A 125,517-nucleotide genomic window follows, 5' to 3' on the forward strand; every position below is an offset into this window, starting at 1 on the left:
TAGAGACGGCGCTTCTGATGATCAGAGGAAAAACACAATGCCTTCAGTGTGCTTAAAGGAGCTGCACTTATAAAATGCACACGCACAAAGGCAGAGAAATAGGAACGGAACATGCTTTTACTATTAGGGCTGTTTTTTTCCATATGACTTTCCCAGGAAAATCCCCCTCATCTGGGAAAGGTTCAATCCAGACAGACAGATGACTGGGGACAGATACAAACTATGTGAAATGTAGAGAATTTGACGCCCCAATCCCATGACCAAGACACAAAGAGAGACTTTTTTTAAAAAAAACTTTTGAAGTGAGCTGGCTCCTATTTTTATTTTCTCAACCGGTTTTCCACCCACATTCTCACAGTTAGGTTTGTCAAAGTATATCGATACTGCATATTGTCACCAGCGCACGTGACCAGGGTGGTACGGATTCTGGCACTAGCACTGACACTTGAAACCTTTATTGGGTGACACAGTCAGTCCATCTTCAACAGTTGGTACCATTTAGGAAAACTAGGTCACTTCCTGCTTCTGTGTATGCGAGAGAGTGTATGCGCCTCTGCTAGACCCTACAATAAGCTGAGAGACCTCCAGTATAAACATATTCTGCAACTCTGAGCAGAAACATCCTCAAACCAAACATGTCTCTTCTGCTCAAGTGCTTAAACTATGCAGCCTTCTCATGAGTCAAGGTTCTGTGGGTGCCGAAGTGCCACTGAAGCTGGAATATCACATGTCACACGTGATTGCTTTTAAATACCCCAGCTTCAGCTCTACAAACTTTGGAGCATTTTGTTAGACGTGTGGAAAGAGGCGGCAAACACTGTTCAAATGTGATCGTTGCATCATGGCTGCATTCACACTCATGGTCACTATTGAGTCCCAGTGAAACCGGAGGAAAAAGATACATACAATCTCATGTTGCTGCTTATGCACCTCTATATCATTAGGTTGGTCACTATACTATATTGTACTATACTATACTAAACTATACTACTGATAAATACCTCTTAGTCGCCTAAACATTCCCTAAGCTACACGAGTAAGTCTCCCAGAAGGGTAGAAGCAGAGTAACCTCACATTTTCTTCCATTTTTTATATCCTGTAGCTGTAATGGCTAGCTGTCCCATACTATCATACATATCGTTACTGAATCATAAACAGCGTGATTTCCTAATAGTTTTTGGTCATAGTTGTACTAAATGTACTAAATTAAATCACTTTTCAGGAAATAAAAAAACAAAAAACGGCACGTTCGTTAAATCATTAATATTGCATTGTCAAAGAGAGCAAGCCATTTGCAACACTTTAGTTTTGTCAATAATTTGTAAAAAATAAATAAATAAAATAAAATAAAATAGTAAATAACACACCCACGTGGGGATGCACCAATAGCATCAATTTGTGACAAAATATCTAATTGACCAATTTTGGCCCAGCGCCAGCAATATATATACTTTGCTAATGAAACCACTCAGTTAGGACACTCAAAACAAAGAATTTTTTGCCCTAATAAACATGAACCATTATGTTGAAGTAGAGTATATTTGAAAGTAATGAAACAAAGTTTATCCAATTACAATAATTAAATGCCACGTACTTAAATGGGAATTTTTCATTAGACTTACCTAAAGAAACTAGCTTTAAAACTTCATTTACTGTAAGTAAAACACTTCAAGTCTATGTTTTTGGTAAGATAATTTTTTGGGAGTGAAGAGTGTAACTGGACGGCATCACTCTTCATCAAGAGGGAAGAACAGTTAAGCCGCAAACCGCACGTATCCTCCGGCATCATACGTTATTTAAAACGTGACCAAATAATGAGTTATGCCCTTGTATGCATTGCTGTTACTGCAACACAACTGAAAACACACCTGTCACAACTGCTCACCTACCAATAAGCCAAGAACCAGTCAAACAGGCGTGTCTGCACGCTCTATCCATACTTCATCAAGTAGCTGTACGCCTGTGTATATAATGCTACCTGACAGCTCTGTCATGCATTTGACTTGCTACTGCTCTAGTTCAGTTTGAACTTCAACAACTATCTGATGTTATAATTCAGGCTGCAGCGGGCAGAGGTTTTGCCTTATTCACGTTAAATAGCATTTTTTTTCGGTGAATTACAAATTTGAAAAACATTTTTAATAGGCAAACCTCTGATTACAGTATATCAATTTTTGACCATGTACACATTTGTACATATATTTAGTTTTTGTTGCACAAATGTGCATTGAATTCTTGTTGTTGTTTTATTAATAATTCTTTAGTTGAGTGTGTGCAAGATGTGTAGCAAACCTGTTGCACAGGCACAAGTTTGAAATGTAAAGTATCTTCACTCTTACCCGGAGAAGCACAATCTACAGTATGTCCAAACAGACCTGATTGGCAGCAATTCTGATTCATGATTGTTGTACTTTGAGCAAAGATACAGTCATTTAACACGTCAACATTTTTTAACACACTTTTACAATTCATAAAATTGGGTCAAGAGCCTAAGATGGGAACGCATTTAGGCCAATCAGAAAAAAATATCGAAAAATGTCCAGTCAGAGAAGTGATCCATCACAATGTAGGGCACTTTTCCCCGCATACACACTTGCACTAGGTGCAGTGATGTCTTGATTGTGTAGCAGCAGTATCCACACATGACAGCCATTAGGAAAATCTATGTGACAGGCGAGCGTGGAAAAAGCCCAGCTTCTGGATGGCCCAGAAAGTGACTCATGCTGTCTCACTCATGTAACGTGAGTGACAGCAAGATAGAGGACTTGAGAAACGTGAGTGTGAGTGTGTGCGCGAGCGCATGCACGTGCTGTTGTCGGGCCGAGCAATGATGAAAATTGCCACTTGGAGGAATAAACAAAGTTCATGAGTGACTGCCGTCGTGTTAACGCCTTCATTGGTGAAAAGCCAAAGTAGATCTTGTGTGAACTTGAGTGGAGAGATGGATACATGGCATCTGAATAGAATCCTATAATTATCTAATTTAAATGAAAGGACAGAAATGGTGCAGGCAACAGTGTGGTATCCCTGTCGGGCTATGATTAGCAGGAAGAAAAATCTGTTTAAAATATCATTCAAAATCTCAAGGGTCCATCTGAAGTCCAATACAGGGACAATAACACTTTTTTAGAAGGAACATGGCTGCACAAACGTTTGCAAGTCCATTCGGCTCTTCCTCTGCTTGTTTTCCCACATTATCATTATTTTAGCAAGACGGCATTAAAATTGTGGTCAAAGCTGCACATTGACTGGAGACCTCATCCTGCAATGAAAAGATTTATCAGCTGTTTCAAGTTCCTGCTAGGATAAGTCTGAGTGCCATCGGTCAGGATTTCATGCCAATACACACACATTTCTTTTTTTTTTTTTTTTTACAATTTTCATGAAATGGACAAAACAATGGATTTTTTTACACCTGATTTACTTCTGTTTTCGAAATACTTGGTCAACATCTCAAAGAATTTGTGAAACATTTTCTTTTGCGTTTTTGTTGTTGTTTTTTATTATAATCAAAGGGAATATTTTTTGTTATAAAGGTATACAGTATGTGACAGAAACACCCCTCAATGTGCACTAAGTTCTACACCACTGCAAAATACAACAATAACTAGAAAGGAATGCTTGTTCATGACCTCAAAGTATACCACCTGGTGTTAAGTGGATTTTTTATGCATGCCAATAGGTAAGTGGATGGGCACAAATCTAGCGAGTAGTTTCTCGACCTGGTGTGGGGTAAAACATACTTTGAACAAAAACTTTTTTTTTTCAGTTTTCAAACTTTTCTGTTTAGGCAAAAATTAAAAAGACAATAGAGCAAAAATATTACAACCTCTCTACAGAGTTTTACCGATTTACTGAGAGCCCGCAGCTGAAAATAACTTCAAGGTACATAAAACGCCGGTCATATAGGAGAAATTGTACATCAAGCTTGTGGTAAAAGAAATAAGCAAAGCACAGAAAGGAAAGTAGTTCCATTTGTCATTATTTCCACACTCATTTCAGGCTCCATGAACCTGCCAGGCGTGAGAGAAATTGCGTTTGAAACCAAACTGCACTGAAGCAGTTTAGTTTCAATGTTCCCTAGATATTGCATTTGCTTAACCTTCAAGGGCAAAGCGGTTATTCCATTGCATCCAATACAGGTGCATCAGCTCAACAGGTTTAAGAGCAGTAGCTCATCTGTGACGACTTGGACTTGGGAACCAGAGGGTCACTGTTCAAGTCCTGTTGCTGACAAAATGGCAAATGGAGAGATGCCACTCTGCTTGCTGGCTACTCTTGAGGTGCCCTTGAGCATGGTGCTGTCCCCACAATCCCAACTCAAGCAGGACAGCAATGTTTGCACTAGTCCAACATGTTTTCTCACATGCATGTGTGTCATTTGGGTCTGTGTGTGGCATGCAACACAAAATGTGTATACTGCAGAGTTTAAACATAGAATTTCCTTTGAGGGATTATAATCAGAATATCCATCCATCCATTTTCTACACCGCTTATCCTGTTCAGGGTCATGGGGCGCTGGGGTCGGGCAAAAAGCAAGACTACATCCTGGATTGCTCGCCAGTCAATCGCAGGGCACATATAGAGACAGATAAGTAGTCAGTATACTAAATTACAAGAAAAATCAAACATCCTCTCAATTTAAGCACTGTTGCTATTTGTTGTTCTTTTATGAAGAAATTCTAATAAGACTGCTGCTATGGCTTCATCCATGCTAATATCTTCAGGGGGGCATCATTGTTAGCAGGCTTGTTTTCATTTCTCATTTTAAACCACACACCTTCTACCTCGATCTCCTCAAAGGATGCTGAGAGGTCTGCTCATTTTTTTTACCATTGCCCAATCAGTTTGCAATTTAGCAAAGATGAATGTGTGACATCACACGCCTTTCTGAACAAACCAGTTGTCTCACAAGATTAGCATCCAGCATCTGCATGGCTACTCGTGATGTCTCTGTCCTCAAAGCCACTTTCACACTGGCTTCCCAGTAAATTGTAGCATCAGCATGAGCGTTGAAGTGGGAGCGGGAGGGCGGGGGGGGGGGGCATCAGTACGCAACAGTAAAGCTGGGATTTATTCACCTGTGCCTTTCAGACTGTACAGCCAATCTGGCTCTGTGCATTAAGTTATTTCAGTGTGTGGCAATGTCAGCATAACAGCGACAAGTGCTTTTGGTACATTATACACAAGACTGGAGGCACCGTAAAGGGGAGAAAAATGATGATTTTAAAAAAATAAAATAAAATAAAAACTCCAGTATTTTCAATTTACGGCACTCCAGTGAAAGGCCCAGTTTGATTTTTTTTACGGGGCCCAAAATCGCTATTGGTGTCCCAGCATAGGACAGTGAGCTGGGGAAAAAAATCAGCATAAATGGCCAGTTTGTAAAAAGCCATTCTAAGTCTTAAAAAAGAAGATGGAGCAAGGGAATCAGGGTAGATAATATTCTCACCATCCTGTTCATTTTCTTCTTGCTCAATGTTTATCTCACAAAGGGAGGAGAAGTTTACATTGGCTTGGTTAAACACAGACAGGCTCGCATAGCTTTTGTTAATAATAAATAACTTAAACAGCGAGACAGGACGTCTATGCTGGAGCATTTCACTGCTTAGTGAGAACCGCCATTATATAAGCACGGGGAATGGGAAGGGGGGCGCAAGACAGTCCTGAGTCTGCAATACAAATGTCACCTCACATCAGACAACACAATATTTGTGATATAGTTGAACACATAGGCAGATGATGTGGCCCGATGTGTTTTTTTGTTTTTTTTCAAGTCACTTGACCCTCCAGTGGCCAAAAGTGAAAATAAGCCCCAAAGTACACGTGACGCAGGCTGCTTTGGAAGGAATACTGACAAAAAGTGTGTGTGATTGTGTTTCTGTGTGCAGTACATACACGACAGTGAATCTATACACTCTTGTGTGTGGAGGCTTGTGTAGTTTGATCCGTGACAAGAGGCTAATTTAAAAAGATGAGTAAATGTGGGAGCAAAGAGTTACATTGCTGAACTGCCAGCATGTATTCATACCACCAGATGGCGCTGTTTTAATATGTTCAATCTAATATGTATTGCAAATATAATACCGAGCAGTGATTCAATTGTTCAAAAGAATCTATATTAATGAATGTTTATTGCAATTACCTGAACATTTGTCTGTCTGCATTCTTGTTCATGTTACCTTTCTGTCCAGGGGCAAAGTGACAGCAGCACCTAGTTGGTGATTCAAACTCCCGAGTGAACTTGGCTGTCATATGCTCATATTTTTTACGAAGTTTAATGAACTCTGCCTGGCAATAAGTGGACCTGACAGGAAAAAGAATGCAAGCAATTCTTCGTCGCGATGTCCGGAAGATAGCGAAAGAATATACAACCCCAATTCCAATGAAGTTGGGACGTTGTGTTAAACATAAATAAAAAAAAAGAATACAATGATTTGCAAATCATGTTCAACCTATATTTAATTGAATACACTACGAAGACAAGATATTTAATGTTCAAACTGATCAACTTTATTGTTTTTAGCAAATAATCATTAACTTAGAATTTTATGGCTGCAACACGTTCCAAAACAGCTGGGACAGGGTCATGTTTACCACTGTGTTACATCACCTTTTCTTTTAACAACATTCAATAAACGTTTGGGAACTGAGGACACCAACTGTTGAAGCTTTGTAGGTGGAATTCTTTCCCATTCTTGCTTGATGTACAGTTTCAGTTGTTCAGCAGTGCGGGGTCTCTGTTTTCGTATTTTACGCTTCATAATGCGCCACACATTTTCAATGGGAGACAGCTCTGGACTGCAGGCAGGCCAGTCTAGTACCCGCTCTCTTTTACTACGAAGCCTACGCTGTTGTAACATGCAGAATGTGGTTTGGCATTGTCTTGCTGAAATAAGCAGGGGCATCCATCAAAAAGACGTTGCTTGGATGGCAGCATATGTATCTCCAAAACCTGTATGTACCTTTCAGCATTAATGGTGCCTTCACAGATGTGTAAGTTACCCATGCCATTGGCACTAACACAGCCCCATACTACCACAGATGCTGGCTTTTGAACTTTGCGTCCATAACAGTCCGGATGGTTCTTTTCCTCTTTGGACCGGAGGACACGACGTCCACAATTTCCAAAAACAATTTGAAATGTGGACTCATCGGACCACAGAACACTTTTCCACTTTGCATCAGTCCATCTTAGATGAGCTCCGGCCCAGAGAAGCCGGCGGCGTTTCTGGATGTTGTTGATAAATGTCTTTTGCTTTGCTTAGTAGAGTTTCAAGTTGCACTTACGGATGTAGCGCCGAACTGTCTTTACTGACATTGGTTTTCTGAAGTGTTCCTGAGCCCATGTGGTAATATCCTTTACACGTTGATGTCGGTTTTTGATGCAGGGGCGCATTATTATTTGCTAAAAACAATAAAGTTTTTCATTTTGAACATTAAATATCTTGTCTTTGTAGTGTATTCAATTAAATATAGGTTGAACGTGATTTGCAAATCATTGTATTCTGTTTTTATTTATGTTTAACAGAACATCCCAACTTCATTGGAATTGGGGTTGTAGTACTGTAGCTTTCCTGTACTGTAGCCTACCTAATGGTGATTTTCCACATTATCATTTATTTCGGTTTGGGGCGATCACATTTCCAGGTCAAAATAGTAACGTGGGATACTGGGGGGGAAAGTGTCCCATATTGAATCAGATCAAGGAGATACACAAACACACAACAATGACTGAGAACAAAAGTCTCCTGCATTTTCTTCTCAGTATGCGGCTGGGCGGATCGTAGTGGAGTGGAGATTGAGGGCAATGAATTGAATAAACACACCGCTGCGGCAAAGTGGAGACTATGGAGTATACTTTAATACGAGAGTATCCACAGTTAACATACGCATGTGTTCAATCCATCCGTTTTCTGTATCACTTGACCTCATTGGGGTGACAGGTGAGCTGGAGCCTATCCCATCTGACTTTTGAGCGAGCGGAAAGGTACACCGTGGCCTGACAAACAACCATTCACACACTAATTTCAAAATTGCATCAATTAAGCTAACATACATGTTTTCAGAGTAGCCAGAGAAAACCCACGAAAGGGTGGGGAAAGCAAACTACTGCTAGCCTTTGCTGACCGCTCGGCTTACGCCAACTAATACAGCAAACATTTACATCACAATCTGTCTTTCACGTGAATACATCAGTTATTCACATGAATAAACGAATAACCCAAGTCACGGCGTCGCTCCATCAGTACATTATATTCGGACCGGAAGTAGTGACCTCTGCTTTGTGACATCCTCCTAACCCATCACACACACATCCGTGCGAACTGAGATATGATGTATGAATGACTCTGGTTTTAATCATCGTTTTCAGACATTCTGAATGGAATCTGTAAGTAATATTAACGGTGAGGTCAAAGAGTTCGGCCCAATTTTGCTCCTACATTTTGTCGTGTCAGCCCTGCGGCATCGTCAGCGTGTCGGTGGGCTCAGAAACAAAAGTCGAGGCCGCCCCGGAGCCGATAAAAGCCCGCAGCTGTCCCACTGACAGCTGGCAAACAACAACACAAACATCCCCCCCACCCCCACCCTTCCCCCTCCCCCCCCCCCCAGAAAAAAAGCGTTTCAGGACGTGTAATAGGAGCCGCGACACTCCAAACTTCGGAAAAGCGACTTTTCAACAGGATACCAAAGCGCTTCCACACTTACCAGCAGTTGCTGAAAGTCCCTGCATCTTGAACAAAGTTGCTCGCCGGTCGGAAGCTTTCCACGGAGAAAGTGAGCTCCAGGAGCGTGCAACACGGACGAGCGTCTCCTCTTCACCGACCGCCTCGTATTCCTGTTACGGTTTTCAAATAAATAGTCATTTAAAAAAAAAAAAAAAGGAAACGAAAACCCCACACGCTACGGATACTTCATGGCTTCAGATTTCAAGCGGGTCATTGTGGAGGGTTTCTTTTCATTTATTTATTTCCTCTAAAAGCGCCGTGGTCGTGCGTGGCTCCTTCCTCCTCCCTCTCCACATAAAGAACTATGTCCTCCTGGAAAAATGAAAATGCGCGCTACTAGTGCCAAGCGCGCTCACGCCAAACCCCATTCATTGTGCTCGACTTGGAAGTGTCATATTAAATACAGTACAGAAAAACACACGCACACACACAAACCAATGAGCTATTTTGGATCATCTAGTGTGTTTAACTACACTATTCACTGAAACAAACTAGGTATTTTGAAGAAGTATTCAAAAATATTTGTATAACGAATTACATTAATAGTCTCATACTAACCCCAAAAAATCTTACCTGAAATGCTGCTATGTACAGTGCTCAGCATAAATGAGTACTCCGCAACAGACTTGTTAGAAATAGTTAGTTCCCTTTCAGAAATAAGTTGTCACTTCTATGGTATTCTATAGTAAAAAAAAAATAATAATAATAATAATAATAATAATAATAATACTCCCCTCAATGTGGGCCTTTGATTGCAAATGACATTTTTCAAATAGTAATCATCCTTCCTTCCTTTATCCGTACCGCTTATCCTCACTAGGGGCGCGGGCGTGCTGGAGCCTATCCCAGCTGACTCTGGGTGAGAAGCGGGGTACACCCTGAATTGGTCACCAGCCAATTGCAGGGCACATATAGACAAACAACCATTCGCATTCACATTCACACCTCCAGGCAATTTAGAGTCTTCAATGAAGCTACCACGGATGCTTTTGGGATGAGGGAGGAAACCGGAGTACGCGGAGAAAACCCGCGCAGGCACGGGGAGGACATGCAAACTCCACACAGGCGAGGCCAGATTTGAACCCGGGTCCTCAGAATTGTGAGGCAGATGTGCTAACCAGTCATCCACCGTGGCGCTCAATTCGTAAATACTAAAGTTTTTTGTTTTTTTTCTAACAAATTAATTTAATGTAAAAGTGATTAAGACACAAAAGTCTAGCAAAGCTAAATTTGGGATGTAAATAAAAAAAAATCACAAGAATTCTACCGCAGGTTTCAAGAAGTTGTTGTTTTCACTGAGAAAGTGACAAAACACATACATTTCAAAGGGAGTGTACTCATTCATTTGAGCACTGCATACTTGTTGGAAAAGGTTGGATAAGAATGACTGGAGACATACAATTATAGACATACCTTCATCTCTTCTGGGTTGCCCATTCGTGAGGAAAAATGTGAATGGCAACGGTCTCCATGCATGCTTTGTGCTACTTTCCAATCAGCTGAAGGAGTCACTGCCTTTATGTGTCATAAAGGCATAGTATAGGCCATGCACATCATAGGATAAATGTAAAGTTGTTGGAGCATTATTCAGAGTTCAGTCGGAGTTTCATGATAAATATTTTCTGAATTTGTGTACAGACTGGTTAGCACATCTGCCTCATAGTTCTGAGGACCGGGGTTCAAATCCTAGCCCCGCCTGTGTGGAGTTTGCATATTCTCCCTGTGCCTGGGTGGGGTTTCTCCTGCAACTCCGGTTTCCTCCCACATCCCAAAAAACATGCGTGGTAGGTTGATTGAAGACTCTAAATTGCCCGTGGGTGTGAATGTGAGTGTGAATGGTTGTTTGTTTCTATGTGCCCTGCGATTGGCTGGCAACCAGTTCAGGGTGTGCCCCGCCTCCCGCCCGAAGATAGTTGCGATAGGCTCCAGCACAGTTCAGCGACCCTAGTGAGGAGAAGCGATAAAAGAAAATGGATGGATGGATGGATGAATTTGTGTACTCAAGAGTTCAGTCGTATCCATCCATCCATTTTCCGTACCGCTTATCCACACTAGGGTCGCTGAACTGTTCGCCAGCCAGTCACAGAGTCCAGTAGTAGTTTCATGATAAGTATTTTCTTAATTTGTGTATCATTTGGTTTACAGTTTAATGTAATTTCCGGCACAGCATCTCTGCTTGTCGCACCTCTGCTGGTGGCATAGGTGCCAGCTGCATGGTCGTCAGTTGGGACTTCAAACTTCATTGATGTTTCTCCCCCCTTTGATCCCAGCACATTTCAGGATGGTGACAGCTCCATGCAGCTGACTTTCGATCTTCAGGTTCCACTATGTTACTGTTTGGGTCCCCCAGCTCTTGTCATTCTTACGTAGCCAGAGCCACAAGCTCCCCTTCTCTGCTTCTTCCAGGAGGTCTTTGATGGCTTTCCGGACTTTGGATTGTGGGTACCCGATGTCTCTCAGAAAGATCTTGGTTTCACAGCCCTACAAAGACACAGCAGCCAACTTCCACTGGGTACGTTGTTGCTCTCCAGCCTCTCTGCTGACATTCTGTCACTAGTTCAGCATACCATGACTTCATTTTCTCATACTCTTCCCATGGGACTGTTAACTCAGCAATCAGGACCCTCGTCTCATCAACCGACCACAAGACAACGTCTTGTCTCAGAGAGGTGATGGTGATGTTAGTAGGAACCTTCAGCTGTGGGCCGAGCTCTGATTGACCAGTTGCTTCCTGTGGCCAGAACTGTTGTTCTACTCTGTGTGCATCACTTCTGTTGTAAATTGGACTAGCTGCTTCTGCTACCCTTGGGATTGGCTGTTCGCTGTGACTCTCTTAAATGTATGAGCCCAATTGCTGTCATCCTCGGAATGTAGCAGGATGACACTGGCCCCCAACAACTATTCAAATAGAACTGATCACTGAAGCGCATTCAGCTCACATACTCTGGATCAACCGAGGGCAACATTTGTTGGAAGTAGGGCTGTATGATTATGGCTAAAATAATAACTGCAACCCAAACCGAAATAAATGATAATGTGGAAAATCACCATTAGGTAGGCTACAGTACAGGAAAGCTACAGTACTACAACCCCAATTCCAATGAAGTTGGGATGTTCTGTTAAACATAAATAAAAACAGAATACAATGATTAGCAAATCATTTTCAACCTAGCTTTGATTGAATACACTACAAAGACAAGATATTTAATGTTCAAACTGATCTACTTGATTGTTTTTAGCAAATAATCATTAACTTAGAATTTTATGGCTGCAACACATTCAAAAAAAGACAGGGTCATGTTTACCACTGTGTTACATCACCTTTTCTTTTAACAACATTCAATAGTTTGGGACCTGAGGACACTAATTGTTGAAGCGTCGTAGGTGGAATCCTTTCCCATTCTTGCTTGATGTACAGCTTCAGCTGTTCAACAGTATGGGGTCTCCGTTGTCGTATTTTACGCTTCATAATGCGCCACACATTTTCAATGGGAGACAGGTCTGGACTGCAGGCAGGCCAGTCTAGTACCCGCACTCTGTTACTACGAAGCTACGCTGTTGTAACACGTGGAGAATGTGGTTTGGCATTGTCTTGCAGAAATAAGCAGGGGCATCCATCAAAAAGACGTTGCTTGGATGGCAGCATATGTATCTCCAAAACCTGTATGTACCTTTCAGCATTAATGGTGCCTTCACAGATGTGTAAGTTACCCATGCCATTGGCACTAACACAGCCCCATACCATCATAGATGCTGGCTTTTGAACTTTGCGTCCATAACAGTCTGGATAGTTCTTTTCCTCTTTGGCCGGAGCACACGACGTCCGCAATTTCCAAAAACAATTTGAAATGTGGACTCGTCGGACCACAGAACACTTTTCCACTTTGCATCAGTCCATCTTAGATGAGCTCGGGCCCAGAGAAGCCGGGGGCGTTTCTGGGTGTTGTTGATAAATGGCTTTTGCTTTGCATAGTAGAGTTTCAAGTTGTAGTTACGGATGTGGCGCCGAACTGTATTTACTGACATTGTTTTTTCTGAATTGTTCCTGAGCCCTTGTGGTGATATCCTTTACACGTTGATGTCGTTTTTTTATGCAGTGCCGCCTGAGGGACCGAAGGTCACGGGCATTCAATGTTGGTTTTCGGCCTTGCCGCTTACATGCAGTGATTTCTCCAGATTCTCTGAACCTTTTGATGATATTATGGACCTCAGATGATGTAATCCCTGAATTCCTTGCAATTGTATGTTGAGGAACATTCTCCTTAAACTGTTCGACTATTTTCTCATGTACCTTTTCACAAAGAGGTGAACCTCACCCCATCGTTGCTTGTGAACTACTGAGCAATTCAGGGTAGCTCCTTTTCGACCCAATCATGGCACCCACCTGTTCCCAATTGGCCTGTTCACCTGTGGGATGTTTCAAACAAGTGTTTGATGAGCATTCCTCAACTTTTTCAGTCTTTTTTGCCACCTGTCCCTGCTTTTTTGAAACGTGTTGCAGCCATAAAATTCTAAATTAATGATTATTTGCTCAAAACAATAAAGTTTATCAGTTTCAACATTAAATATCTTGTCCTTGTAGTGTAGTCAATTACATATAGGTTGAACATGATTTTCAAATCATCGTATTCTGTTTTTATTTATGTTTAACACAACGTCCCAACTTCATTGGAATTGGGGTTGTATGATTGATCAATATTGTAATTACAATTATTAATCACGACTATTTCTCATGTTAGGGAAAAATCTTCCTTTTTGAATACACTACTTTTCAACAAACAATATGTCACCGTTTTCTGTGCAAAATGAATCTTTAAATAAGAATAAATGATAGATGATACAAAAACAAATGGAGCAGTAGGAGTCCCGCCCCCCAGGGAATGCCCCCCTGGGTGGCTGCCCATACCGCCCATGTCAGAAACCACCCCTACAAGGACGGGTACCTCTCTGTTGTGCTGCTGGACCATTGGTCAGTTGTGCACGGTCACAAACTGCAAAGAACCCAGCAGTTGTGATTTCCTTCTCTATTTACTCCCGGAGTTTTTTTCATTACGGTCACTCCAGCCAAAAAGTTGAAGTCAAGGCAGCCGCAACACAATTTTTAATGTGTCTTACAATGTGCTGAAAGGGCCTACTTCAAAATAAAAGCTTCATATATTACTACATTGGACATCAATGCCATTTCAGGCTTTTATTTTGAAATTGGCCCCTGAGCACTATGCTGGAGCTTAATGAAGCCTTAAGCAAAGGTTCGCCCCCGGTGGATGGCTGACTAGGTTCGAACATTTGAAATACAAAAAATTGCAGCCGATCAGGATAATTGAATTGTGGCAGCCAAAATCGCAGTCACGATTAAAATTCAATTAATTGTCCAGCACTAGTGGAAAGCCTACAAAACAAGATATTTTGAGCGAGATGCAGAGCACACCCTGGATTGGTCACCAGTAAATTACAGGGCCCATTTTGACAAACAATCACTTAAAAATATAGGTCATTTAGATTGTTTAATTAACCAAACATACATTCATCCATACATGCATTTTCTTCCACTTCCGGAGTCAGGTCAAGGAGACAGCAGGTTTAATAGGGAAGCCCAGACTTCCCCCTCTCCCTAGCCACTACATGTGATCCAGCTCTTCTAAGGGGATCCCGAGGCATTCCCAGGTCAGCCAGGAGACATAGTCCCTCCAGTCCCTACTTCCTTCTGGTGGGACACAGGAGGCATCCTAAACAGATGCCCGAGCCACCTCATCTGGCGCCTTTCGATGCGGAGGAGCAGCAGCCCTATACTGAGCCCCTCCTGGATGACCGATCTTCTTACCCTAATATAACCTAACATGCATATTATTATCAAATGTGAAAGGAAACCTGAATACCTGGAGAAAACCAAGCAATCAAGGGGTGAACATGTCATCTTGGTGACATGAAGAATTCATATTCAGGGGTAACTAAGGGGCAGAGCTCACGAACAATCAATTATTGTTAGGCATGCCACTATGTTCATCCAATATTCAGATTATTTTAAAACTATTGAATCTCCAAAGGAAAGAAGAGCCCAGTAGATATCAGATATCAGACTACAAAGTACCTGTGATCAAAGTCTCCCCATGCAAGTAAGGACTCCCAAGTACAGTATGTCAGAATCAGAATCAGAATAATCATTATTTGCCAAGTATGTCAAAAACACACAAGGGATTTGTCTCCGGTAGTTGGAGCCGCTCTAGTATGACAACAGACAGCCATTTTGACACAAACTCCTTTTGAGACGTAAAAACATAAAACACACTACGGAGAGTCACTGAGCAATGAAATGTTACTGGTAATGCTGATACAATATTCTTTTTTTTTTGGACAATCGAAAAGAAAAGATCTCAACCGTTGACACAGGGCAGTTGGACAGCGTGAGGGGCAGCTGTGGCAAAGGATGTTTACTGAATTCCACGATCATCTTTGCAACCTTGCGCGTGTTCAGCTCCAGGTTGTGTCGGCCGCACCAAAGCTCCAGCCGCTCCACTTCCTGTCAATATGCAGACTCGTCACCGTCTTTGATGAGGTCAATGACTGTGGTGTCGTCTGCTAACTTCAGGAGTTTCACAGCTGGGTGCGTTGAGGTGCAGTCGCTCGTGTAGAGAGAGAAGAGCAGCAGAGAGAGGAAACATCCTTGGGGCGCCCCGGTGCTGGTGGCGCGTGTGGATGACGTGGTGTCCCCCAGCCTCACCTGCTGCGTCCTGCCCATCAGGAAGCTTTAAATCTACTGGCAGCTGGCAGACGAGACGATCTGGAGAAGCTTGGAGAAGAGGAGTTCGGGAATGCTGGTGTTGAGCGCAGAGCTGAAGTCCACAAACAGGATCCTCACGTAGGTCCCTGTGCTATCGAGGTGTTCTAAGATGAAGTGTAGTCCCATTTGACAGACCTGCTTGCTCGGTAGGCAAACTGCAGGGGGTCCAGCCAGGGGTCCTGTGATGCTCTTGAGGTGGTCCAGCACGAGGCGTTCAAAGAATTTCATGACAACAGATCGCAGGGAGACAGGCCTGTAGTCATTCAGACCCGAGATTGCAGGTTTCTTGGGGACTGGGATGACGGTGGAGCATAAACAGGATGGTACTTCACACAGTTCCAGAGATCTATTAAAGATCTTTATGAAGACTGGGGCAAGCTGGTCCGCGCAGACTTTGAGGTAGGATGGGGACACAAGGTCTGGGCCCGCTGCTTTGTTGATCCTTTGTTGTGTTTGAAGATAAGTCTCACGTCCTGTTCCTAGATGGTCAACGCAGAAGGGGCAGTAAGAGGTGGATGGTGGTCGTGGTGCGGCTGGGTGGGTGTGGGGTGTGAAAGTGTTCTTTTTAAATCTGCAGTAGAAGGTTTTCAAGCCATCAGATAGCCCTTTATTTTTCTCTGCTTGGAAGGATGATCGCTTGTAGTTGGTTAGCGATTGTTTTTACAGCTTTTGTGCAAAATGTATAACTGAATATAAGTTCTATGTTCTTCAAACTTTGAGATGTTATTTTCAAAGCCCAAGCGGGAAACTTATAGATGACATACTACAACACACTTCTAATGACAGGATCTCCTGCTCTCTAAGCAAACGTGTACAGCATCAATGTCCAGTTGCAGCCATTCACTGACACAGACACACTAATTGGCAGACTATGACTCCCTTTTTCTCAAACTAGAGAGTACAGTTGCAAATGAACATAAATTGTATCTCTGCTGTGTCCGAAAGGCTGAGTTTTGTGTGAATTGGTTTTGAAGGCTGGCAAGCGCAAAGAGATGTCCATCAGGCCATCCAGGGCTATGTTGCTTTACAGCAAACCTTACCAAGTCATACAAACAGCCCCTCTGGGATACAGTACATTCTGACCTCTGCTCCCTTGGGCGGGAACTCTATTCAGAACTACAGAGAGCGGAGAAATAAGATCAATCACAGAAAGGGGGAGCCGTGAGATGGCGCCAACTAGGTTTAAAGCAATGAAACCGGTGTGACAACCAACACTGATAAGTGTTGGTTGAGCCACCTGGTTCTTTTTCAAATTTCAAATCCTACAGACTTTCGATGAGACACGACAGTCAGCATTGTTTCTCGTTTGGAGGTGCAAATAAGCCTCCTACTGTTCGAATCAACACTAGTGTGGGGTTACAGGAAGTAGGGTGATCTGCAATGAAGCCAATACACAGCAGTGGTAAACATTATAACATTATATACATGAAACATTGTGTTTTGGTAAAATCACTAGTCACAATAGGGACACCCCCATAATCTCATGAGATGCTCAAAACAGAGACCTACTGATTGTAATGAATATGAGTCTTAACCCTAGACTTACTATCAGCTATTATACATTCACCTTCATTTATGTGTTTGGTTTGCACAAAATCTTTCCCAAAATAAAGTAAAAAAACATCCGTACACAATAGCTGATAGTAAGTAAGGGTTATGATTTCAAGCATGCTTGATATCCCTCAACATCAATATATATTTATATACATAAATAACTGATGTTGTGCTTGTCTTTGACAGGATTGCTTTTTTTTTTTTTTTTTTAGCTTTTGAGGCTTCTTCTGTAAAGTCATCATCTTCAGAGTGACTCTGCAGTCAAATATGTGCAGTGGAGCTAAAACTCCAGTGAGTTCGTGTTGAATCACATCATGAGGCGAGCTCACAGCCCCACTCGTCATGCATTTGTTGCCACCATCAATGGTCATTGGTCTTATTCTTGCTCCGGTGGAGTTCTTCCAAAAAAGTGCATGTGTGTGCGTGTACTAAGGAGAGCCACGTGAGTGTGTGTCCTCCTTCAGACCAGCTGATCATGGCTCACTGCTCCTTCAGGCTCCACAAGAATTGATCACATGGCTGATGCTTATAAAGAGGGCTCTTTGTCGGCCCAAACACACAACTATCTAATCTAAACTTTACTTCAGTGCTGCCCTGAAGCTCACCTAAAACAACTGTTTTATAGCGACATCAAGTGGTGCTTTTTAATAGCGCTTACACCATTTCAGATGTGAAACAGCTGTTCTTGCTGTATGTCTCCGCCCCTTAACATTACTGCATGGAGCCATGGGAGCAGTCCCACTGACCCACATTTTGTCTGCCAGTTCAGCCTAGAGAGGAAACCAAGCAGGGTCAAGTCAAAAGTCAGGTCATCTCTTGATGGCCTTTACATCCTACAAGTGATGCCTTGTTGTGAGCCATTTCTTTAAAACATTTTTTTGGGGGGGTGGGGCGGGTCATGGTACGACAACAAGACTGATAATGTCAAGCAAGCAAATGTAAAGGGCAATTTTCGTATGTCTTAATTAGGGCCTGACCAATATGGATTTTCTTAGGTTGATGCAATTCCGATATTTAGTAGAATGCAATTCCAATAACCAATTAATCGGCCAATTAATGAATAAATTAACTTAATTTTTTGTCCTTTAACGCTTTCAATAACAAAGTTATGAATTAAAGGCAGAACATTTGACTGTTTTACAATACTTTGTAAGTTGAATTTTCAAGGACAAAAACGGATCAATTTATCTTTAGATGTGTGCAGTGTATTAGCAATATAAAGAATGAAGTTACTGGCAAAACATTATTTATGCACCATGCCCTTCACCGCATTTATTCTATCTATTCTATCTGTATAATTATTTTCTTTGTCACGATGACTTCAAAACAAACAGAGCCACCTTTCTCAAATGTCAAAACATCTTTGACAGAGTTGCATTTTAAATATATGATGTACAGCGAGTGAGTTCAACTAAAACAGGAGCCAATCTTTCTCTTATTCATTTTTGAAAAGTTTCCAGAAAACAAAGTTTCCTGTCAAGAAATGTGTCCACAGTCAACTTACTAAAAACTTCGTATTGTTCTTTGTCTGAATGTCATTACTTTTGTTTTATGTTGTAATGTGTTAGGAGAAAAAATAAATAAAAAATCAGGCAAAATTGTCCCGAATTCTTTGCAGTGATTCTCAAACTTTTTAGTGTATGTGGACAGCATTTACCACCTCAAATAATACTTGGGTCTCCAAGTACCATTATAATGAGCAACATTAGTGTTAAAAAACAGGTATATTTAATATTGTACGCCACTGTAACAATACAGTTTGAACATTAACATTGCACTTAAATACAGGAAAATAAAAAACTGTACTTAAATAAGGATTACATTAAAATAAATTTAATAAATAAGAATGAATATTATACATAAACAAATGTGTGAAGAGAAAAAAACATTCTAAAATATTAAATGCAAATGTTTTGTACATAAGTTACATACAACTGAACTGTACTTTAACAAATACACATTACTTGATTAAAAAAGTAGTTTATGACACTGTAACAGTATGCACAGTTAAACATTTGTATTCAGTACTACTAGCGGCACGTACCACTAGTGGTACTTAGACCACACTGAAAACCACCGTTGTAATGTGTTAAAAAAAATACATTTTATCTTGGAAAAAATGAATGATTTTGGCTGATTTGAAACAGCCAGCAGATTAATCGGTCAGGCCCTAGTCTTAATATAGATGTATATTATATATATATATATATATATATATATATATATACTTTAATGGGTAATATATATCAAAATATAAATTTTAATGTCATTTTAACTGTACTTATGTTTTTTCATTAATTTTGACTTCTGCTTATGTCAATCCAATCGTAGCTTCCGGTCAGTGATATCCTTCATTCATTCGTGTTTGATTTGCACTTAATCAGAGTGCAGGCTGTGTTTAAGAGCACAACAACTACTGTTTAAAGTGAGAGTTGGTATCCAGAGCCTGGACAGGAAGCGCTGGGGGCACCAAAGGTCAGAGGAAACTCGTTGTGATGAGATGTGTGGGCGTGTCCCCAGAGGGAAGCGAGGGCGGAGGGAAGCAGGAGAACAGGAGGAAAATCGAGAAGGGAGATTTTGGTTGAGTATGGAGGCTGGGGAGAGGCAGTGGGAGTGTTGTTGTGCATTGTATGAAATGTGATCCTGAAGCCCTCCACAGCTGCGAACCTCTCCCGTTCATGGAGTCCATCTGGGAGTGCACAAGTTGCTACGTTTCACCACACTTCCCTTGTTAACCCCTTCATCGGCTGCTGTAGAGGAGCTACTGCATACACAAAAAACAACACTGATGCGTTCTGCGACTTAAGTCACGTTTATTGATTTTAGCCAGCATGACTACCTTTACACAGTTTAGAACACGTCCCAGCTGGAAAACAAACCAAACACTTTCACTGGGTTAGTTCAGCAGTAATACATCAGATTATTCTCACTTAATTTATGTCTTAATTTTCCAACACCCTAAAAGGTTTACCCGTTTGTTTTCACTGCTGTGTAAAGGTCCCATAAGCTGATAAACATGCATATGACATTTACTTGTAATCAAGACCACTCATCATAATGCACATTATTGATATGAATACAGTACTGCATGACAATTCAAATAAATATTAACATACTAGTGAAGTTATTATTTCATAGAAAGATATCCCTCTTATTATGGATCAATACTGAAAACACAATATGACAATATAAAGTTTGCACAGCTAGTTTAATCATCACAATGCTGTCGCTTCCAGCAAACAGAAAATTATCTCTTTTTTTTTTCCCAATGTCCAACTGTATCAGAATTGCACTTTTTTCGTTAGCTTTACTTCCTTATCGGTGACTTTGACGCCTCAACAAAGGGGCACTGACTATCATGGCACTACTCACGCTTGTTGATGCTAATTTAGTTTTCTGTTTCCTGAAAACAAATTATTTAAAGACGATGTAGAAAAAAAAAAAAAGACTGAAAAATGAAAAACCAAACAATTGACAAAAGCAAGATAAAATGCGCTCTCTGCACATTTTTCCAATAATACTATTGATACCCCATGACCTTCACCAAACAAAGCTTGTAGTTTCCAATAACACACTCAGCTACACAAACACACGAAAGATGCTTGGAGCCGTTTGTTCAAAAACAGGAGGCCAAAGGGACTTTTGGTTCTCAAAGTTTGATTTAAAAAAACAAAAAACATTTTCTTAATACCCCTGAATTTATTGAGAGGATCACTGACATGCAGAATTCAATACAATGTTGGATTTATTGAGCTAATTCTAAAACTATCTTCTGAGTCATGGAGAAAGGGGCACAATTCCCTTTGCACTTATTGCTGCTCATAGTGATTTTGAGTGCCAAACCCTCACCCAGAGAGACAAAAACAAAACGCTAGTCTAAAATTCTCCCTTGAAACAATGAAAGGCACTACTGGTCAAAAAACGAAGAACTAAACAAAGCAAAAAGACCCCCAGCCCAACTGACACCTTTTGCAGCTGTTGCTTGTCTGTCAGACCTTAAATGGTGTGCCAAGATTTGGCACAATAAACCAAGAGAGAATGAAACAATTCCAATTTGGAATTTCATGGTCGCTATTGCAGAGAATTCTGAAGGTCAGTGATCCCGTTTCAGTGGAACGCCCTCGGTAAGAAGTGAGGAAAAGTCATATCGCTCAAATTTTCCCGAGACACAACTGACCGGTCCAAGTGAGAGCGTTGTCAAGTTTCATTGAGTTATTTTGAACTATTCCTAGGAATAATAAATACATGAAAAACCCCAGAATTAGATCACCCTGGATTTTTGTAGTGAATATGGCAGTAGAACGAACAGATAAATAACAGCACAACATATAATGAAACATAACTTAAAGAATGAGTAACTGATGTGTAACTCCTTTAGGATTAGGCAACAATTGTAGCTCTGTGGTTTGTGGTGAACACTTTAGTCGAGTAAATATTTTGTGGGACACACATAACTTGAATTTATAATATCCTATACTGAATATCTCACAAACCATAGTACTACCGTGCTTTCCTAAAGGTTAATCATAGTCTGTTAACATTCTATATCATGAAAGTGCACAGATTAAAAACAAACTAAAACAAAAAAAATGAAAAAACAAACACAGACAAAAAACAAACAAACATCTCCCCTGTCTTGTCATTGGTGAATGTGATTAGCCAATCATAATCAATTCACAAGAATCAACAAGCAGCCCAAACCAGAGGAGATGATGCTTTTTTTCCAAAAAACACAAATTCATGAGTAATGTTTTTGACAAGCAGAATGTTTTATATGATATCATCGTGTGTAGAATGATGTAAAGCTGGAGCGGTAGGAGGAGCCGATCAGATGACACGCTAACATGCCGCCATATAAACTGGACCCAGATGTAGGCAGGTATGAATCAAAGTGAAGACCCCATCCTGGACTGCTGAACGCTCAAGCATGTATTGAGACTTAACATGAAGAACTGGTGACTCAGCTAATCTGTGGTCTCAAAACCAGTCCTCAGTTTTTTCCCCTCCTCCTAAAATGACCCCGAGTTTTTCCCTGGAGAAAAACCACATGGACTCATTTCCTCTCACAGTCAAGTCAACAACTAGTTGTCCCTCCTCTGCTTCTCTCTGTCACTGTCACTGTCATAAACATGAGATAGGGGAGTAGTCAACAGAAGAGTGACTGACGCCCGTGGAGGTCCCCATCTCCATGCCGTGAGTGGTCGCTTGACTGGTACTCACTCAAGCAGGGTTGACGCGACGCTGACATTGTGCCGCTCTCTTCACATTTGAGAGGAACAAATACCGTAGCAAGATCCTGCAAGGTCATTAACCTGAACAACATCGTGTTAAGAATATAGTTTCAAATATATATTGGTAGAAAAAAATTGCAAATTTTGCTCAATCTTGCAGGAATCCCTCGCATCAACCCTGCTTTTAGAATCATAAAGCTAATATTTTTATGATCCACAAGCAGTACATTGACTATAAAACACAAGCCCCACTTATATTCTTGTACTATTTGCGGAACATGAGTTCGGCAAGGAGTTAAAGCTATTCGGGCTACGAAAGACAGCACTTCGCTTTGTCCTCACACACCAACAAAGTAAAAAAAGGACGATGCGGTTCCATTTCAACGCACTTCAGCAACACGCACGAGTTATAAAGGGTTAAACACAAGTGTGAGGACATTACCTGACACAAATCCTCAATTGTACTTCAAGGTTGACCTTGGGAGGGGTGCTGGCAATCTAATGCTCCTCGTGGCGAATTGGAGACATCAGAAGCGCAAAGACAGAGGAAGGGAGAGTAGGACACAAGCGTTACATCGCCTGTGTTTGCTTTGTCAGGCACTTTCGCCACGTGGTTTGTCTGTGTGAAGAATTATCATCCAGTTTGTGCTCTTTTAGGATTTGAAATAATCATTGTTGTTCAAAACTATAACGAAGCTCTGTTCACAGTACTCAAACAATCTATTTTTGCCAGAAGGTTGAACCTGAAGCACCTATGCTGAAGCGCACTTATTCTAGGTTTGGAGATCGATTTGTCAAATATCCTGTCTCCCTCCTCATATGGCTGTGAAAAAAATCCAACATGAATAGGTCACACTGGAAAGACCCCCTACATTTCAACACGCAAATGACTCCTCGCTGACAATGTAGCACATGAGTCGATCATGTACCTCAACAAAAGAAAAGCACTTCAAATAGCGCATACAACTGCAAAGCCATGCGTTTCTATTGAGCCTGCGCCGTATCGCTGCATTAGCGTCACAGCTTGAACTTGAAAGCGATCCTGAAATGATAAAACAGCCAAGGTCACAGGTGCTCCTTTACGGCCCATCATAAAACCTGATTTCAGATTTTCATGTGTCGTTTCAAATAGTACTCCCCTGGCCGGAATGCAGGGCAAGATTGCATATTTTTGCTTAATCTTCTTTCTTGTAAACATGTATTTAACAGTGGTCAGCTGAGCTTTGAGCTTTGTTGAAAGGAGCACCCGTGTCACCAGTTGTCATCTTTGGACATCGTTCTTTCTCTTCAACATATCTTCATGATGTGTTACTGTTGCCAGGCAACACTTATGAGGCAGAGGATTGAAGCACAAAGCACAACGCCACCTTGAACTTCGTATGTATAGCACACAGACTACGGAAAGAATACACACTCCAGAGTATCCAGAGAGTCCCCTGAACATAATCAGGGCCATACGATTCACATGCCATGTTTGTCTACTACAGCCCAAATGTCTAGTGCACTCTGCACATACAACTCAGCATCACCAAACCTTTACACTAGCACACGCAAGCAGATGGTTAGTCACACAGCAGTCCCTTGAGGAGCACAAGCTGACCAAGGAGCAAAGCGAGCGTGTGGGGCTCTTTAACACTATGGCAGGGAGGGTCTGGCCCTCGGGCCCCCTCCCCTCTGTACACAGCAGTCCCTTGCAGACTCGGCAGCCGCTTCAGTCGCAGTAGATCTTGTACTTCTCGCTGCAGAAGACAGCAGGGCCTCCCAGAAGGCCGCTGGGCATGGCATTGCTGTGCTCAGCTTGGCCGGAGCCAGCGCAGGTGAAACCCTGGCTTACGTTGGCGTTGCCGGAAGCGTTCGCAGAGGCCTTGCTGCGGGTCTTAGATCGCACACCGGTGCCTGTGCGGCGCGTCTGCTCATGGTCGAACTCCAGGTCCTCCAGGCGCTGGGTCAGGGCCAGCTTCTGCTGGATGGCCATCCTCAGCAGTGAGTTGAGGGTCTTCTTTTCATCCTCTGCTGCAGCCAGCTGCCTCTGCATGGCCTCCAACTGAGTGACATATTCGTCACATCTGTAGGTGAATTGAAACATGGAAACATTTTACAGGGAGCAGGAAGATTATCATTATATTCACCTGAACATTTGACCATTACACAACCATCGGATAATGACAGTTAGGTTTTGACAGGAATGAAAACATGCGTCGCTTGACTGTACTGTATGTTGTAAAAGTGAGATAGAGCCACTTTCGTTTATGTACTACTGCATTGCACACACACACACACACACACACCCCCTTCACAAATCGGTTTTTTTGTCACCACCAGGCGGCGCTATTGAACAGCCAAGTCTGTAGAGACTTCCTGCGGCATGAGCCACATTTGTTCTCATAATTCCTAGAGTTTATCGCTGACCTGATTCCATTGGAGTAATTACTGCATCATAAATGTATGGGGATTTTTTTCCCCCCACTCTCTACTTGAGAATCAAGAACCACGTACATGAAGACATTACACCTAAGCAAGAGGTAAGAAATTAAAATGTTCATCTTGTTAGACTTTGCAGCATGTTGGTGAGATTGCTGTCCACTCATTCAGAGGACACTGTGAGGTCACTGATGTCTTGCTCTCAATCTCTCTTCTATTCCAACTCAAAATTATTGAACAGGGTTGCGGTTCGGGCTTACAAGCTCATCCACAAAACCCATCCAATTAGGCTTTTGACGGCATTTTCCAAACTGGCGGGAGAACAGAATTGTTCAAAATGCCTCAGTAAGAAGAAGAATTAAGATTCAATGAGGAACCAAAAAGTCTTGTCCAATGGCTAATTAGTTAAACTGTGAATGAGCTGAACAAACGTAAAAATACTGGACATTGTTTATCACCCGGAGGTGTAGCTCCTCACACCTCATCTTAACTTTTCAAAACAGAAGTGAGATCATAGTACAGCCAATCCTTTACCATCTATGAGCAGAATAGTGCACGACAACAGTCCCACATGACTGCTTGCATGCTGCACTGTGGCAATGTCATCAATCGCCTGGTGCAATTTGATGCTTGTCAGTAGAAAAGGTAAAATACTGACAGTGACTTACTCATAAAGTTGCTGACAAATAAATCAAAGTAACATTTCTGAGGGGACAACTCACCTCCGTTGAGGGAGGAGTCTTTTATTTAGTACTCCTATTTCTATCAGTGCACATTGTCTCTCTCTCTTTAGTTCCCTAAATGCATTTTAATTTTGATGCTATGGTTTCCAGCTAAATTATAGTGCTTCTCCATTTAATAGCTTATTTTATCATGAGGTCACAACATTTTGTTTGATTATTATTATTATTATTATTATTTTTTTTTACATATTCCCAGGCCAGAAAATTTTGAGAAATATTTTCCAAATGTAATTTTGGGTTTAAAACTTTTCATGTTTTATTTTCCTTCCAGTTAAAAGATTATAAATAGAACAAAAGAAGTAGCATACAAAGGATACTATTGTTTTAAAAACATCTCGAGGGCACAATCTGAAAACAGTGACAGTGTGCAAATGTTTTGCTGCGTGCATATTGCGTATTACACGTGCTTGTAAAGTGTGAACTCGACTGACTACCGGACAAACATAACCTTAGCCCCAACCTTGTGTGCGCAGTTTGATTCCCAGTGGGGGACGGACGGACACGGATGGACATATACACACACACACACAAAAGGGATCAGTCCTGCTTCATTAACCCACCATGATGAGGGTGGGAGGGGGGACGAGTCGACTTAAGGGTGGGTGGGGGCTGAGAGGGTTTTTCCCGAAAAACAAACAAACTGAGGAGTCTATTCTTGGGACTGCTTGGATACAATAGGAGGGTTTCTGTGCTGCTGATGGTGTGAGAGGCACAATGGCAGAGGGAAGGCTGATAAATGGTTAGCACATTCACAACTTCAGCAAACAGCAACTTTTCTGCATCATGTGATGACAATGTACTTGTACTTGTCACTTGATCCCTCAACTATTGCATCATTCATGCAGTCGTAATTCTGAATCGCTAAGGGGCACACACACATACAAATGCACAGCTGTTGTGTTGTCTGGACCTCGATTGGCCATGGTGGGTTGGCTATCCCTCAAAGACAAGGGTGGAGGAGGAGATTTAATTGAAAGATGAGGGGAGACAACAACTAACAAAGCAACAGCAGGTCTGACGAGGGTGAGGAGCAAAAGTGATTCAGGCGAATGGCTGGACTGTTAAGAAACAAGAGCTAACATGACACCAGACGCTGCAGCTGGAAAGCCACACTCACAGCAGCTGAGATAAAAGCACATACAGACCTTGCAGCATGATCGCACACGAAAAATACACTTTTGTCCTTTTTATTTCTCTGTCAAATCATTCAATATATACAAGTTCTCCCCAGAAATCCACCATCACACAGGGTTAGCACTTGGTCATGAAACCTCTTAGCCAGTGTGGCTAAACAGTGTAAAAATCTCTTAGCCACACTTGTGTATAGATAGCCACAACATCACGTGTTCATGTGACTAAACCTTTAGCCACACTTAGCCAGTCCTCCTCACTGGGAAGCCGATGAGCTTTTAACGATGTGGGCCCAATTAAAACTACCTAGTCATCGATCAGGACTAGGGGTGAGCGATTTGGGAAAATACTCTAATTGCGAGATTTATTTTAAAAACAAATATTGTGATTTAGCGTGCAATTCTTGGGGGGAGGGGGGGGGGGGAGTTATTTTCGTCAGCATTATTCATCCATCCATCTATTTTCTGAGCCACTTCTCATCCCTAGGGTCACGGGTGTGCTGGAGCCTATCCCAGCTATCATCTGGCAGGAGGCAGGGTACACCCTGAACTGGTTGCCAGCCAATTGCAGGGCACATACAAACAAACAACCATTCAGACTCATATTCACACATGCGGGCAAATGCATGTTTTTGGGATGTGGGAGAAAACAGGAGTACCCGGAGAAAACCCACGCAGGCACGGGGAGAACGTGCAAACTCCACACAGGCGGGGCCGGGGATTGAACTCCGCTCCTCAGAACTGTGAGGCTGACGCTCTAACCAGTCGTCCACCGTGCCGCCAGCATTATTCAGTAAACAATATATAAATAAATTCTTCTATAGTATGACCAACCCAACATTGGATATAGCCAACAAATAAACAACTATTTCCTGTAGGCCAGTCCTAAATGTTATGATAAATTATGAATAACAAATCTTTATTTTACTATTGAATTGTAAAAAGAAAAACCTCCCATCGCAGTAGAATATTGACTTGTTGATTTAACTTAATGCTTTGTAAAACTGTAATACTGCATAATGTTGCTCGTCAGTAGCAGTAGCACTGTGGTCAGTGTCAGCCGAGTGTAAAGTGGAGAGAGACTATGACTATGTTTGCCTTTGGCCCCCAAATGACTAGGTAGTGATGCATTGTTCAAGCCAGCGCCGCCACTGCCTCCACCGCCGCTCAGCATCACAAGCAAAGAGGGATTAGCAGCTTGTGCATTGATCAAACACGCAAACACCAAAGGTATGAAAAAGGTGACATAAAAAAAAATAAAAAAAATCATTAGGTGGGGTCTGGGGGGATCCCCAGAGCTCCTGCAGAGAATTGTTTTGATTTGAACATAAATTAAGCAATCTGGAAGACTAAAGAGTACAATAAGGCAAAAATAAATAAATAAATAAATAAAACACAGAAAAACGTATTTACACCGCTCAAGTACATGTTGAAAATTTGCCTCATTTCAGGCCGCATATTAGTCCGCCGTGGAGTAATATTCACAAATACATCTGTGTGTTGATGGTGGATGTGTGGAATGGCTCTAGCTGCCAGTTTTCAAGGAGTATGAAACAGCCTATGATGTCAATGACAGCGACGGACCCCCTCCTCCAGGAAAAACTCTTCGGATCTATACGATTTACGTAAATGGCCCATTTTGAGTTCAAAACGGCGAATTTTGCCGAAAGGCGACAGATTTGTATGTATGATTGATGAAGAAGGCAGCTAGCTAGCTAGCTACGAGAACTAATGTGACTTGCAAGACACATTGACCATCGACACTTCAAACATACGTCGCGGTAATATGCGTGCTTCAATTTGGCGCCATTTGGCATCGGGTCTTGTCTTCGATTCCCCGCAGTCGGGAAAGCTCATGAGCCTGACTGCTTAGGCAGCCAGCTAGCCGGCTGGACGGTGGATTGAAGCATTTTAGGAAACCGGAAAAAAACTAAACTATTAACATCATTAACACACAGCAGAATGAGCACGCCCACTTGAACTTTTACCAGGAAAGGCTTTTGACGCAGGTGATTTTGATTCACCAGTGTGGCTAACGTGGTCAACATTCGCTTCACCACATCCTATTTTAACTAGCCATTGGTGAGATGGCGAACGGGCAGCGCGAACCCTGATCACAGGCATTACTACTATTACTATTACTACTACTACTACTACTACGTGAAAGACTCCTTCCTCTCTTTCTTCTCTGGTGGTTGGTGGTTAGGAAGGATGGAGGGGTTGGTACACAAAGGGAAGGGAGTGTGGGAAAACTCCAGTCCCTCACACAGTCCCCCGACCTAACCTCCTGCTTTATAGGACAGAATTTACATACCAATATGAGGGATCCCATAAACAGAGTGTAATTCATGCATAGGAAACAGAACACTGATAGAACCAGAGGCTGACAGATATTGTCATCAAGGGAGGTGTTTTAGGGAGAAAACACATGACGAATAGCAACAACAGTGTGATTAAAGATCGTGTTTCAGCATTCCATAGACAACCCACAGCCTGTTCTGCACAGTACCAAAGTGACACCAGTCTTTTAAATATGCAGACTTGGGAGTTGTCCATGTTGAATTCCTGTACAATAAGAGGAAAGCAACACTCTCTAATACCACCCCCCCATCTCCCGTCGGATGTTTGCCTGAACCACAGCTGTGGATTCAAGAGTAGTCATGAATGTGGAACAGAAAGCTGTCTCAGCGCAGCCATTTGGGTCAGAGATGAATGATGTTCACAAGACCGTAAGTGCATTAGAAACTAAGAAAGGCACATAAGGGGAATAAGCCTCGCTTACAACTAGTCATCTAGAAACGGCTAAGAGGGTGAAAGTTTCAGCAAACTCAAAAGTAGACATGTCAGGACACATGCATGCACGCAAGCTATGAAAAAAAACGGAGTAAGAATACTCTTGAGTCAAGGGGTCGATTTGTAATCCAGACCAAACTGAGGTGGGATTACACACATAACCTTTGACCGTCTTCTCTTTGAAATACGATAAGATTAGCGAGGGCATGGCATTTGAGACCCTCCTTTGACACATACATGTCAAAAACAACATCTCTCACACACACACAGAAAAAAAGATATCGATCTCACTCTCTCTCTCTCTCGCCTTCTGTTCCTCTTAGTACCTCAGAATCTGTGGACTATTTATGTACATGAATCTCAGGAAACAAACAAAATCCTACTTTATGTAACATCACAATAATACCACAGAGAGAAGCTGACATCATAAACGTGTGAATGACTGTGTTACTGTTTTCGATTTAAGATAATTTATTACAACACATTCGGGAAAGTGGTGGGAAAATTACGGCAAGTATCTTACCGTGTGGCAAACATAGCTCGGAGAGACGAAAAGGTGGCTGCATCTTCTTTCAGGGTTTTGAGCTCATTCCTCAATTTCATCATGGTTTCGGTCACCATAGCCTTCTCATTTTCGTACTTGCTCTTAAGGTTGGCGAGAGCAACTTCAGCTGTCTGTGGGCAGCAACAAGATAGAACAACGTTAGTGAGGTTGGAATCAACGACAACCTTTATGATAGGGCTACTTAATTCTGCCACGTAAATCATAAGGGTAGCTTCGTAGGAACTCGTTTGCGTCTATTGTTAGGGGTTACAAATTGAGGGGCATTCATGTCTCTGCTCTGACTGTCGCACAGCAAACTTTAAAGGGACAACAACTGCAGATACAATTAAGCTCCCCTTCTTTGTGCAACTGACACCAAAAGACTGTTGTCCCCACCCATGTTAGCTATAGACATCATCCACATTTGCTCAACAGCTGAAAAGCTTTGAAATAGCTTCTGCCTCAATCTCCTTTTTGTGTCCTTCAAGGCATGTTTGGGATGTTGAATCAACTGTGAGAGACACCCAGAGAGGATAAAACTAAGAAACTGACCTGCTTGTTAGCCTTCAGAACAGTCCTCAGAGTAGCAATCTGTTCTCTCTTTGTGCTGAGGAGGGATTTTAGTTTGAGGATCTCCTCCATGCAGGCCTCTTTATCCTTGTCGGCCACGGTGCCCAGCTCCAGAGAGGCCACCCTCTGGCGCGACAGCTCTGTGGTGCGGTCAACGGCCAGCTGTAAGTGCTTGATCTGGTCTCTTATGATGGCCACCAGATTGTAGATGTTCATGGGTTCGCGGCGGTGGTCGGACACAGGAGAAGGCAGAGATGAGCCCGGAGATGGAGCGCCATCGTTGAGATCAGTTTTAACAGGCTCTGGGAAGAGGCCCTTGGTGAGCAGGATGGGAGAGCGGCGGCCACGGCCTTCGGGGCTACTGCGCCCAGCCTTGCCCTCCTTGTAGAAGTCGAGCATAACGCGGTTCGGGGTCTCGTTGTTGCACATGCACACGTGGTTGTAGAGAGTCGCCAGTTCTTCACTGAATGTGACCAGTTCGTCCTGAGCCACACTCAGACTGCCCTGAGATTCACCAGCCACATCACTCAGCTGGAAGAGAAGGGACAGAAATGAAGCGCATAAACAAACTTGATGCTGACTTTCAAGTAAGATGTCAGAATGGGCACACCCAAAATGTACTCAAAAAAATTTTAAAAAATCCAGAAAGCCCTTCTTCCTATGAATGATGCACACCCATGACTTTCTATCCATTGATATATTTATATGCAATAAATGTTAGTGGTGATCTCCTCCTATTTGTTTGTCTAATTAGGTTGGATCAGTATCGTTATTAATACTAAAGGTTTACTTGTTCTTTAGTAATGTATATATTACTGTGGCGGACCCAGTGTTTAGTTTTAACACTGCGGCTTTGCGGAGGTATTTTCCACTTCTCACGTGACCATTGGCATGTCAGCCGGCTTGCACAATGTACTGAAAGCTAGAGAGGTCATGTGCCCAGATAACAAATTCACTCCTTGTGCAAGATAATTAAAAAAAATGTTAAGCCATAAAATAAAAGCTGCAGAGGGCGGATAAACACTCATAAACTCTATTAACATTCACATTATAATAAAACTGCAGTGTCAAAACTATACACTAGGGTGCATCACAGCCTCAATACACAATAAAGGAGTAGATGAATTATAACATTTTTAATGTGACCCAAAATATGATGTAAACTTCTAAATTGCAAGATTTAAAACTAATTGATGGCTTTACTAAAATACATATCTACTCATATAACTCAATAATTTTCAAGCTTTTACTATACGTACAGTATAATGTTCATTTTTGGCTTTTTTTGGGGGGGCGGGGGGGGGTGCACATTATACACAAAAAATTACAGTACCTTACGCAGTTCCTTCTCCAGCTTGGCCTTTTCGTCTTTCTCTAAACCTCTTGTCTTCTCCAGAGTAGACAGCTTCTCTCCGAGTGTTGTGACATCGTTCTCCAGCCGGGTGTGCTCCTCTTCATAACGGGACTGACACGCTTGGTACTCTGCCTTTAATGTCTTGAGTTCCTCCTTTAGCTCCCCAGCTTCTGACACGGCAACCTAGGAAAGCAAAGCTAATGGTAACTAAAACTGACCTCAAGACATTCTTTCTACTCTGTTCAACTCCAAGACACCCAACCTTGTACTTGCACTCCAGGATCTCTGGCCCATTGATGTCCACCTCATAGTAGTCTCCGTCTTCATTGCTATCACGTTCCTTCTCATTGTCCAGGGCAGACTGGCGCTCCTTGCTAGCCTGAAGCTTGCGGATGGCATTAAGGTTCTCTGTCAGACGGTTCACCTTCTCCTGATGCTCTGAGAGAGCGCCATTGGCCTGCTCAAGTTGTTTCTGGGAGTCCTGCAGAGTGGACAGCAGGTTGACCTTCTCGCGCTCCATCTGAGGAGAGATAACCAAACCCAGAGTGCAATGAGATAGATGACCAATACTCAGCTGACTTCAGGCAAAAGGCTGCCAGTCAAGCACAGGGCACAAATAAAGACAGACAACCAACTTCAGACAGACAACCACAGACAACCATTCAGGCAATAGCTTGTCACAAGAAAATCTCACAGTCGTGTGTATGTTTGATAAAACTTCTACGAAAACAATCCCGATTCTTTCTCGTAACCATGGTAGCCACTCAGGCATAGAGTTGAACTCATGGAGTGGCAATGAAGCAGATGGCAGGTCAACTGGTGCCACCACCCGCTGTCTCACTGCTCAGCAGTCTGAAGGCCGTGAGTGTGTGTGTGTGTGTAGAGATGTACTCCAACATCCCATCACTTCCCTCATCCTACAACTTACAGTAGTTAATTTGAGGGTATTTAGTTACAAATCAGGTAAACTGTGTAGGAATTACAACAGTTTGTATATGTGCCTCCCACTTTTTAAGGGTCCAAAAGTAACGGGACAAAGAAATAATCATAAAACTTTTACCTTTTAAAACTTGGTTGCAAATTCTTTGCAGTCAATTACAGCCTGAAGTCTGGAACGTGTAGACATCACCAGACGTTGGATTTCATCCTTGGTAATGTCTTCAGTTCCTGCTTGTTCTTGGGGTATTTTCCCTTCAGTTTTGTCTTCAGCAAGTGGCATGCATGCTCAATTGGATTCAGGTCAGGTAATTGACTTGGCCATTGCATAACATTCCACTTTTTTGCCTTAAAAAACACAAGATTTTCTTTGCTTTCGCAGTATGCTTCGTGTCATTGCTCATCTGCACTGTGAAGCCCCGTCCAATCTGTTCTGAAGCATTGGGCTCAATATGAGCAGATAGTATTGTCCAAAAGACTTCAGAAGTCATAATGATGCTTTGATAGCAGTCACATCATCAATAAATAAAATGGAACCAGTTTCATTGTCAGCCATACATGCCCACCAGGCCATGGAACAGCTGAGCAGCCAATTGTCCCACTACTTTTGGCCCCTTAAAAGGTAGGGGGCACGTATACAATCTGTTGTAATTCCTACACCAGTCACCTGATTTTGCTGTAAATACCCCCAACTGAAAGTCTGCAGTTAAAGCACATCTTGTTTGTTTAATTTCAAATAAATTGTCTTTACAGCCAAAAAGATGAGAATTGTGTCGACGTCCAAATATTTATGGACTTTACTGTAGGCATTCAACACAAAATACAATGGACATATGTAGAATATCCTTGGTCTTGGCCAAAACGCAAACCTGCATCAGTTGCTGCTTAAGCTTCTGGATCTCAGAGATGTTCAGCTCGCTCAGTAGGTCATCCACAAGACTGGGTGCTGGGTGGAACAGCTCTTCTTTTTTGGACATGCGGTTGTCGTCGGTGAGCAGCTTGCTGAAGCTATTGTCGTAACCATGAAGAGCGTCATCATTGTTGGGCTCGGTGATGGCCTCATCGCAGAATTTGAGTCCATCCAGAGAGATACTAAGAGGACTGCAGGGGGAAAATTAATATGAAAACATAATGGTATTTGGTGTCAATGCAGAGGTTGTCGTCCTGTTCATCATTTACCTGTTGTAGAGTGTGTCTCCAATGTTCATGTAGTGGGACAGCTCCTTCCTAAGAGAGGCTTTCAGTTCACGCTCAGTCTTGATGGTCTCATGGGCTTCACCCAGCTGACGCTCAGCAATCTCTTTTAAGCGGATGGCATCCTCCAGTTGGCTGTTCAAGAACTGCATATCCTCCTCCAGACGACGGTTTTCATGCTTCAAACCCTCAAATTCAACCTGGGCAGGCAAGAAAAGCAGAGACAGCTATGGTTTGATACATTACGTCCTCGAGGAAGTTAATATTCATGAAATGATTTCCACAATAACTATACTGAGTCCCATTTCCATTTTGATACTGGTATTAATAGGTTTTGGTGTATTTTATTGCAAAAGTTGGAAATCCATAGTTACCCTTTACAGTTGAACCAACTACACGTCACAGTACTTGGTGGTGCTTGATACTTTCAGTGGGGTAGGGTAAGCAGGTACAGAATGGGTGCAACACCCAAAATTATCATGGATGGAGAGATCATTTAAAGCCAATTTATGAAAATGATGTTGCTTTGTTTCCTTAATGCTACGCACAGAAGCATATTATAGGACGACCATGGCATATGGAAGAAGCTAGGTATTTGGGGAAAATCCCTGCTAAAAAAGGGCCTATTACCATCAATAAATCTTAATTCAGCACTTCTTTGGCAGTGTGTCTTGAACATGGATGAACAAGAAAGTCAACAAAAAAAAAAAACTGCTGCTGTAATTTTACAGACATGAACAAGCACCAACTAACCTGGCTCTGCTTGAGACCTGAGACCTGCTTCTGCAGTGAGATGTTTTCCTCCTCCAACTCAGTGTAGTCCTGCAGCAAACGAGCCTCCCGGAACTTGTATTCCTTGATGTCATCACGCAACTGATTCCTCTGGAGCTCCACCATCTGGCTGTTCTGTGGCATCAAAGTGATGGCCCAACGGCAACACAGGGAACGAGAAAGAGTTGTCAACTTGTCAATTACCAACTTTCCAAACTTTTTAAAAGAAAAGGGAAAAAAAAATGTGAAAAAAAAGCATAAGAGAAAATGGCAATTGAAAGCATAATGGTACTTCATCGTAACTGTGTGTCAGATTGTCTCATTAACTAATTCTAAATCTCCAGCTGGTCGGAACCAACATGTGCTTGCTCCATGCGCCTGATGGAAGACGTGAGATGCCAGGTGATGCCAGGTGTCTTGTGACGCCACAAAAAGTTAAACCTTTTTGATGACAAGTATTCAATGGCATAATTGTACAGATCTAACAGAATGAAGGTACATTTTGGAGACTACATGCTGGCAAATGTGCAGCGCACCATTGGGTAGTGTAAAAAAGCCTTCATTAATTATAAAAAGGTAAGAGAGCCAAGAGAAAGCCCCTTCCCCCACTTGTACCCACAAATCTGAATCTGTAAGTATGCCATCAGTTCTACTGGACTACCTGGTTCTTTACGAACTCATTTATTGCCCTTGTTAACAAAACCTCAACTTTTAAATGGCTGCAACCGTTTGATAAATAGCACACTACTCAGGACATTCGCATCTCAGAGCAATAGCACATACTGGTAAAAGCTGAAAAGACAACTTCAAACTGCAAAATCCATGTTATCAGGTCACATTAGAAAGCGGAAGTAAAGCACACGCACTCGCACACCAAGAATGGTGTCATTGCATGAGCCGGGTGTGGAGCACGTGTGACTTTGCATGTGCGTGCATGTGTATCATTCTGTCAGCAGAGTTGGCAGAGAGAACCTAATAGCAGAGGCACAATTAGCCTTCCAATCCCTTTGCCAGGTGGCCACTGCCAGTCACGCTGGCACCATGTGATCACATTAGCCAGTGCATGCAAGATTATTCTATGAAATCAGACCTGACAGGTTGACTGACCAAATCAACAACATTCCAAGGTAACCTGATAGTTAGAAATGTCTTACGGTGAACACATCAGTGATTTATCCACTCAAACACAACTGTTATTTCCACTAAAATTGCCTCTTCATCATCTTTTTTTAAACAAAATTTATTGACAACATCGACGTCATTAATGTGCCTCAAGAGAAATTTAATCTATGGAACACAATCTCTGTGTCAGAAAGTGTTTTCTGATAGTGAAGACGACGCCCTTTTTGTTTGCCGCATGAAATGATTAATCATCTTGTGCACAGCTGAGCTGGGGTGGATGTTTAAAGTCTAATTCATATTCGGGAGGGGTTGCGCATGTCTAATGAGTGGGGGAGTGTGCAACAGTGCTGCTGATTTTCGCAACCATACACCACCATAGAGTTCCGTTTAAATTAGAGATGGCTATAATAATTGATTACTTGTGTGAATTCAAAAGCATTCCACATTTTCCATTTAAAAAAAATATACTATTTCAAAATGACGCATTCAACAAAGTTCCCCATCAGCCCCATTCAAAATTCAAAATGTTCAGCTCATTAAAATAACCTTGGGAACTATTTTCAACATTCCAAGAATTCCCACATTTAGAAAATCCCACGTTTCACAGCAAAAGTCATCATTTTTCCACAATAAAATTCACATATTAAGCCATATTTTACATTATTAATTCTTCCACAGTTATTGACTGATTCAAAGCATTCCAACTTCAAAATGTCCAGCCAATTTAAACCTTATTGGGAACTAATCCTATTCCCAAAATAAAACTCCCAATTTAACAGATTTTTTTTATATTTACCAGTTTTATTTGACAGATTCAAACCGTTCCAAATTTAAAATGTTAAACTCACTAAGGGCATCTTGGGAATTATTCCCAATCCCACATTTTCCCAAATCAAATCCCAAATTAAGAGAGATTTCCACCTTTCATAATTATTGACCGATTTAAAGTATTCTAACTTCAATTTTTTAGCCCAGTCCTAATATTTTCCAAGGGATTCCCAAATTAAGTGATGTTTACATAATTACTGTACCTCCAACTTCTGCATTTACTGAAAGATTCGAACCATTCCAACTTCAGAATGTTCAAATCATTCAGGGCATCTTGAGAACTGTTCTCAAAATTCCTCAGTTTTTTAAAAATACAATTCCCACAATGTCGATGTTTTCTTATTTTTCTAGAACACACATTACTTGAGCAATTCAAACCATTCCAAATTCAAAATGTTCAGCCCATTCTCGACATCTTGGTAACTAGTGCATTCCCATTCCTTGAATTCCTAATTTCTTTTAAAATACAAATCCCAAATTAAGCGATTTTTACATTATTCCAACCCCCTTCCACATTTCTTCTTCACACTGTTTCGCTGACTTCCATTCCCCAAATTCCCAGTTTAAAAACAAGATTCACAATTTAAGATTTATTTATTTATTTATTTTTTACATAATTTACCTCCTTCTTCCATCATCTGGCTGTTATCATCTTGGAAACTATTCCAAATCCCCCAAATCTTAAAATAAAACTCTAAATTAAGAGATATTGCACATTATTCCCTCCCCCTTCCAGATTCATTGGCTGATTCAAATTCTCACATTCTATATTTCAACATTAATTCCACAGCATTAGAGTTCTTTTTTTTGGCATTCAGACAAACCTTCTACAGAAATTGCATTGCCTAATTGTATATAATTCTGTCAGTCTTGTAGAGGGAAAAGGAAGTTTCAACTAGCTACATCTACAATCAACTTATTCACTGCCATTGATGGCTATAAAAATCAAATATCCATTTTAACTGGGGAGGCTGACCGTGAATTAAGATTCAACCACACAGACTTCTGAAACTGGCACACCTCCAGCATGATTTTGCTCACTGTGACACTGGCATGGAAAACAGAAGTTCAAAACATTCTGCGACAGATCCTTCCATCCCATTAAAAATATATTCAAAACACAACAATCAGTGCAGAGTTTATTTTCACCTCAATTAGACAATTTGTCAAATGTCCATTCTTAAACTAAATGCAGCACTATGTAGAACGCGAGTTCTGCCCTCTTCTAACCGTGTCATAGAATCAGAAATTCTAAAGGTTTATGGCAGCTGTTTGCTTTGGTATCTTCTGAGTCAAATGTCATTTGTTTCAGCTGGAAGGACCGTGCTGTTGATTTAATATGAATATAGGCCAGTATTCGTAGTAAATCTGATTAAAAGCCCCCCCCTCCATCCGATTACATGGCATCCCAGAGCTTTGACCTTTTTGAACATCTTGTGCCATACAATCCCTTTCCACACTGAAGGCGAGGTCAGATGGCCCGGCTGCCTGACCGAAGGTCATTTGAGTAAGTCACCAGGGGAAACATTGTGAACCAAACAGGCAAGGGAGACTAACATCTCCTGGGATGGTATGAAAATGTGTTTGGCTGATTAGATAGCAGGGTGTGATCTACGGCCATCTGAAGGGCCACCAAAAGAGACGTCACTCCTTCCCCCAACCTCAGCAGGTGACGTCTGGACAGCTGCTCATGCACCACACACGAACAGACAAATGTGCCACTTCCATTCAAACTGGGTGGCCATTTTGCAACAAATGCTGAAAGGCAGCCATGTTTGAAGGAATAATCTAGAGTACAGTTTGTTTTCATAATATTTCTAGGCCACAGAGTGCTGCAAAATGTCACAAAAGCACATTACTCGGCAAGGCTTTTAAAAGTCACAGCTCAATGTGCCTGACGGGCCGTCAGGGCTGTCAAATGCACCAATAAAAGCTTAACAGCGTGGTGATGCTGAGCCTGCTTAAATCACCCCAAAGCTTGGAGGTATTTCCCAATGTGTTTAAGCTGCTATAGCTGAAACTTCAATTGAAAATAGCTCAGTCACAGTGGCAAAGTATTGAGATTACGCCAAATGTAGATTAGGATTTTAGCGTTTTGTTAAAGGCTATTTTCTTAACACCAGAGAATCCAACTTGCCATTCTACAGTCGATATTTAATTGGATGGCTGCGAAGCGAGTGCTGTCCAGACTCAGGCAGACGAGTATCTTCATAGGTACAACATTTACAGTAGTACAGTACATTTATAGCTACATTATATGTCCTCCATCTAGTATACTTAAAATGAACATCACAAGAGCACAGCATCTTGTTTGTTCATATCTCAGCTCAGATCACCTTCAGTAGAATAGGAAGATGCTCACCCAACTTGAGTTCCATCACAATGACCCAACAGAGCAGGGGGAATATCGACGCTCAGTCAACCTTTGCAACTGTCTGTGATGGTGAAAGGAGATATGCGTTCATGCGTCTCTCCAGCGCCAGGTGTTGTCATTCGACACAGACTTTCCTGACTCGTGTCAGGGACGCATACTTTCAAAATAACATCGTAAGTTTGAATGGGAATTTGGGAGTGTGTTCTTGATTGTACGTTTCCCATTGTGCAACTGCTAAATGCCTTTATGCACTTAACAGTTATTTAGGCCACTTGGACAAAAGTGGAGAAACATGTCTCCATTAATGAAGTGAATGTGTCACACTCTAGTCTATGTGCTGTTGATTTGTTTGAATCAATTCATCCAGCACAGAAACACCCTCTTGTCATCTGAGCCTTGGGCTTGAATCAAGACTAACACTTTGGTTACTTCCTGAAAGCAGACAAAAGACTAGACATCTTTTGGGGTTAATGGCATGGCAAATCTGCCAGATATAGTCTAGTGATTTTAAAGGTTACAAATAGACACAATGGTTATAAGACTGACAGATTTAGCAGAGTTGGATTAAATGATGCCGATAGCTGTGACCAGCTAACCCAAAACCCAAATAACATCTGGAGGGTTTAGAATAGTAAAGCTGTGAAGTCCCTAAAGCAGTCAGAAATAAGTCAAAGAGCTACTCAGAATGCTTTCTGATTAGCCGTTGGTCACTCAGTCTCAGTAGTTTGTGAGTCTGGTTATTGACGTGGTACCTGTAACATGTCTTCTTACCCCATCAGTCAATAAAGAGTTTTCTTCAGTCTCATTTGTTGCTTCTGTTGTACTGCTCAAAATGTAATACTGCCAACCACGATGACCACCAAGTTCAACAACAGTTTTCATCATCATTTGTTTGTGGTTGCCAGAATTGTGTATGCATGAATCTTCAAACAAAATTCAGTGATTTGAAGCAGGCAGGAATATAGGAAGGTTTGGTTTTATTAAACTGGTATCGTTTGGATTTGGCTATGCAGTATGATGTATTGGTAATGAGACACCTAGCTATGATGGAATCTTCCATATCACAGCAAAAAATAATGTTCAAGCTCATGTTTTATTGTTTTATTCTGCTGATGGCCCTCATGCTCCCACAAGACAAGAGCAGAGCTGCTTCTACTTCAGTGTTACAAGTAATCGGGCAAATAACAGGAGTCCTGTTACATTTGCCTTACGTTAGAGAATAATAAAAGGGAACAAAGGATGGCTCGTTTTACCACTCGACTGAACTTTCCGGAATCAACCTCAAGCTTCCATGCAGTGTGCAAATATATCCATCTGTTCTGCTGATGAAACAATTCCTAATATCCATCCATCCATCCATCTTCATCTCTGTGAAAAAAATCCAGATGGGAAGAGGCTAATGTAGACTACGTGTATATCATAATCAACCATACTTGACATTTGAATGGCCTTCTCATTATGGTGATTGAAATTAGGTCTAGAAGGAGTGAACGTGTTAAGGGTGCACCATGAGTGATGCCACTGCAGAAAAGAAATATTGAATGATAATACAGAAAGTAAGTGACTGCAAACAGCAAGTCCGAGATTACGCTGATAATGAAGCAGTTATCGTCAGTGCTTATTTGTTATTTTTAATGGTTAAACAAAACAAAATAAACAGCACAAGAGGGAGTGATGTTGTACTTACCAACCTTTTTGAAAGAGACCTACTTCTTGGGTACTTGATATGCACTGACACAATTACAGGTTATTCATACTACTACGGCTGCAAATAACGATTATTTCCATAATAAATTAAACTTATTATGATTTTTTTTGTCATGAATTGATTGTTGCTGGCTTGGCCCATAACATTAGAAAAAGGGGAAAGATGTTGATCATTGCTTTACGTAAAAGCAGAGGTTTGCAAATTTTGATGAAACCCAAAAGATTATCAGTCTGGTTTCATGAAGGACAAAAGAAATCAGAGAATATTTACTGTTGAGTGGCTGAAATCAGAGGATTCGGAAAATTTTAAGTGAAACAATGGATCTAAACGATTATCCATGATCAAAATAGTCAATTAGTTATCCATTAATTGATCAATTGTCACACCTCTACTTCAGTGTAGTACATGCAGTAAGACGTTGGCAATGTAAATCCCCATTTTGTTCACATAATGAAAGTTATCACTGTAGGCATAGTCCTCTTATGACATGCAAATGAATTTAATGAAGTCATGCCTGTTAGATTGCGCCACGCTACAATGTTTCTCGCTCTTTGTGAAGGCTTAATCCTGTCGACTGCATTATCGCGTGCCTTCTGTCAAATGTGTGTTCTTGTGAGATACATTTGGACATGTTGGCATCATAGACAGCCTGTGAGATTTAGCTGTGATTTGTGTAACGTGTGAATCTATTCAAGCACTGCTGATGCCAGGAAAGCTTTTCCCCTTTGAGGATACACAAAATGCACAATTGTCACTTTTATTCTACAATGATTTAAATTATTCAGACAAATTCCGTCTCAGGAAAGGACCACCGTCCCTCATGAAACGAAATTCACTCTCACGAAGCCCGTCTCCTTTCCTAAAAGACTTTAGGCTTCTTTCCTTTATTCATGCCATTTTGAGCTCCTCCTATAACTTCCCTCTCTCTCCTGCCTTCAGCTTCTGGGCTAATTTAAAATGGAGGCAACAAAAGCTTCTTTCAGGTCTGGTCACAATGCCAACGTTGGGGCCTGTGCTGCCTCCATTTGCTTGCCACACAAAATCTGCCAAGTACCCCCAGAAGCACCATTAGAGGGGTCATTATCTGCCATAGATGGGGCTATTTACAGATTCAGACAGTTCCATGAAACCAATTGGTATTGGCTGAGGCCCATGGTGCTGGAAAGGTGTGGACAATACAGCAATGTGGGCCACAAGCAAACCATTTTTTGGCGTGCTTATGCTCTGTAACTAACTCATTTGCATGTGTTAAGATACCAGAAAATCATTATACATCTGTGATTGTTTTTAAAGGCTAAGGATGTACCTCGACCATGCTGTGTTTGAATGGCTTTCATTTTCCTTCATACATTAAAGTTATCTGAAGAACCATGAGTTTCAAAATACGATTTTAAAACATGTTTGAAAATCAATGCTCTATTGAATTAATCTGGTGAAGATCATCTTGTTTCCGTGACATTCGACATACACCAACTTGGATGCAGTGCTCAGCAGCAGTTGACCCAATTAAAAAGGGGGACTCAAGAGATTTTCAGAACTTAAGTCGTTGTGAGGGATGTGCCATTTTTAAGTCTTGCACTAATCTCAGTAAGAAACACTGCTGACATCTGTCTCAAGCAATGACTCAAAGAAATATCCCTTGCAGCTACACTACGGTTTTATTTTATTTTTTTATTATTATTTTACCACCACCATCCCCTTTAATTATACATTTGACCTTGTGGTTCTGCTCTGATCATAGATAGTGATAGATAGAAAATATGATGCATTTAAGTGTAAGAGAATGACATTTGGCGTAGTTGAAAAGACCCAAATGTCTTCCAATCAAGCATCCTAAAATTTGGTATACATGGACACATCAAATAAAGGCTTTGAAGGTCAACAGCAACTTCTACCCTCCTACCAGTTTGTTCCTCTCTTTTCATCTCTTAAGGCACAGGTGCAAACTGGTGGCCCAGGGGCCAGATCCGGCCCGCCACATCATTTTCTGTGGCCCATGAGAGTGTGCATCAACTTTGTTTCTTGCTAAAATACCAAAATTCCAAATTGGCTTCACTTTTAAAAATATTGAGATATTGCAAGCATTGTTTTGTTACCAACCCCAATTTTAAAATACAATTCATTCATACTGTAGTTGAACGAACAGTTTTTACTGGATTTTGATTCCAAAAGTAATTATCCATTAATTTGTGTACATGTAATAATACGAGGCAGTCATACATTCATATGGGTTTGCAGCCATAACGGCCCTCCGAGTGGAACCATAACTGCGATGTGGCCCGTGACAAAAATGAGTTTGACACCCCTGCATTAAGGTCTCCCCTGTCTTTCAATCAAACAGGGCCTCTTCTTCAAAGATCTTTATTGCTGCTCTCTCCATCGCTAGCTCCATCACACGTCACATGATCAAAGACACGCACGGCACACACTGCCTCTGCACTGCTCTCTTGTCTCCCCTAATGAGGTCAGTTGTGAGCGCAAGTAATGGATGCTATGACGGGGGTCAGACATTGTCCAAAGTAGGGCATAGACAATAAGGGTATGCATTATTAACTTTTGGGAAGCTAAAAGGAGTAGAATGTGTTGGATAGAATCTGTAAAAAGCTAATTCCCCGGTAAGGACTAATATTTCGGTTTTTAGATCGATTCATAGTGTACTGAGCAGTCACAACAAAGACTGTCCATACCACTCTTCCTATGAAAGCTCAATTCAGTCAAGTTCATCGCACTTTTCGTCTTTGCCATAACTGCGAGCTTCCTGTGGTGGCATTGTAAAAAGAAAGCCAAAGAAAAAGTAAAACACAGTTTTTAATCCTTAAACTGTGTATTTTTCCAGGAGACTAAGGTTGAATTCCAAATAATATGGCTTAAGGGGCACTCAAGTTATTTCACATGGCCTCAGTGTTTTCCCTCATTATGTAATGTGAACTACACCCTGCATATACAATAGAGGTGAAAAACATCACAAAGAGCCCAAAGGCAAATGTTCCTTCAAGTCAGCTCAATATACAGGAAATAATTAGCAGTCAGGTGAAAACGAACCAGGTTATGCAAGCTGCAATCAAACCCCAACACCTCGAGGCTTGGACAACACTGAAAGTATCAGAGATGACCAAATGCCGCACTCATACACTGCATGCATTTCTATGAGATACTGTTCCTTGCACAATATGAAATTAATACGAAGTTAATACAGAGCAACACGCAGCAGTGCTCCACTGCACATTGTTTACGATGGATAAGTTCAATATTTGCTATGTTTAGTGCAGCGAATACTAGCAATCAAAATGGCTTCAATTTTCTTTTTAATAGCTGTAGGCAAAAAGCGCAGACATAACGCTTTGCTTCAAACAATCCATTCTCCAAAATACATAACCATGATTATCAGTCATCATGTGTATTTGAGCAAAATACACTTTAGGTAAATTGTTACCTCTCTTATCTCTTGGGAGATTGCGCTCAGGCGTTCATTTTCAGACTGGGTGTTAGTGAGAATGTTGCGGGTTTGGCGCAGCTCATTCTGCAGTTCCAGGACCCTCTGCTCGTAGTAGGCCTCCTTACAGGCTGACTCCTGGATAAGCGACTCCTCCCGGCTCTCCCCATCCGCTGCCACTTTCCGGTGGTTGGAGTAGGCTTGCCCAAATGCCTGGAAAATAGGAGAACAACTTTGAGTTAGAATATACAGAAAGCAAAAAAAAAAAAAAAAAAGTCAATTACTCAAACTAAGCAGGAGTATTTTGACATAACTGGTCTAAAGTGTTGCCACAGTTACCTTGAAAAAGTAACTTGGTTACTTTACTGATTACTTGAGCTTAAAAGTAACTTCGTTAACTTTGCTGATTACTTGATTTCAAAAGTAACTAAGTTAGGAAAAAAAGTAACCTTTTAGTTACTTTTGGCAGCTGGCAAGTGGCAGTAATAACACTTATCCACAGTACAAAACAAGCATTAGCTTAGCCATACCCATTACTTGGTAATGTACGCCACACAACTTACAGAATGATGTCATCAACATGAAGCAAAAACTTAAATATTAGTGTAGTTGAAGCCACATTAAATCAGCAACATAGTGCAGACTTGACATGCCAAAACAATACAGTAAGTTCCTAAACGTAAACATGCACACTATTCTCAGTACACTGCTGATTGTTGCCCATGAAAGGAACTGCGTGCGTGTACGTAAACGTGAGAGTGACACCCACACACCATTGCTCCCACCACAGTAATTTTGATGCGAAGAGCGAGAAAACTTATTTTCTTACGTCAGCCGTGCAGCGCGTTCAACCAGCTCACAGACGAAGTTGAGAGTTCTTACTTTTCATTGTAAATATTATTTAAGCTAAGTATTGTAAGTCCTTCAGTGAGTCAGTCCATAGCCTCCATGACCGATTGATAACACGCACTCGGTATGAATAATTAACCCAAAATGCATTGCGCGTTTAACACGCAAGTAAAACTGTATTCTTAATGTGTAAATAAAAACAAAACGACAATCCAACACACTTTTTACTATTTTACTAAGGAAAATTAAAATAGTGTGGCGACAGTGAAATCGGGCATTTCTTTGCACTTTTATGGCACTGCATCATTATTGTGCATTGCAGAATCAACAATAACTTTCCAATCGCTTTCTTCCATTCGTTGGGGGAAAAAAAGGGCGGTCTCGGTTAAATACGTCTGCACACTTGGACAGCTCTTTGTTTGAATCACCAGCTACAAATTACTGTGTGGTGCGAGACAATGATGCAAAAGTAACTATTGATGGATTGAAGAAGTAACTGTAGTCTAATTGCTTTCCCGGGAAAGGTAACGTGTTACTTCGCTCGTTACTCAAAATGGCAGATTTTTGGAATAACACGTTACTCCAAAAATGGTCGTTATTGTCCATAGACTGGCATCACTGCTGGTCTATCACAGTGGTTTAGCTATGGACTGGGACTCGCATCACCCTGGAAAAATAATCAGTTTAGCTCCATCTGGGCCGCTTCATACATTCCACCCCATCCCCCCCAATCTTTACCCCTGCACATGCACTGCAGTGAGTGAACTGATGGGAAAGCACACAGGAAAAGTAGAGCAATGGGTCCAAAGACTGGGTGATCATGAGAGGCCTGTATTCTAATGCTCTCAATAGGGAGATCATGACAGAGATGGGAAAGGTCACTGGATATTTGAATTTTATACAGATTAAGTAACTAAAGAGGTCACGTATGAGGAGAATTCTACCTTCTGGAGGGCTTGCATCCTTTATTGCAAGCTGGGAAACAGCTGTAACTACATCTCACAATGTACAAACAAAATTTGTTCCTGGCTTTTAAGGAAGAGCGAAAAAGTGCAGGCAGAGATGCCCAGCCTGTTAGAGAATGGGAAATGAATTGCTCAGAGTAGAAACTAGGTTAGGCAATTCCCTCTCATCATAATCATGTCCTCCCAGATTTAATTCTCCACTCGGTCACCAGCAGCGTTTCAATGACAAATGCAGATTCTCATCTTGCTTCACCGTCAAGTGCGTCACATAACCTACAATCACCTGCGGTCTTTATCTGACCTGGTTTGCAACCACATAGTGCGCTTATATCTGACTGCAGACCTGCACGTGAATGGTTGCTGCCAGATTTTTTTCCATTTAACACTATATTAGATTAAGCTCCAGAATTATGTCAGAGACGAAAAAGGTGGACATTTGTATCAACTCCTATTTATGACTTTTGTAGACGAATATGAGAATATTCGTCTACAAAAATGAGAATACGGGCGTGCCTGGAGCCTATCCCAGCTATCTTCGGGCAACAGGCGGGGAACACCCTGAACTGGTCGCCAGCCAATCACAGTGTGCTACACTGCGCAAACCAAATTTGGAGGAAATAAGCCCTGTGCATGTGGTTTCTACCTAATCCTACTAACAGACAGACAAACCAACGTTGGGAAAAACAACCTCCTTCCGTCAATGAAAATAATGGATTAGAGTCTGGGAAGGCTGCTGAGAGGAAGAGATTTCCTCCTTAAGTAATACTAGTTTACCTGGCCAATAAAAATGTGGTCAAAACAAGAGCTTATCAACCAGTCAGCCAGCCAAAGGACAGTTTTGAAATCATTGTACTTTGGCATCATCATTCATGACAAAAATGGAGCGTGTTTCAATATTCCAAAACCAAAATGGTTGTTAACTGACAGAAAAATGGCAATTACTATGGTGAACCATAGGAAGAAAAGGAGTAGATTTTTGCAATGGATTTCAAAGTAATTCCAAATGACAGGATTATAATGAGAAATCAAGGGAATACCATCATTTAATTTTTGGCCCATGTTGGATTCTGAAAAGGGAGCATCAATCAAAGGTCTGTCTTTTGATGTGCACCCCAACACAAAAGCAAACTGATTGAAGGCCTCTAATCTCAACGCCCAAAGCATGGATTTAGGGAGTGTAACTTTGGGGCACACGCCACCAAGCCTCTAATCTCAGTGAGCTGCCTACCCAAATTAATATTCATCTCATCTTTAGCTTGACATATGCTGCAGTTTTACATTGGACATGAGAGCATGGATTACTCATCTTTTGTAAAGCTAATCAAAGGCTGGTCTTTAGTCATTATTACACTGTATAGTGTGGATGCCTGACAGATTTTGTTCACTGAAGAAAACATCACTTATTATGGCACTGCTGAACAGACTGTCATAGCCCTCTACACAACCTCTGATGTCTGATTCCAGCTGAGTGCATACATCATGGGGTGAGGCTCAAAACCCTGCCTGGCTAGTCTCTAAAAACCCACGCAGGATAAAAGGAAATTTATTTTTTAATGAAAAAAAAAAAAATCACAAAATTCACCAGAGACAAATACAGTATATCGGGAGCAGAACCAAAGGGTTCGTCTTCAACAATCAAGACCCGAACAACCTTTGATTCCCCTAATGTGGTTTACAGTGATATGGTTGACTGAAAACCTACTGTGACAGAAGAAAATAATCGCAGAACCAATTAATCGATTCTCTTTTCCAGAATTAAATACTGTTTCCGCTCATCAGTCATGTTTTTCATTTAATTAATTCTATATCCATTATAAAAATTAGGTGACTATACTGGTCAAATGATTGACATGTAGAGCGAGACTCTTAATGGTAATGTGGTTTCTGTGGTCTACATTGTTGCCTGTGATAAATTCTACACCTGCCACTTGTAACTTGATAGTTCAGCAACTCAAATGTTGCTATAACATTGATGGTTAAATCGTTAATTAGGAAAAATGCGTATTGTTGAAAACATGTTAGAACAAGGTCTGAAAGTGGCTGTAATTCGAGGTCCAGGGTTTTAGACTGCAACACCGTGCATGGACCACCATGATCACCAATCCATTGCCTAGAGAGCATTGAGGAGATGGGCTTTGGTTCACTCACTAGATCAATACTCATGGTTAATAACCAACTACAAACAAAAACCTATTCTCAGTCTCTTTTCAATGGATAAACGAGTGATTGCATGTGTAATACAAAATGGCTGGGTTTGAACAACACGCACTGAGAATTTCTATCAATACCAGGAGATGATCATTTTGATCAATACTTAAAACAAAAGACCATGACTATAACATTGAGGCAACATATTGATGAAATGATGCCATCAGGGCAAAATGGAATAACAGCCCCTTGAGATGTAGAAATGTGATCTCTCAATACACATGACAAGACATGAGTACCAGAGTGTACTGGTGCTGATGTTTAGGCTTTCCTGCAACTTTCGTTATGGCATTAAGGCATGGAAGTAGTGTGGAACAATAAACTGCTTTCTAAAAGAAGATTAGACATTCAGATGCAGAGACCACTGGGTGCTACAGTGGTTTTTCAGAAAGTGCCAAGATACTGAATGTGATTGCAGAGCAAGAACAGTGGAACGGGAAGGGGGAGAAACAGTCACACGCAATAAATGGAATCTCCTGCCCCGTGAATCACAGCTCACGTGGAGTAAGAGTTTGCCATAATAAACAGGAATGTCGTCCTCCCTCCTTCTTCCTGTGTCTCCATATTCACTCACGGCCCACTGTGCAATCAGCAACATTGCTCCAAGATGTGTTGCATTTCTTTATTAAGGTGAAGACTATCAACTCTACACAATACCGTTCTTTTGGGGGCATTTGGTTTAAAGGCATCTGGAGAACAGCGGTATTATTAAAAAACCTCCATGATCCAGCACTCCAGGATGAGCCAGTACTGTGCACAGAACAACACTGCTATTTTTGTAACAACATTTGTGTGAGGAACCATGTCACGTGCCACTGTGTGCCGGCGGGAGTTAACTTAATTTACAGCCAGTTACTGATTAGTGGATGCAATGCCAACTCCAATGACACTGCTCTAATGAGTAACTGAGAAGCTTGCTCTAGATTTTATTCTGTAGTGGCCATCTGCAGAGATTTAATTTCTCCCCACTGGTTTGAGATCGCCTCTCTCTTGATTGACTCACAGTTTCATCATCAATTCTGAATTTGGACTTTCAAGAAGGGGAATAACAGAGGGAGGGTGAAATATAAGCTGCTCTATGGCACTGCGACACAGGGAATTATTGCAGAGACGAAAACAATCAGTCTGAGATTCTGCAGCACCTGGAGTTCAGCCCTTGTAGAGACTCGCCTTTGATATGTAGGAGTGGCATAAAAACTTGTTGTAAACAAATCAATGAAAACGCAACAAGGCAAAGCATGACTTGCACCAGCGAAAATGCAAGTGTTCAGGAGTTTTATACTTCCTTGAAAACAAAAAATCAGCTCAATCAATCTGAATAGCGTCAAAAGCTTAATTTAGGTAGTTCAATTTAAAAAGTGGAACTCAGAGACACACTACACACACTCAAAGTGAAATATTTATTTTAGATATATCAAATTTGGATGGTTAAAGCAAACAAAAAGCAAAAGACACCATATCTAGAAAATAGATATGTAAAAAAACAAGAAACAATGAAAATGATTTTTAATGTAGAAATAAGGCTGGAATTTGCTCTCCGAAAAGTATTTTTCCAAATGTTTAATGAATCTATATAATGTACGAGTACTGAATAAAACGGACTTTTCTACCATATTCTAATTTATTGAGCTGTACCTGTACTTTTGCCTCAAACACACAGGCTATTTTTGGGGAGGCATGACACGTCTAAAAACGTACACGTTTGTGGATCACCAGAGGTTCTCTTGACAGTGAAAGAGAGAAGGCCTGAAGCACTGAAGTGCGTGGGAGTGTGGTTGAACTAAAAAGCAAAGTGCTGATCATGAAGCTGCACTTAAATCTAGTTGGAAACAAAAGTCTGTAATGTACAGTACATCTTGAAACCTGGTAAATGCCCATTTTATCATCATGAAAACATATGTGGGGCTTCATCTACAGTCTCTCCTTCTCGCATTTTCCTCTCTGTGTGTTCTCCAGCAACGGAGAAATAAAGCAAAAGTGGCATGCCAATCCTTTTTTTTCCCCCTTGACAATCATGTCATGTTGTCTGTGGTTCAATAAAATAACATAGGAGGCACTTCAAAACGTTGTTCCATGATAGAACGCCAGGGGTCACATTTTTTGTTGCAAGTTCTTGATCGTAGGTAGGTGTCCGAGTGTCTCTCACCGATTGTAATTTGATTGTGATTGTACAGTTTGTTGTTCCGCTGTGTGCGGCTGGCTTTAGGCATTACAAATTGAAATCTTGTTTTCATGGCTTCAGCAAAGCTTTATAGGGTAACAAAGACATGAGCACAAGAGTAAATTATCTCTTCGCTGAGTCATCCTTCACACCCGGAGAAGGATGACATGACAAAGGTGTTCACAGGTTGGTTCCTATGCTATTCGGGAGTAAAAACAGTCATCATGCCACTGGGTCTGAGGAGTTTAATTAGCTTCTAGATAGCTGTAGAATGTTTAGGTTGTTGTAACACAGTGAAGCGGAATGTAATGAGAGAAAGTACATTTTAAGATACTTGCATGAAATACAAGTCGTACCCAGAAGATAAACTGTGCTCCAGTGCATTTGTGTGTGTGTGTTTTGTGTGATAATGAGCCACAATCTTTTTTTTTTTTTTCATATTAACCGTCATTTAATCACAAGGAAGCTTGTGTTTTTGTTTATTTTTCTGATGGTAAATCAACATTTCAACAACGGGAGGAGCCGGTGACTCAAGGGAGACCACAGTCTCTTTACTGTCTCTGTATGTCCCACACCGTTTTGGGATGTTTCAATTTGCAATGAAAAACCTGCCTTATCTCAACTAGTTCATGCTGTTGGATTGGAAGGCAGAGGTAGGTCCACACACCCACACCCTGGCAAATGACGGCCCCCACGGTTGCTATGCTAATTACACTAACTGCGCAAGAGGCAGTCAAAAGTGGCAGGGAACGGGGTAAAGGTTGCACAGATGGTTGTTTTAGGGCTCAGCTCACACAGCTTGAGCTCCTTGATACTGCTTTGTCAACCATCAACACTCTTGTCTTGTGCCTCTCCAAACTGAGATTTACTTAAAAAGCTACTTTCTTTATCAAATGTACAACTTACACCAATTTGTTCTCTGCATCTGGCCAAGCCATCACAGCAAACCAAGTCCCTAGTTGATGTTTTTCCTCCTTGAATTTCCCAGAAGGCCCTTGTTTTTTTTGTTTTATTAACAGCAGAGGAGAGGAGCAGCTACATGCCTTGTTGTATTGTTGTATGAATTCAATAAATCAACAGTTATCATTTGCACTCAATTTTAGACAATTGTGACGAACACTCGAGAAGCTCAGTTCTGTCATCAAGTCCTCCTCTCTATTTACGTTGTCTTGTCTCTGTCCTGCTCTTGCTTCCAGGCACAAGTGAACTCATGACCTCCCTTCCTCCTTTAAAACAATTAAAATCCTGTATGTCTGTTTGTTCACATTCTTTCGACCAAATGGCGTTTCAGCTAGGGTCACGCTGGCAGGCCATAACAACCTGTCAGTCATTAAGAAATGGGTCAGTGTTGGTGAAACGCACGGTATGTAAAATATTTCGAACAAGTGACCATTGATGCAAAGCCCTAAAGATAAGGCTAGACAGATTCTCAGGAACAGCTTGCGATCTTTCAAAGAGATCAATATTTTTCAAAACAATATTATACAAATAGTTTCGTGGTATATTTCATCCATAATTCGATTTTAATTTAAAAAATCATGATGTTTGTGCTGGCAATCGCCGAGATCCCTGCAGCAACACAATCTTAAACAAGGAAGTCATGTTCCAACAGACTTCAGAAAAATGGTGGACAAATGGTGGAGAAAATTAGTATAATTTTCCATCATGGGCTTTGGTCAGAAAAAAATGTTCTATATCGCTTGTCCTCATTAATTTTGAAGATGAACCGGAGCCTATCCCAGCTAACACTGCATTGGTTGCCAGTCAATCGCAGCTCCATCCTATTTTGCTCTATTCATGCTCATCTAATTTTTGAAACAGTATGTTTGCTTGTCTAGACGTAAGTACTGTGACTGACTATCAGTCCACCTCTCACCGAAAATCAGATGGGATAGTCTCTCCTCTGTGTAACTCTGTAAAGGATAAACAGTTCGTTTCAAGGTTCCATTTAAAGCCAGCAGATGCCGAAATCATTGTTTAGTTCAACAGAAACCCGGAAGACACTTGCATTGATGGGTGCCCCTCCCTTTAAACACTCCAACCTATCTGTCTGCATTCCCCATTTATCTATCCATTTGTTTTTGCCAGTAAACTAGGGCCCACAACTTGTGCCATACTTTTACCATTTATCACAGACTTCACCATGCATGAGGGCTTAGAAAACTCAAAGACACAGACTTTGTGTGTCTTGGGAACAACACACTGTCATAACAGAATCAGACCCACCAGCCTAAATATAAAAGGAGTCTGGGAAGGGGACGGAAGGTACTACTAGTTTCTGATTGTATAGTGGTGTCAAGAAAAAAAGAAAAGCAGCAACTCTTTGAAATTGGATTCGTACAAGTGCCCTATTAAAATGAGGAGTTCCCTTTCAGTTTCTGCCCTCTGGTTGAATTAATTTACAGGAGATGGGAGCCACTAGTCGGTCTGAGGAGTAAGAGTGACATGAGTCGGAATGTAATACAGGTGATGAAAATTAATTGTTACTATAATCTATGGAAACTACAAAGTATAATACAAATGGCAGTGCTGGACGGTTTATATTGAGGTGGCAAAAAGCTAACACTAAATTTGTTTGTGGGGTTAAAACAATCGCAGTGGCATTACATTGGTGCTGTAAACAAAGGTAATCACACGGAAATGAAACAAAATGGGTGTTGACTTCCTACATGTTTTTGGCTGAAATGACTTCACTGCTGAACCACGTGATCATTTCCTCTGATCCATTTCAAGATATCCGGTCTTTTTGAAGCCATAATTCACATGCTTCCCCATCCAGCTATTTTTTGAAGGCACCTTTCACATATACAGGATGTACAGTAGATTAAACAGCAAAGGGGGAACCTGTTTGACTATACTGTACTTCAATAGGAGGAAGATTTGCTGGACTAAGAACAATGTTTTTTCCACATTTCTATTTTCTTTTGGGATGACACTGGAATTAAACCTCTTTCCCCTGTAATAGAACAACAACATTTAACTTAACATGAGGTATGAATATTTGCCGGAGTAACTTGCAATAACCATTTTTGTGAACAAGTAATAAAGAAATCCACGTAATTAAATGAAATTGAATTGAACTCAATTAATTAACATGAACAGAAACCATTCTGTCATCCCCATGGGGGTGCCTTTCTATACTGATCATGTTGTTTACATATTAGGGTAAAGAAGATGAGCATGCTTTCTGGCAGAGCGATAAAACCCACAAGTTTGTTCTATAAACTCTTAAAAAGGTATGATTCTAATGAGATACAAAACACACACAATTGCAAACTAATGCTTTTCCTACATGCCAGGCTGGTTCACCTTTAAGATGCCGCTGTGTCAGCACAAATATGACTTAACATGACCTAAAACAAACTCGTTCATAATCGTAGAGGAACACAATTCATCCAAAAACTTAATTACCAAAGACATATTGAGGACACGAGACCCTTGTTTCTGTGGTTTGGTCACATGTCAAACAGAAGGGAAATGAAGATAAGGGAAATATTGACACACAGCCTTTTCAATGACCTCATCATCTGCTTTTAGATCTCAGTAGTCTCCTGTAACTGGATTACGCACTGGTGGAACCACGCTAGACAGCCCTGTTGCCTTTCTACATCATCGCTTGACTCCTGCAAAGATGTACTGCCGAGAAAAATTTGTGAAATGTCATAATGTTTATATAAAACATAATATGGGGTTGGCACTATGCACTTAAATACGTTTACCAAAACTAAAATTAAATACCATTTTGAATTGGAATAACCAAAACCATCAAGTGGGATAAGTTTGTCAGACATCCCTATACAATACAAATTGCCAAAAGAATCTACTAATCTTTCTGAGCAAATGTAGCCTTAACTGTAGGCAGTTCCTGAAAGACGAAAGGTCTTAAAATCATTACAGATTAGCAGTGGGTCGTTTTACCTAAACTGGGTGAATTATTCCCTCATTATTGTGCAATACAATATGGTTGTCTTGTCTGTTGGTGACACAAAGGCAAGTGATATTCCAGACTGGCACATCACTCTAGAAGTAAATTCAGACTTTGCTGCAAAAAAAAAAAAATAATCAAGGTACATACTGTATCTGGCTCGTACAGAATCACTTCCACAGCTTTACTGAAGCTGGAAATTACACTCTAGACTTGGCATCTGATGGAGCAGGACAAGGTCTGGGCCAGGAAAAAGGTTAGCTTCTCAAGAGCACCTGGAGCATTACCTTGAAAAGGCACCTGCCAAAGGCTGCAGAGAATGGGGGGGCCTGGCAGATGCCCAGTCCCCTCTAAACCCTGTATAGTGGTGGGGATTCATCCTCTTATGAGTAGAGGGGAGGGGATTTGGGTCTTTATTTAGAGCCATTTAGAAAAGATTACCCCTCAAACTGCAGACTTGCTGTCAAGAATGGATAAAAGGGATGATCAGAATACCTCAACAATGCTGAAGGTTTTCGCACTTTCTAGGTCTATATATTGAAAGCTCAGTGAAAAAGAGAAGGTGATTGTTTGTGACAAGCTAAAATAATAATCTCATCATAAGCATACCTTTGACCTGAATTTTATGGATATTTGTACAGAAGACCAGATGTCAGAGTTTTACACATCCATTCAAGATTCACTTCATTGAGGCCTAAGAGCAACTCCAGATATCATTGTTGAACAACACAGGGCTATGTGGGACAAAAGTGACCAATCCTTTCAGACGTATGCACAACAGTCACTGATTTCAACACTATTCTGCTGGCTTTTTAAGTTGTCTTGATCGGTGACACCCAAGCTTTGATAAACCCATAACCCCAACAGACTCTGAAACCCGCTCTCTCACATACACAATGGGCCACAGGGCTGACCACAGAGCCTACAAGCTTTATAAGAGTTGAACAATATTTAGGGTTGTGATTGTCTGGTAAAATTCCACAGTGCAGAGCTGTTGCCGCGTTGACATGAAGGACACATGGTGTGAACCAAACAAATTCAGTGTGCCAAGGACGTGAGGAATTGACAGCATCCAAATTTATGAATAAGAATACAGAGAAACAATTAAAATATTTCACTATGCACTGTGACAGGAGCTACAGCTTCCCCCACTCGTGCATTAACAGTTGAAGGCGTGGCACATGATGTCATCTATGACTGATTTAGGATAATAATCTCAACAGCTGAGGGAACATAAGCCTTGTAACTACCTATACAGTGTAGTGCAGTATAATGTCATTAGTGCCTTCACCTGACTGCAACAGTAAATCACACTCAACTTCATTATCAGCCTGGCATGCAGTTTATCTCAACACCATCTAAATAGTGAGTAGCTTTGACCTTGTTTCCATCACATAGAAAAGTTTGGCTTAGTTCAATGCATAAAATAGCTTGCATTGCAGGACACTGAAATAAATAATAGATTTGGACCATATCAAGTAGGTTGGCTGATACCTATATAATACTCTGTCTTTGATTTGATCCTGCAAGCACACACATAGCAGAAAGTAGCAGCAGATGGCCTCTGGCACCGTAGCACTCCCAATGACTAAAGGGAAAATGGCAGTCCACATGTTAGGCCTTTGTTTAGTTTTACCTCATTCTTTCACCTAAGAGATGTCCACATAAGAGGAAATAAACAATGGATTACACAGTGTCCCTAGAGAGATGCAAATAATGGGAGAGCGAATAACGTGGTTGAAAGGAAATGAGAGATTGGAAAACCCGGCTGGCCGACATGATGCCAGATGGCTGACAATACCATTGATTGACAATATAAATGAATACATATGTATTTACCATAATACCATGAGATAAGCATAAACCAATAAGTAGGTAACCATTAAAACTATTAATTATTGCGAGTATGTCCATCTAGCTGTGAGAGGATCCGTCGGCACTCACCAATCATCACCCTCAAACAGCAGCACCTACTGTGGAACCAGCATGGATGCTTATATTCGGGTATAGAAGTGTGCTGTTACTAAGCAACGCCACGGCACAAAATTCCTCCATCACACTGCCTGGAGAGTAGTGTGAAGGTGTGGGTGGAAATAAAAGCAACCTATCCTCAGGAAGATAAGAATGTGAGAATTGACATGATGGAAATGGATATTTACACATAATCTTTGGTTTCTGTCCAAGACTGAACAAAAGAGGATCATCTTGCTAACTGTCGGACACCACATATGCAAATAAAATCAGTAGAAATACATTTTTGTTGTATTTATGCATCAAATGCAAAAAGCGTTTAGGGTCACTGAGGAGAATCACATGCTGAGTTAAAAGGTCAAATCTCCTAGACATTCTATTCCAGTCTGCCTAAGTCCTGGACAGGCTGAGTGAAACATCACTGCTGTCATTGTAAATAGCAGCAGTGTGGTTCAGACAACAAGCCATTCATACCTGACCAAAGACCTGAGCATCTCATTTGTTTTGTTAAAATACTTAGAAATTGCTCTAGAAGATGATACTCAGTAAGGCACTAATAACAATTACTGTAATTTCTCGTGTATAATGTGCACCCATGTACAATACGCACCCCCAAAGCTGACCTCAAAATTCCGGAAAACCCTTCTACCCATGTATAGTGCCTTTTTACAATGCATGATTTTGCTTCTACCCATATGATCAAAACATGAAGTATTATCTGTATTTTGTTAGTTTTTTCAAATAATTATTCTGAAGTTAAGCACTTTATTTGAAAACGTAATCCTTTTTGGGAATTTACTGGCTCTTATTTTGAAATTCACAGCCCTACTTTAATTTTGTAAATTAGAAAACACACAATTGTGCTCATATGTTTGATTACCCAGGCAGAATTCGTAAGATGGGTACAATTTTTTAAAGAAAACATGAAGGACCAGGTGAAACACATTTAATTGAATTTTAATGGGATTCAAATTAAATGGTCAAGCATTTCAGAAAAGCATTATCATTCAACAAAACATAACCATAAAGAAATTAATGCTGGTTGTTGATCATTAATCAGTCATATTAAAAAATATATATATATATTTCACGAATTCTGTCAGGGTATGTAAACCTATGAGCATAACTGTACATATATGCAGTAATACGTACCCCCTGTCATATTGGAATGAAAGTGTAGGCTACACCTTTTTTTATAACCACTAGGTGGCGGTGCCATTTTGGAATGAAAGTGTACAGTTGTTTATAACCACTAGATGGCGGCATACATTTATAAAATGTGAAAGTTTTTTTCCATTTGCCCCTATACCTATGTATAATGCGCACCATTGACTTTTGACGAAAAAAAAAAAATTTGGGGGGGGGGGAGATGCGCATTATACACGAGAAATTACAGTACACATATTTCTCGAGTTACAGTGTACTATTCCACTTCCGTTATAGTCTCATGACTGTCACTGGTACTTCAAGAGGCAGTATAGATGAAATCAAGAGGGAGAGGAGAGGAATGTGTTTGTATTTCATTTAGGATAACATCACTTTTGTCCTTCCTTCAGACTGCTGTTGGATGGGGTTGAAGTGATAAAGGAACATGGCTCCAGTTGTCTGTGGATAACAACGCCAGTAATCTCCACCCAGCAAGAAACCCTGCTTTGACAGGGAGCCAACTACAGTACAGTATTGAATTTGTACTTTTATCACACTAAGGAGGAAGGATATTAAATGACAAAAACACTGCTTTTTAAAGTAACTTTTTGACTGAATTTGTATTGAAACATGGGAGTTTAAGCATTGGTGTTGAAACTGATGTCTACTCTCCCAGTCTAGGAGATACTCAGATTTTGTTGACCTAAACTACTAATTTCTCTCGTGAAAACTGGCTTTAAGAGGCCATTAAAGGGGCATATCCAGGTTATAGTCAGCAATGGTAGACCTCCATCTTTGTGAGAAAGAAAGACATGCATGGGAAAACCAAGGCCTTGTTGCCAGAACAAGTACTTGTGGGGTGGCCACCAGAAAGAAAGAAAAAAAAAAAAAAAAAAAAAAAAACTAGATAACTCAACAGTTCATTGAATGTTTCTTTCTGCAAAGAACAACAAAAACTTGGGAGTGATGGGCAGAATTTGATACCACATTCAACCTGCTGTCCCTCGTCTGACCTGGTTGTCTATGGTGTGACCAGGTCCTGCAGTATCGGAAAGCAGGATATGAGCAACTACAAAGTAGCCTGAGTCAGGGTAGGAATCTGCCCCCTCCATGACTAGCATCCAATTCTTATAGTACGTCTCCCTGTCCACAATCGAATAACAAAGTGCACCTCAGGGGTAAACAATTGGACACAGTGTGGGAGAAGGGGAGTTACTCCAGCCACAGTTGAGAAACAGGCTCCTCCTTTATGCTACTCTCAAACCAAACTTCAGCTGTCACATTCTTTCCATTCCCACAGGATTGGAACAAGCCTGCTTTCCTCTGTCGGTTGCTCATCCTCCTCTCTTCTGAGCGGGAAGGTTTCAAATTCAAACTTACTCCACCCCTTGCATCAGAAACTGGTCATTCTTGTTACAACTTTTTTAACCAGAAAGGCAATGTAAATGTGGTCATTTTGAAGATGATTTGACATGTTCATTTTAATGTATAACAACATGAAATAATGTGCTGATTTTCTTTACGTACAGATTGGTGTAGAAAAAGAAACAAGAGAAACAAAGACAAGCACAAGTTCAACATGATGAAATAAAGCACAAAACACACACACATAAGGTCTTACATAGCCATGACAGACACGTCTAGGTAGAAGACGACGGATGAATTAATAAATAAAGGTTTAAATGCAACAGGGATACCCTGAGCAAAAAGGGGGTTGGATGTAGACAAGGCCCATCCTCATCTTGACCTTGCAGCATTGTTAACAACGATTTTATTTCAAATAAAGCACTAAGAAACCGATTTACAAAAGTACAACATTTTTAAAACCCATAATAATGGCAATGAAGCGAGAGCTGACATCTTCATTGATTTCAGTGATTATCGTTCAAGGCCAATACAATACTGTATCTGAGTACAGTACACAGGAGTTCTTGTGCATTTTACCTCTTTCAGCAAGTCGAGCTCCTGCCTTACACCTTCATACTCAATCTCCAAGTCGTCGTACTGTTGTTTGAGTTGCTGTTTCTCCTCCAGTACCGCCAGCCCGTACTCAGCCGCCTGGATCTTCTCGTTGGTGGTTTCGCCAAGCTCCCGAGATAGGCGCTGGATCTCGGCCCGCATCCACTCCGGAGCGGCCTGGAGCAGCAGCAAAGAGTCGGGATAGCTGTGCTCTTCCACGGACATTGTCGTGACGGATGACGACAGGACAACCAGCTGGTCTCAGACGGCAAGGATGCGGTGCGCGTTCAGGCGATGTAACCTCGAAGAACGGTAGCTTGCTCAAATTCGTCTGTATTTGAATTGCATGATTGCTGCGTTTGCGTCTTTCGTGGCTGGTGTAGCGTCTTTGGTCATGTAGATGACTCCGCTCGAACCCCACTGAGGATATAAACCGTAAGCCCTACGACTGCTTCATCGTTGTGTGGCTAGGCTTTCCTCGCCCCTCCACCGGCTTCTCTCGCTCACTGAAGTGGGAGTGTACTAATTGTGACGACACTGAACGGATAGACTAATTCTCTTTGCTACTTTCAACATAAAATACACCAAATCATACTAGATCGTATTACTGTGTAATATTTGCAAAACATTTTTTCATTTTTTTCATAATATAAATACATATATAAATGAATCAAAAATAATAAGTGAAACATTATCAAGTCTTACCAAAATATAATTTTTAAAAAAATTTATTTCGAAGGCGAATTCAATCAACTCCCGGCACTTTCATGTGATTCAAAGTAGCGTCATTGAAACAGCTGAGCGCGCTGTTTCGACAGCCCTGAGCATCCGGTAGGGACGGCCCCAAAAACAATTGCGGTGCATTGTTGGAAATGTAGTACTTCCGTGAGCAAAAGAAGGCTGGTGGCAAAACAAAAAGACATCATTTCCCTCTATGCTTTTCGCGTTTGCTTATGTGGAACCCGGAAATGTCTATCAGTGCCGGTTGTTGTCGAGCAACAGACGATTAACGGCTCCAACTACCATATGGCTACCTGCTGCCATCTGTCGGAAAATACTATGAACCCGTTGAATACGATAAAACGATATGTTAATGAAATATTGAACACGCGCGCGCACGCACGCACCCACACACACATTTAAAAAAATATATTTTAATATATTTCGATAATCGTTGTTTAGCTTGAAATTGTCCAAATCCTCTGATTCAGCCTCTCAACAGTAAGCAGACCGATTATCTTTTGTGTTTAATTAAAATAAAACATTTGTGAACAATGATCAACATTTTTCCCTCATTTCTATCAAACCAGTAACTGAATCAATCAATTTATTACAAACAATATAATTGTCATTTTAACCTATTACTAGGGAGAGCTGGTGACCCGCAACTGGGCGAGTGAAAATAAATATAACAAGTATTTTATTCTTTATTGGGGCTTCAGAGCTGTGCTTTGTCTGGTCCCTCCCCTAGGAACTATTTGCCCTTGGTGACCATACACGGGTCATAAAGGCCCTGACAATTTAGCTCCTATGATCACTGAACACATGTATAATGCTATAATGCTCATACAAAGCAGCATACAAAAATGCTTAAAAAATAAGAAAATGTTATTTAGCTGTCTGTTTTATTTTATTGGCATAATAATAGGTCAGTCGTTAACATTAACTTATCTAACGTGGGGCTCTGATCTTTTATCTTTTGCATCATTGAAAAAGACATACCATTGAGGTCATAAAGTTTGTTTTTGTTTTTTGTTTTTTTTTAACCGAGAGTTGGCACCAAGGAGGGCGCTGCTGTGAAGTAGCTGAACGATGCTGTTCCCTGTATCTCCTTTGTACAAGTTTTATTTCATAAAATGTATTTGATGCTTTGTTTTTATTTCATTTATCAGAGCCCTTTAGATGTTCAAGTTTGAATATATTTATTATTATTTTTTACCTGTTATTCTTTCATTTATTCAATTTGACCATTTATTATCATTATTCATTTTGACCACGGAGTTACCCTATATATACTGTATCCAGTTTTCTTTTCTCTCCTTATTTTATGTATTATTTTATTATTATTATTTTGTAATTTGGCAATAGGTGCATTTTGGAGCACTTGCCCCCCAAAAATCTCTGTGCACGTGCCTGGTATGCATACAGTAAATACAAATATGAGCTGCGGGGTAAAGGTGGAGAACGGCTGAGGCAGTCCACTCACGATACATAGGCTCTGCGAGTTGCGAAGAGTAACAGTGTTGACCATGTTTGATTTAAATTGAATCCCCCTTGCAACAAAGCATACGGTGGACTTGAGGTGTTATAATTCAGTTACGAAGACTATTGTGTTTTTTGGTGTTTTGTTTTTCTTTTTTAGCTATGGAGACGCGCATAGGCGTGCGTCATCTTTAATCGACGTCTCCAGGAAATTACGACATCGAGGAGCGAACGTCTGATTTCCCCAAACATTTGTCTGACAGTTCCTCCTCGCTGCTGGCTCGTTTGTTGTTCTCGTCGATCCCTCGATGGGATGTCTGCTGGGAGGAACTAATATGTAAACAGAGGCGCGAGGATCTAGGACCAGGGAGGTTGCAAATCGAGAAATGACTGAAGAGATTGCAACAAAAGAAATGGGATTTTGTAGTTATATCCGATCGTTCCACTTTGCCACATACAATATGGCAGTGAGGTTGACGTACGATTCAGTGGAGCTAGCTAGATAGATGATAGATCTCGATCAAGAGCCTCCTGGACCATTTTAGAAAAAGTCTTGTCAAAAACTATCTGAATATCGTTGTAATTCATTCGTTTTAACTTACAGGTTAGAACAATGTTAAGATTTGCACCTTTAATGTGATATAATGTCATCATGTTAAAGAGTAAGATTCCTTTAATGGCTTGATGTAAAATTAACTTGATATGGAGTACATACTGTAATTTATGCTAATGCAGTATATGTGACATTTATGGATTCTGTTGACTTCTTATGAACCATATAAATTTTTCTGTGCAAGGAACACGTAACTTGGAGTGTTAATGGGATAATGGGCAGGTTTTTAAAAAAAATATATTATTTTGTTTGCATTGTTATCCAAATGGCGGACATCATAAACCGATCTCTTTGCGCTAAACTGAACCTTACCAGCTTTTGTAAAATGTAGACTAAGCCAATCAGATGTTATCTTCTGTCTTTTTCACCAACAAGCCACTCTTCGGAGAACATTAGCATAATGGTATCAGAAAATGTCCCTAACACTTCCATGACATACTTTATAAACACATCGAGCCAAATGACTTGTGTTTTTCAATGTTGTACCTTTTGTAATTTCACATATGAATATATTATCAGAAGATTGCAGATCCAAAATTTGCCGCAGAAAGCAAAGTTGATATGACAATAGTATGATTTTTGTTGAGGAGTGGGTACTTATTTTATACTGGTACAGTAATAAGATTAGTAGTCTAATCCTAGAGGAGGCAGGAATAGCCCAACGCCATCCCACTCTCGACTCAGAATAGGAGGAAGAACCTGAGCTACCTGCATTTTCGCACAGCCTGCATCTTTCCTACTTTTCCAAACTGTGTCACTTTCCCTTATTCCTGCACTGGACTTGCCGTTCTGATGAGGTAGAGGTTTTGAGAGACCACAATATCCAAGTGGATGGACGACCCCACACTGACACACTGAGAGATAATCTGAGGCGAATCAAATCAAGCGAGGCCAAAGGATTGACTTTCCACAGATCCAAAGAGAGCGATCACGTCAGAGCTCGGGAGGCTGATGTCACATATTTTGGCAACTGTGGGGCATTTGAGCCCTGAGATGGTGCTCACCTGAGAGTCACAGGTAAATAATTTTTTTACATTGCTATTGTTGATGGATTCATGTTTAACATAATTGCCTTGAACACTGATTTTACGCATAAACAACAGTTCAATGTATTGCATGGATTTGATTTAGACCAGCCGGCACGTTGGACGACTGGTTAGCACATCTGCCTCAAAGTTCTGAGGACCGGGGTTCAAATTTCGGCCCCGCCTGTGTGGAGTTTGCATGTTCTCCTTGTGCCTGCGTGGGTTTTCTCCGGGTACTCCGGTTTCTTCCCACATCCCAAAAACATGCGTGGTAAGTTAATTGGAGACTCTAAATTGGCCATAGGTGTGAATGTGAGTGCGAATGGTTGTTTGTTTCTATGTGCCCTGCGATTGGCTGGCGACCGGTTCAGGGTGTACCCCGCCTCCCGCTCGAAGATGGCTGGGATAGGCCCCAGCAGCCCGCGACCCTAGTAACGATGAGCGGTAAAGAAAATGGATGGATGGATGATTTAAATCACTAACTATTGACCTGTAATTTCATTTGCCTCAATGTGGTTATACAGTAGTGTATTCCAGACCAGTTGTCAGGATAGAAAGCGAGTATGATCCACAACGTGGATTTGTGTGTCCAGGCTCTGCTATGATTGTGGACGTCACCCTGAGGGGAGATTCATATGGCACTCCATGAAAGGTCCCATGGGGGTGCTCTGATGGAATTCAGTAAGTTATTCTTATCGCTCAGGGAGCAGTTTGCAGGTTAGCTAAAGGCTAAATTCACATGACAGGCAGGTAATGCCAGACAAAGATTAGACACCACTGAGTGATCATTTGGTACTCATGAGTTTAATCATTCTCTTCTGCTCTATTTGTGGAAATGTGACATTTTAATCTAGTTTAACTACTCTTAATAACTACGATGATGCTGACTACTCTTGTGAATTCTTTGATGTAATCGCTTCTTCAGAAATGTATTTGTTTGATGTTACTCCTTTGTAGTCAGAGCACCCAGGGCAAATTACACTATAATTGGAGAGGCGATTCGTTATGTCATCCCGGCACACATGCAATGTTCTATCGGCTGTGGTGGTCAAGGCTGCAAGTATGACAACCCCAATTTCTGGCGTGATGACCAGCAGGCGATTAAAGGCCTCTATTCCTCATGGTACACGTCCTCTTTCAGTCTCGGTGTCTGTTGTGCAAAGTGGTTTTTTTTGTCCAATGGTATTTCATTTCTGTATATTCTTTTAGGGTGACTGATCATCTTCTTGCGATGTCCAGACCCTCGACTGAAATTATTGAAAAGTATGACATTATTGATCAATTCATAAGGTACAGTATATACAAGGTCTCTCAGCAGGCAGTATGAGCACACACCACCTGCTGACCAGGAATTTGTGTTCATTTGAAGGAATAGCATTAAAACAGTGATCAACCTACAGATACCCGGTGAACATGCCGGCTGCGGAAACCCTCTAGAGCCAGAAAGTGGTTTCTCCTACAATCCAGAGACCTTTATGGAAAATAACAGTAAGTGCTTTATAGATTTTGGGGAGTCTATAATGCTACTCAAGTCCTATTGCGTACGATTTCAGTTTATTTCTACAACTTTGGCTGGAGTGACTATGGAGTGGCCAACCTTACTACTGTTCTGGACATTGTAAAGGTTATGGCCTTTGCACTACAGGAGGGGAAAATAGCTGTGCACTGTCATGCAGGTCTTGGGAGAACAGGTAGAGTTGTATTAAGGAATGAATGTTCTCTACAGAGTTTGACCTTTTACCATGGCACAGTGTCACAACACAATATGTTTCTCCCTTTTCTTAGGTGTGTTATTGGCTTGTTTTTTGGCCTATGCCACCGGGATGACAGCCAATCAAGCTATCTTATATGTTAGGGCTAAACGCTCTGGTTCCATCCAGACGCGCAGTCAGCTAAGCTGTGTCCGTGAGTTCGTCCAGTTCCTCGCGCCTTTAAGGAGTGTGTTTTCTTGTGCTGAGCCTCGATCGCAACCTGTCACCTTGACCCAGTACCTCAACCGCCAGAGACACATCCTACACGGCCTTGAGCGTAAAGAATTGAGGTACCTGCCAAAGATTGTCCAACTTGTGTCCCGGCTGCTGTTGGATATTGCAGAGAATCGACAAGTAATCGAGGAGGACATTTTGGAGGCACCGGACATCCATGATATTGAGATGACCCTGAGCATCATTGAAAAGCTTGGACCTCAGTTTTGTACAAAGGAGCCTCGCTTGCCAGGTTCCCCTACCTTACCAAGACATTTTCACGAACCACCCATCTTCTACCATCGCAAGAGTCTTAGTTATAGTGAGTCTGATTTAAGACGTCTGGGCTCGCAGCTCAACCTCCTTACACAACCCTTGGGCTCCCTTTCACAGGGTAATGTGGCTAGTCCCGCTTCCCCATCTGACTCCGGTCAACCTGCAGTCCAGTGGAAGAGTTGGAATAGTAACACATCTGACATCTCCCAAAGCTCCACAGGATCACTCTGGCAAGTAAAGAATGACAAAAAGGATGGATCCATTTTGTTGAAGAAAGTAAAGCAGATACCCATCCAACGCAGTGAGTCTTTTGGACACAATGGCCCGCTCCAAAAAGGTAGCATGCTTTCCAGATTGAAGGCAGATCAGAGGGATGAGTTGGCAGAAAACAGGAGGAAGTCCCAATGTAGAGATGAGGAGCATTCAGACGTGCCATGCATTACCCTGCAGTCTGAGTTGTCTCTGGAGGCCAGGAGGCTGCTGGTGGCACAGGCCCTGGCAGTCGACCTTTTCCTGGATGGGGCGTCGGAGCAAAGGAACAAAGTGTTAACATGGCAGGTAATTGACCCAGACCAGTCTATTGTGGTAATATTTACATACAACAATCATGCATTAGCTCTTGTGTGGCATCCCATAATCTCCGCTGGTATATCAGACTTGCCAGGTGCCTGTTAGGGCTGCACGATAATGTGATAATAATAATAGAAATTATTCCGATATTTAACATGCCCATAAAGAAATTACATTTTTATTGTCGAACGAAATAAATGTTTTTTAATGTGGCAAAATAAGCAGGCTACATGGATTCACCCATATTTCAGACATGAGAGATTCATTTTAGGAGGCCAATAGGAGACCAGTATTTACGGGGGTGGACGACGATGTGCATTTAAGGTCACATCTGATTGGTCAAACGCAGATAAACGCCACAGTCGTGCAACAAACCATACAATACCATATACGTATTTATATATTGCACGTCTTTGCGATACATATGTTGCGCATGTCATTACCAGGATGAGGATATTTTTTCGATATATTGTGCAGCCCTGCGGCATGGTATACAACTGGTTAGCACATCCGCCTCACAGTTCTGAGGACCCGGGTTCAAATCTGGCCTCGCCTGTGTGGAGTTTGCATGTTCCCCCCGTGCCTCCGTGGGTTTTGTCCGGGTTCTCCGGTTTCCTCCCACATTCCCCAAAAACATGCATGGTAGGTTAAGTGGAAAATCTAAATTGCCCGTAGGTGTGAATGTGAGTGTGAATAGTTGTTTGTTGATATGTGCCCTGCGACTGGCTGGTGACCAATTCAGAGTGTACCCCGCCTCTCGCCCAGAGTCAGCTGGGATAGGCTCCAGCAACCCCGCGATCCTAGTGAGGATAAGCAGTATGGGAAATGAATGAATGTGCAGACCTACTGTCTGTTATATTAAACTGCATTAGAATCAACATGTGCTTGCATAAAACAAAGCCCACAGTTGCCAACCTTACCCAAATACACAACAGCTACAGAAACCGTAGTCGAGAATAACTGTCATGTCAGTGAAGTGAATGATTAGCAGTGAGGTTGAATATTGTAACCAAGTACAATACTCTACTTAACCTTCAGATTGCGTTGGAATTAGTAGCCAAATGAAGTATTCGTTACAAAAAAGACACAAGCTCTTAGAAGTGTCACAAGTAAGTCATATATATGAATATTTTTACTTCTGACCTCTCAAAATGTTCAGCAGCTTCAGACCTATCCATAAATATAGTTTTTTTTTTAAATAAAATAATAAAAGCAGTGTTGTGTTCTGACCAGTGTTGTGTTATGACCATAACTCTAAATATGCCATATTTTCAAAAAATAAATTTCAAAGTGGAGTATTTGATATGAGGTAATTAGAGCCTTGAATGAGTCAGTAAGTCATAACATATATATTTTTTACGCATTATCGTTTTGGAGCAATGGCTGTTTTTTCAAAAAATAAAATAAATCCTTAGGATGCGTTTGTGGTAAAAAAACAAACAAACAAGCATTTAAGTGTCATAACTAAGTCATATATGATTTTTATTTTTATTTTAACTTTCAACCTCTCAAAATGTTCAGCACCTTCTGACCTATCCATAAATACCGTTTTTTTTTTGTTTTTTTTTTTGTATGCCCTCTATGGACAATAAAAGCTGTATTGTGTTATGACTCTAAATACTCTAAACTCTAAATATGCCATATTTTCAAATAGAATTAATTTCAAATTGGAATATTTTATATGAGGTAATTAGAGCCTTGAATAAGTCAATAAATCATAACACAGATTTTGATGCAATAAGATAATTATGTAAGTCTGCAGCCAAAGTGAAGGACATAAAAAAATTGTCAAACGTGACAGTGATGCTCTCCAGGACCACCCTAATTCCCTGGTTTTTCTCCCTCTGCTTGAGCGCAGAGGGAGAAAAAAGCATGTTCCATGCGTAGCAAGGTGTTGAGATTTGAAAAGCCCATGTCTCGACCAATGAGAGAGGGACATATTCAAACCGTTACACTCTCCTCTTGACCAATGAGAGAGGAGCAATCCAAACGTTCCAAAGCTACACACAAAAATATACTTATATTTACACACTCAGACTTTGTAAGTAATGCGTTGAAATAAAACTGTTGTTTGTAGTTGTCTCATATAAAACCACGTTTTGTCACTTGATCGTGCTATTGCACACGCCCTGACGAGTGAGGCCATAAGGACTCCGCTCTCGGCCAATCCAAGAGGTCAAATTCAAACACGACCAATGAAAGAGGAACAATGCAAACAGGTTTGAAAATAAACATGCACAAAATATACTCATATCTGCACACAAAATATGCTTATATGCAAACTAAGACTTTGTAAGTATCGTGGTGAAATAAAACTTTGCAGCTGTAACACAAAAAACGTCATAATGGCGCCAAACACGCGCGTGCCCACGTGCACGTGTGTGTGTTTTTTTTTTATATATTTTTTTTAATTTTCTGCACTAAAACGATCAAAAATGTTGAGAAGTAATGGCAAAAGCATTGTAAGACATCAGCTTTACAGGGTATTGAAAAATATTATTTATAATGGGAGTCAATGGGGCAAAAAAAGGACAAAATGCTGTATACTGGTGTAATTCATGTATTTCCTATTTCTAATAACTTGGAAATTCGGCGATGGTGCCATTTTCAAGTTTAACTTGGTCAAAACATTTGTGGCGAGTTTCATCCCTGTTGCCTTTGTCTTTAAATATGTTGTCTTTGATCAGAACGTCATAATCATCAAAGTGTGCTAAAAATGTCGTCATTGCACCCGAAGGCAGAGGGAGGCTACCCTCTCGTCCACCGGGGTGAACCCCAACGTACAGGCGCCGAGCCGGGGAGCAATAAGTATACCCACACCTGCTCGGTGCCTCTCACCGTGGGCAACTCCAGAGTGGAAGAGAGTCCAACCCCTCTCGAGAGGACTGGTACCAGAGCCCAAGCTGTGCGTGGAGGCGAGTCCGACTATATCTCGTCGGAACTTCTCGACCTCACACACCATCTCGGGCTCCCTCCCTGCCAGAGAGGTGACATTCCACGTCCCTAGAGCCAGCTTCTATAGCCGGGGATCGGATCGCCAAGGTCTCCGCCTTCGGCCACCGCCCAGCTCGCACTGCACCCGACCCCTATGGCCCCTCCCACAGGTGGTGAGCCCATGGGAAGGGGGACCCACGTTACCCTTTCGGGCTGTGCCCGGCCGGGCCCCATGGGTGCAGGCCCGGCCACCAGGCGCTCGCCTTCGAGCCGCACCTCCGGGATGCAGTTATGAAATTGTTTTTATTATTAAGGGAGAAAAAAAATCCAAACCTACGTGACCCTGTGTGAAAAAGTGATTGTCCCCCGTTAAAACATAACTGCAGTTTATCATACCTGAGTTCAATTTCTTTAGCCACACCTGTTCTCAATCAAGAAATCACTTCAATAAGACCTGTCTGACATAGTGAAGTCGACCAAAGAGCCTCAAAAGCTAGACATCATGCCGAAATCTACAGAAATTCAGGAGCAAATGAGAAAGGAAAAGTTTATAATGCCATTTCTAAAGCTTTGGGACTCCAGCGAACCACAGTGACAGCCATTATTCACAAGTGGCAAAAACATGGACCAGTGGTGAACCAGGAGGGGCAGGCCGACCAAAATTACCCCAAGAGTGCAGCGACAACTCATCCAAGAGGTTACTAAAGACCCCACAACAACATCTAAAGACCTGCAGGCCTCACTTGCCTCAGTAAAGTCAGTGTTCATGACTTCACCAAGAGAAAAAAAAAAGAACATCAACAGTAAAATGCGGTGGTAGTGTGATTGTCTGGGCCTGTTTTGCTACTTCAGGATTGGGAGACTAGCTGTGATAAATGGAACCATAAATTCTGTTGTCTAACCAAAACTTCCTGGAGGAGAATGTCCGGCCATCTGCTCGTGACTTCGAGCTGTAACCAACTTGGGTTCTGCAGCAGGACAGTGATCCAAAACACACCAGCAAGTCCACCTCTGAATGACTTTGGAGTGGCCTAGTCAAAGTCCTGAACTGAATCCTATTTTGATGCTGTGGCATGAGCTTAAAAATGTGGTTCATGCTTGAAAACCCTCCAATGTGGCTGAATTACAACAATTCTGCAAAGATGAGTGCGCCAAAATTCTTCCCTAGTGCTGTCAGAGACACATTGCAAGTTATTTCAAACTCTTGATTGCAGTTGTTGTTACTAAGGGTGGCCCAACCAGTTATTAGGTTTGTTTTATTTAATTTAATTTTTTTTAACCAGTCCTGTTCCGCTGCATGGCCTTGTAGAATGGAGGCTCTGTATGCCTTTTGTGGTTGAACAGTTTTGCTGTGCAACAGTTAACCTGTATTATTAGTGGTCGCAGCACAAGTAATTAAAGCCTATAGCGTGTCTATCGAACTTATTAGTGAACGAACACCATATCACATGCATGTTAGTCAACTGGTGTACGGAGTTGTTTTGCCAGCACATTGAGCAAGGGTGGTGTGGTGTGGTGTGGGGTGGGCACCCCACCCTCTGCCCACAATGGTGGGCCAAACCAGCATGCCCGCCCAGCAAGGGACACAACCAGGGGGACGCCACCCACCCCCCAGGACCCAGGGAGGTCCCCAGCCCAACCAAAGCGCCCCGACCAATCCCAAAGGGAGGGAGGGAGGGAGGGGCACGGCACTGGACCACCGCCCCCCACGCTCAATCCCCCACCCAGGACGCCCCACCGCCACCACCCCCCCCACCACCCCTGGAGAGCATGGGGGCCCCAGCCACCAACAGGGCCCAATGCAGGAGCCAGCCGGCACCCAAAAACAGTGCATCAAAGTGGGGAGACTGATGGGGGTGAGGCGAGATGGTCACAGGGCAATGAATACCTGTAACTGTCACCCCTACCCAGGCCAACCAGCTCCCCTACCCAGGCCAACCAGGATGTGTGAATTTCTGTGGCACATCAAAAATCCCTGGGGGAAAGGCATGGCGGGCCAGAGAGCAGGCTAGTGTGACGGGACACCTGGCCAAGTGTTCTCCCCAGCACAACACTGACCTCCCCCCACAGATGGGTGTATGATGCATAAAAACTGGAGGACCGGCAGGGCAGAGAACGGGGGGCGACCAGACCGGAAACCAGTCCAGATGTGCCAGCACTTGGCCCAGCACCCGCCCCATCATGCCTTGAACCAGTCCCCCAGGGGACCCTGAATGAGATTTGAATGTGCCCAATGTGCAAGTACTGTATGTAAAGTATGAATACAAAAAATGTGCAGTGTGTGTGAAGTAAGAGGCGAGACTCCTGTGGCTCCGGCCCGGCCCGACCAGCTGGAAAACCACAGAGAAAAGGCAGGCAAGTCCCTCCCCACCGTTCAGCTAAACCTAGACCATTTAAAACTGCATTTTGTGTTTACCCGTGTTGTCTTTGACTAATATTAAACAAATTTGATGGGAAACAAACATGCAAAAAAAAAAAAGTATCTGCAAAATCAATTTGATGCTTAACATGGAGCAGTAAACATTTAAAAATGGACAGGTATGTAAAGGACCACATAACGTCAAACTTGTTTCAGATACAATTTCCATCCATCCATCCATTTTCGGAGCCGCTTATTCTCACTAGGGTCGCGGGCGTGCTGGAGCCTATCCCAGCTATCATCGGGCAGGAGGCGGGGGTACACCCTGAACTGGTTGCCAGCCAATCGCAGGGCACACATAAACAACCATTCGCACATACGGGCAATTTAGAGTCGTCAATTAACCTACCGTGCATGTTTTTGGGATGTGGGAGGAAACCGGAGTGCCTGGAGAAAATCCGCCCAGGCACAGGGAGAACATGCAAACTCCACACAGGCGGGGCCGGGATTTGAATCCCGGTCCTCAGAACTGTGAGGCAGACGCTCTAACCAGTTGTTCACCGTTCCGCTCAGATACAATTTAAAATTTGTATTTCTTTCTTTGACAGCAATCCCTGAAAGTTGTAATGAGATCTTTTTTTTTTTTTTTTTTTTAAACTGATAGTGATCAAGTTGGTCATTTTCTTTTACTTCATGTCACCTTGTTTCAGGTACAATATTTTAAAAACAATAGGCCTATTGGTTTGCCACTGAACATTTTACGACAGATCTAAGATCATCAGTTGAGAAATTATTATTACACGTGCTTGCAGGCTGAGCTGAATCAAGGTGGTGCATGGGAAAGGCTGTGCATGGAGCGGGATCCCTTCATCCTCACAAGTCTGATGTGGGCATGGTTAGAGCAGCTTAAAGAGCCGGTGATCTCCCTTCAGGATGCCGTAGCCTTGAAGCTAGAAAACACTGATGCTCAAATGGTCCTCAACACACTTGGCCAGGTAAAACCTTGCTGTCCAATCACATTTGGATCCACACAGATCTGCCATCTTCAGCCACTTTTCTCTGTGTCTTCACAGGCACCCAAAGAAACATTAATGTGCATACTCGACTGTATGGCTCAGTTACTGACAGTACCACTGGAGGTTGAACATGCATTTCTGAATCGTGCTATCAAGGCTTTCACTTGGGTAAGTATACCTGTCCATTTCACAATTTGGTCCAAATTCTTTGTCAACAATGTCAAATTATGTTCACCGTTCCAACAGATGGAAAGCAGTTCCAACAATGGAAGCCAAGTGTATGAGTCCGTGACTAGAGCCTTACGGTGTGTCCTTGAGGACATGAGATGTGTTGCTACCAAAGAAGAAGAACCGACAGTGTAGATGCTACATGCGAAAACACGGAGGGGACACTTTGTGCCTTATGATGAAAATATTTATTGTTATTACTGATGTTGTGCGATCAATACAAATAGTGATATGTACTGTCTTAGCATTTCTTCACCCCCCACACTAAGGTAACTCAACAAAGGTTTTTTATGCAATGTTTTGCCTTAAGACTGGTCATATTTAGCTCCAAAACTAGTCAAGTATAGATAGACCTGCATAGGTTTGTTGTGGCGCACATTACAGTACATCAAACCAGTGCATTTAAGGTAGCATTATCTTTGTGTGAATAAGATCTTCATAATAAAAGCATGCATAATTTACAGTGAATGATAAACAAATATTCCTCTTTTTTGGAGGCTGTGCAAAAACCATGTCACTTTTTTGAGGGCTCAGGCAGTGAACGTGTAAGCTTTTAAAATGTCTTTGCCGTCCTTCCCTTCAACTGAACCAACAATGCTGCAGTAGTCACAGGAGATGTGGCTGAACCCTCTAAAAGCAAAGGTCACAGAGCAGAGCAACAACATTAGAGCCAATACATATTCTGGCCTATATTTAATGGTGCATAGATACCTAAATGTCAGAACACACCTGGACATAGTATGAGAACAGAGCAACAACATTAGAGCCAATACATATTCTGGCCTATATTTAATGGTGCATAGATACCTAAATGTCAGAACACACCTGGACATAGTATGAGAACCGCCCAGTAGTTGGTATCGACTCTCCAAAGTCAACCCGCGATCTCTGTCATGTTTCCAGGTCAGTACATGCAAGGAAAGGTCCTGAGATGCTGTTACCACACGAAAGCTGTCCTGTGAAATGATAACCTCATTGATCTTTTTAAATATGTTGCACACAATTGGTATACATCCCTGGCTACAACCTGCACAATTCTGTCTTTACAACGATAACTGCTACATTTGAGTGCCAATTGTTTTGACCCGTCGCCAGTATGTATCGTACTTGTAGTTGCCCCTCCGATAGCGTCAAATAGCGTAACCAAAATATGAATCACAGTATGTAGTACTTTTTGACACTACCATAAACTACTCCCACATTCTTCTTACGTCGCATTATTGTTTTCCTACAGACTTTCTGTTAAATCGACATCACTGCCATTTTTTTCTGTTTGAAGTTATTTTGACAGTGGATATTCATTCAAAGTAATCTAAAATCATGCATTTTTTTGTGCAGTAGTTCAAATTAAAGCATTTCAGTCGTTATTTTAGTTTGATATTGGATACTCATTCAAAGTAATCTAAAATCATGCATTTTGTTTGTGTGCAATAGCTGAAATCAAAGCTTTAAAATTGTGACTTAAACAAAGCTTACCACACATATAGAGGTAATTGGCATTGTGTGCTCTTTAAAGCTTGCGAGCAGGGTCCCTTTCAGAGAATACACCCAGAGATGATGATCAGCTGCCATCACAATGGAGTTGCTGTCCTTAGCCTCAAGAAGAATGTTTGAGGACGTGCTGTTCAGTGTCAAGGGAAAGGACTCTACCTGTTGGACTAAAAGGGAGAATTGTTTCCCCCTATATTTCCCAATTCACTTGAGATTAAACGATCTTGTATTCTTGTCAAAAAGTACTTTTACTGAATAATTGCCATCCAGAAAAATGCCCCTAATCTTAATGTACGGCAAACACCAAATAGGACCTCTAAGGCATCTATCCATGTTTCTTATTTACTTAACACAGATCGTGTCCTTTCTCACCTTGGATCTGGGACGTGTACTTTGACTTTTTAATGCTGACATTGAAGACAGTGAGTGCTTTGTTGTTGGTGCGCTCTTTGCAGTGGACCATGGCCAGTCTGGCAGACTGCGTGGGGAGGAAGACGGCCGCCTGGCACCCCGTGACCGGCACTAACTGGCACAATGGGTCTTCGTCCTCACATGGCGAGGTCAAACTATCAGCGTAAATCACCTACCAATGGCCCAGAAAAAAGCATGACTAATATTTCCTCATGGCAATTTCTCAAAGACAATGAAGTCACTGTCCGACAAAACAAGACATACCTTTGGACTTAAATCAACATTATCCTTGGAGCCAGCAATGATCCATTTCTTGTCAGGTGAAACCAGGAGTATGTTGACATGAAAGCTGTCACATACCATTATACTGGATTTTTTAGTCAAAGCTGTTCCAGCTAGTGTACACAGTGTCCCCTGACCCGTTCCAACCTAGAGGAAAATATGAGCAGGGATATAACTACCACAGTGAAAATTACAATTGGAGAGTTCATTTTTTTATGCAAGGAAAAGTGAGGCTACTTACAGATAGAAACCAGTCACTGTCCTTATTATACTGTAGCAATGTACAGCGTGTGGATGCAGCAGAATTGGATGCCACCTCCTGGCCAGTCTGACCTTGCCAGACCTTAATTAGGCCAGCGGAGTCTGCTGTGATGACAAAGTCACGCTGCTCGTCACTTACGATGCTTGATAAAGGACTCTGCTTGGCACTGCACCAACGGAGTTGACCCTGAGATGAAACAAACCCACATGAGGTAATCCTTTCGGGCGTAGGATGTCTTTTGGTGAAATTTCAGGTTCAATATTGTAATTTGCTAAATTTTGATTATATTTTGTCAGCACAGCTATACATACACCCATGGTGAAAAGATCCAAGGAATCACATCAAATGCATGACATACAAGGATTATGATGCTTATCACACACAAGGATTTTAATGTAGGTTTCTACGTCACTGCATATTATAGCAATCCCCATGATAGTATGGCATAGCAGCAATGGTAATGGACACCAAGTGCTTTGAGGTGGTTTTCTAGCCATAATCTTGCCGTCAAAAAACAATGTCTACTAATACACAGTAGGTGGAGCATAGTCTACTACAGGGGTCCTCGGTTTACAACGGTCCTGAGTCAGACATTCGACATTTCGAGGTTATGAATGTCACCCGGCATAAGAATAAGCCATCACACGACACAAGAAGACATGTTTGGTTATCGGCCTACTAAGGGGTTTTCATTTGATTGCTTTATATGTACGGTCAAGAAGTCGTTTTCATGAAACTATTTACTTACTTTACTTACTTTACTTTTACGCATTTTGACTTCCGCACAAATTTGAGTTGTGTCGCCGTTGTAGGAGCAGAACTCCACCATAAACAGAGGCCATCCTGTACTATGCGCTGAAGCAACCTTCATATTATGTCCATAAGGACTAGGCGTGGTGACCAGTGGCTAAAATGACCAATTATGGACCACAAAAAAGGAAACTGGGACTGCGTGCAAGACAGCTGCCTCTTTGTTTCTCAAGTACTGCCGAGGAGCCCTTGAGCAATAGACAGCCTCCCAAAACAAGACTGCAGCACATCCCTATCACGCTGACATCCTTGAGACCCAATTTACGTGTAATTGATGTTAACAGAGAATACAGTAAAATAAAGTACATTTTCATCTGCCAAGGGGAAAACAAAGACTATATGTTAAAAATTTGTCATATTTATATAGTGAAATGCTTGACATTGTCCACTGACATTCTGGATGTTCCAAGCCCGGACTGTACCATCAGTAGAAGCGCTGCAGACTGTCGTCGGGGTGTTCCGGAGGTCAGGACCCAGAGGTGAGCTCCTCTGCAGGTAGACCAAGCCCACTATTCGTCCTAATGGAAGACTGATAATCAAATTGGAGTCGTGACAACCAGTGGTGGGAACTAAGTAAAAAAAAAAATTCAGGTATCTACACTTGACTTAAAGATTTCTTTTTCAGACAACTTTACTTTTACTCCATACATTACTTTTTATACTCCTTACATCATCAAAATAGGCTTGATACTTTTTTCCCCAACCTCAGTGGACGACCACACAATATAAAAAGATGTAAATAGAAGTAAAATCATTTTGATTGATTGATAGAGTGAGATCTTGGGGACTTATGTGGTGGAACAAAAACAGGGAGAGCAGTGCTATGGAGGAACACGAACCAAACAACATTAATGATGATGACGCAACTGATTAGGGGAGTGATTCTCAACTGGTGGGTTGGGACCCAAAAGTGGGTGGGAAAGCCATTTTGGGTGGGTCACAGACAGGTCATAAAAAAACCCATAAACAGCATAATAATTCAGACTGTTACAGTTGCTTTGGTCTTGGGCTTTCATTTCCCCAAAAAGAAGATAACCTATTTACATATGTTGCACTTTTAGAAGAGCGCCAAGCTATACGTTTTTGTACATGCAAGTACATGTAGGGCCGGGTTCAAATCAGGCCTCGCCTCTGTGGCGTTTGCATGTTCTCCCCGTGCCTGCGTGGGTTTACTCCAGATACTCTGTTTCCTCCAACATGCACGGTAGGTTAATTGCATGTTGGTGCAAATGGCTGGTTTATATGTGGCTAGCGACCAGTTCAGGGTGTGCCCCGCCTCTCGCCCAGAGTCACCTGGGATAGGCTCCAACACGTCCGCGACCCTAGTGAGGATAAGTGGTACGGGTGGATGTTTTATTTTGTTGCCTACACAGATGATTTGTAGTGAATGGATTGGGACAACGTTAGCAAAATTATGGGAACACGTTTCGGTGACTGCTGGCTTTCTGTTTAAAAAAAAACAACATTTCATTGTGCCAAGTTACAAAAACATGTTAATTGACGTGAAACATGTACTGTATTTTTACTTTTGCACTTAAGTACATTTAAGGGTGTGTACCTTTATTATGAAATCAACACTTTGACTTTTACCAGTCTTTTTTTGAACTCAAGTTCAGTAGCTGTAATTCGACTGAAGTACAGAGCGCGTGCTTGAGTCACCTCCGATAAAAAAAAAAAAAAAACTGGGCTGGATGGATAACAGACCTGCGTGGCCTCGAAGACTTGTGCAAGTGTAGCCCCCGGTTCGGCCTTCCTTCATCTTTGTCTCCAAATGGGATCGTCGCAGGAAATATGTCTTCCACGAGTGATTGACGTGAGGCCTCTCCAACACAGCCTGGCTACAAAAGCCCCACCGCTGCAAGCACATCCTCCTGATACGAGGAAACGTTGATTTAACGCTTCTGTGGTTACTGGAATTGTATTTACACACAAAAACTCACCTCCATAAGCATGGAGTCTCGGCAGCATTGTGCCAGACCTGGAAAACAGACAAACTTCGTTGGAGTGTTTTGGTTCTCAGAGCTACTTCCGCATGTTGGACGCTCCTTACCGTACATACGCCCGATGCCCTGATTAAATCTTCCTCGGTTAAAAATGTAAAGATATGAATGAGACAATCGTCTATCAGGTGCTGGGGACCCATACTGACTGACGTTCGACTTTCGCCTCCTGTCAAGCAGAAGCAGGAAAGAACCAGGCTGCATGGCATTCTTCAGGCCACTAGGTGTCGCCATCATACAAGGGAATCACTCCACGTGTACTGCATACCAAAGGAGACGTCCCATGGATATACAAAATAAACCAGATTAAACATACCAAATTGCGAGTTTACTTTACTTGGTGAGATTAGAAATGGTGAAATAGTCTGTACAGGTCGGTCTGGCCATGTCTGGGGTAAATCAGGTGGTTATAGATGAATCTCATGTTTAACTGCAGTTTTTGCAGGTTTGAGAAATGGAAGCAACAAACTGGGTGGTATTCATCTCAAGTGCAAAAAAAAAAATAGCACACAATAACCACTGGTAGCCAATGAAGTGTACGTGTGTGTGTGTGGGGGGGAGACCTTTTGACCTTAAATGCTCAGGATACAATCGAGATGAAGTGTTGAAAAACAACAGATTTTGATAAGATTGAGACTGAGAATAACATCTTTCAAAAATCACTCAATAAATCAATAAATGTCCCCACTGCACCTGTTATTTTCAAGCAATGTCAACCAATTTAAAGTGGTAAAAATATCTTGAGAACAAATGAGTCAACACCCTCGAATGCTCAAAATGTCTGGGAAGTCTTATAAAACTCCGCCTCTTTTCTCGTTCTCTGGAAGCCGTGTGGAATATTTATGGCCTATAGTGAAAGTCTGGATGACAATAACGAGTGAAAATAGTAAGGTTAGATCCATTTGAGTAGGCTTGTTTTGTTAAAATCGATCGCTGTAATGCTTCATTGCAGAAGGAAGATCACGAGCCATGGAGGTAAGTCTACGTGCAGATTAATATCCGACTAATACACGGCGTTACTCAGCTCATTGTTTTTTATTCATTACATCGCTCATGGCTCTAAGACTCATGGTCACGTGAGGTTCCGCTTATAGCGGTTTGGGGAATGGATGTATATGAATAAGTCTGACTTGACAAATGTTGAGTGTTGTTGTTGTTTAAACGCCACCATTTCCTATAGGACATGTCACCATGATGTCACACGTACTTCGGGGTGGCAAAAGCCAAAGCGATCTCTGATGACATCATTGGTAAACAAACTCTTCTATGTCATTTGGCCAACTGATTGAGAAAACATGGTGAATGGCTTGAATGAGTTATTTTCGCCATCTTCTCTACTGCCATGGTTTGAAAGTGTGAAGTGTCAGTCGGAAGACGATTTTACATGAGATAAATTGCTTGTAAGTAAATAGACATGCTGGACATTCAGACATACCGTAGTTAACATGATTGTTTGAATGACGGGATAATTAAATGACTCTTGTGTTGCTCGGAAAAATGGCACTGTCGTGCTCTTTTGATGGTAAAATGGGTAGTTGTCTACGAGCAGGCTAGGCATTAAATTACTGAAAGACACCCCAACCAAACATTTCAGACATATTGTACCTTAATAAAATTAATAAACCAATAAACCTTTCACTGAGCCAAGGCACACATTTTACATTACATGTTTCTAATGTAAAACACAACCAAACAAAAACAAAAGGTCACAAAAAGTATGACTGCTGTAATAATGATGATCTTGATTCAGTTTTATTGCAAATTGATGTACTCAGTATCAATCTTGGCCTGTTTAACCTAACACAAAGCTAATATACTGACAGGAAACCATGACTTATTTTGTCTTGTCGTAACAGGTGGATACACAGGTTTATTGTACCTTCTGCTGTATCCAATGGAAGAGCATTTACATTTTTCTGCCTGTCACCATATAGATACAGTAGATCAACAAATATACACTATATTGCCAAAAGTATTCGCTCACCTGCCTTGACTCACCAATGAATTTAAGCAACATCCCATTCCTAATCCGTAGGGTTCAATATGACGTCGGTCCACCCTTTGCAGCTATAAGTAGTGTGTTTATGGGAATTTTTGACGATGCTTCCAGAAGCAGATTTGTGAGTTCACACACTGATATTGGATGAGAAGGACTGGCTCTCAGTAATTCATCCCAAAGGTGTTCTATCGGGTTGAGGTCAGGACTGTGCAGGCCAGTCAAGTTCATCCACACCAAACCTTCTCATCCATGTCTTTATGGACGTTGCTTTGTGCAATGGTGCACAGTCATGATGGAGGAGGAAGGGGGCAGCTGCGAACTGTTCCCACAAAGTTGGGAGCATGGAATTGTCCAAAATATTGGCTTCTTATTTACAGTAAAAAGGAACTCTGAAGTATGCAGCATACCAAATGCTTTTGGAGATTTTGGATTTATTATAGCAATGTAGTGTATATTTGTCATGAATAAATACAAACCTCAATTCCAGTGAAGTTGGGATGCAGAGTGAAATGTAAATTAAAACAAAATACAATGGTTTGGAAATCCCAAAAATGTAACCTAAATTCAATTGAAAACCTAAATTCAATTCAAAAATTTAACCTAAATTCAATTGAATACACTAAAAAGACAAGATATTTAATGTTCAAACTGATGAGCGTTATTGTTTGTGTGTGTGTGTGTTTTTTTTTTTTTTGTGTGCAAATATTCTTATTTTGAATTTGATCCCTGCAACGTATTCCAAAAAATCTGGGACAGGGGCAACAAAAGACTGGGAAAGTTGAGGAATGTTGAAAACTCCCCTGTTTGGAACATTCCACAGGTGAGCAGGTTAATTGGAAACAGGGGAATGTAATAATTGGGTATAAAAGGAGAATCCCTGAAAGGCTCAGTTGTTCACTAGCAAGGATGGGGGCAAGGTTAACCAACTTGTGAACAACTGTATGAGTAAATTAGTGTTGTTTCGTTTGTGAACATTTCGCTCTAAAGAGCAAATCTTTTTAGTGAACGTACTCAACTGAATCAGTTTGTGAAATGATTCGTTCTTTGTTTGACCGCCGCCGTGAGTGAGTCGGCTGGGAGCGGAAACGGAACTGCTGTCGGTTTCTGTCACTCACTTCTGAATCTTCGGCGAATGACCGATGTGCAGCCAGCGCGCAGGCAGGGGCGGGACTTCACTAAACATACTACCATGTGATTTGCGATTCGCCAGCATTGTCACTCACTTTGGCGAATGACCAATAAGCACCCAATGCAGGTGGGGGAGGGACTGAATTGAATCGAATGTACTGATGAACTGAAAGTGAACTGAATGTACTGTTAGCCACGAGTGATTCGTTCGTTGAACTTCTTCGTTCGCGATCCGCTAAGAAGCGACTTACTAGTACTTATGCAGTGAACTTTCCTGCCATGAGTGACTCAGACGGAGGTTCACCGCAAACTAGTACGATGAGTGATTTGTTCGTGCAAGGAAAGAAATATTTTGCAGTGAACGTACTCATGAGTGATTTCACCGGTTCGTCCTCACGGGGTAGCTTTCACTGGCATCTGTTTCTCCAGTCAGTCAAGCACATGAAAGCAAGCACACATATTTAAAATAAATGTAAATTAATAATACATGTATATATGTACACATACAAATCACCCCCTCTGTGTCTCTAATGCAATTATTAAAGCTTTTTGTTTAATAATAATATATTAAACTGCTATAGCGCTTCTCAAGACACTGAAAGACGCTTTACACTTATCAGATGACAATAACAGTAAGGTGGGTGAGCAGGAAGCCCGGTTGCTGGTGTGAATGACGCTGTCCAGCGCAATGGCATGCAGACAAGTATGGCCGGCCGGCGGGAGCCTGTGTTGACGTAAGGGGACGCGGAAGGATATGTGCGGTAGCTGAACTCGCCGCACGCATGTTCACGAGTCACAACTGAAGTGTTCGAGAGCTTGCTGAGAAAGACATAGGTAAGTGATCTTTTTTTTTTTTTTTTTTTCCCGCCTTTCCTAGTTTACAATACGTGACAACAACAACGCATCGTCCTTCGGTGAACGTGTTGAGTGAATGTGAACCTCAGGGCTGAATCATTAACTGAATGAGGAAGCAATTGAATGATTCTGTGAAAAAGAACTGAATGATTCTGAGAATGAATCTTTCGAACGAATCTTTTGAATGAACTAATTTTAGTGATTCAGTACACTCAAAAGAACTGCCGTGTCCATCACTAGAGAAAGTAGTCCGACAGTTTAAGAACAACGTTTTTCAACGTACAATTGCAACGAGTTTAGGGATTTCATCATATACGGTCCATAATATCATCAAAAGATACAGAGAATCTGGAGAAATCTCTGCACGTTAGCGACAAGGCCAAAAACCAACACTGAATTCCCATGACCTTCGATCCCTCAGGCGGCACTGCATTAAAAACTGGCATTAAAGGATATTACCAGATGAGCTCAGGAACACATTATTTTTTTGCACATGGTGTATTTTCCACAGACGTCTGTGTCAACCAATCAGCGTTCGATAGCACAGCCAGTCCCCTCAAGAGTTCCGGGTTGTCTTAAGAAGACTCTTGGGGACAGGAGGAACTAAATCCTCAGGGAACCTTTTGTACCCTGATAGTTTTTTCGCAGTAGTAACACAGGGGGCACTCAAACTATTGGGGTATGTAGGGAAGTTCCTGAAAAGGAGCAAGTTGTGCCTCGGTACCCTAGCTGAGAATCACTTCTATAGAACAGTGATTCTCAAAGTGTGACATGCACCACCAGTGGTACTCGGTTATTGTTATTTAACTTTTTGTGCAATACATTTGAGTTGAAGGATTATTTAAATTTGGTTATTATTATGTTATATTATAGTGTAGTATTAATGTTCAAACTGTGCATAATGATATCCAGTTGCTTACAATAATATGAAACATACTTAGAAATAACCTCTGCCTCTTTAGATGAACACTTGCGCCTACTAAGCTACTCCATTTTAATGTTTGTCATTATAGTGGCAGTTGGAAAGCTATGTTTTTTTTTAAATGTCCCATGCCATCAAAATCTATCCCCCCCAGTGTTTTATGCACATAACAAGTCAAAAGTCTGTTATCTGGTTTAAGTTTGACATACAGTATGTGCTTTGTCAATTGCATACAATAGCCTTTGAAAGGAAAAAGGCAGAAAAACGAGCCAATCGTTTTCGAGCGTCCTTGTAACGCTACTCTATACATGTACCTGCCCGCTTTGTAGTTGGTACCCACGCACAAATTCGTGTGACACTGGGTCGCGACAGCCAATTGGTTTTGAGAATATTACTGCGTCTCTCTCTCTCTCTCTCGCTCTCACACACACACACACACACACACAAAACAACATCCGGAAATGAGAATAGTGAGTGAGGAAGTTGTTGTATCTGTTAAGTACTTGTTTCCAGCAGTCGGTTGTAATTTACTGTGAACCAAGCTAGCAATAGCATTAACCCACATTATACTGCCTCTCTCTCTCTCTCTCTCTCTCTCTCTCTCTCTCTCTCTCTCTCTACTCTCTCTCTTTCTCTCTCTCTCACACATGCTCTATTAAGAAATACGGCCAGATATAACCTACTACCAATCAGAGCAAAGCTGCTTTCCATATTCAATTTAAGGAGAACAGTGATCCAATCACAGCAAAGTATATTTATATATTGATTATTAATGAGAAACCCAGCCCTTCACCTGCCTGGTGTTTTGGATCAACTAGAATAGCATGGAAAAGGGCATCCTGGGCATTTCCAAGCCCAATTATCTTCAAATCCGAAAAAAGAACATCAATGAATAAAATAAAATTAATTTAAAAAAAACAATCGGTGTGGCATGGGACCTTGAAGGTGGAACCACTGCTATCATATAGTCTCTACACTGTTTGCAATTTTAACAACTTTCAAACGTGTTGTTATCACGCCCGGGAAAATGAATCCAACACCTGAACGTCCTGTTTTTCAGGGAGAGGGAGAGGGAGAGAGAGAAAGGGAGAGAGAGAGAGAGAGAGAGAGAGAGAGAGAGAGAGAGGATTCTTCCGTGGGGCCCCAAGCCTCCCGCCGCGGCCACGCCCACAGGGATGAGCGCGATATAAAACCGAGAAGTGCTTGGAGTACAAGAATTGTGAGCAATCGACCTCCCGAGGCTTACCTGTGGTGACATCATCATCGAGATGACAACAGGGCCCGGCGACAAGGGGGCCACCTAAAGGGATTTTGGCTGGACTCGGCAATTTAAGAGCGTGCTTTGGATAGTTCCCCCGCTTGCGGACTTCCCTGTGGAGTTACCTGTGCTGCTGTGATCGATCGGAGACTTAGCGAACCGAGTTTCTCCTCAGCTCCAGCAGTCATTGCATGACAGTGAGGCCGCGATGAGTCGGAGAACTCGACGCTGGATTTTAAGAGTTTTACTTTGTCTGGGAATCGTTTACCTGAAAATCGGGTGAGCTACGCTTGTTTTGATACGCGCCACGTTGTTGAGTGTTTTTTTTTTTTTTTTTTTTTTTTGCGCTCTGAAAAGCACGACTTTGTGCCGTTAATTTGCAATTAACTCCAAGCAGGACGTATTTACACATGCGAAGAGGTAACGACGTTCCCTTCACCTGTAAAGGTCGACGAGCAACATCCTACATCGCAGTACCGGCTATTGAAATGTGAAACGATTGCTTTTAACGGCAGGCACGCGCTTCATGAATTTGTTCCCGTTTTGTGAATTCATGTGTTAATTACGGGACCTTTTGAACTCGCAATGCACCTGCCGCTTAACTTTCTTCAAGGGAAAAACTCAGTCCAATCCACACACACACACACACACACACACACACACACATATATATATATATATATATATATATTTTTTTTTTTTTTTTTTTTCCTCCACAGGGGCTTCTCGTCGGTGGTGGCCCTCGGAGCGAGTATAATCTGTAACAAAATCCCCGGTTTGGCACCCAGACAGCGGATTATTTGCCAGAGTCGCCCCGATGCCATCATCGTCATCGGAGAGGGCGCGCAAATGGGCATCAACGAGTGTCAGTTCCAGTTCAAAAACGGACGCTGGAACTGCTCGGCCCTGGGCGAGAGGACCGTCTTCGGAAAAGAGTTGAAAGTGGGTATGTTGCTATCTGTTCATGTTTGTTAACATTTAGAAAATACAGTCCAGTTCCTCGGTGCGCATTTGTGCGCGACTTGCGTAAAACTCATATTCCGTGTATTTGCACGCATTGCAGTACCGAATTGAGCTGAATAATAATAATAATAATAATAATAATAATAATAATAGTAATAATAAAAAGTTGGAGTTATAACATCGTCAATCAAAGTTAACCAGTTGAAGCAAACACCCCCAAATTGTAATGTAATCTAGTAGCGGCTGCACTTGATAACTGCAACCAACATTTAGAAAAATTTATATGACTCCATACTGCAAAAGTGCAAATACTACTACTACTACTAATAATAATCATATTTTCTTCATTTTGAAAATAGTATGAACCATAACATTTCCATTTTAAGGCACAAAACACTTTCTCAGATGGCAAGTTAATGTTATTTGGACAACAGTATCTTTTTGGAATTGTCAGCTAAGAGTTTTTTGTTTTTTTGTACCAAGCACGTACAAAAGACATCTAGAGCCAACGCTGTAACAAAGCTCTTGTGAATAGTCGCAGCCTTTCTTTTCATCCCGCGCTGTCTCATGAGACACAGTTTCACTGGTCTTTATCCCGTCTGCTGATGGGTGCTGCAGCTCCCACTGTAAGGGATGTAGATCTTACCACGGGTATACGTTTCAGTGAGGAAAGTACTATATTGGAGAAACTAGTCGGCTCCAATGGAGATGAATGTGCGTGACACAAATTGGATCATTGGTGTTGACCTTTTATAAGTATGGTAGGGGAGACAGCAAAACCAGGTAAATTTATAGTGACCGATTTATTGTAGCTTGAGATCCCTACAGTTATAGGTGGCAATAGAAATGTAATTTACAAAAAAACATATTTCAGGGAAAGCAGCCCATTGAGTGCTAGTGAAATAAAACAAATACTCCAAATTGATTTTAACACAATGCTAAGTAGCTTGCACCAGCTGTGTGACGCCATCTTGCCTGCTGCTGGGGGAAAGAAAAGCTAATCCTGGTCATGCTGTCAGCGGCGTTTGACAAGCTGTCCTTTTATGAATGAGTTGTTTTGGGCCGTCAAGAGTGTCGGTGTGCAATTGAAAGCCTGCACCACATCCTTCGGCTTGGACAGCCATAGCAAATAGATTGGCTTCACGGATCAGAGCAGCCTGGAAGCCAAGTGGTTGCAAATGGATGCCATTGTTGGTGCAAAGCTGAGCAGGGCTGTGTGGCTCGCAATTGTTCTTTTAAGGAGTGTGGGTCGTGCAAGGTGCATCGCTTTGCTTCGATTGAACAATCCCCTGATTAAGGAGATCCTGAAATAGAACGAAAACAAAATAATTTCACGGCTTATTTCAGTTTACCTTTCTAATGGTATATGAATATCTTCCATCACTCAGTACAATCTTATGACGTGCTCCTATACGGTCTCTTTAGGAGGACGCATGCACAAGAATTACAGAGAAGAACCGTGCTGCATTCAGATGTGACTGAGTGCACCGACACACCTTGTTTTTTGGCCCGGGGCCCATTTAGTCTGTAAAAACGTCAACATAATTTATGCCCCGATATGAGTTCCCCCCCCCCCCCCCCCCACCCTCTTTCTATCTTTCTTTCAAAGATAGAAAGGTGGCACACAGCCAAGATGTGGCAGCTGTATGTGGTGGTCCTGGGGAACTTGGTGGCAGGAAGACACAAAGAAAGTAATGATGTGAACAAACAGCGATAAAAGCAGTTTATTTATACACAGATATGGTTGGATATAATCAGCTGGTCCCTGTTCGCGGGATTATGAAGAGAAGAATTTCAGACATGAAAATTCATATTTTTAAATTCCCATTGAGGCATTTTTCAAATAAGGCTCTTTGCATCATTTCATATTTCACCCAAGAACTATTTGTCACACTTTGTTAGATTAACCTTTAGTTAATTGTCAATATTTCCGCATGTGTAAATGATTTGTTCACTAGACTTGGTGGAGATAAGGCCAGGATGGAGATGTTCATGTCTTATGAGTTTGCACAGAATGTGCCATTTCTGAATGGATCAATAGCTGTTCCCTTCCTGACAGCCCTCTTATTCATGCTGCTTTGTTGACTAAGCTGCCAGCAGCCATTTTGGTTCATGGGCAGGACAGTTTCCAGGTCAGATTTCAAAACACTGTAGCCCTTCAGTAATATGTCACTGAGACGATGATGTCAACCCACATACTGTTAATTGATAATCCTGTATCCCAAAAAACGTAGTGATTTGACACTGAAGAGAAGGTGTAATAATATTAAAATAATTAGAATAGTCGCTGTTTCCTTGTCATCTGCCTTAGTGGTCCATTCGGTGGTACAAACCTTGATGCGCACTAAGATATGTATTTAAAGATATGATGTTATAACAATTTATGTTGTTATGTTCATCTGAATTGAATTTATTTGGTAAAATCATAAAATACAACACAAACAAACAACTCAACTCAACAAAACCTAGTTTAGTTGAGCATTGGCTTGAATTCTCCATTTCTGACCATGCTTTTGTCTCTTCCATTTCCTTCAGCTTAAAGTTGATTGGACATTTAAAACATATTGTCCAAAACTTCAACTACAGTATATGAAAGCAACACTAATATGCATTACAAAGACTTGAGTGCTCTGTGGGGAGTGTCTATCCAATTTAAACCAAGTCACAAGGTATCTTTTCCTCAGGCTGTTTATCAAGTAAATGTTGTATTTACCCCACATACACCAGTAAATTACACTTCAGAGCTTTAAGGGGTGCCCAGAAGAAAAATCAACCCCCAAAAAACGTATTCCTTACTCTGATACATTTTATTGTGTGCTTTTCAAGGAAGTAAAGAAGCGGCCTTTACGTACGCCATCATTGCAGCCGGGGTGGCGCACGCCATCACCGCCGCCTGTACGCAGGGTAACCTGAGTGACTGCAGCTGTGACAAAGAGAAGCAGGGTTTCTACAGCAGGGACCAAGGATGGAAGTGGGGAGGCTGCTCTGCAGACATCAGCTACGGCCTCGGCTTTTCCAAAGTGTTTATTGATGCCCGGGAGGTCAAACAGAACGCACGGACGCTCATGAACCTCCATAATAATGAGGTGGGACGCAAGGTAAGCTTCGCCCATCTCCCAAGCCATTGCTTTTTTGGGGAGGGGGGTGGGGGGAGGGGGCGGGGGTGTCCTGATAACTGCAGTGACCTGGAAGCCTCTGCCAAGTAGCAGCGGAGGTGAGCTTTGCCAAGGAACTGCTCAGCTCCAACAAGCCGGGGAATGAAGGTGGCTTTTAGGGAAAAGAACTGTCAAAGTGGGTAGGATTGATTACAACCCAGATGACTGCACACAAAATACTCTGGCACTGTACAAAAAGACATTATGCCTGTCCCTGGTGTGCTTCGCCAGTCGAGCATTATACAATTACCTTTATTTCAAATGTCCCTCTAATATGATAAATCAGTAGCTTTGTGCTTGTATGTGCACTACAGGACTGCAGTGATGAGTGGTATTCAATGGACTCTTTCAATTCACTTTCAGTTATTGGGTGTAATTTGATTCACTGCCATTGGTTCATTCTTATTCGGAGACGTGACTAAAATAATGCTACACTCACATTTCCCGCAAGAAACAAACAGAATTTGCAGTAAGGAGCACCAAGACAGACAACAATTGTGCCACAGGATACAAAGAGGACAAACATAGCGTTCTCCTGCTCTTTTCAGCAGCCCGGCGCAGGGTGACAATGAGAGTCCATTCGGTCTAAGAGGTTAAAGACCAAGTGGGGCGACGTGCCAAGCACCCAAAGAGGACCTGGTGAAGAATAAAAAGTAGCTTTGGCCAAGTTAACTCATATCCCTCTTCCTTTCCCTGTGCCAGAAAAGCCTGATTCACACAACCGACACGTCCGTCGCATTGCTGCCTGAAAGGCCTCGGACACAATCGCCCTGACCGGATCATTTTCTATGTGCACGTCAGGACCGTGAATCCAAATTGGCTTTTCTGGACAGCAAATTTGTCTTCCTGCAAACGTTGAGCAGTGGTTTTTGTTCTTTTTGCTAATAAAGGGGCTCTCTGTTTTGATAGCAATCCCCCCTCCCTTATTTATGCTAATCAAACACAGTGACGCTGAGCAGGAGCTCCCCTGGTCCAATCATCCACACAAAGGCTGTCACAAGTGTTGGTCACACAACAACTGATGGATTAGGGCCGTTGAAGCCAGCAACTTTATGAAGTAATTTGGGTTTTACTGGCAGGGAACACTTGGACACAAACAACTTTGAGATACCATATCAAACATCAACCTCCCAACATTACACGAGGAAACTCACATTTCACCTTGTTAGGAAAATTCCTGTTCCAGCCAATAGCGCGCCTCATTGTCATCAGGCTGGGTTTTAGCAGTAATCTCAGTCACTCTACGCCTTGAATGCTCACTCTTGACATTTGTGTGTTGTGTGGTGACTACACACACAGGGGCTGACATCTGATACTTTATTTTGGCTTCTGTGTGTACGCTATAATGCAGCAATGTGATGTGCTTCCATTTAATCCCCAACTGCAGGGTGATCGCTTGTCATGTTGTCATTGAGTTGCGCATTACAGACATTCCATAATCTTGTTTGAAAATGATTATCAACCCGATTTTTTTGGGTGCTTTTTTGGCCCCTACGACTGACGATCTGAGTTTTTGTCTGGGAGTAATGCTAAGTTGCTAAGCAGTTTTTGTGTTTCTAGGTCCTGGAGAAGAACATGCGACTGGAATGCAAGTGTCATGGAGTGTCGGGCTCCTGCACCACCAAAACCTGCTGGACTACACTTCCCAAGTTCCGCGAGCTCGGCTACATTCTCAAGGAGAAATATGCCCATGCAGTGCACGTGGAGCCGGTCAAAGCCAGCCGCAACAAGCGCCCCAAATTTCTGAAGATCAAGAAGCCATATTCTTACCGGAAGCCCATGGATACAGACTTGGTGTACATAGACAAGTCACCTAACTATTGCGAGGCAGACACATTGACGGGCAGCCTGGGGACACAAGGGCGGGTGTGCAACAAGACTATGATGCAGCACATCAGCGGCTGCGACTTGATGTGCTGCGGCCGCGGCTACAACACGCACCAGTACTCCAGAGTGTGGCAGTGCAACTGCAAGTTCTTGTGGTGCTGCTACGTGAAGTGCAACACGTGCAGTGAGAGGACAGAGGTGTACACATGCAAATGAGAATATTTATTGGATGGTGCTAAGCGTGCATGTGGTAACGAATGTGTGTGTCTTTTTTTTCTTTTTTTTTTAAAACGGACAAATTGGATCCTTTTGCTGCACGAGGAGCTGCTACTGGGCTGTGGGCATTCGGTTAGTTGCGATGCAGAGTGACAAAAGACTGTCACGGGAAAAACTGTACATTGCGTGCACATATTGGGTGCAACTGGAGCACAAACACTTGAAGCTACACGGACACGTAGTGGCGACAAGAAATGGAATATGTGATGGCTGAGCCGTGCACACTGCTGTCTTTCACACATGGAATGACTCAGCCATGTGGAATATTTAACATACTGTGTTTTATAGAATGGAGATAATTAATAATTAATTTATTGGATAAGAACTACTGATTTTGTCCGTTATGGGTTAAAAATAACTAAATGTTGGGAGGGCTTAGTTTTTTAAAGGGATCAGAAACTGTTAACACACTGGATTTGAATCCACCTGGAATCAGTCAGTCATATTAACTTGTGACCCACTTGGGTCTTCCCTCTGTTTGCTGCTAGTCCTGAGAATCCCATTTGTTTTAGTTCGGAGCTTCAAAAACATGGGCACATTTTCCACTTTTGGTAAATATTGGTTCATAGAGTATATTTTGTAAGAGCCTATTTTTGTATGGATGTCTTATTTATATCTGCTGCATAATATTCAACATTAAGCTCGGACACCTGTCTGTAAAAAGCTGTAAGTTTGCCCGTGTTGTCACTGCCATGGTTGTGTAGTCTGAGTTATAGAAGCTGTTTCTGTGTGTCTGTTGTTTACTGCATTTCATGACTACTACTGATGGAATACAGGAACAGAATAACACCAACGATGCATGATTTCATTTTTGTTTCCTCTGACATCCAGTTTCACAGTGATATGGTTTACCTGAAAAGCAATGTAATAATCTTACCATAAAATGTTAGCTTCAGGCACTAATCTCTCTGTCATTACCATGGGAACCCAACATTTCCTATTTAATGGTCTGTAATATTGGTGGACGAGCCCGGGCAGTCTCATATTGTGTTATAGCATCATTATGAGTTGTGTGCAGTGCTTGTATAAACTACGGAGCACCATATAATCCCTCTTTTACCCACTCAACTTCTTTATCAAGAGCAAAAAAATAATAATAATCTGCACCCGACTTTAAGTGTAGCAGCAGTGACCATCTGCAAAATTCGACTACTTCAACTTTAATTTAAAAAGAAAATACTAATTACTCATTGAAAATGTATTAATCACTAGTTTAACTTTCAGATGAACACAGAAGTTAATTATTAATCCTCCTCGGTCACTCAAATATCACCATGATGATAAATCATCGTATCCCGCTATGTCTATGTGTACAATGGTGACCGCAGAAAGAGATGTCCTGTGAGATGGGAAAGTTATTTAGGCTTAATTGAGGGCCCATCCTGCAGACTGGGAAGTGCTTGAATGTATTGGAGGAGAAGAAGCGTTTGTGCTCTAATAGCAGGGTACCAGTGTAATTGATGAGACGAGTTGGGCCGACTGTCACGGTGATGGCTTGCTCAGTCGGGGGAGTGGGAGCTGTCAGGTGATAGATGACTAGCACATCTGCTTCATTCACTTCTGGGAGACTCGTTGCTACAACAACCTCAGCGGTGCTCAGAAAATGCGGGGCAGTCTCCAAGAGAGGCCGGCCGACACGTCAGGGAAATGTTAACGATGCCGGAGCCCACGGTCATTACAGATTCCACTCTCATCGGCATGGGAGTGAAACAGAGACAGACTTAAGGTGCTGATAGAAAACCTGCTCCCGGTCATCTTCTAGGACAGATAAATGGAACATGTAAAGGTTTCGCCTTTGCTGCATTTCTTAGCAATTTCCTCAGGTTAATTTACAATATTTTAGCCATATCATGTGTCATTGTCAGTGCTAATCCCCCCCGGAGAAAGAAACATGGCAACAATAACTGAGGCTTGTCACTTTTGACAAAAGCCTTTCATGATATTCACACAAAAGGCTCATGTAAGATTAGGAAAAAGCACAGGTTAAACCTAAAGTAAGGTTTTGCGTGCATCATATTACCCCCTGAACACATACATAGACGGGTCTTTTGTATGCCTTCACTGTTGCTTGCAGGGTTGCGCAACGGTGTCATACAATACGTCAAAATAACAGCTTCAATCACGATTTTACACTGGATTCCTAGGTTCCTCAAATTTAGATTTAGCACTTGCTACAATGTTAAAATCAGTTCAAAGCACTGCTGTAATTTAAAGAACTGTTGTAACTATCCCTAGTTTGGAAATAATTTTACTACAAAACTGGTTCGGTATCTCTCATGTGTTAGCACCAGTGTTAACGCTGACGTTTCATTTCAGAGGTTCTCTTGAAAACTGTGGCAAAAGTGATATCTAGTACATTTTCAAACAGACTACACTTCAGGCAGATTGTTTCAAGAAACATCCATCCATTCATCCATTTTCTTTACCGTTTCTCCTCACTAGGGTCGCGGCCTGCTGGAGCCTATCCCAACTATCTTCGGGCGGGAGGCGGGGTACACCCTGAACCGGTCGCCAGCCAATCGCAGGGCACATAGAAACAAGCAAGCATTCACACTCACACACACACCTACGGGCAATTTAGAGTCTTCAATCAACCTACCATGCATGTTTTTGGGATGTGGGAGGAAAACAGATTGCCCGGAGAAAACCCACGCAGGCACGGGGAGAACATGCAAACTCCACACAGGCGGGGCCGGGATTTGAATCCCGGTCCCCAGAAATGTGAGGCAGATATGCTAACCAGTCACCCACCGTGCCAGCTTTAAAGGAACAGTTTGCTGTAATTATACATTCTAATAAATTCTTTTGTATAGGTAACTCTCAAGTTGTGTTGGCACTAGCTCCAGCGCGATTGTTTCTTTTCAGAGTTGTATGCAGTGCTGTCCAAAATTATTGCCGAAGGTGCTAACCAGTATCTGACTAACTACACTTGAGTTAGCGTGTCAGCAAATGCAGTATTTTTTCCATATTAATAATAGGATCTCGCTGTTTAGATTATCTTGAATGTGGTTTTCTGAAGTAAAATTATTCTAATCCTCAATAATCCAAATGGGTTCCCCTGTCAAACCTTCTCTGGTAATCCTGAAATAGTCTGCCATAAAAATAAATGAAAAAAAGACTCTGGTTAGCTACCATTGATCCACCAGCTATGTATTCCAGCTGCACAAATCAGAAACCACACAAAGGCCGCAGTGGCTTGATCCCCACAAAATAACACCTCCTTTGATACTAGATGCCCTGCGCTATAACTGACATGCTAATTATACTGTGAACACTGTTTTTCCCAAAACAGGATTGGGTCCAGGCCAAGATGCTCAGGGGTGTAATATGCATGTTGCTGTGTTGCTTTGGTTGTGTTCCCCTTTGGAGCTGTGTTTGTCACAACACGCTCACTTTTGGAAGTGGTCTAGCTCCAAACTCCTGCTGGTGGTTAACATCAGAGCTGTTAAATATTAAAACACAAACTGAAGCTGCATCATAAGGATGCATCTTTGATCTGATTCAAGTAACTGCTCATGTGTGAACATCCGCCGCCGCGTCAATCAAACAAGCGAAGGGCATAAAAGACAATAATTTGATGGAGGTAGAGGGGGCGCGAGAAACTCTGTGCTTCCATTTCTCTCTCCACTTCGCTCTCTCTGGCCATAAATCTTGTGACACATTATTATGTCAGTCATACTTTTGTCTTGCCTCTGGTTGAGACATGCACAAGCACCTGAGCACGGCACAGTAAATTGCAGAGCACAAAGTTGTCTTTATGTGATTCCAGAGATACTGTGAGGAGCTGCAGGAGCTCATTCATGCACTCTCTTAACAGCACGGTGTTTGAGGCTCGGAGATGGGAACCAGAGATAGTAGACAATCTGCACGCCCAACGAAAGAGATGCACAAGGCCTTGCCAGGTCTATCTGACTTCCCATGCTCTATCTGATTTTTGCATGTAAACACAGTGGTCAAATAGCTTCAAGGTATTGTCAGTGGCATTAAGGCACCGACAAAAAGCTCTGTGGGGGATTGTGTAGGAGCTTTTCATAATGATATGAAGCAACATACCAGCCCTCTTGTGCAGCCTTTGAAAGCTCTGAAAACAAGTGTAACTGTGTGTTTGAGAAATGAGATGAGAACTTGGACTGTGGTAAATGTCCCATTTGATGGTGATGATATGGTCAATTGATGATATGTTATACTGTTCCCTACTATTTGTTAAATAAGCAGGGTTAAGTAAGGAGGACCCTCATACCTGCAACCCCCCCACCCCTCCTCCCCCAAAGGACGTCACCTGAGCTAAGCTTACAGTAATCCTCCAATGTCTCCGGCGTCACGACACGGGATGTTTGGAATAAAAACACCAAACTCACTACAACCTCTGCAGATGCTTAGGCAACATCACTGATCGTCATCAGGCATCATAGAAGTGAGCCGCCCACATTCCAATTCTAATCACCTTCCAGAGAATTAGCTATACTGTTTATTGTTGTTGCTCAAGATGGCAGCTTTTATCACGAGAGATCCCAAGTAAGTGATCTTTATTAAAAAAATATAATATAGCAGAACTTCTGAGGTCGACCATAATGCATGAGGGAATGCTAACTAACCTCCAAATTGTTCAAATCCTGAAAAATCCCCCCCCCCCCCCCGGAGGAAATACTTGAAGTAGAAATACGCTGTTCACTTTCACCATTAAAAAAAAATATCAGTAATTTACAGGACAATACACTGCTTGTACAGTGCAGTCAACAATGGAAAGGTGCACAAACAAGTCGCTGGGAAGTAAACAGTCGACATACGTGTAGTTTCCTGATGGTGTCATAGCTTCCAGGTTGCAGTCTTCTGGCTGAGCAGTTCAGAGGGTGTTGCAATGAATTCTCTCCTAGCATCTTACGACCTGTCCGGACATGCTCCAAATGTATCATTGCAGAAACCCATGAAACAATTTGAGCTGGTGTTGCCAGTTTAAGTAACTAAACCATGTGGTCAGAGCTATTATATCATTAATCTTCTGCCTTCTCTCCACTCATGCCTTGCCAAGATGTGGAGACACCCTCACTTTCAACCCAAAGACGTAAAGAGATACCTGAAAGTGCTCCTTTTGATATGTATCCCACAATGCTGGTGACCGAAGTGTTTTGAAGTCAGTGCCACAAACCTTTTCAAGCATGCTATCACCCATTCATTTTCTGACACTGTATTAAGAGGCCACTACACACAGAACATGTGCTCTGTCCAAGCACCTGGGGACATAAAACTGGGGTCCTGTATGTAGATGATGATATGTCGAATGCACTGAAGTTTTATATCTCTGAGTGCCTGTAAATAACAGGCCGTGTTGGCTGTAAACAACGATGTCCGACAGGTAATAGCTCAGGTCATTTGAAAAGTAATTTCCAATGAGCATTCTTCACGCTCCGATTTGCTGCCAATGATTAGGTTCTCTTCGGAATTGAAATGAGTGGTCACGTAATGTGCCCTGAATGGCCTCCGAGTCACCGAGGTCATTCGGTGACAGTTGCAGATGAGGCCATGACAGTGCTAGATGATCCTGCAGTTCAGCACCAGGCCAAAGGTTTGTCTGTAGGGCAGGGGCGCACAGCTGGATGCTCTGCTCCGAGGTCAGCTTCAGTGATGGTAATGAGATAAAGAATAGCACAAAAGGGAAATGGCATAAAGAAAGCAACACATTCAAGAGACGCTCACTTTCACTCTGTCAATAGTGATTTTACAGCGCCTCTATACCTACAGTATGTTGATTTGTGGTTATTGTTTGATATATTGCTGTTAAGACAGACAAATGACATTATGGCAGCCATTTATTAGCAAGTGTCTCCTCTTCTCTGTGTTGAATCTAAAGAGAACGCTTCTTGCAAGAAGTTGTTTGATTTTGGCAGCAGCAAAGTGCATTTCTCCTGGCTAGACCTGATGGGCGCCATCTAGGGGCGTTGCACAGGGCCTTAGCTTCTTACACAATAGCGATCTAAGCTGTCATCTTTCCCTAGAGCACTACTGTCTGTCAAGACCATACATCCAAATATCTCAATGCATGGAGCCGCATTCGCTCTTTTAATAGGCACTTGGATAATAAGCCCCGATTCTTCTATTATGCCTCTAATGTAGCAGTTCACTGTGAAGCCAATGTTAAAGCTGATCATTCAAAGCATCCTCTGTGACAATTTAAGAGTTTTTTCCTCATATTGAGGTATTACAGGCTGAGAATTTGGGAGGTTATTTTCAAATGTTGAAAGAGAGAATAGGGGTGGACAATTAATTGCTTTTACCATAATATGACAATATGACGAGTGAATGAGTAGGCTATCCGCCAGCCAAGTAAAGAACTGGAGTTACATATTGCAGTGTTTCCCCAATAACATAGTGGAAATGTGACGTGCGATGAGTGTAAAGTGTAGCCCAAAAGTGCTTTAATTGTTTGTTTGTTTTTTTCAACATAACTTTGGTTTACTAACAGCATGAAATGGACTCGTGTGGCAACTAAAGGTGAATCTCATTTTTATTATTTGCAAGATACTTGCTCCTTGTGTGCCCATTATGTGGTGGCGTGAGAAAGACCGCGGTCAAACATCGAGGAATGAGGAGAGTTAAAAGAAAGGCACATGAGATGCACCCCTAATCTGCATGCCACGCATACAAATCTGCAGCGCAAGTCACACAGTAAATCCCCTGTGACAACCGACGATGTGCAACATTAAGACACATTCTTATAAGGTGAAATAGTTATAATTGATGTCGATTTTCGCAAATTATATGACTGTAGCTGTCAATGTTGGGTCATACCATCATCATTTGTTTTTGGGTGTTCTAATAATGGAAACATCCACACAGCAGCAAAGTGAATGCATGTGCATGTAAGCAAAATAAATAAAGAAATAAAAATTATGAACATACAAAGTAAATTATTACATTCATATGATAAAATGGCTAAATGTTAAAGGACCTATAGCATCCCAGATGTTCCGTTTTTCAATAAGAAGCTCACTTTGTACAGTGCCGTGAAAAAGTATTGGCCCCCTCCTCAAATTCTTATATTTTTGCATAGTTTCCCCACTTTGTTTAAGATCATCAAACAAATGTAAATATAAGACAAATATAACCCAAGTTAACTTAAAATGCTGTTCTTAAATTGTGATTTCCTTTTTTTAAGAAAAAAAAAACTATTTGGTTACCTGGCCCTGTGTGAAAAAGTAATGGCCTCCTAAACCTAATAACTGGTTGGCCCACCCTCAGCAGCAACAATTTAAAATCAAGCGTTTTCTATAACTGGCAATCAGTCTTTCACATCTCTGTGGAGATATTTTGGCTCACTCTTCCTTGCCGAATTGTTTGAATTCAGCAAAAATGGAGGGTTTTTGAGCATGAACTGCCTTTTTAAGCTCATGGCACTACATTTCAATTCGATTCAAGTCTGGACTTTTGACAAGGCCGCTCCAAAACCGTCCTTTTGTTTTCTTAAGCCATTCAGAAGTTGATTGCTGGTGTTTTGGATTGTCATCCTGCTGCAGAACCCAAGTGTGCTTCAGCTTGATGTCACGAACTGATGGCTGAACATTCTTCAGGATTTTCTGTCAAAGAGCAGAATTCATGGTTCCATCAATCACAACAAGTTGTGCAGGTCCTGATGAAGGAAACCAAGACCATCACACTGCCACCACCACCATGTTTGATTGCTGGTATGATGTTCTTTTTCTGAAATGCTGGGTTACATTTACACTAGATGCAACGAGACACACATTTTCCCAAAAGCTAAACTTTCATCTTGTCAGTCCATATAATATTCTCCCAAAAGAATTGGGAATTATTCAGATTTTTTCTTTTTGCAAAGGTAAGACAAGCCTTTATGTTCTTTTTGGTCAGCAATGTTTTTTGCCTTGGAACTCTGCCATGGATGCCATTTTTGCCCAATCTTTCCCTTATTGTTGTGTCATGAAAAGTGACCTTAACTGGGAGGCCTGCAGTTCCTTTGTGGCCTCCTGGATGAGTCATTGCTCTTCTCTTGGGGTAATCTTTGTAGGCCGGCCACTCCTAGGAAGGTTCACCCCTGTTCCATAAAGAAATTATGGAACATTTGAGGTTAAGGGCTCTCCCTATGGTTTACTGGAATCCTAAAGCTTTAGAAATGGCTTTTGTAACTCTTTCCAGACTGATAGATTACTTTATTTCTTGGCTGTTCTTGAATTTGTTTTTGGATCGTGACATTTTGTTGTAGCTTTTTTATATCTTTTGTCAGACAGGTTCTATTTCTGACTTCTTGACTGAACAGGTCTGGAGGTAATCAGGCTTGGGTGTGATCAGTGAAAATTAACACCAAATTGTGATTAGCCACAATTAATTCATGATTTAACAATGGGGGGTAATTACTTTTTCACACAGGGCCAGGTAACTTTGAATAGTTTTTTTCCCCCCTAATAAATGAAATCAGCATTTAAAAACAGCATTTTGAACGGCGGCAAACACGGGGCAAAAACGAGTGAATATTCCGACGCCCACACACTGTCACGGTGCCCCCTAAAAAGGCTGATGATTACAATGCATGACAGGTGGGTCACCGATGTCCACGCCCACCCAGACACTGCAACACAAAGAAAAACAACTTGAAACACAGGGCCATGACAGTTTTGGGGGTATTTTACATCATTTCTTCAAGTCCAGAGCTGTAAAATATGTGCCAATGTTCGGCCCATTAGAAACGACCTTTAACACTCCTTTTGGATGTTTAAAATAAAATGTTTCAAAACTTGTAATTAATTATTTTTAATTGTAATTCATATTAAATCTATTTGATATAAAGATACAAAAAGAGAAGAAAGTAAAATAAATATTTCAAGTCTCCTACCAAATCCCAGGGCAGCGTAGTTGCCGAGTAGTTACCACGTTTGCCTCACAGTTCTGAGGTTCTAGATTAAAATCCCCGCCCGGCCCCCCAAGTGTACAGCTTTAGAGGTTCTCCCCATGCTTGTGGGGCTTTTTTTCCAGGTACTCCGGCTTCCTCCTCCATTCCAAAAACATGCTTTGCTCCGATGTGACTGTGAAAGGTTGTTTGTCAATATGTGCCCTGCGATTGGCACGTGACCGCTCGCCCGATGTCAGCTTAGTTTAACTCAGTTACAACCTTGATGAGGACGAGTACGATAGAAAATGGATGGATGGACAACTAATTGAAATCGCAAACATTTAGGAAAACGCAAATCACAATTCAATTGCTTTCCTCAGTCTTTGGTGGCTTGCTTTTCAAAGTGTTAAAAATAAAAACTAAAAGGTTAACAGGCTTTGTTTTTACAGCAGAGGTAGTGAATCTTTTATTTGCTCACGTGTTCTTTCAACGGATGAAAAGTGTAATTTAGGTGGTGTTCATACTTGATAGCTTCGATTAAAACTAATTCCAGTGTGATCTCTCTAAAAGTGTTGTTTGTTTGAATGAAGTGTGAATGCTGTCATTCGAAGCTTGCTACCAAACCAGCGTTGAAGGAGTTGGGTGTCTTGTTCTGACTGAGGACTTCATTGTGGTCTGCTTTTCATAGTTTCTTGTCGTACGATTGTGACAGGGAAAACCGATTTCCTCAAACCAATCAAAGCAGAGCTGAGCTGAGCCGTGTTGAGGCGAGTTGGTTTTGTGCAACATTTTACCTTCAAAAAATCAATAAAATCAACTGCATACTGCAACTATGACATTTTGATTTGATTGGCAGGTTGGTAATTTCGATCTGTGACTAGTAGAACAAATAATAATGATGTTTGAGTTTGTGATAATGTGATTGCTGTGGTGGAAAAAAATCACGTTTTACATGTCTATAGAAGTCCACAAATGTTTGATCTCAAAAGTTGTGTAACGGATCACTACACAGAGACAGCAACATTGTAATTCAACTGATTACTTTCAAATAACTGTTATATGAAGTAACTTGCACAACAGTGAACAGGAGCACAAATGCACATTGTAACACATCATAAGAGGTATCCTGGCTGGTCCACCAAAAAAGACCACTGAAGTCGTTGATCTAGAGTCGCCATATGGCAATGGCCGAGACACTACTCTCCTCATTATAAGCCAGTGTGGCATTGGTGTGATTTTTGTAGCTGCTAATTGAGGTCAAATTGCTTCACATTGTTGCTTTGAGTAGCCAATAACAAATGATATACAACAAAACGGAAGGATGTCAAAACAGCATCGGTGACTTGACGCTGCAAAAGAAGGCCGTCTACATGTACAGTTAGCAAGCGGTACTAATAGTTGTCTATCTTGTAGCTTTCAGCGCTGGACAGTAAGAATATTATTTCTCCCGAATATGGCTTTTGTGATGAACTGCCTCGCTGATTGAGAAATAAAATGGGAAAACAGAGTGGGAATGTGACAGGGTTGTCATCAGCCTAATGACAGGTTTATCTTGAAGGGAGACAGAGACAAACATTACCTCAGAGCTTCTGCAGACGTGCTGTACACCCAGAAGAAGGTGTCAGTTCGCCAAGTCTATACTGATTTGTCCTCAGGCAAATTCCTTTCTACTAATGTCCCTCTCTGAACAGACTGTAGCTGTCAGTGTTGGGTCATACCATCATCATTTGTTTTTGGGTGTTCTAATAATGGAAACATCCACACAGCAGCAAAGTGAATGCATGTGCATGTAAGCAAAATCAATAAATAAATAGATAAAAATTATGAACATACAAAGAAAACAGTAGTGACTGAATGTGGAACACGTGTACTCACAGGTAGGCCGACCAGTGAGTTCCAATGTACATTAGAGGAAAGACTCGCCCCTCCTTTCATAGGGTCTCTCAAAGCCAGTCAGGCAGGTTTTATGCAGTTACATGAAAAATGGCCTCAGTTGCCGAGGGGTCTTAGCCACATGTAAGACAGAAAGTGTGTATATGTGTGTGTGTGTGTGTGTGTGTATGCATGTGTGTGCGTGTGTGCAATGAAAGAAGACAGTAAAAATTTGTCTACTTCTAATATTGGAAAACCTTTAACAATCAACAGTTAATCATTTTTAAGTGTCAACTTCTTGAATGAGAACAGGTGTCCTGCTACTTCCAAGGCGTCTTTGCCATCAGCACTGAGCATCTTTGCGGCGCACTGTAGAAGTCTTTCATGATTTGTTTTAAATTGTGCGGGATTCCACCCTCAATCCTTGTGATCAATCAAAGGCTTTAAGAAACAAGCCCTCGGCGACAAGACCAGGAAAAACCCTGCTGTTTTAACGCTAAGGAGAAGAAGTACTATAGACCGATCCTTCTCTCTGTGAATGGATCCAAGTTTAGTCAAAAACATCAAGTTCGTCCCGCACATTCAACAAGCTAATTAGATACTGCAATATGCGCCAAATCGGGTAATCAGGGGATGAGCTGATGCTGTCGGGGCTTTGATAGACTTGGGTGAGAGTGCAATCTGTCGAGATCCCAGAGGCCTGCCAGATGTGGCTGTATCAACACCTCTTTTATCACCTGAAGAGAGTCATCAAGGCAGCTATGACAGTAATTCAATTTGAGAGGGCCACACTGACAGAGAAGTATCATCTCATCATGGATGAGTGCGATTGACTGACTGAGTGCACACGCTTACATTTTAGTATCGTGCACTTTCTTCACAGAGTTCTCTTGGGTACCCCTCACTTGAAAGGAAAGCGGCACATTCCTTCATAGGTGGGTGCCGACCTGCGTAACTGTATTTGCACATGAAAGATTCACGTGGAGAGTAAATGGCATTAAATAGGCGGACACGCTCCCTGACGCTACCTCCTACGTTAACAGCCAGCGTGGTGACGATTTAACATCAAAACTGTAGATGTTCATTTTCTGATAAACAATATTTCAGTTTGAATAAACATGTCATGAACAGTCAAGAGCTGACTCATATGCTGTAATCATCTAATCAAGTGAAAACAGTCAACAAGGCATATTATTCATGCTTAAGTACACCTTCTTTATATAGTCTTACGGTGTCATTCAACTTTTGTTTTGGGAAGTATAAGTGCCCTCACATTTTTCTACACTAGAGTAAAAGTGTGAATTTAACCAGACCTGCTAATTAAATTGTGGTGAAGATCTTTACTTTCCCATTTGTGTTTGTTTGGCATACCTGTTGTAATGGGCTGCGGTCTTTATTGTAAAGTTAATGTAATATTTGTATTCAATTTTCCCCAAAAAATTCTTGAGTAAATATTGATGGTTGTTTAAAATAATACAACATATGCCAAGTGAAACTCAAACAAAGTCAAAGGACTATCCTTCCATCCATCCATTTGCCATAGTGCTCGTCCTCATTAGGGTTGTACAGTATGTGAGCTGGACTGGGCTATCAAAGTGGGGCACACCCTGGTCCCTGGACAGGTCGCCAGCCAATCCCAGGACACAGATACAGTAAATAACCATTCACACTCATACAAGTGTGTACAATGAACCTAACATGCATGTTTTTGGATTGTGGGAGTAAGATGGAGTACCTGGAGAAAATCCATGCAGCTGTTGGAAGAACTCCACGACTGCTAACCACCAGGCTCATAAAAAGACTATTATAAAGAAAATGCCGAGAAAAAAATAGAAACATAGGCAACCTCGCTGGAGCAAAAAAGGACTCCCACAACAATGCAGAGCGAGCACAGACGTGACTGGAACGCTCCACATAGGGTTTGTTCATCTTTAGTAGCACGCAGGGAACTCGTTTACAACATCTAGGTGACACATAGGCGTTTCTAGCCTATTTTTGGGGGTGCAAGGCATATATTATTCAACTGATTAAAAATATATATATATTTTTTTCAACTGTCATTTTTAAACAACCTAGGAAAGTGTAAAACCATACGGCACTTAGTTGTAAAGGAATACATTAACAACAAAAATCCAGCCCCCCCCTCCCCACACACACACACAAGCCACACAAACAAGATATGTGGCACATTTCCTAACTTCAACCACTCATTACCAACACACTATTGTCATTAAAGTCCTGATTGTTACTGCATTAATCGTAAATCACCATTAATGCTGTAATGTAGGAGCAGAGTTGGGTAGGAACGCCCTACATTTACTCAAGTAGCATTTTGGACCCCCCCACCCCCCAAAATAAAATGCACCCTGGAGAGGTGCCGCTGTATCAAAATGATTTCGTTCCCCAGAAATTAGGGTTACAATATATTTATTTTATGATTCCAATCCATTCCTATTTTGCTGTGGCCTAACATTTAAATAACCTTGATCAGATTTGACTTTTTCCCAGAATTGTGGGAATTAAATTGTGTTAGAGTGTACTAACAGTGAAATTTATCTTGCCTGGCCGATAGCTCATCACCCTTTAACCTCTGATCCTAGAATTGCCCTTGGTGTGTGACAGCCAGTGAAAATCCACACTTTAATTTAGCTGAGTGACTGTTCATTCATTTTAGTCATTTTGATTCACAATATAAAATACAATTTTGAGTCAACTAAAAACAACTTCTGGCAATGTCTTATAAAAGAGGACTTAAAATGAGATGTAAAAAAAAAAAAAAAAGATTAATCCAACTTTCCAGTTTTCCAATCATCATATAAAGCATATATATGCACAAAATTACACAAAGAAATAAAACACCATAAAATACAAACATAGCACTGGAGCTACAGGTTGATCGGCAAGTGAAAACATTTTCTAAAACAACTGTTGTATACAATTACTGAGCAGTTTAATGACTGAAAGAGGTTGCATTGAAATATCCCGGAAAAACATCACAAAAGAAAATTCCTCAAGGATTCAATTTTTCAGGGGAGAAGATTTTCCAAGGCGCCCCTCGCAATGCTAATCCCCTGCTAACCCTTGAATGCCATGGGATTTTGGGGGAACATTTCAACCTAAACATTTATAACCTCTTTAGAAATGATCCATTATCACCAGCTGTCATGCACTGCTTCCGATAACAACATGGCTGCAAACAGAGAGGAGCTAATAAAAATCAAAATCAAAAGTCAGTGTTGTCGACTCGCTATATCTAGCGACTTTTCTGACTACTTTTCAAAAAGTGACGAGCGAGTTTTATTCCCACTGAGAAACCAGACACCATGAGGGGAATCATTTCACCTTGTATTTTGTTTGACAAGAAAGGAGCCAGGTTGAAGGCAGTCACAGGGTGATTTTTGCTGAATATTGCCAATTTATTTACACATTCCAAAAACAATGATTTATCAACATATTGGAAAATTCTGACTCAAGGTATGTACTTCCAAGCCGCAAATGTTTTGCTAAGGTTGCCTTGCCTCACCGGTGCAACAACCCATATATATATACAGTAGATTTGATGCGATTGACAAGATGACGTGTCATAATTTATTGCATATTATTCTGTGAACCCCCAAGTTACGCCTGATGGACCCCACAGTTTGAGAACCACGCATTTCTATGTATATATATATATTTCTTCCAAGGTGACTTGACACTTTACACCCTCTGCCAGTCAGTCGTTTGGTACATGGACAAGCAGTGACACTCACATTCACACACACTCAATTTAGTCTTCAATTAACCTAACATGCATTTTTTGTGGAATATGGGAGGACGTGAAAGTGCCCGAAGAAACCCCAATGAAGCACGGGGAGAACATGGAAACTGAGCTGACCCCGAACCTGAACTGTGGGGAAGGCGTGCTAACCACTAGTCTACAGTGTGCTGCCCGCTGGGCATTTTATTTTCAGTAAATGAAGAGAAAAGACAAGCATTGAAGGGCATAACATTTCCTGATGGAAAGGATGTTTTGTCTCAAGAGACGCTGGCTGCTTGTCAAGCTTGAACTAGTATGTACTTTACTCTCCTACTCGTTGCTCTGATTGGCTCCTAATGGATTTGAAACATTGTTCATACGTAAATCGTTTCTTTCCGGGTGAGTTTGTGAAGCAAACCCTCTTTGAAATATAATTCATTGTCCTAGGCAATGAACAAATGCACGTTTCAGAAACAAATTATTTGACTTTGTTGTGGCGCTTACGCAGCATGCAGTTGTCACTAATCTATGTTCAGATAGATTTTTCATAAATCTAAATTTATGTCCAATTATGTAGTCTATTTTAGGATTGATGTGCTTCTCGGAGAGTGGCAGCCTTGTGGGAATCCCTAGACAAATCCCAAACATGCCACAGCACAGTCTCAAGCCATTTCACGATCACACCGTGAAGAAAAATGTGTTTTGAAATAACAAACACTCGAAGCCAACTCATTACTCGGATGACATTGTTTCTTCTACAGCACAAGCCCCAACTCTTCATCCTACAACTCATTGCTCACCCACAGAAAATTTATTGCCCTCACTTATATCCACTTAGTGTAGTTACAGTAACCATTACATTGCTGGTTAGCTGTTCGAGGCAAGCAGTTTGTGTGGAATGCATGGCAGCAGCTGTGGAGATGTTATTGTAGAAGCAGCGCAAATACAGTAGTTTAACAAGTGCAGCTCCGAACAACATGATAAAACTACAATGCTAGTAAAACCTAAGCTAGACACCATTAATAGCACATTAACAAGCTCACAATGGCAAACATTCTGTGTCTGCATGTTTAAAGCAGCAGTAAGAAATACTTTTTCTTTGCTATTTTATTCTTACAGTTGTGGAGCGTATTTTACTGTTAATCCTACGTGGTAAATTCCGATCAGCGGTGACAAACATGCATATTAGATACGGGATATTTGATTGTGATATTTTGCCACAGATGGCCATAGTTTCACAAAAAGTGATTAGGCAATTATCCATTAATTAGCAGAAAATGTCACAATATCTATGTAATGAAGAAGCAAATTGGTAGAAAGAGTCTTTTTGTATGAAGCATGCAAACACAAATGAAGAAATTTTATACAAAACACAATTTTTATAATTCTATTGTCTGAATGGTCTGATGAAAACACTGATATAGGTAATTAAAGTGTTTTTTTCTGGAGGAAGAAACATTTATTCACCTCAAGTATCATCAGTGTATATTGTATCACTGACTGGTGGTTTCGACATAGAAGCCATTTACATGCGTTGCCGTTCAGACTGCAAATACAAGTGCATAAAGGATCCTCACTACTAATTACATAGATCATATTACACTTGAGACTATGTGAGTGCCGGGATACACATGTCATGGAAACAATGAGTCCCAGACCTTGAACAATGAGTCCCTGCAACTTTTCACAGAGTACAGATACACTTATAGCTACATGACTGCTGTTGCTTCACAGTTCCGCTACATTGCAGATTTTTATTTGTACAATTTGTACAATATTTTTGTTGCTCTTGCACTCTCTCAATATATTGTTTCAGCCTGCCACAGTAAGAAATTTTTTAGGACAATATATTTTCCCCCAAACTATCACGATTAACAATACAACCCCAATTCCAAAGAAGTTGGGATGTAGTGTTAAACATAAATAAAAGCAGAATACAATGATATGCAAATCATGTGCAACCTATATTTAATAGAATACACTACAAAGACAAGATATTTAATGTTCAAACTGATTAAATTTATTGTTTTTAGCAAATAATCATTAACTTGAAATTTTATGGCTGCAACACGTTCCAAAAAAGCTGGGAGAGGGTCATGTTTACCACTGTGTTACATCACCTTTTCTTTTAACAACATTCAATAAACGTTTGAGAACTGAGGACACCAATTGTTGAAGCTTTGTAGGTGGAATTCTTTCCCATTCTTGCTTGAGTACAGCTTCAGATGTTCAACAGTCCGGGTCTCATTTGTCGTATTTTACGCTTCATAATGCGCCACACATTTTCAATGGGAGACAGCTCTGGACTGCAGGCAGGCCAGTCTAGTACCCGCTCTCTTTTACTACGAAGCCACGCTGTTGTAACACGTGCGGAATGTGGTTTGGCATTGTCTTGCTGAAATAAGCAGGGGCGTCCATGAAAAATATGTTGCTTGGATGGCAGCATATGTTTCTCCAAAATCTGTATGTACCTTTCAGCATTAATGGTGCCTTCACAGATGTGTAAGTTACTCATGCCATTGGCACTAACACAGCCCCATACCATCATAGATGCTGGCTTTTGCACTTTGCGTCCATAACAGTCCGGATGGTCCTTTTCCTCTTTGGCCCGGAGGACACGACGTCCACAATTTCCAAAAACTATTTGAAATGTGGACTCGTCGGACCACAGAACACTTTTCCACTTTGCATCAGTCCATCTTAGATGAGCTCCGGCCCAGAGAAGCCGGTGGCGTTTCTGGGTGTTGTTGATGAATGGCTTTAGCTTTGCATAGTAGAGTTTCAAGTTGCACTTACGGATGTAGACTTTGGTTTTCCTGAGCCCGCATGGTGATATCCTTTACAGATTGATGTCGGTTTTTGATGCAGTGCTGCCTGAGGGATCGAAGGTCACAGGCATTCAATGTTGGTTTTCGGCCTTGCCGCTTACATGCAGTGATTTCTTCAAATTCTCTGAAACTTTTGATGATATTATGGACCGTAGATTATGAAATCTCAAAATTCCTTGCAATTGTACGTTGAGGAACATTGTCCTTAAACTGTTCGACTATTTTCTCACGCACTTGTTCACAAAGAGGTGAACATTGCCCCATCTTTGCTTGTGAATGGCTGAGCAATTCAGGGAAGCTCCTTTTATACTCAATCATGGCACCCACCTGTTCCCAATTAGCCTGTTCACCTGTGGGGTGTTCCAAACAGGTGTTTGATGCGCATTTCTCAACTTTCTCAGTCTTTTTTGCCACCTGTCCCAGCTTTTTTGGAAAGTGATGCAGCCATAAAATTCTAAGTTTATGATTATTTGCTAAAAACAATAAAGTTGATCAGTTTGAACATTAAATATCTTGTCTTTGTAGAGTATTCAATTAAATATAGGTTGAACATGATTTGCAAATCATTGTTTTCTGTTTTTATTTATGTTTAACACAACGTCCCAACTTCATTGGAATTGGGGTTGTCGTACCGTTGATGTTTTTTTTTAATGCCTCTGATGTAATGATATCTGCGATTGGCTGGCAACCAGTTCAATGTGGACCCCGCCTCTTGCCCACAATTAGCTGGGATAAACTCCAGCATACCCGTGACCCTAGTGAGGATAAGCGGTGTGGAAAATGGATGGATGATATCATGATATTATAGAGCCTAATAATTTAAGTACATTCTTTTTAAGAACAGTGAACTTTTAATTTCAAAGAACAGTGAACATTGGCATTGTAATGTACAAAAATAAATAAAATATCTTAGATAAATAAAAAATCTAAAAGAAAATCAGACAGGCTCTGTTCGCAAAAACCTCACTGAAACAAATATTAAACAATTGGCACATAGGTATAGAGTCAATAACCCTCTAAAAAAATACCTGCCAAATTTGAATGAATTAGAAACAACACCATGTATGTACTCGAAAGCATTTGGGCAAGGTCAGAGTTTTTAAATCAGATGCCATACATTGTAATATCACTGTTATTTTTTAGTCTTTATTTGTATTTATTGTATGAATGTGGTCGTGTCATGTCCTGGATAATTTCTGCTGCCTGTATAATTTCTGCTGCCTCTTGGCTTTTGAAAAAGAGACTTTGTGTCTCAATAAGCTTTTACCTGGTTAAATAAAAGATAAATTGTCACGATACGATAGTATAACTTTTCTCTGGACCCAGAAGCAAGCGGAGGCTGAAGGCTTCTTTACACTCGCGCGGGCGGCGACCACGCTGATGTCACTGCGGCTATCCCGCACGCAGTTTGCCTTTATACTCGAGCGCAACCCACAAGCGCAGTTTTGAAAATGTACTGCAGTTCTCCTCCAAGTCGGGGGTGTCGCTGCGGCTGGTAATGACTAGGACACCACAGGCTGGTTGTTTCCTCTGCATTTTTTGGCCATTTCCGGTAGCCGTTTTTACTTTCCTTTCCGGAATGAGGAACAATGCAACAACAATGGCGACCGTGGAACAGTGTCTGCTAGAACAAATGCACCTAGATGACCAGTTGATACGTTTAATTATGCTGCAAAATCGATCAAGGAGGCGGCGGCGGCGTAGGTGCTATGTGGAACCAAGTGGAACGCTGAGTACGTCATCACACCATGTGACTAAAATGGACCAATCACGAGAGATGATCGCAGCAACAATGCAGTGTGCGCATCAAGTGACGCAGAGAGGCCGCATAGGGGCCATGCGGCCCAATGCGTCGGTCACGTAAAGCAATGCGGGCGTTGTCGGCCGCGTGGACGCGTGGACGCGGCAGTATAAAGAGGCCTTGAGAGGGTTGTGGTGAAAGGTTTATTGAAGAGGATATCAAGGTGGATTCCTGGGGCGTATTAGCAGGTCGTTGGGACAGGGAACGTGCGGCAGGTGGTGGCGTGAGCAGGTGGATGGCTTGGTGGCGTGGTGGAGGAGGTCAGCATGGTGGGGAACACGGAAGGAGCACCAAGGACAGGGAAGAACACGGAGGTCAGAGGTATAGCAAAGACTGGCGTAGCTTATGTGCAGGTTTGAGAGCCGTTGTACCACAGGAGAACGTTAATACTCTGGCTGTGGAGTCTTGGATCTGGCAGGCTTTTATGCAGGTGGTGATGAAGGCTGACTGATGACAGGTGGTGGTGATTACGAGGAAGAGAGAGGGAGGGCAAGAGAGAGGGCGAGAGGGGTGCAAAGCACCACCAAGCTCCAACGAAAGAACTGCAGGGCACAGCTCATGACAAAAATAAAAAATAAAACAAGGCCTGACCTTGAGCTGCTGCAATCAAATGACGCTGAAAATGAGTTCGCTAAAGTCAACTACTACCTGAATATTGATAACGTGTGCCACTGTGGTTGCGTTTTATAAACAGTTAACTTACCCGTGTGTGTGAGTGTGTGTGTGTGTGTACACGTGTGTGTGCAGGTTATGTGATAAACACACACACACACACAACTCCAGGCGCTGACGTTTTAACGATGTTGCCACAGTCGAGTGAGCTTTTTAGCTCCAGCCCTTAGCTCTCTAGTTCATTAGCTCGCAGGCTTGCGAATGTAATAAAAATTGAATTTACCCTTTGTCCCAGATGTGTGCATCTACGGCGTTCTTCCAGCAGCGTCGTCAGCGGCGCGGCAGGTGTTACCACAACAATGAAAACTCATTGAGGCCAGAACATTTTTTTTATTTATCGAACGATAACCCACCCTCCACTGCCTCTGATTGGCTAGCACCAAGATAGGATTCATACTTTTGATTCATTGTGTGTGGAAGCTCATATATATATATATATATATATATATACATACACACACACACACACACACAGTGGGTGTTTTCTACTCTTTGTTATATTGCAGCCATTTGCTAAAATAATTTAAGTTCATTCTTTTCCTCATTAATGTACAGTATTCACAGCACACCATATTGATGTCAGAGCAAATGGGAATCATGAGGTCAAAGGAACTGCCTGAAGAGCTCAGAGACAGAATTGTGGCAAGGCACAGATCTGACCAAGGTTACAAAAAAATATCTGCTGCATTTAAGGTTCCTAAGAGCACAGTGGCCTCCATAATCCTTAAATGGAAGACGTTTGGGACGACCAGAACCCTTCCAAGAAATGGCCGTCCGGCCAAACTGAGCAATTGGGAGAGAAGAGCCTTGGTGAGAGAGGTGAAGAACAACCCAAAGATCACTGTGGCTGAGTACCAAAGATCCAGTCGGGAGAAGGGAGAAAGTTCTAGAAAGTCAACCATCACTGCAGCCCTTCACCAGTCGGTGCTTTATGGCAGTGTGGCCCGACGGAAGCCTCTCCTCAGTGCAAGACACATGAAAGCCCGCATGGAGTTAGCTAAAAAACACCTGAAGGACTCCAAGATGGTGAGAAATAAGATTCTCTGGTCTGATGATACCAAGATAGAACTTGTTGGCCTTAATTCTAAGCGGTATGTGTGGAGAAAACCAGGCACTGCTTATCACCTGTCCAATACAGTATCAACAGTGAAGCATGGTGGTGGCACAATCATGCTGTGGGAGTGTTTTTCAGCTGCAGGGACAGGGAGACTGGTTGCAATCAAAGGAAAGATGAAAAAAAAAAATCTGGAGAAAATATTCTCCAGATTGCTCAGGACCTGAGACTGGACCGAAGGTTCACCTTCCACCAAGACAATGACCCTAAGCACACAGCTAAAATAACGAAGAAGTGGCTTCAGAACAACTCCGTGACGCTTCTTAAATGGCCCAGCCAGAGCCCTGACTTAAACCCAATTGAGCATCTCTGGAGAGACCTGATAATGGCTGCCAGGTACACCCTGAACTGGTTGCCAGCCAATTGCAGGGTACACAGAAACAAACAACCATTCGCACTCACATTCACACCTACAGGCAATTTAGAAACTTCACTTAAACTACCATGCATGTTTTGGGATGTGGGAGGAAACCGGAGTCCCCGGAGAAAACCCACACAGGCACAGGGAGAACATGCAAACTCCATTTGCTCCCCAGCAAATGGCTGCAATATAACAAAGAGTGAAAAATCCAAGGGGTCTGAATACTTTCCGTACCCACTGTATATTATATATATATATATATATATATATATATATATATATATATATATATATATGGTGGTTTAGATCGTCATATTAAAAGGTCTAGCATGTCATTAAGTTGTTTAACTTCACATACTGATGTCTGCTTCTTGTGTGTCCATACTGCACTGTGAGCGATAACAATGTCATATATTACGATGTTGATATTTTGTCAAACTCCAAATTATTTCCTCTATAATATGTAGCCTTAAATTATCCTGTCATGACACCAGTTGCCAAGATGTCAAATATCGTGACTCATTCTTGGTGAATTTATATTTCACAATGAAGATTTCATGTTTACCATTATAACAGTTAAATGACAGCCTATAACATGTTTGCATTTGCCAGTTGGCAGGGGACACAAAGTAAAGCATATGCCTTTGGGCGTGTCATTAAATGAGGAGGTACTTAGCTACAAATTTAAAAAATTAAGTGGATAAGTGCCCGCAAGAAAGAAATTAATTCTGTGGTTACCATTAATGTCGGGCGTAGCCATCATTTCAGAAGTGGGGGGCACAAATTGCTCAGAAGTAAGCCATCATTTATGTGCAAATGATCATTCTCTCGCATTCGACCACTCTTCTCCATAGAACTAAATAACCAAACTGTCAATCTCTGGCTGAGATAAAACACAATGACAGTATCGTATACGGAGCCAGAGAATGAAATGTCCAATGGTAACACTGAACACAAAAATTCAGAACAGTATCATTCTTGACAATGAAAGGAAGTGAGAAGGTTTCGAATCATTTTTGAAATATTATTTCAAAAGTCCAAATCCCCTGATTTCAGCCACTCAAATCTAAATAATTTTAGGGCAACAGCCTTACATTTTTTTCTTAGTGACGCATTTTCTCAGCATTCATCTGCGCAGCGACTGGTCACGATACATACGTTCAATGGCAGCTTAGGAAAACGTTAGATGACATGTTAAAAAGGAATTGAATTGTACATGTCGGCTCCCAACCAGGCATTACGAGACACAAATAACCACAAAATCATGGTAGAATGAAGGGAAATTTGAGGATTGCTAAAGTGATTTGGGCACCATTTCCCTTAGCAGTAATATGTAATATTTCAACCTTAAACGAACAGCGTGAAAGCAACTCGATGGATTGTGTTTTAATAAGGACAATAGTGTCCCTGTCGTTCCCATGGTAACCCAGGATCACCTAGAGTCATTTCGTGGTCTAATTTATTGGTGGAACAGCCAGGACACTTCTCATACGGTGTTGCTACTGTTTCAGGCCGCGTCTTTGTCATTTGCCCTTCCTTCAGGTAGATATCGGTGGTTCAACAGGTTTTGGCTATATTAGATGCTAAATACTTCTGTTTTATTAATAGTTAACACAGATATAATGGTAATCTGTTCATATGCATTATTCGAATCACAAAATTCAATTGTTTTTCATGCCACGAATAGAAGACAAAGCACCTGTACAAAACTCCTGTGATAACGAGAAAGTAAAGGGGGCGATGGAGTGGAGTGGGTCAGGGGTGAGGGAGAGGCGTATGCAGCTGCCCCTTTTGGAGGTCTCTATTTTCCATGTTTTCACACTTGTGCCTGCAGGAAAATCAACTCAAATGCAGTTCTTTAAGACAACAAAGCTCTACATTCTCATCATCAGCACCTTTGAAATGATTTGAAGTCATCAGCTCCTGTGGGAACAAGTCTGAAGATAACTCATTCAGGAAGCCCATACTGGAGTCAATGAGGCAGAGGAGAAGAAAAGTAGGGAAAACACAGCCCTGCAGGTAAAAATCCAAATGGGTCCTGGATGAATAGGCCATACAAAAAAAAAAAAAAAAAAAAAAAAAAAAAAAGGGAAAACGTGCCATCATTGAATGGAACAGGAGGAAAATGCAAATGCTCGTTTGTTATGATCAGAAGTCATCGCACCTGGAACATGAGTCATGAATCATGATGAGCTTATTATGTTGACATACAATGAGACACAGTGAGAAGTCACATCTGTGAATCCACTTTCCTTCCCTGGCCACTCTCAACCAAAGTTAAGCAGTGAGTTAACAAAAGGACCATTAGGTGCATAATTCAACGCCCCCCTTACCCATGATCATACCAATCTTCCACCAGGGGGAGCTGTTTCCTCTTGTTTCGTGATGAGTCACCAAAATAACAATAAACACAACTCCAGGAAAGGATACTTACTGGTCGCGGAGTTTGTGTCCGTTGATGTTGAACCATAGAAACAGATCACATGAATTTAATGATTCATTACATCAGATGGTTGGAAGCTTAGCGTTCTGTACAAGGTTTCAAGACGTGACCATAATGTAGACACAGTTCTTATTATGATACAGTGCAGTACAACTACAATAATGACCATTTTGCTAAATTAATACACTCTTTGACAGAGTCAATAAAAACTGAACATTATTATCTTCATAAAGATAGAATATCTCAAACAGATATTTTATGTTATATGATATGGTGCAAGTGGGTATAATGTTGTGACTGCTCAGTGTACATAAACTGTGTATACAAATAATATGACAGCATGTATTAGTATTATAGTGAAGTAGTGTAATAATGTCATTAATTTTCTCACACTTTATCCCTTTTTGTTGAGTCTCTGGTACTATGCCGACACACTATATAGTGTCAGTATACATGTATTTTGTGTTGTTGCACAATATTCTTCTATAATAAAATAATAAAGACATCATAGATTTTGTTGTGACCAATTAAGAGATATTAAACCTCAATGGAACTGCTCCTGACAGCTGCAGATAAGAAATTAGACACAGAATGGTCATGCACTTTTTCGCCATACAGTATAGTTTTGGTCAACAAATGCCTCCTGCTCATCTCTGATCACCTAAATGCATGAAGAAAAAAGATGAGACCTTTTGATTAGACTCTTTTTAAATCAGGCAGAAAGGAATGCACATTGACGCTCAGCTCGCCTTGGGGCCTCAGCCTGCACCAAACATGTTTTTTTGGAGTGGTGAACAGCAGTGCAGCACTCAGTGGGCTTGGGGTGGATCATAAACAGCTATTATGGCATAATTCCAAATCCATAAGAGCGTGTTTCTGTTTTCATAATGTCACAGACAAATGATTAATGGCTTGAAATGAGTAAGGCCTTGAATGTGTTTGTGTTAGGTAGAAATAATTGTGTACCTATTCTAGACTCAGAAATATCTATAGTAGTAGCGTATAGTTGCAAAAAATAAATCCTCTGTTATTTTTATGAATTGCCCCATCATTATTCCTATTTGATCTTTACACAGTAGTGATCCTATTATGCCTGGGTTGACTTTTTGTTAAAATCCCGTAATGGACCCATCCTCACAATTATGAAGAGCCAACTACTGTCATCCCAGGCTTGTTGTGTGGATGAGAATACATGCATGCAAGTGGAGGCATGAACATGTCAGCCAAAATCCTGACCTACCATGAAGATAGAACAACAGAAATGAATGATAATCTATACTCTTGCCCAAGCATAGATCATTCTATTGATCCTCTTGCAAAATGTAAGACAGTGGTGACATAAAACATTACCACGCAATGCATAAACGCACAATGAATCTGTACACTTCCTCGAATTACAAGAAAGAATAAAACAAAAGACTAAATGAGTGTGCTGTTTTAAATGGCCAGATTATCTCAGAATATTGAGGTAGATCGATGACACTGACCTTAAATGAGCATGACAAAGGAAGAAGGGCTTCTCTGGTTTAAGAGAAGCAGAGTGGGGACACCTAACATAGAATTATATGCAATTATGAAAAAATGTCTCCAAGCCGAAGAGGTGCATGTGAGAGGGGAACCAGGCAGGCTGTATTCATTTCACACTACCCCCAGGTGTTGAAAGGATACAGCACTTCTTTTCATATTGGCAGCTGTTTGATCAAACTAACAGTCACAGCATAGCTGCAGGTCTGATCTACAAGTTCGAGTTCGATTCAAAGGAGACGAAAAGTCTTCAACCCACTCCGGGCTCGTCCACAAACGCTGCTGAATTACCCCTTTGAGCTCAGATGCTGGGCTTTTTTTTTTTCCAGAAGGCTCAACAAATGCGGCTGTTGTTTTGCCTGTTGTGTATTCCACACAGTCGCGACAATATATTTCAGCAAGGGTGTGAAATGTAATCGTGAAGGCATCTGATAGCTTGTGCATACATTGATTGTAACTGATAGGGTTCTTAGTTACATATAAAAGAGAAACCATAACGACCGCAGATAGAGTGAAAGGAAGTGTAGATTTTGCACAGCTCTGTTGTGTGTTGATTGTGATGCAGAGTGCCAAACTAGATGACTGATAGTGTGTTCGTGTGTGTGGGTGAATGTGTGTGTGTGTGTGTGTGTGTGTGTGTGCTTGTGTGCGTGCGTGGGTATGATGTGAATGACTGCACAACAAAGAGTCCGAATGAATTTTAGTCAAAGCTCAAACAGCGATGACGCTGCATTCCAGGAGCTTTATGATGTGAAACACCAAAGGAAAGGAAACAATGATGGCATTCATAGGATGTCATTTTCTTCAACTTTTATCTGAGGAATTTGTTGAGTATTCCTCCTGTTTCCATAACGTAATGTGTGCACCTAGCCCAAAGTGAGCCTTGAAAGCAGGATCTCACTAATAGTGTCCAGGTCAGTTGCTCGCCACATTTATATCCTTCATTATGCGCACTGTAGAGACAAAAGTACTGTGACACCTGGCTGGCCATTACAGGAACTGAACTCAGAAGAAAATATAGCGGTGCGGCCTCCATTGCAGCTATAACAGTTTCACAATATGTGTTGTGTGTCAGGGTCCAAATTCTACTTAAAAACGTGTGAGGTCTGACTCACTATCAAACATGCCTTTATAGACCTTGATTGCGCACTGGGTCAAAATTATGCTAAAAAAGGAAAGATTCTTGTCCAGAAACAAAGGTATGCAGGTACGTATTTGGGGCCATATGGAAAAAGCTTACCTTGGGCCCTACCTCGTCAATGCAACAAATTGAACATTTAAGACGGTCCTTGTCAGTCACGCACCTAGGCCTGTCACGATAAAATTGTTTTAAGATGATCTGTTTTCCCCAAAACTATCATGAGAAATGATAATATTGTTATTTTTTTAAATGCCTTTGAACTCATGAAAAATAAGGATCACCTTTTATATTTTGTATTATTTATTTATTTTTTTTGCTTTTAAATCAGTATTGTTATTATTATTGTTGTTGTTGTTGGTCTAATTCATTGTTTTTCTTTACTCTGTGACATGGATAAAGAATAAAGAGCTGCAAGACTAGCCTTGTTTACATGAAGCCTTTTATTCCAATTATCGATTTAGAAGCCCAAACCGAATGAAAATGCCCCATATAATAACCTCAATCGGAATAAACAGATCAAATCCAAATGGAATTTCATTCAATTTCACAGGGGTGGAATATTCCTTTTTCCAAACCAATCAGAAGTAAATTACGTCATTTGGAATAGAGCCGGAAAAAGCTCTGTCTGCGCATGCTTCGTCTTGACGTAAATGCGCGGTGATGTCATCATTTACGTTCAGTGTAAAAAAAAAAAAAAAAAAAACATTACTTTTCCTCGTCGCAATCGTAAAAGACGTTCTACTCGCGGGTGTTGAATTCCTGCAAGATGGACGATATGGACAATTCAAATCAGTACTGGCAACAGATGTTACATTGTAATGTGAACTAGTGGGACTAAATTATGTTATGTCAGGAGGATTAAGGGAGCGTGTTTGCTCGCTAAATGTAGCTAACGTAAGCTACAAACGATTTATCTTCATCGGACTTTGTCGGTCTTCGTCGGAGGAAGCTCGGGAGGAAGTTCAGATGGCTATCCAGACAGTTTACTCATCACCATTCCGGATCCCATTTAGTCAAATCCTGGTCGGGAGACGATCAGCTAGGAAGCGGCTGGGAGGATCTCGCTATATGCATGGGACGGTATTTTGCGCAATAGCATTGGAACAAAGCTCGCTCGGAGCGTCATTCTGACTTGGCACGTCATCCTTTATTCCCCCGCATGATTTAAGGCGACATTCCTGTCAGTCGCAGGAATATTTTTCTTTCCTTGGCGCAATAAATTTCTAGTACTGAAAGCTTCTTTGGGCGGCGATTGGTTATCACATCAGTTCTGAGGACCTGGGTTCAAATCCCGGCCTCGCCTGTGTGGAGTTTGCATGTTCTGCCTGCGTGGCTTTTCTCCGGGCACTCCGGTTTCCTCCCACATCCCAAAAAAACATGCATGGTAGGTTGACTGAAGAGTCTAAATTGCCCTTCGGTGTGAATGTGAGTGAGAATGTTTGTTTGTTTATATGTTCCCTGCAATTGGCTCGCGACTAGTTCAGGGTGTACCCCGCCTCTCGCCCGAAGATAGCTGGGATAGGCTCCAGTAAGAGTGACCCTTGTGAGGTTAAGCGGTACAGAAGATGGATGGATGGATGGATGGAAAGCTTTTTTGTTAGATTTTTTTCATTTAGTCTTTTCTCTTTTCTGCCATTATGTTTGCCTTCTCTTATTGTCTCTTGTACCCCGCCGGCCCGCCCCCTCCTTCTTCGTCCTCTTCTTCCTCTGAGGGAGGGACGTTCAGCTGAAGGCATTGTTGCCCTGTGACCCTCCCCCACCCAGCCTTGTTAAAAAACGCCATTGACGTTTTTAGACCGCATTGGCAGGGAATAGATGGATTCTGAATGACGTCTTTGGACGGCATTGGCAGAGAATCAGTTAATTTGTTTCATTACCATGCTCTTATCTTAAAACACTCGTATCTCAAAACTTACTATATTTCCCCATTAAAATGACTAGCAATGCAATTAATTCAGTCATTAATTCCCCCCAAAAAACACCGCAATCTTTTTTAAACATGTTTTTAAAAAAAGACAAGTAGGCGCATATTGTAAAACATAGAGAGTAAGAGTATGGACTTCTATTCAACATATGATCGATTGCCTATGATGCTGCCAGCACATGCGACCGAAGACGTCACCTCTAGGGACACCTGTGCCCAATGATGTCACATCCAGTGGCATTTGAAAACAAAATGACACCACAAACAGCATAATATCATGTGTCCAGCATTTAAGTCGCATGACATCATCTTTGGGGACACCTGTGACCCAAGCCAACACCTCTATGAACAAAGTAAAACAATGGGTGTCACTAACGGTCATACCTGCAACAGAAAGTGTCATTTCTGATCACACCTGTGAATAATGTCCCTTTCGGCCACGTCACGCATCTATGGCGCATGATATGACGTCTGACCGAGCACCCACCGGCTTTGCCAAGGCAGCTGCAAAAGATTAATGCCGATGCATATTTCCCAGGTCAAGCCTACACGTTTTCTCAAGGTCACAACCACGCACCAGGCCATACAACTAGAGTGTAAGACAAAGACAGAGAATATGTGCATCCAGGGTCTGCGGGTGAGCATGCTGTGACAGTGCGAGAGTGATTGTGTGATTTCCGAAGACGAAAAACATGGCGGCAGCCCTTGCATAGGCTTGGAAAAGCAGCTATTACAAGACAAAAGTCTTTTTCCTTTTTCAGCGGCAGATTGTCGTTTCGTTCTTTTCTCTTCTCCTTCACCAGCTTCACTGGCAGCAGTAGCTCACGGAGAGCCACTTGAGATTCTCGCAGCTACGTCAATGCCAACTCATTTGTCATGGAGGATCCCAGCCCCCGCGTCGAGCTGCAGCTGAAGAGAAAAAAGGCGGATTCTTCCACTTCGACTAAGGATTTACTTGATTCGACAGAGACACAGACTAGTATCCTCCTCTCAATCGTCAACAAATTGTCAATTAGACTTGACTTGCTTTGGCAAGAGATCACTGAACTCAGAAACAACGTCAGCGGAACTACAAACTCTTAGCCTGGAATATAAAATCATGAAAGAAACTACGCTGGACATGAATCACAAAGCATGCACGACAATCTCATTTTCTTGAGCATTCCAGAAAACGTACAGGAAGACCCCCAGGTGCAGATTAAAAAAAAAAAAATTATGATACAGTCGACAAGATTACCTTTCACCATGTTCATCGATTGGGAGGCCCTCGTCCAGGAAACCAATCATGTCCCATCATTGAAAAGTTTGAACACTTTCAGCAAAAACTGGTTGTGAAATCACAAGGTCGTGAGCTCAAAGGGACTTCGTTTGGAATGAACGACCAGTTCCCCAAGGAAATTAACAAGAGGCGTAAAATCTTGTACCCGATGATAAAGAACCACCGTGAGAAAGGCAAACGAGCGTGGCTAGTTGTCGACAAGCTATATCTCGACGGCCAACTGTTTCGTGATGCCAACGTCATGCCCTGACTCTTCTAGATAAGTACTTCTTCTGATCTGTTGTCACTATTAATTGTCAAAAGTGTATTGCATTTTGTTTCATTCTTTCCACTTTTGCTTAAACAAACAAAAGAACGGAATCACGCGTGCCACCAGCATGAATTCTCACTCCTATCTGCCTGTTTTCCTGCTCTGCTTGTTTCCAAACACACTAAACACAAGTCGCTCAAAACTCTCGCGCACGACAAACCACCACCACACGCCATATTATCCCCTTGTCACCAGTTTGTTTTCTATGTTCAGTGTTTGTTCGCTACTCTTCTATGTACCCTGGCCTTCCTGTACTTAAATATAGCATCTTCACCACCCTCTCTAAATAACATTTGTTAACACAATACCAAAAATGTTCCCTAAAACTGTCAAAAAAAACAACAACAAAGAATACATAGTACCCAATCTATTTAAAATTACTATACATGCACCCATTATATGTCACACTGAACTTTTGTGTCATGGAATGTCAATGGCATTCCATCGCAGGCAAGGAGAATTAAGATTTTGGATTATATCACTAAAATTAAAACAGACCTCCTCCAATTACACGAAACTCACTTCAGAAGAAAAATGCCCCATTGACTCTAATTTCACTCAGGCTATCACAGCCTTTTATAACAGTAGACAAAGAGGAGTCTCAATACTAGTCCATAAAAGACTACTTTTTACAATAAATAGTACAGTACCAGATCCAGAAGGCCGATACATAATTATACAGGTATAATATTTAACAAACTTTACACAATTGTCAATGTATACGCTCCTAATAAAGATGATCCAGCCTTTTTTCAAACGCACTTGTTATATTTGTCAGCCAATTCTACAATTATCATGGTAGGCGACTTTAACCTTATGCTAAATCCCCTAATAGATCGTTCAAATCTAAAAAATAGCAATCAGCCACAATTCGCAGTATATGGACAACTTTGGACTTGTTGATATATGGCGGCTGAAAAACCGTACAAAAATCCACATTTTTCTCGTTGGTTTGTCGCTTTCTCAAGAATAGATTTTTTTTCCTCTCAAACAATTCGGCAACTCAAAGAATTACCTCCAAAATACATCCAATCATCATCAGTGACCACGCACCAATTTCTCTCAATCTAAAGATTGAGTCAAATCTGGGACCCCCACCAACATGGCGCTTCAACACATCCCTATTGAAGGACCCGGACTTTGATTCTTTTGTGAGGAAGGAATGGGATGAGTTTTTGAAATTCCACGACTCCCCAACCATATCCCCATCGCTGCTGTGGGAAACCAGGAAAGCTGTATTGAGAGGTCAAATCATATCATACTCTTCGTGCAAGAAAAAACAAGAACAATCATGAGAAAATGAAATTGAGGAAATAATTAAACACCCCACAAAAGAATATATGCATCTTCGAACAACCCAGACCAAAAAGAAATTTAAACTTTTATTAAAGATCTAAACATCCCTCAATTAAATGCAGAAATTAAAGACAGTCTTGATGTTCCTTTAACCATCACAGAATTACATAACGCATTAAAAACATGCAATCGGGACGAGCGCCTGGCCTGGACGGAATCTCCGTTGAATTCATTAAACATTTCTGGCCAATACAAGCGCCTCTATTTTTCAGAACAGTCAAGGAGATAAACGATAAAGGTCAAATAAGTAGCCATATGAACGCAGCTTCAATTAAATTATTACTAAAGTCAGGTAAAGACCCCACTCTCCTAATTATCAGCCCTTATCACTGATTAATGTAGATATCAAGATTATTTCGAAAGCCCTCGCAGCGAGACTTGAAAAAGTACTCCCGTCGATAATCCACTATGACCAGACAGGTTTCACTAAAGGTAGAAGTTTCACAAATAGTGTCAGACATCTATTAAATTGCATGTCACAGCGTAAAAATATAAATGCAATTATCGTGTCATTTGACGCAAAGAAAGCTTTTGATAACGTTAACTGGGCTTTCCTGTTTGCGGTACTTATTGGATAGCAACATTATACAACTCACCGAAAGCGACAGTCACCCCAAATAGGATTACATAACAAAGTTTTACTTTACAAAGAGGAACCAGACAAGGATGTCCACTCTCACAATGCTATTTGCAATATTCATCGAACCTCTTGCTACAACTATACATCAGAATGCTAATCAGAATCAGAATCATCTTTATTTGCCAAGTATGTCCAAAACACACAAGGAATTTGTCTCCGGTAGTTGGAGCCGCTCTAGTACAACAGACAGTCAATTTACAGAACACTTAAAGGTATCTGCTCGGCAGTGACGGAACACAAAATCAATCTGTAAATTGATGATATTCTTCTTTATTTACAGGAACCCAAGTCTTCTCTTCAGGCAGTCTTCAATCTCATTAAAACAATTCCACAAATATCAGATTAGTTTAGCAACTGGACAAAATCAACAATACTGCCAATAACAGAAAACTCATTGAATCCTGCAGATCAAATCCCAGATTACTCTATTTCTATAGGAAACATGAAGTATTTCAGTATTAATATTTCACCAAAACTCACAGAGCTAACCAACCTAAATTACACACCACTTCTGGAAAAAATCTCCGCTGATTTAAGATGTTGGAATAACTTGCTATATGACTACTGGAAAGAATAGCCACAATAAAAATGAAAACCTTTCCTCAAATAAAATATTTATTCTCAATGATTCAATTTTAGCCTGTATTTAAATAGTTTCAAACATTAGATTTTGCGGTACTAAATTTTTATTTAAAAAATAAGAAAAATAGAATTAGTTTATCCACTCTTCAGAAAAGTAAACAGGAGGGAGGCCTAATTGCTCCCAACTTTAAACACTATTATTTAGCTAACCAATTGCAATACTTCATCCAATGGATGCACCACAATGAGGAGCATCATTCTTGGCTAGAATTGGAACTGATAGACTGCAACAACATCAAACTCCCAAACATCCCATTTATTTTATGATTTAAATTTTACTTAAACGCCATAAATGCTTCAAGAACCCAATAATCGCATCCACCTTAACGGCTTGGTAGAAAGGTTTAGAAGCTACAGCATCTCAATTAGCTCCCAGTATGCTCTCCCCAATCTGGCACAATCCAGATTTCAAAATTAACAGAGCCCTTTAATTTTGCACATGGGAACAACATGGAATTGACCACCGACAACAACTATTTATCGATAATATTTTTAGGAAACGTGATGAACTGTTCCGAGAATTACAAATCACAGGTGGAAACTTTCTTCAATACAATAAATTAAAAAGCAGCAACTAAAAAAAGAATACCAACACTCCAGAGCACCATCGAACCGCCGGAGTTTGTTAAGCAAATAGTGAAAGAAAAAAATATCTCAAAATTAATTTCATGCACTAAATCAATACACTTACCGATTACTAAATGGGAAGAAGACCTTTCTATGTCAGCTGACCGTAATTACTGGATAGATATGTAACAATATGTTTAGAATGACAAAAAACACAAATTTATAGCTTATACAATATAAAGTGTTCCATAGAACACACTTTACTCAATACACTATGCATAAAATGGGCTTGTCTCCATCTAATATATGACCGCAATCCACCAAAAATGTATTGAATATTGTAATATCCTACTGGGGGTTGGGGGCCTTCAGGAAGTTTACGTATTGGGGCCAGGAGTTTAGTGTCATGTGGGAATCCCTTCAGCATTTAAATTCTTCACGCAGTAATACTTTTAAGATACTTAAACGTCCATAGATCTACGTCACCTCCCTCCTTCCCACCTTTTCCTACTCCATAGCTTTTTATCTCCACTCTCAATGTAAACCCACATCCATGCACTCTCTGTCAGCTTTTCCTTTTTCTCCTCACTCTTGCTTGTACATATTTCCACAACTGTTGCTCATCCAAAATTGGAGACTAAGAAACTTAATTTTCAAATCACCAGATCAACAAATATTTTGCATGGGCAAGCTCTCACATTAGGTGTTTTGGCGGAGCAGAGTTGGATGGTTTGGGCACATCCAGAGGAGAGCGAGTATATTGGTAAGGCAAGCGAACTAAAGGATGACCAAAGAGAAGGTTTATAGATGTCATGAGGGAAGACCTGAGGACAGTTGGTGTTAGAGAGGAGGATGCAGGAGATATGCTTACATGAAAAAAGGATGACGCGGTGTGGCGACCCCTAACGGGACAAGCTCTCACATTAGGTGAGCATGTTAGTATTGTTGTGAATGGGCTTATGGGAATGTAATGTCATATCCTGTTTAGTTTGCTTGTTTCCTGTGTGGAATTTTCTGTTGTCTTGCAGTTCCTGGGTGCAGGTCGGTGGGCGGAGTCTCTCGCTATGCAGCTGCTGGTGATTTGTCATCAGCAGTGTATTTAAACATGGGAGACGCAGGAGGAAAACGCCGAAAAATTGTACTTCGCTTGTTGCCATTACCTTGCCAGCTTTGTTACATTTTCGCGCATTTCCACGTTCATTCCGTCCTGCCAGTAGCTCTTTTCATCTGCTGTTTTTCTAGTAAGTACTATTGTGTTTTTCTGTTCTTGTTTCTCTTCCTTGTGTAGGTTAGAGTTTGTTCTCCTAGCTTCCTTTAGTGTTTTCCTCCTGTGGCTCTCCGTCTACCGTCCTTATTTAAGTACCGGTCCGATAGATGATTTTCACGTTGCCCTTCTGTCACGTCACTTTCTGTTTATAGTAATCTTTTCACGTCAGCGTGCTCCCTTTGTTGAATAAAGTCTGTAAACATGCATCTTCTGTTGTTTTGCTTTTGGGTCCAAATATATTGTATTTGACACCGCTGTAACATGTAAGGTGTGTGGAAAATCAGTATTAAGTAGGTGTATGGCTTGCTTCGACATGGCAGACTGAAATATGGCCTTCGTGAAAACGGGTTGAGACATCTATGCCTGTATTCTAAATTGTTGATGCATGTTTAGACTATGGAATAGTCTATTAAATCCTATTCACAAAACTCAACAAACAAAGAGCTTGAGAATCATCAGACCCATCTATATTGTCATTGTCAAGAATATGTCTGGACATGTCTTCAGGACAATAATGAATTTAGGCTGAATTATTTTTTTTTAAATTCTATATGCAACCCCTCCAAGATTTTTAAATTTGTCAGACTTCTTCTTTTCCTTTCGGCTTGTCCCGTTAGGGATCGCCACAGCGCGTCATCCTTTTCGATGTAAGCCTATCTCCTGCATCCTCCCCTCGAACACCAACTGCCATCATGTCTTCCCTCACGACATCCATCAACCTTCTCTTTGGTCTTCCTCGAGCTCTCTTGCCTGGCAGCTCCATCCTCATCATCCTTCTTCCAATATACTCACTATTTCTCCTCTGGACGTGTCCAAACCATTGAAGTCTGCGCTCTCTAACTTTGTCTCCAAAACATCGAACCTTGGCTGTCCCTCTGATGAGCTCATTTCTAATTTTATCCAACCTGGTCACTCCAAGAGCGAACCTCAACATCTTCATTTCCGCCACCTCCAGCTCTGCTTCCTGTTGTCTCT

At 41.5% G+C, this 125,517-nt stretch overlaps 5 protein-coding genes across 11 annotated transcripts in view; 2 read left to right on the forward strand and 3 right to left on the reverse strand.

The window, feature by feature from the left end:
• Positions 1 to 10,166, reverse strand: part of fgd (faciogenital dysplasia) — a 63,673-nt gene extending 53,507 nt beyond the window's left edge. For both annotated transcript variants that reach the window (XM_061688649.1, XM_061688657.1), the window contains exons 1-2: positions 10,143 to 10,166; positions 8,710 to 8,839 (exon numbers count right to left, since the gene is read on the reverse strand). In XM_061688649.1, coding sequence (XP_061544633.1) covers positions 8,710 to 8,839; positions 10,143 to 10,166 — 154 coding nt within the window. The remainder of the gene's footprint in view (positions 1 to 8,709; positions 8,840 to 10,142) is intronic.
• A 10,330-nt stretch (positions 10,167 to 20,496) lies between these two features.
• Positions 20,497 to 59,912, reverse strand: LOC133409097 (protein bicaudal D homolog 2-like). Its single transcript, XM_061688670.1, has 10 exons — positions 59,383 to 59,912; positions 44,214 to 44,426; positions 34,731 to 34,883; positions 33,963 to 34,177; positions 33,653 to 33,884; positions 32,110 to 32,367; positions 31,827 to 32,030; positions 30,476 to 31,024; positions 29,903 to 30,054; positions 20,497 to 24,358 (listed from the first exon to the last, which is right to left on the reverse strand). Exons 1-10 carry the CDS (start codon positions 59,620 to 59,622, stop codon positions 24,004 to 24,006), a joined length of 2,571 nt encoding a protein of 856 aa, XP_061544654.1. The 5' UTR covers positions 59,623 to 59,912; the 3' UTR covers positions 20,497 to 24,003.
• Positions 59,913 to 61,838: 1,926 nt separating this feature from the next.
• On the forward strand, positions 61,839 to 72,967 carry ptpdc1b (protein tyrosine phosphatase domain containing 1b). 2 transcript variants are annotated; one of them, XM_061688682.1, is made up of 10 exons: positions 61,839 to 63,229; positions 63,831 to 63,918; positions 64,195 to 64,360; positions 64,447 to 64,527; positions 64,607 to 64,725; positions 64,791 to 64,928; positions 65,023 to 66,035; positions 72,153 to 72,335; positions 72,414 to 72,524; positions 72,603 to 72,967. In XM_061688682.1, exons 2-10 carry the CDS (start codon positions 63,873 to 63,875, stop codon positions 72,717 to 72,719), a joined length of 1,974 nt encoding a protein of 657 aa, XP_061544666.1. In that variant the 5' UTR covers positions 61,839 to 63,229; positions 63,831 to 63,872; the 3' UTR covers positions 72,720 to 72,967. The 2 variants fall into 2 exon arrangements, with proteins under 2 accessions (XP_061544666.1, XP_061544675.1); XM_061688691.1 differs by having other exon boundaries at positions 64,447 to 64,500.
• On the reverse strand, positions 72,699 to 78,004 carry fbxw12 (F-box and WD repeat domain containing 12). Of its 5 annotated transcripts, none has more exons than XM_061688721.1 (10): positions 77,891 to 78,004; positions 77,781 to 77,818; positions 77,545 to 77,711; positions 76,234 to 76,409; positions 75,010 to 75,216; positions 74,751 to 74,915; positions 74,448 to 74,658; positions 74,061 to 74,242; positions 73,410 to 73,540; positions 72,699 to 73,214 (listed from the first exon to the last, which is right to left on the reverse strand). In XM_061688721.1, the coding sequence occupies exons 1-10, from the start codon at positions 77,981 to 77,983 to the stop codon at positions 73,115 to 73,117; spliced, it is 1,470 nt and encodes a 489-aa protein (XP_061544705.1). In that variant the 5' UTR covers positions 77,984 to 78,004; the 3' UTR covers positions 72,699 to 73,114. The 5 variants fall into 5 exon arrangements, 4 of the variants coding, with proteins under 4 accessions (XP_061544705.1, XP_061544687.1, XP_061544713.1 ...); XM_061688729.1 differs by having other exon boundaries at positions 72,720 to 73,214; positions 76,234 to 76,358; XR_009769368.1 differs by having other exon boundaries at positions 73,120 to 73,214; positions 73,410 to 73,535.
• A 5,967-nt stretch (positions 78,005 to 83,971) lies between these two features.
• LOC133415974 (protein Wnt-7a) lies at positions 83,972 to 91,012 on the forward strand. The gene is made up of 4 exons (XM_061702585.1): positions 83,972 to 84,281; positions 84,722 to 84,948; positions 87,792 to 88,063; positions 89,681 to 91,012. The coding sequence occupies exons 1-4, from the start codon at positions 84,211 to 84,213 to the stop codon at positions 90,161 to 90,163; spliced, it is 1,053 nt and encodes a 350-aa protein (XP_061558569.1). The 5' UTR covers positions 83,972 to 84,210; the 3' UTR covers positions 90,164 to 91,012.
• Positions 91,013 to 125,517: the final 34,505 nt, after the last annotated feature.

This window comes from Phycodurus eques, chromosome 1, assembly GCF_024500275.1.
Source record: "Phycodurus eques isolate BA_2022a chromosome 1, UOR_Pequ_1.1, whole genome shotgun sequence".
Taxonomy (NCBI): Eukaryota; Metazoa; Chordata; class Actinopteri; order Syngnathiformes; family Syngnathidae; genus Phycodurus; species Phycodurus eques.

Coding starts and splice junctions, on each gene's coding strand:
- LOC133409097 (XM_061688670.1), bottom strand. CDS start 59,622: ATGTCCGTGGAAGAGCACAGCTATCCCGACTCTTTGCTGCTGCTCCAG. Junction 34,884..44,213: donor TCTCCCAAGAGATAAGAGAG/GTAACAATTTAC, acceptor TTGATGCCACAG/AACAGCCAGATGGTGGAGCT. Junction 32,031..32,109: donor TCCTGGAGTGCAAGTACAAG/GTTGGGTGTCTT, acceptor TTGCTTTCCTAG/GTTGCCGTGTCAGAAGCTGG.
- ptpdc1b (XM_061688682.1), top strand. CDS start 63,873: ATGGCACTCCATGAAAGGTCCCATGGGGGTGCTCTGATGGAATTCA. Junction 64,361..64,446: donor AAAGGCCTCTATTCCTCATG/GTACACGTCCTC, acceptor ATATTCTTTTAG/GGTGACTGATCATCTTCTTG. Junction 64,528..64,606: donor ATTATTGATCAATTCATAAG/GTACAGTATATA, acceptor GTTCATTTGAAG/GAATAGCATTAAAACAGTGA.
- fbxw12 (XM_061688703.1), bottom strand. CDS start 77,983: ATGGGTCCCCAGCACCTGATAGACGATTGTCTCATTCATATCTTTACA. Junction 77,819..77,890: donor GGGCATCGGGCGTATGTACG/GTAAGGAGCGTC, acceptor TCTGTTTTCCAG/GTCTGGCACAATGCTGCCGA. Junction 74,659..74,750: donor ATGTTGATTTAAGTCCAAAG/GTATGTCTTGTT, acceptor GGCCATTGGTAG/GTGATTTACGCTGATAGTTT.
- LOC133415974 (XM_061702585.1), top strand. CDS start 84,211: ATGAGTCGGAGAACTCGACGCTGGATTTTAAGAGTTTTACTTTGTCTG. Junction 84,282..84,721: donor ATCGTTTACCTGAAAATCGG/GTGAGCTACGCT, acceptor TTTCCTCCACAG/GGGCTTCTCGTCGGTGGTGG. Junction 88,064..89,680: donor ATAATGAGGTGGGACGCAAG/GTAAGCTTCGCC, acceptor TTGTGTTTCTAG/GTCCTGGAGAAGAACATGCG.